This window comes from Akebia trifoliata, chromosome 3 (assembly GCF_017979445.1).
Source record: "Akebia trifoliata isolate Shusen 1 chromosome 3, ASM1797944v1, whole genome shotgun sequence".
Taxonomy (NCBI): domain Eukaryota; kingdom Viridiplantae; phylum Streptophyta; class Magnoliopsida; order Ranunculales; family Lardizabalaceae; genus Akebia; species Akebia trifoliata.
In genome coordinates, this window is record NC_141377.1 from 29,297,775 (window position 1) to 29,438,878 (window position 141,104).

A 141,104-nucleotide genomic window follows, 5' to 3' on the forward strand; every position below is an offset into this window, starting at 1 on the left:
CCTACTGATTGTTATGAACCTCATTCGGGTATTAAATTATTTCTTAGTGTAGACACCCCATTTTTGCATCTGCCCAATTCGACAATTCGTCAGCTGGATGTTATGGATTCCTAATGATGAGCATAGAAAAACTCGAAAGCTTGTGAGTACTGCTTGATTCCTTTTATTTCTAGTCTTTTCATCCTCCCTACTCGTCACGACTCGACATAAAAATTTACGCACGCTTAGGATTGCTACACCTTACACTCGATTTAGTAAGCACGTACGCTTAGGTTCGTTACACAATTCGACAACTTCGAGACTTCGTTACACTAGGAAAATATAACTTTGGAACTTAGAAATACTCACATAGTGACTGAAAGAAACCATACACTAAAATTCAAAAAAATCCGTAAAAAATACCAAAATGATGAAAATGCCCCTCATAAATTTCGGATCCCCGAAAAATCTCGAAAGTACCTCCATTACACTCAGAATGTGATTTCGAGTCTAACAAGACCCAAATCAATGAAAACAGAGAGATTCAAGAAAAATCGTGAAAATGACCAAAACACCCCTTAACATCCAACTCTAACATAGAGACCTTGATCCCTAGGAAAATAAAATTCAAATAAAAAATTAAAGTAAATAAAATTCAAATTAAAAATTGAACTAAAATTTAACGAAGATCCAATTAAAATTCAAAATTTAAAATTCCAATATCAAATTAAATTTCAATTAAAATACAAAATAAAAATTACATTTAATTTAAAAATCAAGAAACCAATTATCAAAATCAAAATTAAATTGAAAATCAAGTTAAAAATCATTCAACCAATCAAAATGCAAAATTGAATTAAGACTTTAAAATCAATCAACCAATCAAAGTAGTCAACAAATTAAAATACATTCGATCAAACTAAAATCCAATTAACCGACCAATTAAAATTAAAATTTAAATTAATCAACTCGTTCAAAATTAAACTCAAATTAAAAATTAAACTCAAATTAAACAATTAAAACTCAAATTAAAATTAAATTGAAAATCACTCAACCAATTAAAATGTAAAAATAAAATTAAAATCGAATTATCAACCAATCAAAGTAAAATCACATCGACCAACAACCAATAATAAAAATTAAAATCAAATTGAAATTAATTAAACGATTAAAATGTAAAATCAAACACAAATTCAAATTTAATTTAAAATATCAGATTAAAATTTGAACCAAAATGTCGACTCAAATAGAAATTTAATCGAAATCAACCAATCGAAATTCAATTCAGAATTGGAATAAAAATAAATTTAAAATTTAAAATTTAAAATAAACCAATCACCACTCATTGACTATAGGCTATCGTAGTACGAGTAATGTAGGATCCCCGCTCCCATTCTCCAAAAATAAAGAAGAATAAAAAAAAAAAAAGGAAACGTGGGCACTCTCTTCTTCTTCCTCCCACGTCTTCTTCTCCTTCTCCAACTCCTTCAATAATCACCTACACTCTTCACTCATCTCTCCCATTTCCTCTCTCTCATATCCCCTCTCTCACTCTCTCATGTTTTTAGTAGGGAAGAACCACCATAAAAGAAGAGGAGAGGCAACCATTAGAGATGAGATTTTCGGCTGCCTTCAATAGAAAAAAAAAAAGAAAAAAAACCTGCTCCTTCATCTTCTTCCTCATTTTTTGAAAAAAAATACAGCAGCAACACGCTACAGTCACGCTGTCCTCACCCTCAGCTCACTACTCTCAGCCCCACACTCTCACGGTTTTATCATAGCAGTCCCCACTCCCCTTTCTTCTCCTTTACTTTGTCTCACCTTCTCAGTCTTTCTCTTCTTCTCTGTCATACCATAACTCCATCACTGTACCAACGCCCCAGCCATTAATTCAGCACTCCATAGCACTCACAAAGTCCCAGCAACCTTCTTTATTCGTTCTCTGCTCCATCCTCTTCAACTGTAACAGCCCTCTAATCACCCTCTCTGTCACATCTTCTTCAACCTCTGCCCAGCCCCATCGCCCTCATCTTGCTCACATCCTTCTTAGCCGAACCTCTCTCTCTGTCCAGTCCCATCTCTCTCGTTTCACTCATGTCCTTCTTAGTCAAACCTTTTCGATTGCAATAGCCCTCACTGTCAAGTTTTTTTCTGTTGATTGCTCCAACACGCTAAATCTCTACTAATCTTCTTCTTCCTCCTCACGTTTTCCTTTCGTTCAACTCTTCTATCTGTTTTAGAGAGTAAGGAAAAAAGAACCGAAAAAGAAGAATCTCAATTTTTCTTTTTTTATATATTTTTTTTAACGCCCAAGATAGTCCACACAGCCTTATCCAACTATCTTCATCTCCTTTAAAAATACCCTCACAACAGTCATTTTCTCCAACCCTCTCTCTGTCACGACCCCATTGCATCACTCCTCTACGTCCTTATCTCTTTTTACCCTTACAATGCATCCACTTTGTTGTGTTCACGTCATAACGACACAGCCATCTTTTCTATCCAGCCTCTCTCTCACTGCCCTCGACTTTCACGACCTCCTTAGCAGACAGTCACAAGCTTTGGGATAGAGCCTGAAGGAATTGGTTCTTGCCATTTTATTATAGGTAAATTTATTGTTGTTTTTATTTTACTTTTGTTCTCGTTTTCTTCTCACTTTTTACAGCATGTTTTTTGTGCATTATTAGGATTAGGAGAATATTTTGTTACATTTTCTTCTTCTTTTTTTTTAATTAATTTATTTTTGGATAGGGGTAGGATTAGAGATTATTTTTTTTGTTAAGATTAGGAGAATATCAGATTTATGCGTGTTTCTCATGTTTTTATTTTTAATTTTATTTTAAATTTTTTGCCTCCATCTTGTTAAATTTTTATGCATCCGAATGGATTCACCGATTTTTGGGGTATGCGTGGCACCATGGCAATCTTCACGATTCCAAACTATTAGTGGATCGATTCGCTCATTTTTTTTTCTTTTTTTAATTGGTTAACTTGCAAATATTAAGATTATGAACCGGCTCATTGTTGATATTTATTGGGCTAATTTGTCGATTTTTTTTAGGTTATTGGGTCAACTCATCAAAGTTGATATTAATCAACTCATTTTTATGTGTACACGAAAAATTAAAAATTGACTTTCCTAATAAAAATCAACGAGTTGACTCACTGATTTTTTGTGCATTGGAAATTCCAAATCGAAATTTTCTACGAGATTGGGCATGTGGGTCGACTCAATGATTTTTAATACACGTGACAATCCTAGAAATCAAAATTTTTTTGATTCATGAATGTGTGGGTTAACTCACTAATTTTGATACACGTGACATTTCAAAAATCAAGTTTCTTTGAAAAAAAAAATCTTTGAGTCAACTCGTTGATTTTAATACACATGGCATTTCTAAAATCGAGTTTTTTTTATAAAAAATTGTGAGTAGACTCATTGCTTTTAATACACGTGGCATTTCAAAAATCGAGTTTCTTTGATAAATGTTAATAGGTTTATTTGATAAAAAATTTATGGATTCAAAAATCCACCGATTTTAATACACGTGACGGTTCAAAAATCGAATCTCTTTGATATAATGTCGTCAATGAGCCAATTCACTAATTTTATATATGTAAAAATCGATTCCTTTTTATTCAAAGTATGATCGAATTAATCCATTAATATTGGTGCCATGTAAGCCTTATTAAATTGTGGACTTTCTTTATTCGAAATTCAAGAAATAATGTAATTATTTTAGGAATAGGATTTGTTTAGTAAATCCGATGCAATTTGATGATGATTGGACCCTAGTTTGACTTTTAATCTTTGAATGTTGACCATAGGATATTTTTGTATCGTAGTAAAGACTAATCATCTTGATCAGGCGGATTCGGTGCCTAACACCTTCCGAAACCTGTAACCTGACCCCTTCCCCATCTCTCTGATCCGCGGACCGACCCATATCCATTTGGAGTTAATTTTGGTTTCTTGACCTAAACTAGGTGGCGACTCTCTATTCTTTTAACAATCCCCGAGATACATAGATCGGACCCTTATCTGCTATTTAGCGGGCGACCGGGGGGTTGAGGCGATTTCACTCTTAAATTCCCTTTTTTACTCGTGATGATCTATTAGTATTGGTAGCTTTAATTCAATATTTTTCCTTGGGGCCCCCACTCAGTCTCTAATGACACGTGCTCTTATCATAGAGCATGGCGAAAATGGTCTCCAGACCCACTATTCAATCAATTGAGAAATAATTACATTGGGTTCAATATCCTCCTAGGTTCGGCCCTACTTGAGAAATAAACTTTATCTAACTATTAGATCATTCCTCAGGGGAGAATGATTCGATACTATACATTAGATTTCTATCAAGAATTCAAGCCCACATGTATACTACTTCAATAATTATATAGAAGTTATGTTGTTAACAGTATAATGACACAAAGATAAATCTCTAATCAAATTATATTTTCATTGTACGAAGAAGCATTCTTTACATGTTGTTCTAAAATATATACAAAAAATGTACTATTCTCAAAGTTACAATATAACAGAATAGGAAAATTAAATAGAAATATATGTAGAAAAGTTTATAAAATATAAAGTATTTTCCAATTTCGTATTTCCACATTTCTAACCATTGGACAGCTAGTGACACCTGAACTCTAAGAGAGACAAATATTACCTGTGCCGGTGTCATATGTTGATATGGTAGGAAGTTTTGAATGTCTAGTACAGTCATTTCAAAGAGGTACCTCTCTGTTTAGCCTTATTGTTCTGTTGTTGAACTCCCAAACATCAGATTATCAAATTCGTAAAGTTCTAACTTTGAACATATGATGTGTTCACAGGATGTCCATTGATACGACAAACAACTAATTGCAGAATTTCAATGCATTTTGGGAAATCTGTTTGATATGAACTGGAAATTTGGGGCACATGCTTTTCATTATCATCACGGTAGTTTATAGCAGTTTCAATAATCCATTAACACGATCATATTACCAAATTTTGTGATTGAGAAATCTTGTTGAGTCTAAAAGCCATATATGCATTATTAAACCACTCCTTCTATCTCATAAAAGTAATTAAACAAATCTTCTCCTTTGAAATACTTGAATAGAATAAAACCCTTAAAAAAATGTTTACCCCAACTCAAATACTTTCTTATTTCCCCCATGGTGCCCACCCACAATACACAAATGATAAAAGAAAATACTTTCAGCAATAGAATGCATCTAAATTAATGATGAACAATGTGTTCCATTATCACTTGTCTTGAGGAATCACAAAATATATTTTTTATACATAGGCAAAAAAAATTATAACTTCTATAAATAACCTGCAATAATTTCAACAATCGCCACCTTTCTAGTTGTTGTAAGCTTAAATTAGGGGAATTAGAAATTATGCAACTCACTTGTCGAGATGATAGTAAACTCAATACTATATCTCTAAGCACAAGAAAAATAGCAAGAGTGACATTGTCATGCCTAATTTGAATCCTCTATTGTGGAATTGATCAAACACCTAGCATAGGTTGATTTTAACTACAAAAATTTAATAACCAAACTTGTATTAGCTTCAAGTATCAAATTCTTAACCCTATAACTAACTTAAAGGCAAAAGTTTAAAGGAAAAAATAAATCTAAGATTGAAAAGAATAATAGAGAGAAAACCTTCATCTATTGTTTCTATCAAATTGAAGAGAAGAAGAACAATCAATTAAAAAAGGTAAAAGAAGAACAAGAACAAGAAGTAGTAGAAGGAAAAAGGAACTCACCTTAGCTTATCGATCCTTGTCACACAATGATTTAAAACTTTTCTTGATATAATGGACACTCAATCACACATCCATCTCAACCAAAATACTTTCTTCCAGTGATGTATATAAATGGCACATCGGGATATCATATATATTCTCATCACCCAATTTAATCATTAAAATTGTTTTAGAACCTTATATTTACTGTATGTCTTTTATTACATACATAAAAATGATATGTAAGCTTAATTAAACGTTGAATTGGGATATGTTTTAGACATGGATCTTTCCTCCTATTATCTCATTCTGCCAGCTTACCAATACAATGATACTAAACGATATTTTAACCTCTTGTCTACAATAAAAGAAAAAGAGTCATTTGTCTTTATACCTGAATTAAAGATTAAACGGATATTGAATACCATACCTTTTGCAATAGATTTATGCCCGGAATGTCTATTTGAAATCAATATCTTCAATTTTGCAATCCCTACACCTTACAAATAAAAACTAAATAAGGAATATTTTACCTACCAATAAGCAATACCTCCAAACCAAAATTCCTAGAATAAATTAGTGATAAGCACATAAACCCTAAACCCAAAAGTCCAATTAAAGAATATGATCACAAAGAGTTAACTAAGAAATTAATAACTTTATAATTTCAGGTAATTAACAAATAATCGAAGAAAACTTACCATTTTATATAATAATAATAAAAAAAATTGATCCTTCACCATTTTGGTTAATAATTTGAAAATCAGAACAAGGCATCAATTTACCAATCTTTCTCTACCATTTTGGTAAAACACTTTTGTTTTTAATCAAACAACCCATAAATCAACTTCACACTTCTCCATCCTTTACTCAAATAAAATACAAAAAACATTAACAAAAGTTCGATTTGTATTCAAGAAATAATTTTGAAAAAGAAATCAAATTTTATTCTACCTTCCTTTCAAGTTATGAGAACATAAAAGAAAACATAATAACAAGAGAAAACAATATGATTAAATGTCTCAATAGGAAGAGAAATGACAGTTCACAAGCATATCGATAGTTCTTCTAAAAAACGTCCTACCAAAAAATCTTCTTTAAAATAATTTATTACTAAGAGATAAAATTCCTCGAAAAAACTATCAATTACGGATAAAAGTATAAAAAAAAATTACCTTCTTCTTCTTCCTCAGTCAGACCTTCTAACCCTTGAGAGATAAGGAGGTCAATCAAAATCCCTCATTTCTTTTTTCTTCTTCTCCTTCTTGTGCTTGTTGTTGTTGTTCTTCTTCAATCTTGAGATATCGTGATCAAGATTGAGATGGAAAGAATGAGACAGCGATATATAGTGTGAGAGATAGTACGAGAGGAAAATAGGAAACGAAAAAAATTAGCGTTAAAATGGAGACTGCGGTGATTTCTCAAAAATCGACTCTTAATCAACTATAGAGGACATTGACATGAGAATCACCTCGGTTCTTCATCTCTTTAATGGCGTATTAGAAAAAATTAGCTTTGATTTAGGATTTTTATGGCGGTTCACAAAATCCCCTATTTAATTTCACCCGTAAAATCAACTCTTTTATCGTCGATTTCTTCTTGGGAGGCCGTTTATACAAAATTGCCCCTGATATTGCTCCATTAGTGATGTTTCACAGAACGACCCAAATAAATCACCACTAAAAGCCCTCATTTTTGTAGTGATATTATCCAAAGTGATAGTCATCTCTCCAAATGAAAAATGAAACATGTTGGTCTGCAGCCAAAATCTATTTATGAGTGCGTAGCATAAGCATAAACCATGATGTAACCATCAAATCTTATTAAAGTAGTCGAGTCTAGCATGCTCTACAAGTGTAACTTGTGCCTCAGTTAATGTCCAATTCATAAACAAATTCTCATTATAACAGGTTTGAAGATCAAGATAGTCAACCTACATTAAATTCATGGGTTAATATATATACCAGTGCCTTTATAACTATTAATAAACAATAATTATAAAAGTTAAATACAAAATTTTCAATTATTATTATAATGCAAATAATATATAAATAACTATAATATATTTTCATCAAATATTAATATTTAATTATAATTTAAAATTTTAGAGTAAAATATATTAAATTATAGTTTTCTTTAATTATTAAAAAGTAATAAATTATATTTATATTTTGTCATGATATTATATTGAAAAATAAAGTATCATTTTTAGTATAAAATAATTAAATACGTTTATAAAATTTTATATTATATTTATAACAATAGTTTATAAATACTTTAATAATATTATTATTTAATTTATTTCTAACAATGGTATTTTGTAAAAATTTAAAACAAATTTATTTCATAATGAAATAAAATGATTAATATTATTTTATTGAAAAACATATTATAGTAAAAAAAAATTAGATACTATGATTTTTATAAAATATTATAATAAAAATAATATGATTGATAAAATAAAATATTTAGTTTTGTAAATGCAAAAGTTTATTAAATAAAAAATTACAAATTTTTATTATTAGATAAAAAATACAATTACATATTATTTTATAAACACAAATGATAATATTTTATAATTACAAAATATTCTAATGATATTTTTTTTAAAATTGTTTTATAATTACAAATTATAAAATTATTTTTATTTTTAATATTTTTGTAAAAAAAATTAATTATTTGATAATTATTAGATAAAATTATAATCCCAACAACCGATAGTTACTTCTAGTATTCAGCGTTTTGTATTGTAAAATAAAAATTTTCAAAAAGGGAGATTGACAACATTCGATTATATTGAATTAATGGGAAATTAAATAATATGTTGGGCTAATCGAGCGTAGTCTAAGATTATCTAAATTTATGTAATTTCCTATTAATTTAATGTATGATAAATACTATTAGTTATTTCATCATTAATTTTGATCGATTATTTGCATAATTTTCACTTTATCTTTTTAGAATAATCTATGGTGTGGAGAACACCATTTAGATGAAATTTATTAGTTGATAATGAGAACAAGATTCTCATTTGAATGTAAATGTGTTGATTACACCAAATTGGGTGTCAATGCAATGCCGTCGCCATGTAAGTCACTTTGTGAGGCAGATTAACTATGCATTGGCATGGTCCATGACTTAGCTGCATGAGGGCGCTACCACGTAAGTCGTATATGCATGTAGGTGAGACGTCAGTAAGTAACACACATATCTTTTATGTTTATATTTTTCAAAGAAAAAGGGAAACTAGTATATGAATTATATACTTGTTAACACATTATTAAATAGTTTGAGAAATCCTATAAAGTTAACTTGTTATTTTAGAGTGACAAATTAAGTTAGGATAACAGTAGTAGTACATATCCTTCCTTGTAGTATGGGATGCACTAAAGAATAACATCACTATCGAGATTTGAGATAATTCTTTCTATCTATAATGGTGGTATTGTTTATAAAAATGACAATTGTAACAATATAGGATGGTAAGATGGACTATGATCGATCATGGAATCAAACATGTTCTTTATCTCTTAGATTGTTATGTTATCATCGTTGTATATTGATGTTGATAAATTTATATGATATATATATATATTGTTAACTTTGGTTAGTTGATAACTTGACCATAATTAATATGAATTACCATGCTTAGTATGATTACAATAATATGTTATTTTTTTTATTAAAACCTTTTATGATTCACAACTATTTAGATTGTTACCTAAACATGTCATGACTATATATAGAAATATAAGTTTTTCTATTGGATAACTCCCATTCCTCACCCCTTTACCCAATCATTAATTTTAGATATTCCTGGATCAGAAATTCAGGAGGAGCTTGTTTCAAACATGTCAGAAGAGGATGATATTTGTGGTGATGTTGATCCAAAGTTTTACTAAGTATAAGTGATAGTTGTTAGTATGATGAGAGATTTGGTATCATCCGTTAATTATAGTTGTATATTTATACTATAACTATCATCCTTACTCTTTCTATTATAAATGTTAGTCATGAAGGGTTTATAATATTTTACTTTGGTATATATATATAAGTTGAAGAATCGTGGACCGTCCATTTTTTGTAAACCATTTTTGATGGGGTTAGAAGTTTTAGAATGGGCTGATTTTTTTATGAGGATGATTTTCTCACCAAAAATCACCCCATTCCAAAGCTTCTAACCCATGTAGGACAAAACACGAAGGGCAATAGTAGGGCGCCGAACATGCCCATATATATGTATGTGGTCATTACTTTTTGAATTGACAATATGTACACTTTTTATGTATAGTGTTGTGTTGCTTTCACTATTGTTACAATATAATTGAACAATTGTCAGGTTAGTTATATGTATCAAGATTTTATATGAGATTTTAATATCTCATACTCATGATCTATCACGAAATCATGGGGATCAGTGATAGGTTTGAGAGTGTGACAACATCTTTCTAAATAAGTCAAATAAAAATAATAAAACACATATTTCATTTTAAATTGAGAATAAGTAATTTCTAATAAACACAAACTATTGGTGAATGTTTTTAAAAAAAGTCTTGAATTTGAAACAAATGAATACATCAATGATAACATATAACTAGAACTTTTTTTGCACCATGCTGGATTGCATATTCTACTATATAATAATATATGGTAGATCTCAAAGCCTTACAGTAAAGTTTTATAGGGGCAAAACATGCATCTTCATTAATGATAAAACTTTGAAAAGAAAGAAATAAGGACGAAAAAAATAAAATCCAATATATTAATAATTGAAAATATATATTCAAAAGGCTATAAATTCCAATAAAACAAATTAGAAACAATTAATCATAGACATAAATAAAAATGACTCAAGTCCTAATAATATATTGTCTCATACTCAAAGCTATTAGAACCATAAAGGGCAAATTTTTTTCAAACTATTGAAATATTGATATGGTTTCAAACCATTGAAACAATGATGGAAGTATGCACCGCTAATTTTATTAGAACAAAGAGATGTTCTCATGCCACCTAAATTTGATCAAATTATGGCCTTTGAGAGAGAGAAAGAGAGAGCGCTTACTTAACTCTTTCTAATAGGATTAAAGACCGAATAAGCAAATAAAATGAGTTGACTCATTCAATAAAGGAATCATCATCCTCAAAATAAATTCTATTTTATTAAAATACTTGTTAGGGTTAGAAGAGCCAAGTAATAAACAAACCTAATTTGGAAATAGTCTGCATCTGAGCATGACAACTCACTAAGTACTCAACAATCATATCAACATGCATCCTAGAAGCAAGTCTCACTTGTATATCGGCGACCTCTAATGTTGAAATCATTTTTACCATTTTTCACTCGGATGAAAGAGTAATGAAATTTTTTTTGGGAGTCATACTCTACATGTTTGAAGTGAAAGAGTAATGCACTTATTTTTTTTAAAGTTCTACTCCACCTACCTTGGGTGAAAAAGTAATGAACTTATTTTTTTGAGGAGTCCTACTCTACCTGCTCGGGGTGAAAGAGTAATGAACTTATTATTTTTTTTGGAGTCCTACTCTACTTACTTGGGGTGAAAAAGTAATGAACGTAATTTTTTTTTTTGGAGTCTTACTCTACTTGCTTGGGGTGAAAAAGTAATGAACTAATTTTTTGGGGGGAATTCTCAAAAACAATCTGAAATTTTTTTGAGTAAAATAATAAAAAAAAAATTGAAGGCTGAGAAAACATGCTATGTGAGACTAAGAATCATATTTTGCATATTTTGGAAAAAAAGTCTGAGTTACTAATGAATTTGAAAATACTTTTATCCCACACATAAAATTGACTAAACACTAATTAAAAGAGAGTTCGAAAGCATTGAAAATTTTATTCAGAATATATTAGGCATCTCATTCAATTGTAGTATCTTCTTCTAAATTGACCTTGAATCATTCTCTTTAATTTAAAGGAGATCAGGGTTTCTCTCTTTTTGATAAAACTGGTTTGAAAATATCTGGACTTATCGAGATGATCAATTTTTATTAGATCAAGATTGCTCGTTTGATAACTCGGACACCTGGCACATTAGTAACATAACAAGAACTTCTACGAATGAGATGAAATGAATTTTTACTTAAAAATACCCTTATTTTGGGATGACAAAGAATAGACGAACACGTTTGACTCGAGTGAGATCATCCTTTGAAATTCTAAAACTCTTAAGAGCATCATATGCATAATAGATGAACATTTTTTTAAAAAAATTCAAAATTTGATGAACATTGAAATTTTGGATTTTTCTTTCAAGATTTGAAATTAATTTGTCTTTCTTCCTTTCAGACCATTTAGTTAAATGAACCTTCCTTCGAAAGTTAAAGATGATTTCAATGTTTTCTGAGTTTTTTTCAGCTTGGGCCCCGATATTGTTCTTCGTCTCATCCTTCTACTGTGGCATGAACATTAAAGGAAGTTTTTTTAGATTCTTCTTTCATATTATTTTTTTGATGCTATCTTGACTTCCGTCCAGATCACCCTTCCAAGTTTTCAATCTAGTAGGCAATGAATTTTTTATGCTCATCATTTTGTTTAGACCACCATTTTGAATTTTTAGACTAACGAGTTTTGAATTTTTTTTTTTTTTTTGTGTCTTTTTGCTTGCATTTGCCTTTATTTTTTACTAAGTCGCCCTTTCAAATTTTCAACCTAGTAGGCTTTTACTTTTCTTTTTCGAGAGATTTTTCTTGGCAATAATACAAAAAAATTTTGACCATTTTGCACGATATCTAAGAGAACATTTTAGGTAGGCTTAGGACAAGTTTATAAAGAAAAGATATGTGGTTCCAAATATCGAAAAATACCCCTAGTCTAATATGCTTTCCATTTCTAATTTTTTTTATCAAAATGCCCCTAGTTTGAAATTCTTGTTTTTCTCTTTCCTACACTTTGAATGAAAGATTTTTCTTTGAAAAACACTTCATTCTTTATTCATTTTTCTTTGTATTCATTTTGACGAGTATAGATCTTTATATTTTTTTGGAAAATATTCTTTTTTTTTTCTTTTGAGACTGGGCCTGAAGTAATTTCTCAGGTTGTCGATTTAATTTGGGATTAGGTCTTAACGTAGTTCGAACTACCCTCTTGGGTTGGTTGTTGTGGTTTAGAAAAAAAAATGGTTATCTTTCCATATAGGATACGAAGGACTAGCAAGGAAAATTTTTTGAAAAGGATAAGAGCAAGAAAATGCATCAACCAAAGAAAGGCCTCCTCAAATGAGGTATCGCATAATCTGGTCCAAGTTGGTTAATCGTTTTTCCTTATAAAGTCTCTTTGATGATAACTAATCTGCCTCAGTTGGACTCAATCTTTTTATGATGGAATTCTATTTTTTGAACGGTGATTTCATTTTCAACAATGAGCACTTGAGCTGGCATTCACTTATAGTGTCGATATTCAATTCCGGTTCTTTGTGAGAGTGTTTCTTAAAGGGAAAGTCTTTGCCTCTTGTTTGTCTTGTTGTCCTCATCTTTGACATCCATAATGTACTGTTCATTTCCTTAACACTTAGGATGATAGGTTCTGCACATTGTGTCTTGCATCTAAGATAATAAATTCCATGTCTTAAAGTGTTTGATTCAATTTGATGGCATTCAATTTCACTACTAAATTTCTTATCTTTTGTTCATAACTCCCTCGAGATATGATGTATCTTTGAACTATCAGAGTAACATTCGATTTTAGGGACACATGTTGTGCCCAGAAGTGAAATTCCTTTCTGAATGTAAACAGTTATTGGACAAAAATATTCATCGTTGGAAAATATTGGTGCTTACATTTGGCATATCCTCATAGGATCATGCGAAAACATCATTAAACTCTTTGAGTAAGTTCATTATTTTCTCATGGTCCTCTAAGGATTGAACAGTTTTGATTCGCACTTCTCAAGAATCATCCTTATATTTAATATTTAATCAAATTTATTTTCAAAATTTGAAGACATGTTGCGCACATGATAATCAAAATAATTATTTTATTTCATTGGAATGGAAGGTTTCCATTATTAAACTAGAGCAAGGACTCTCGTAAAAAGAACTACTCTTCAAAACTTGACACAACTTGGAAACTAACTAAATAGATTAGACATAACGAGATAAGAAATAGGAAAAAGAACTAAGATAACTAAATTGTGTTTTACCCAGAAGACTCAATATTTAACTTAAAGATTATTTTCCTTTTGTCAATGAGGTCCTAAATAACGTGGCGGAGATATATACATTTGTCAGTGTAATAACCTATAACCTGGTGAAACTCGCAGAACTGGTCACCTTTGTGATTGTTTTGAAAACCATGAGGTACAGATCTATGCTGCAACAATGAGATCAATCATTTCTTTGTCAACATCTTCAAGGCGATACTCAAGGTCATCTCGAAATCATCAAAATTTTTTCTAGGCTTGGGTTTCTTAACAACATTAACTGTTGATTGTGTTGGGTTTGAGTTAGTGATCTTCGGACTAAACTAATTCATAAATTCTTCCATGATGTCCTCCCAGGTGTGAAACCAAGATTGTGCTACCAACATAAGTCATTCAAGAACAGGTCCGAGAGTGGTGCAAAATAATTGTGTCATTTGTTCACCCCCTAAACCTCGAAGATGCTGAAAGCGCCATCGATCCGCGGGGTGCGCAGATCCGCTTTTGACCTTTGAGGTTTGGGAGTCACCACCTAGTTATTACGGTCTAGGAATCGAACTTTGACTCTAAAAGACAAATAAACTAATCTACGAAAGAAAATATGGGTCCGGGGATCACGTTACGGGATTGGAAAGTGTTAGGCACCAATCCCGCCCGGCAAACGCCGGTCTCTACTAATTCCCAAATAACCTACATCATTAAAAAGACCTAAGTAAATGATAAAAAAAGTTAAGAAATCTATACCTTTCCGAAGACAACGTTCTCGTTCCCTCAGATCTGCCAGAGTAACTCCTTGTGCAATATTCCTCGCTTCAGTCTGTCTCCGAATCTGATTTCTGATCTCCGAGGTGAGATATCCCTTCCTTAGATCTGGATTCTTCGGATTTGTTTATGGATTTTGGGATGTTTTTGAAGGATTTCTAGGTGTTTTTCAAGTTAAAATCAAAGTATGGGTGTTAGATAAGGAGTTGAGACTTCAAAATTAGGGTTTATGGGAGGCTAGGAAGGCTTTTTGACCTACTTCTTTTAGGGTTTATGATTTGATACAAAAATAGGGTGTGAGGACCCCTATTTATAGATTTTTTTAAAGGGTTGGTTTAGATAGAATTAGGCCATGTTTTTTTCAGCTTCAGGAGCTAGCTTTTTTTTACTTTTTTAGCTTTTAAGTCAAAAAAACCAGATAAATGATATTCGTTTGGGCTTTTTTGGCTCTCGTAGATTTCAATTGAAGCCCAAAATTAGCTCCTAGAAGAAGTCGTCCAAGAGAGGCTTCTTCAAATGGCTTTTGTTGGAAGTCAAAAATATAAAACAGTTCAAGTGTAATTACCAAAATACCTTTCATCTTTAATCAAATTTTCAACTAAACTTAACCTTAAAAAATGAAATGAGATAACTAAAATACCCTTCATATTTACCAAAATACCCTTCATCTTTAATCAAATTTTCAACCAAACTTTACCTTAAAAAATAAAAAGGAATTATCAAAATACCCTTCGACTTTACCGAAATACCCTTTTATTTTTAATCAAATTTTCAACCAAACTAAACCTTAAAAAATAAAAGGGAATTACCAAAATACCATTTATCTTCCAAAATACCCTTCATCTTTAATCAAATTTTCAACCAAACTTAACTTTAAAAAATAAAATAAAATTATCAAAATACCCTTTATCTTTACCAATTATCAAAATACATTTCATTTTTAATCAAATTTTCAACTAAACTTAGTCTTAAAAATAAAAAGAAATTATCAAAATACCTTTCATCTTTACTAATTATCAAAATACCCTTTATCTTCCAAAATACCTTTCATCTTCCAAAATATCCTTCATCTTTAATTAAATTTCCAATAAACTTAACCTTAAAAAATAAAATGAAATTACCAAAATACCCTTCATCTTTAATCAAATTTTCAATCAAACTTAACCTTAAAAAATAAAATAGAATTATTAAAATACCCTTCATCTTTACCAAAATACCCTTCATCTTTACTACAAAAATCAAAAGCAATTCATCATCACTACTTTATTACCAAAACACCTTTCATCTTTATATGGATGTTGATTGTATATTATCAAAATTTCAATAGAATTATAAATTTTATAAATTTACTAAAATAATTATTTTTATAATTTTTTAATATAAATTTATTATTATATATATAGATAGTGTAATTATATATTTGTTAAGGTATTCAACTAATTTTTTGTGCATTATGGGTGCATTATCAAAATTAAGGGTATTCTGATCATTTTATAAGAATTCAGCAATAAAAAGCTGTCAAACGAACATCAATTTCTGGTTCATGTGTTTCTGTAACGAACAAGCTTCTGCTGGATGTGACTTTTCAGGCTCTGGACTTCTACTTCTTCCAGAAACCAGCTTCTAGAGCTGGAGTTGACTTCTGTAAAGAACAGACCCGTAGTGTTTAATTAGAATTATTTTAGTTAGAGTTGTATTTTAGTTAGAATTGTTTTAGGTAGAGTTGTATTTTAATTAGAATTGTTTTAGGTAGAGTTTTATTTAGTTAGAATTCTATTAAATAGAATTATTATTTAATTAGAACTCTATTAGGATTTTGAATTTTGGTCTTATTTGATTGACTTTAAGATTTTGACTTTAGTCTTACCTGATTGACTTTAATATCTTGACTTTAGTCTTACTTAATTGACTTTAATTTTGACTTTAGTCTTACTTGATTGACTTTAATTTTTTAGAGAACCCCCCTCTATTATATCTTTAATTCTTTGGACCCCCAAATGGAGGGGTCATTGAAGAAATATCTTGGCATCCCTCAACAATTTTGCCTGAGAGCCTGATTGATCGATTTTTTTAGTTTAAAATTTTAAATTAATTTTATTAATGTTTCACTTTAATTATTTAATACTTTATTTACTAATTTCAAAATTTTTAATTATAAAAATTGTAAAATTATCGTTTTACCCTCGAAGAAGACTTTTTGTGTTTCAAGGCGATTTTTGATGTTCTAGGATGTTTTAGAATCAATTTTTCGTAAGGAATTCAATAAAAATATTGGTTTGTGTCATTTATGAAATTTTTTGTGTGAAATAGTCGTAAACTTTATGAGGAGTATTTTCATAATTTTGTCAAATTTTATGAAAATTAACAAAATGATTTATTTGATTTTGATTTATTGTTTTATGTGTTTCAATGAGTTTTCCTAAGTGTAACATAAGGTTTAAGGATATTTTAAGATTATGGGTATTTTGGTAATTTGATCATTTTTTAGTGATTTTTATCGTGAAGCTTCTTTTTATCTTAAAAATGAAGATTTCTAAACTTTTGAGGTTATATTTTCCTAGCGTACCGTGATTTCTATAGTTTTGTCAGTTCGAGATACCTCATTCGGATTTTTGAAACATATCTAGTAACAAATAAAGCATTGGAATAAACATCCATCATTGGGAACCGTTGCGATCGGATTGACGAGTTGATTAATCAGGCAAATGCGAAAATGTGGTGTCTACAGATGCATGTCCCCAATATACGTGCATAAGTGAGTTCTTAGGAAAGAAATTACGTCGTACGTGAACATACTTAGTAATTCATATTTCTTCGAAGGGTCGATTCTAATTGTTCGATCTCTTCCACATTTATCTTTGTTAGCTTGGCATGTCACAATTGGATGGCATTAGTGAACACGATTCATCTGGTTCACAAAACCTTGCATGATTTGACATAAATTGGTCATGTTGAAGACTGATGATCTTTGAAAAAATAAATTTAAAATCACGATCAAAAAGAGAAAAGGGTTCGACCAAATAATGAAGACTATGCTAGATGACTTGAGAGAATGACCTAGGAAGGGATGTATTAGGCAAAATCGATACAAAATGCGATGACTCAAAATGTCTTAGAGCAATTTTGACTAAATAAAATATTTCCTTCGTTATTGAATTCGAATGCATCATTTATCATCACCAGATTTACCAAAATTAGAAATTAATAGAATGACCCACAATCGGATGGGCAAAGTGAGGTGACTAGTTTAATTCATTTGATCAAACCGGTTAAAATGAGATAATGGGAACCCGTCGATTTGATTGGCTCAATGGATGAATCCACGCGCCTAATCAAGTTATTGGTTTTATTCAGATCGATCTAACCTAATGGGCTAAATTAGCCACTTTTTTACTTGTAATCAATTAGTCTATTTGGTTTTGTAAAAATTGATCAAATTTTTTTTTCGAAATGGGCCAATTCATTACGATCCATTGAGAGAAACTAAGTAGTTTATGACTAAGAATCAATCGATCTAACTAATTTGGTGTAATTCAATAAGACCTATTTTAAATTAGATCGATTGGTTGGTTCGATGTGAACTAGGTACAACACAATGGATTGGTATAGTTCATCAATTAAGTTGATTTTATTGGGTCAGATCGATATTGCAGGTTTAATTTGAGTGGTATAAACTAGTCCATTCACTTACATTTTTGTTGAATTGAATAAAACAACCGAGGAACACCCACAATAAGTTCAGGTCATAACCTATAGGAAAGTTCGTAGACTTTAGGTTCATTACGTATAATGCAATTTATTTGACCACCCTTGCCCAAGTGCACCTATATACCTCTTGAGCGTACTCAATCAAATGGTATATTGTAACTTGATTTGATATACCATATAGGTACGAGGCTAAGGTTATAGCTTTCATAAATGGTTTAGTGTCCCACAGGGAGACCGACCACATACTAGTACTATATTGGCAATCAAGACATGCGATTATGCGACTTACAATAGGACAAAGACTCAGGTAACTCCAGCGTGAGTGCATTAATATACCTTTCAGAGTCAACTGATCAAATGGTACTGATACCCCAATTTTATATACCATAAAGGTACATGACTGGACTTATGATTTTTATAAATGACGTTGCATCCTACAAGGAGATCGGGCAACGCACTAGTACCACGTTGGCTATAAGGGACATGCAAACATGCAATGCATCATAAATTAAACATGTTAGTAACATGTGCAAATAGGTTGGGGTACGCTTAGGCCGTTTTACGATAATAATCCAACTATGCAAATTCCATACATCCATCAAAACAATTTGAGAGAAATAAACAATCAATCACATACCAATGAAAGAAAGAACAAAATCTAGCATAATCTAAGAGTCTATTTGAGTCAACTGGGTTGACTCGACTAAAAAGTCAATCAAGGGATAGTCTTGGATCAGGTCAAGCTTGACCCTAAAATCTCCAGTGGAGTCGCCACTGAAATCTCATCAACTCTTTTTCACTAACTAGTTTAAAGGAGTCTAATTGGTAAATGAGAGATTTTTTGAGAATTGAGAGTCGCCACCTAGTCTAGGTCTAGGAACCAAAAATTACTCCAAATGGATCGTCTTACGGATAAGAAAAATGGGTAAGGGGTCATATTACAGATTTTGAAAGATTGTAGACATCCCATTTTTGCATCCGCCTGACTTGACGGCCCGTCACCTGGTTGCTGTGGATTCCTAATGATGAGCACAAAGAACTCGAAAGTTTGTGAGAAGTCTCCTTCCAATTCTTTCTGCATTCTAATTTTATTCTATTATTTCTCTTTGTCACGCGACATAGAATTACGCACGCTTAAGATCGCTACACCATACACTCAACTTAGCAAGTACGTACGCTTAGACTCGCTACATATTAGGACAACTTAGAGACCTCGCTATGCTAGGAAAACATGATCTCGAGACTTAGAAATAATCACGTTGCGATTGAAAGAAACTTCACACCAAAATTCATCCAAATAGAAAAAATAACGAAAATACCCCTCACGAATTACGGACCTCCGAAAAGTCTCGAAAGTACCTCCATTGCACTCAAAATAGGACTTCAAGTCTAACGGGACCCAAATCGACGAAATCAGAGAAATTTATGAAAAAATCAAAAAATGACCGAAATGCCCTTTAACATCCAAATTCGACTTAGAGATCCCGATCCTTGGAAAAAATAATAAAAATCAAAACCCAGTTAAAAATCCAATCTAACTAAAAATTAAATAATTCAAATTCAAACAATTAAAAATAAAACTCAAATTAAAAATCAAACAATTAAAATTTAAATCAACATTCAATCTAAAATTTAATCAACCCATCAATACTTAAATTAAAATTCGATTGAAATTAAAATCCGATCTACCAATTAACATTGAAATTAAAACCCAATCAATTAATCAAATTGAATTTAAAACTTAATCAACCAATCGATATTCAAATTAAAATACAATCAACCAGTCGAATTAAAATCTTAAATTAATCAACCAATCAAGATCGAAAAATGAAACATAACTAACCCATCAAATTAAAATCAAACCAAAATTAAAAATTGTAACCTAAACCATCAACCAAAATTAAAAATCGAAATTTAATCAATAATGACCCACCAATGTGCCACGTGTTGCGAAGCGTGGGATCATGGTCCTATTCTTTCTAAACTTTAAAAGAGAGATATTCTCTCTATTAGTTCGGTTAAAGAAAGAAGCAAATAAAATAAAATAAATTAAATTAAATACAAGCATCAAAAAGGAAAGAAAGAGAAATAATTGAAAAATAAAGAATAGAAACTTTTATTTTTATATAAAATTCCATATTCTCTCAAGAGGGGGAGGTTTTTTTTTTTGGGAGACAAACTATGAAGAAAGGCTTACCTTCTCTTAAAAAGTAAAGAAGAGAAGCCTGACGTTTTGGACATCAAGCAAAAAAAGAGAAACAAAGAAGAAGAAGTAAAGAAGAGGACCAACTGTTGCTCTATCACAGTCTTCTTCTTCATCTCTTCCTCCAACGGGCACAACCACCATCCTTCTTCGTCACCATCTTCAGTCTCTTGCAGCCACCCATCTCCTTCTCCCTTGCAGCCCCATCTTCTTCTCCCTTATTTTCCCATCTTCTTCTCCATTAAAACCAGCAACCCCATCTCCATTACAAACCCCCTTACTGTCCCATCTTCTTCTTCGTTGAATCTGCAACCTCACCGTCCATAACAGCCCCTCCAACAATCCCTCTTCTTACTATCTTTAACACCCCAATCCCCTCCATTGTCTCTGTTGCACCAACGCCCTCACCATTATAGCACTTGTAGCAGCCACATTGCCGTCATCTCCCTCACAACAACAGTTGCTCCAATGCCCCCGCCATTATAGCCCTCTCCAACAACCTTGTTGTACCGACGCCCCCACCATTACAACCCTTTTCCAATACTCCATCACAGCCTCTACCTCACGTTTAGCCATCACCCATAATCGCACAGCCTCTACCTCGCGCAGCCATCATCACCATTAACACCACCCCTCTTATCCATCCTCTCCTTTTCAACAGCACCATTACAACATTCTTTTCTTATCTCCAACCTTCTGTTAGCAGCCACAAATACCACTCTAAACTCTCTCTCTTGCACCTACATCCCTGAACCTTCTCTATTCTCTGGATAGTAGACGAAAAAAAGAGAATAAAAAAATTGATTTTTCAATCTCTTCTTGGATTCTTTGGCATCTCACGATATTTTGAGGCTTTTGAAGGGATCCGAGCATCCAACACTATTCGATTGAAGGTAAGTTTTCTATTTATTTTCAATTTCATAGTTTTTTTATTTATTATTAAATCGACTCGCTGTTTTTTTATGGGTGTACATAGGAAGTTTTAAAATCGGATTTTTTATTCACTTGCACGTGGGTCGACATACTGATTTTATGTACATAAAAGTTTCAAAATCGTTTTTAATTGATACAAGTTGACTCGCTGTTTTTTTTTTATGTGCATTAGGAGTTTCAAAATTATTTTTTTCAATTAAATTAACACAAGTCGACTCGCTGTTTTTTATGTGCATTAGAAGTTTTCAAAATCGTTTTTAGTAAAATTGACATGAGTCGACTCACTGTTTTCAAATGCATTAGAAGTTTCAAAATTGATTTGTTTTTAAAATGGGCACCGAGTTAACTCATTGGTTTGTGTGTGTATAGGAATCTTAAAATCGATCTTTTGATCAAATATACACGTGAGTCAACTCACTGATTTTTGTGTGCATAGGAGTGTCAAAATCGGATTTTTTGATAACATTGGTATATGGGTTAACTCACTAATTTCGCTGGACATAGGGCGAGGAAAAATTATTTTTACCATTTCAAAATGCTGCCGATGAGTTGACTCGTTAATTTGTGTGCACATGGCATTAAAATGGATTTTTCATCTCTAAAGTGCAACCGAATCAATTCATTTTTTTGTGTCATTACCAAATGTGGGATTTCACTATGCGGAATTCGAGGAATTCAAATGGAGAAAATAGATTCTTGAAAAAATCATTGCTTGCTAACTTAAGAAATCCAGTATTGATATCTCTATAATTTGAAAATCTTTTTATAAATTTTTAATTGGAAATTCATTATTTGGAAATTCCTAGTTTGAGAAATTTATTTCTAATTTGGGAAATTCTCATATTTTCATAAATTCCCAATTTAGGAAATTTCAAATTTTTAATCTAGATATTCTACGAGTTACCAAATTAAAATTTTGATGTTCATGATTTTCTAATTTAGAAAAATAAAAAATTCTTGTTTTAATTAATTATGGAAATATTGGTACATTTGGGTTTGAAATCGGAATATCTTGCCACGTGAGCTTTGGAGTATGATCTAGAATTTAGGTTTTTTCAAATATTTTCATTTTTGTGCGGAATTCGAGAATCATATGATATTTGGGGAATATTGACCTTGAGATTCGTTTAGCACACGCGATATAATTTGATGATGATAGTGATGATGATTGGACCATAGTCTTGAATTTAGTCTCTATCCATTGACCGTAAGATAATTTGGATCGTAGTAGAGACCGATCATCTCAATCGGGCAGGTTCGGTGCCTAACACCTTTCGAAACTCGTAATCTGACCCCTTACCCATTTCTCTGATCCGTGGACTGACCCGATCCATTTTGGAGTTATTTATGGTTCTTAGACCTAAATTAGGTGACGACTCCTTATTCCCTAAGCGTCCCCAATTTACCAATCGGACCCCTATCCATTATTTAGTGGAAAATGGGTCGAGACGATTTCAAAGGTGTTAGGCACCGAACCTATCTGATCGAGATGATCGATTTCTACTACAATCTAAAACTATCATATGGTCAACATACAAAAACTAAATTCAAACTAGGGTCCAATCATCATCAACCTATATCAGATTTGCTAAACGAATCTTACGACTAAATTTCTCCAATTATTTAAATTATTCTTTGAATTTCACACACAAAAGAGATATTCATGAAAAAACTTAAATTTTATGTCATGATGCAAAGTCAATTAACATTCCACATATACAAATATTTTCTAAATCAACAACCATGGGAATTTGTAAAAATTCTTCAAGTTAGAAAATTATGAATGTGAAATTTCTAAATTGACATTTATGAGCTTTCTAAATTAGGAATATGAAAGTTTCCAAATTAGAAACCTACAAATATGAGATGAATTCCTAAATTAGAAATTTATAAAAATAAACTTTCCAAAATAGAAAATTATCAAAGAGCATGAAATTCCCGAATTAGAAAATATTAAATTTTCATGAAGATGAAATTTCTAAATAGGAAAAATGCAAAACTTTTAAATGGGGAAATCATAAAAAAATAAAATTTCTAAATTACATAAATATGAATTTTCCTAAAATAGAAAATTAAGAGAGTTCCAAAAATGAATTTTTCAAAATAGAAATTATGAGTATGAAACTTTCCAAATTAGGCAATTATGGACAGATGACAACTTAACAAATCGTCAAAATTCAATATCGCATAAAAACACCCAGTAAACAAAATATGAATATACATGAATCTCAAAATTAGCAAAAATAAAATAAAAATATATAAAATTATCAAATCAAGAAAATATAAGCAAATATGAATCTTAAAATTAGCAAAAATCACAATCATGTGAAATTATTAAATCAGAAAAATTATGAATATGTTAATAAATTTATGAATGAAATTCATATATGTCAAATATCTAAATTGGGACCTTCATGAACACATAACAAATCAGTGAACCAATAATTCATATCTAGGTGCGAAATTTTTGAATCCAAAAAATCAAGAATACATGGCAAATCAGTGAGTCATCAATTCATATATAGATGCAAAAAAATTTGAATCAAAACATTAGGAACACGTAAAAAAATAACGAATCAAAAATTCACATCTATGTGCGAAATTTTTGAATAAAAAATATGTGATAAAGATTACAAACACATTGATGAAAGTCGGATAATCATCCATACAAAATAAAAATAAGAAAGGAGGAGAAAGAAAACAAAACAACAAAATAAAATAAAATAGAAAGAAAACCAAACTTACCTATAAGATAGAATGGTGGTTGTGGTGCACTCTTTCATATGAAACTCGAGTTGACTTACGAGTATCATCAATAAAAGAGGAAAAACATAATGATCACTGCGTCAAAAGGTGTTGTCTGGAGACGAGGAAGAGCGAAAATGGCTAATGTTGGGGTAATGAAGAAAAGGAAAAAAAACAAAAAGAATGACAGTATGTGTTGTGGGGCTGTTCAAAAAAAATAAAGGAAGTAATAACTGTATTGTTGTGTTCTAAAGAAATAGAAGGAGTGACGGCTGGGGGCTGTTGAGGTGTTTCAAAAAAAAAAACAGATGGGTGGGAAATTGACAGAAGGAGAAGGGATGGTTACGGCATTGGCACAAAAAGAAAGGGAAAAAGATGTAGGATGTTGCTACTGTGGAACAAGAGAAGAAAGTAGAGAGTAAGAAAGAAGAAGAAAAACATGGGTTGCTGCTGCTGTGGAGTAAGGGAAGGTCTTTTCTTTTTAAAACGTGGGGAGTCTATAAGAGAGAAGAAGTTTTCTTTTTTTAAATTTGGGGAGTCAGTGAGAGATAGAGAGTTGGAGAGAGGAAGTTCTAGGGTAAAAGGAGTCCAGTAGAAAGACATGAAAAAGAAGAAGGCCTTCAGACAGAGATGGTGGGGTAGCAGAGACTATAGTGAGTGGTATCCTTTCTAAAGAGTTCAAAAAGAAGCAACGAGGAGACTATGGGGAAGAGGGAGTCCAGCCCCTAGGAACATGTAGAAAGCATAATCTGAGGGAGAAGAGATGTTGGAAAGAAAAGGTCCAGCCACTGGGAACGTGTAAAAAAAAAGGATCTGAAGGAGCAAAGATGTTGGAAAGAAGGGGTCTAGCTACTAGGAACGTGTAGAAAGAGCCCTTATATAAAAACTTCATTTATTCTTTCCAATTTATTTATATATATATATTTTTTTTCATTTTTCATGTTTCTTTTTAGGAGAATAGGGGTTGGGATCCCACGTTACTCGTAGCATGATAGTCCTCTATCGATTGAGCACATTTTTAATTTTATTTTAATCGATCAATTGGATTTTAATTGTAATTTGGTTTTGTATATTTAATTTTAATTTTAATTCAATTGGTTGCATGAATGTTAATTTTAATTTAGTCGATCGATTTTTAATTTCAATTTGATTGGTCGGTTGAATTTAAATTTTTTTATTAAACTTTAATTTTCATTTGCATGATCGATCGAATTAAAATTTTAACTTTGATTGGTTGATTGAATTTTAATTTGATTCCTATTGGTGGATTGGATTTTAATTTGAATTCGATTGGTCGGTTGAACTTTAATTTAAATTTTGATTGGTAGATTGAATTTTAATTTTAATCTAATTGATTGAATTTTTATTGGTTGATTAATTTTTAATTGGACTTTGATTAAATTTCAATTTTTAAAATTTTGATGCGCATAATCTTGTTGATGATTTTTTCATCTTGTTTTCCTAAGAATTAAGGTCTCTAGGTTAAAGTCGGACATTGAAGGGCATTTTGATTATTTTTTGTGATTTCTCATAAATTTATCTATTTTTGTCTATTTGGGTTTCATTAGACACGAAATCATATTCTGAATGCAATGGATGTACTTTTGGGATTTTTTCAGATGTCTAAAATTCTTGAGGGGTATTTTTATCATTTTGTTGATTTTTGTAGATTTTTACAAATTTTGATATGAGATTTTTTTAGTCCTAATGTGATTATTTTTAAGTTTCAAGATCGTATTTTCCTAGCATTGTAATATATCTTAGTTATCGAAATGTGTAACGAACTTAAGTGTACGCTCTTGCTAAATCGAGTGTAAGGTGTAATGAGCCTAAGCATGCATAATTTTCTATGTCGAGTCGTAACGAGCAAGGACTAGAGATGGTAGAAATCATGAACAATACTCACAAGTCTTCGAGTTCTTTGCGCTCATCATTAGGAATCCACAACAATCAAGTGACGAATTGACGAATTAAGCAGATGCAAAAAAAATGGGATGTCTACAGATATCAGTTGAGCTACCTGGGCCTGTAGCTCTTTTTCAAAGCTAAGTCACATCGCTTCAATCCTCATGTTCAATACCCATAACTCTTCCAACATATCTTGATGGTCGAAAAAACGAGTTGAGAAAGACCTCACCTCAACAGGAGGTATAAACGCATAACCAGGAAAGGGGTGTTAAGGAAAAATAGGATGATCAAGAATAACCATGCTATGTTAACCCCTCTCTAGACGATCCCGTAACTGCCAAGATAGAAAATAGAAAAAAGTTTGAAATTCGTAATCAATAAGGGAAAAAGAAAAAATATTTCAAAATTGCATTGCATGATTTTAAGTGTTAAGCACTTTTAAAAATCATTAAATTTTTATCTAAGATTTCAAATGAGCTTTGTGCAACGAAGTTAAGGATTTCAGAAAATGCTAACCCTATCAGACCTCAAACTTGAGTAGTCACATTCTATAAAAAAAAATTTAATCCATCCAACATTTTCAATCATCTTGCAATGAATTATTTCGATTACGCACAAATAAGGGTCCAATCTATTCAACTCAATTCTTTGCAAATAGTGACAGCTATAAACACCCCAATTTGCACGAACCCATTAGAAAAATCTAAATTTTCTCAAGTTGATTTCAATTAAGAGCTTAAAGCTCTTTAACAGGCCCACATTGCCAATTAGCACTTTTTTTTCATGCATACATGCACACATTCAGCATCTCATATTATTTTGCATACCTAAACCTTGTTTCTAATCTAATTCCATACCCACTTCCTTAACCTATGTCTCCGGATCCATAGACCGACCCAATTTCATACCCGCTTCCTAATCCAAACTCATTCTCCATTAAATAATTCATTATCTATATTCTAACCTAATACCAAGTCCACATTTATGCTTAGTCCAAATACCAAAACCTAAACTACCTTAAGCCCATAACCTAAAATCAAAATCAAAATCCAAAGTCAAGTCCATTTTAAACCCAATACCAAGCCCATTATAAGTCCATGGTCTTATACCTCATCCCAAAAGATGACATATGACAATCTCTCATAAGCCTCCAATACCCAATGCTCTAACCTAACGAAGAGTCAACTCCCTTGTGAAAATCCAATAATGCCCTTACTAAAAAAATGTGGTTAAATAAAAAAGGTACTTTAATCTTTGATAAAAATACCTAAAGTTGGGAGAACTTCCAATCTTACCTCTAAAAGGTAGGAATCTTCAAATACATACATGAAGCTCTTCTATTAGCCCATTAGAAAACATATATCCACCTTTATTTTATGAGTTATTTACAAATGAATCAATGTTTACTTTTTACCTACCACTTTACCTTTATATATATCACTCTCTTACTCACTCTTCCATTAGTTCCATTAAAAAATATACATCCACATTTATTTTATGAGTTATTTACAAATGAATCAAAGTCTACTTTTTACCTACCACTTCACATTTACACATGTCACATTTACACATGTCACTCTCTTACTTAGCCTCTTAAAAGTATTTTTGTTATCTCACCTCTATTTTCTAAAGAAAATCAAAGACCAAAAATATTTTTAGAGTTTCTTCTTACAAATTTCACCTTTGCTCTCATAAAATTAGAAAATTTAAAAAGAAATAACCTAAATTTCATGTTCATTCTCTTTATTTTTAGGGTTGGACCATTTTATACCAAAAAATTCTTCAAAAATTCCATAAATAGTCAAATTTTCTATCAGTAATTTATGTTTTCAAACTTCTATTTCTCAACCTAAAAGTCTATCAAAATCCCTACTTACCTTTATAACATTTTCTCAAACCAACCTTCAATAAAAAAAATTCTCATCATCTTTAAGGCCCTCAATTCTCAAGTTTATCTCAAGACTCAAACTCATTCAAGAACATCAAAAGACAATGTAAGTGTAGATTAGATTTATTTTCAAGCATTTGCACTTTCCATTTCTAATCGTCTATTTATTTTATATTTTTAGAAACTTTATAGGATGTAATGCACACCATTTCCTACCTCTAATAGGTTGGATTTATGTTCAATCAAAAGGGTAGGGGTTGAAGCCTTCTTTTTCCTACTATATATCTTATGCATCATATTGTACACCATGCACTCACCACATATGTCATTATGAAAAAATATCACCCTTTTGTTGGGATTTAAACACTAAGTTTTTAGTTTTGCATACATGCATTAAGATTATAACACTAAGGGAACTCTATCATGGAGTCTCTTTAAAAAATCCAAACCAACATTCATACTCATGAAAAATAATGTACGCTATATGGGTCATCTTTTTCTATAGAATGTCCCTAATGTCTCTCATTGACATCAAAATCATTTTTTAAGGTAATATTTTCACTTATTATACACACCATATCTAATATGTATTTTTCTAATTTTCTTAAGTTTTTCAAAAGATTGGTCAAGTTTCAAAGTAATCACCTTTAGTGAAGAGGATGGGGTGCCTAACACCTTTCCCATCCTCTAATCAGACCTCATTACTTAGATCTTAGGTAGACCATATATTTTCTATATATGAGAGTCACTATAATGATAAAACCTATTTCAAAATCATTTCTGATGCCCATTCACACCTATTTTCAAAAAAAAATTGTGGCAACTCTAAATACCGTAGCGTTGAGGTTCTATGATGAACATTTTCATGTCTATAGTTTCTACGTTCCTCTATTTTTTATAAGATCAAGTAGTGAATGGGAGGTAATATTGTAGGATGAGTTGAATTGGTTGTAGGAACTATAACAAATAAAGTGGTTGTGGGAGTAGCGCAAAACTTGGATCAATTGTCAATAGTGCTGCAAAGAGATAACTTATCTTCTTTAATTCGTGCAATAGCAATGGCCAATGTGAGGCTAGTTGATCAAAATGAATGTAACTCGCAACAAATTTCATCTTTAGACCATTAATGAAACAAATCATAAGTTTCTCTCTCATCCAATCATGTGTCAACATACCAACTGTTCAAAACTAGTTTGATAATCACTTACGAATGTAGATTGTTATAATTTTAAAAAGGAGTTATGGAAGTTTTCATAAACAAATAGATTGAAACGTGCTATGCTTGACATCAAATGAATCTATCCTAAGTAAGGACACATTATTTTTCATGCCAATCAAACCAAGGAGTTGCATTGCCTTCTAAATGAAAAGATGCAACCTTAACTTTTTAATCATTGGGTGTATAATGATAACAAAATAATCGTTCAACTTGAGATATCCAATCAAATGGGTTCAAACCATCAAATTTAAGGGTTTGAGTTTGCATAACCAAATAAGATTTTGTAAAGGAGCCTGAAAAGAAGAAGCCTCATCACGAATCCCTAACAATTTTTTTTTTAATTCTCTCATAAATGTTATAATTGATTCATGACAAAATGTTGGAACTCATTTTGTTTCTTAGTCATTGTTGGAATAGATTCGTATTTTCGCAAACTGAACGAATGTATCATCTTTATTCTACTTCATATCCCATTCAACAGAAAAAAAATTATTGCTCATGATTTAATTGTGTCATTTTTTGCCTTTGATGTTCTAGTACCAATTGATATGATCAAGGATCCAATTAGGGGTGTCAATAGATACCCATTGACCGAATCGAAACTTAAAACCTCGGTTCTGATTCTTTTTTTTATTGGAACTGATGAGAGTAGGTTTTGAAATAAAATTGAACCAATAGGTACCTGTGGGTACATAAAACTAACAAAGAATTGGAACCAAAATAAATATAATAGTTATAGATACCCGCATTTTTTCCTAAACCGAATCCGAGAGCAACAATGACCTTTCGAGAAGGGATTTGACTCAAGTCAATGTTCAAGTGGTTGCAAATACCTTACGTGGAGCCAACAGATAAAATTGCATCTGTGATTTTAGCCTAGCATGGAAGTAACCAACGACCATGCTTAATTTTAAGCCTAGCCAAAGGTTATCAAGGGCCAAAAGAGAGAATTGTGTAGTATGGAGGTTACCAACGGTCAGGCTTAATTTTTTTGTTTGACCAAAGGTTACCAACTGCTAGAATGAATTTTTATTCAATATGAAGGTAACCAACAGGCAGAATGAAAATTTGCACTGGCCATTGGTCACCTAAGACTAGTTCTATTAGGCAATTTTGAGCCCCATGTGCATTTAAATTTGTTATAGTTAATTACCTTAAACCCATTTCTTAATATTTTATTTCTTCAAGAAAATCTAGTCATTTTACTTTCTTATCCTTGTTTTATTTGTCTAAATAATTCTTGTATTTTTCTTTTTAGTAATTCACCAAATCCTCTAACTAGGACTCCAGTCTTGATTGGTTCCCACTTAAGGCCAATTATATCATTAACCCTTGTTTGTTGAAACACATTAGATGCAAATCTCCTTTCTAGCCCTTCTATATTCTTCAAAAGTCAAAGAGTTTTCATGACATTCAATGTAATTTGATCAATTTCTAAAGCTTATGACTACTTTGTCTACCCAAGAGAATTCTTTAGAATTTGTACTTAATGACCAATATATCCCTAATTTGTTAAAGATTCTCTTATGAAAAATGGTCAAAAAATCCAAGAATATACCATCTGATTACATGCTATTTGGGTTGTTTCCTTCACATTTAACTCAAAGCCAATGACTTATGACTTTTCTACCATCCTCAAAGAATTTTTTAGAAACTAGAACATTTTACAATCCTACCCTCTTGATCATTATTATTGGTGAGACCTTAGGAGAATGAAAGACCTTTAAGTCCAAGGAGAGTATAGGTCATTTGGATTTTTCATGAAGGTTTTGATGAGAATATTGAGAACTCCATGATTTGGACAAGTTTATCCTCAAGGGTCTCTTAAACTTCTATAAATAGGATCCCTATTCAAGGTAAAAAAAGGGAGAGGAGCTCAAGAAACTAAAATTCTATCCAAATCTCTCCTTTAAGTTCTATAGCCTATTTAAACTCCGTCCAAATCCATTTACAAACCTTCAAAAAGCTTTAACCAAGAAGAAGAATAATAAAAAGAATACTAAGATGGGGTTTAAACCCTCAATTCTCCTCCTCTAATCTTCTTATTCTTATTTCCCTATTTTTTATATTAAGCAAAATTATTTCATTTTTTTCTTTGTAATAATATAAATCCTTATTTGCATTAGTAAGGCTAGGAGGTAGAGAGTGAACCTCCTAAAAGTAATCTCCTCCCAGAAGCCCTCAATACGCTCCTTGAGAGCATTAGATTAGGTTGTCTTACTTTTATCTACTCTTATGTAATTTAAATTCATAGTATAGATGCTTTCCTTTCTTTATTTTACTTGTAATCTAAATTTTCTAGTCTTTCTTACTTTATCTCTTTGATGGCAATAGAGTTTGAGAGTAAATCCTCTTTGGAGATGAACTTCTCTTGATAAATCCACACATGCATGCACTATGTACACACTCATATTTTTTTTGAAATGACTACAAGTAAGACAGTAGGTCCCTATGAACCTATATTCAACCTTCATAACCAAGTCTAAAAATGGACAAAAACTTATGCATGTAGTCCTAATTCCTATATGGGGTGATTCAAATCATGAACCTCACTAAATGATCAAACCAATAAATAAAGTCTCCTTAAAGAAAACATAAACTTGTTTTAAAGCTTTGAGAGTCTTAATGATGAAATCTATATGGATTTTCATTAAAGTCTCAAGCTTACAAAAAAATTCCATCAAGTACTTACTTCTAATTGGGGCTTGCTCATCATATTAATTTATTCATATTTCAAATTAAGATTATAGCCTTTTTTTTTTCTTAGTTTCTCTATAGTTTCTTCTAGTTTCAAAATCCAAAGAGAGTTTCAAATTTTCACCTATGGTCATATACTAATAACCATCTTAGGATGGGTGAGACAATATGCCTAACATTTTTCTTGTCCCTCAACCGAACCTCTTTATCATAGATCTTTAAGAAAGTCATTTTCTTTATCTTTTAGATATGTAAGTCATTACAAACCTAAAAATAGAATTTCATTTTTTTTTTAATAATGTCCGTTCACACTTTAATTAAATGGTGGTGACTCCTAAACCCGTGTAGATGAGCTCAAGCCTTCCCAAAGGTTTCAAAGCCCTTACATCTACAATGGTTATGGTTCAAAGTTCCTTAAGAACCGAACTGGAACTTATCCATTGACACCCCTAGATCCAATAAGCAAATAAAACGACCTGACTCACTAGACACGGGGGTCCTCTTCCTCAAGTTTAATAAGAAAAATCTCTTAATCTTAATTGGAAAGTAATAAAGAAATCTTGTTTAGAAAGAGTCCTAATGTAGAAGAGATAAATATCAATCCTAGGTTTATAATCTTGTCTTATAATCCTAAGGTATCTTAATAGTTTTCACAATGTCAGTGAAAAATAATTGAGGGTGAGAGAGGACTCCTACTAATTCGAAAAGTTTGATCTGTGATTTTTGCATGAGAATGTTCACAACTTTTACTTCTTGGGTTGGAAAACCCATTTTTTAGTTGAACGAGAGAGTTTGTGTTTTTAAAACTAGGATTGACAATGATTTGATTTAATCTGGTATCTAATTGTAAAAATAAGATTTAGATCAAGATTAGGATTTTGGATTTTCATATCAGATTGGGGTTGAAAAGTAGAGATCCAATAAATTTTTGGATCGACTTTGGGTCAACCACAACCGAATTGATAAAAATCATTATTTCCTTAGAAATCTCTAGATTATTCCTCAAAATTCGCTATCTTCCCCCAAATGCCAAAACCCTCCCCAGGTCTAGGTATACCATATCCTTCCCTCCTCTCTCAATTACCTATCCCCCCTCTCTCTCATAGTCTCTCTTTCTCTCTCTCTCTCTCTCTCTGGCAGGCCTTTTGTTTATTTGGGGCTGAGAGTTTGAAGAATAAAAAACGGACTCATTCGATCTCTGAGTTTCAATTTCTTCTCATTTTCTTAATTTGGAAAATAATGCTTAAATGGATTATTATTATTATGAGTCGTGTTGGAGTAACATTGAAATTGACATCGTTTAGGACATTAGTGTGCACAAAACCATATATGCTTCTCACTCGTATATCAATGAAAAGCATCTATGATTTTATAGACACATCCACATCAGCAATGTCCCAAACGATGTCAATTTAATGTTATTTCAACATTTTCCCATTATTATTATTATTATTATTTTGACGAGTTAAATGAGTTCTTAAAGGATTCCTTTCTTGAATCAGTTATTGTTGTTGTTGTCGTTGTTCAGTTAATGGGTTATCAAGTATAAAATCTTTATTTTAATCAATTTATGTGATTAAGTATTGAGTTTCTATAGAATTATACATAAATTTTCTAGTAAATCTAAATATCAATCAAGCAATTACCAATGGAGGTCTCTCTCTCTCTCTCTTTCTCTCTAAATTAAAGAACTAAGGACGAATTAGAGGAGGAGATGAAATTATTAAAATCAAAACCTAGATTTCTCCCCAATCCTTGAATCAAATTGGTTTTGGATTGGATGAAACCTTAATCGGATTGAATTGAATTTGAATCATAATATAAAAATTTCGATTCAATAATTTCACATTGATCCGGTGTCGAACCGCTCCATTGCCAACCCTACCTAAAACACAAAACCTATCGGCTATTGTGTGAGTTGACAATTTATGGTGACAGGATTTTCAACCTACCCTAGATGAATCCTAAGATTGGACAGAGTCAAAATGGGACCCAATGCAAGATCCCGGTTTCACAGTCTCCAAATTCAACTAAAACGGTAATTTTGTATTCAATAATGCTGAAATGACCTTAACCTATAACCTCATATAGCAATTATTAACGTGAAACTGTATGGAACCACAAATGCTTTTTCTCGAGATACGACTTTAAAATATTTATAATCACTATCTACTTTCACGTCAAGAAGTGCGATATGAGGTTACAGGACGAAGTAACTCCAGCACTACTCTTTTGTATTTTAACTCTCTGAATGTATCCTGTGTCCCGCTCTTGGTAATCGTGTGTTTGATGGAGAGCCTCAAGCCAAGTTTGGGGCTATAAAAAAGTCCAAAAAATAAATGCCACGTGTTCATAAATAAATGCCAGGTGTCCAACAACAATGAGCCTCTCTCTTCTTCTTCTCAACCTCAACCTCAACCTCAACCTCTACCAACCTTCATTCTCTGATTCTCTCTTCGAAGCAGAAAGTTCTCTCTTTTATAAGCAAAGAAACCCAGAAAGAAAGAAAACTTACAGAGAATCATGGAAGAAAGAACCTTCTCTTTCGAAGGTGAGACCACCATTGCTTCCTCCACCAACGATCATGGCTGGCAGAAGGTTACATACCCGAAGCGCCAACGAAAATCCTCATCAACCAAGATCTCAGACTCCAACGCAGATCTCGAGAAATTCCCTCCAATTGCTGGATCCGCCCCCAAATCCAACGTTTTTAGGTCTGTTGAGCAACAAGCCGAAGAACGCCGCCGCCGTGTCCTTGATTCACAGAAAGCAGCGGTCGCTGTAGCCGTCGTTGGATCGAAAAACCAATCCGACGACGAAGATAGTGAAGATGTATCTGGTGGTGTTGAAAATGGGACTGTGGAAGAGAAGAAGCCTAAGCAGAAGAAGCCAAAGAAACCTAAGGTCTCTGTTGCTGAGGCGGCTTCAAAGATCGATGCTTCGGATCTCGCTGCGTTTCTCGTCGATGTTTCGGTGAGTTTTTTTATTCTTGAATTTTGGACATCGGTTGTAATTTGTATAATCTGGAAGAAAAAATAAAGTTTGGATTTTTGGTGGTTAATTAAGTGTCTGATCTGTTATTTGTTTTTCATGAATTGTATCTTCTCTTACGGTGAAATTTTAGTGCTTGAATTTTTGAATTTTTTTTATTTTAATTGCTCTGATCTGGAGGAAAAACATTTGGATTTTTTGGTGATGAATTTAGTTTCTGATCTGTTATTTTGTTTTTCAATAATTGTAACTTCTTTGATTGTAAAAAAAAATTGCAATTTTTGGTGTATAGGGTTCATATGAATCACAGCAGGATATCCAGCTCATGCGGTTCGCGGATTATTTTGCTCGTGCATTCTCTTCCGTGAGCGCGGCACAATTCCCTTGGACTAAGTTATTTAAGGAGTCTACGGTGGCGAAGATCGCCGATGTGAGTTAGACTTTATTTCCTTATTCTATATTATGCTGCTTGTACTCTGTAAAAATCTAAAAAAGAAGTGAAATTGCAAATAAAAATGAAAGATTTTTGACCTTGTATGGAAGCAAAAAAATGTTCCTAAAAGAAAATTTATTTTTCAATACATTCAGTTTTGATTTATATGTTCTGAATGTGTAGGGAAAGCTTGAAGTTATTTTTTGTTTGGTCTCAATAATTGTTTAGCCCTGTTATTTACTTGTTTGTATCATTGTATTGATGACCATTGTCTATCACTTTATTGCTCTACCCTGGAATGAGACTAGGGATGTTGATCGACATGGATGTAAATGGGTTGGTGTTAATTGGGTCTCAAAAACCAAGTCCAAGATCGACTCATCCAGTGGTTGGATCTGGCTGAAGAAAATGCATTATGTCCGAGCTTGACCTTCCTATATTCAGACCAATTTGCAGGTTGGGCTAGGCTGGCTTTTTGCCGTTTTTTCAAAATAGAGGGATGGAGGGAGAGCGAGGTGGGTTGTTGACTTTGTAAAATAAAAATGGGGAGAGAGAGAAAAAAGAGAGGAAAATCAAGAGGGGTGAGGGAAAGTTGAAGAGAGGGAAACAAAAGAGGAAGGGGGTGATTGAGAGAGAGGGAGAACAGGTTGGGCAGGGCCAAGCTAAAAGCTGAACTCTTAAGCTTGTGTCCTAGCCCCTTCCTCTAATTAAATGGGCCTAGCCCTGCATGACTTGAGACTTAAATGGGCCTGGCCCAAAACCTAAATGGGCCCTATTGTTGCCTAAGTGCAGGCTATGGTGGCCAAGTTGTGCCCATCGACAACCCTATATTGGGGAAATATTAGATCCCTTGATACCACGACATTCACCTTGCGCTGTCAGCCTTATGCCTGGATGATGAAGGTCGGTTCTATTAGCTTAAGCAGCTCGTGGAAAACTTTTGTGATCTTGTTTCACATGAATTCCATTTACTTGTGTTTCCAATCTCGAATTATTGGGAATAGGAACTGTCATTGACAATGATTTTGTTGGACACTTCTTGTATCTTTATTGTGATTTTCAACTACCATTTTAATCCCATTGTTCTTACGTAATTAACAAAATTTGGTTGAATTATTCTAATCCTGCTTCAACTCTTTCTCCTAGAACCGGTTAAAGTACTTGTAATGAGGTTTTAATACATGTTGATGATTCTATGATCATCTTTGTAGCTATCCTCGGATATTTTCTTAGGTAGTTGATGTAGGACAACTTAGAATTGTTCTTGGGAAGGGTGGTGGAAAGGCTAATTAGGTTGTCATGAAGGTCAACGAAAAATGATTGAAAATGTTTTTTTTTTTTTTTGAAAAAAAAAAGTTTTGAAAATCTCAAATGGCTATATATGTGAAATGTAAAACATAGTTTTGCAACTATGATATTTTTCAGTTAGGGTTTGGGGAAGGTTTATGATATTTGGTTGGGGGGTTAGGTAATAGAGTATAGGGTAGATTTAGGGAATAGGTTAATGGTATAGGTGTTTATGGTTTAGGAAGGATTTGATGAGTTTCTTGATGTGGGTTAGGGGATTCTTGAAGAATTCAAGATTTCTTGAAAATCAAGAAAACATTAAACAAATAGGAAAGATATAAAATTCGAAGATGAAGAAGATACCTTGGTCTCACACTATGATCCAAATTTGGAGAGATTTCAGTAAGAGAACTCATTGATTTTTTTTATTCTATTAACTTTTTGTAAATAAATCCTAATACAATATATATATTAAGAAAACCTATCTAAGAATTTCTATAAAATTTAGCTCTTAAAATAGAACCAACTAGAAAGAAACTTCCTAACCAAACTAGGGCTCTTTACTCCATCTACTTAACTCAAATAATTAAGTTTCCTAAATTGAAACACTCCTAAAACAGAACATTCTCAAATAAAAACTTTTCCGAAATAAACGTGTAAAAAAAACTTCCCTACAATTAAAAATTCCTAATAATAAACGTGTAACACATATATGATTGAAAAAAATGCAAAATTGACCCAAAATTAAAGTCTAGTAACTAAAATAAAATAAAATCAAAACTAAAATATAGCCTATATAGGATAGGCCCATGACCTTTGATGTCCCCATCATGAGTATTTGGGAGTCCGCTTCCTACTTTTGACCCCCTAAAAATGTGTCTTTGCATTTGGTGGGGATCAACTTTCTATTTCCTGTAAAAGTGAAAAGTCAGAAGCGAGCAAGTGGCAGTTGTAGCTCAAAGCCATTTATTGTTTTTCATGTTCGCAAGAAATAGGATGGTCCACAATATATATATACTCGCTAGGGAGCCAAAATTTGTCCAATATGGCTTAAAAGGTTCGAATTGAGCTGATTTTTTTTTTGTGAGGATGATCTCTATAGTGAGGAGATCATCCTCACAAAAAATTAGCCCAATCTAAAACTTCTAAATCCATTAAAAGTAGGGATGCAACTTGGTTCGGTTTGGGGCAAATCGGAATTGAACCGACCTAGGTCGGTTCCATTATATGAGAACCGGAACTGAACCTAATTGCCATAGAACCAAACCAACCCGAACCTAGCTAAGGTCGGTTTGGTTCTATGGGTTGCCAATATCTTAAAAACCTAGTTGAATCAACATATTTTTAATAAATATGAATATGAAATATCATATAATGAGTCATTAATTTATCCATCAATAAAAAAATCATTAATGTAGCTATTCAGAAAGAAGAAAAAAAAATCGTCAATGGTTTTTCCATCAATTAAAGAAAGTCATTAGTCCATCCATCCAAAAAAAATGTCATTAATCTATCCATAAAAAAGTAATCAATTTATCCATAAAAAATGGGTATAGTTTATTAAATAGATTAATAATATTTATTTATAATTTTATTAATATAAGGATTCGGTTCTCGATTTGATTCGGTTCTATACAAGGCATGAACTAAGAACCGAACCAAATTGGTCGGTTATCTATTTTGCTAACCTGAAACTGAATCAAAACCAAACCAAACCAATCCAAAGCTCTTGGTTTGGTTCGGTTTGAACCAGACCAAGTTGCACCCCTAATCAAAAGTGGTTTACAAATTATCGGTAAAAAATCGACAGTCTACAATTCTAAACCACTTTTGATGGAGATCATCCTCACAAAAAATCAGCCCAATCTGAAACTTCTAGGCCATATAGGACAAATGCGTTGGCTTCCTAACGTTGGCTGCCGAACCTGACCCTATATATATATACAAATTTTATCGATTGCCTTTTTCCGCACTTTTCATTCTACCGAATAATGTTTTTAGACATTGAGATATGAGTCAAGGTGCCTGGTTGTTCAGCCCCTTGATGCATAAAACATTAGCCTCACATGCATTTAATTTTAAAATAAATTTAGCGTATAGAAATAATTAATGTTGAAAAATAATTAGGGTAGCCAGCACATATTTCCAAACGTCAAGTTTCAAATCCACGTAATTGAATTCCAAGTTTTATTCCCCTGCATTAATAACAATAGAAACTTTTATATCTGAATAATTGAAAGTTTGCAATGAAGTAACTATCTTATATTTATTGCAAACATATAACTAAATATTGTTGTTTCAACTTTCAATAACTTCGCATAATAGTAAATACGACAATTTTATTTATGAATCAAATTCAAATTTTGTTACAAACATTATGACTTTATATTCATTTTTTTTTCTTTCTATATGTCCAATCAAGTTGTGTGCCTGCAACAATAAAGAATATAGAAGAAGCTAAGAAATAAGAATTACCCCATCCCTCTCTATGTGTGTGCATTGTGCGTCATCTCTTTCTTAGTACCAACACTATTTTTTGACCCCAAAAGGAATTTCCTGAGCATGTTACCAATCGTCTGACTATGTGATTCTTATAGTGATTTAAAAGGAACTTCAGTTGGATGCTTCCTACTCCAAACAAGGCCTCCATTTTCTTGGTTTATTTGGTTACCAAACTTCCAGTTATGCAATAGGAATGCTTCTATAGCAACGCTTCCCCGAATGAGGGCCTCACTTGTTCTGGTTTATTTGGTTCCTCATTGCCTTCGAAAGGAAGGTCTTACTTTCCTATCACAATCCTTCATTTCGGTCTAATTTCAACATTTTAATGTTTTTGTAGATGCCAAGTATTAACAATGTTCCTCTCCCAAAACAAGTCATTTATATGGTCCCAATTCCAAGTACATGCAAATTTTTACTGACCAAATGTATTATTCGGCTTCTGAGCTTCTTTACCTTATCCCAAGTACACGAATCCTCTTTCACCATTTGAATTTATCTTGAGACCTATCCTCAGTCAAGGCATGTGTCTTTACTCTTTTTGTCTTTCATATAAATGAGCATCTATCCAAATTATCATGTTAAAGTGATCTGTTTATGCAAGATAAATATTTTGACTTCAACAGATTTTTTCTAATTAGTCAGTCCATGGATGTTTATCTATTATATGTATTTTGAAATCTTATTTGGTTACTTTGGATTTAACAGGTTCCTCTGTGCTATATATCTGAGTCTGTTTATAAGACATCAGTTGACTGGATCAACAAGCGATCTTCTGAGGCACTTGGTGCCTTTGTTTTATGGTCATTGGACAGCATTCTTGCTGACCTAGCAAATCAACAAGGTGCTGTGAAAGGTTCCAAAAAGGTGGCTCAACAGGCTCCATCAAAGGCACAGGTAATATAATCATATATGCTGCTTTTTATCTAGCTTTGTTACAGATGTTATGATCATGGTTGAGGTGCTGTAATTTTGTCTGCACTTTCTGATACTGAATATTACCCGTAGGTTCGTGCTATTCTTTAATTTGAGATTCTTGAAATTTGAAATAACCAAAAAAGTGGATATCTTTTACAATATCAAGGAACACGTTAATCTAGTCCAAGGATATGCTGCAATATGTAAATTATGAGGGTAAAAGAAGTAGACAAGTTTTATAGACCTACAAAAAGACATTGGAGCTGACTTAAATAGGAGAGGGACTCCGAAGTATTTATTGAAAAAAAACCTTGAATTTTTGCATGGAAGATTATAATTGAAGCAATAAAATTGGAGTGAAAAAAGTATGTTGAATGATTGTGCATTATTTTCTCTTTTAATAAGTATAAACACTTGGAATGGAGAGATCTATAAACAAAAACAAGAAATTTATTACTATCTGATGCTACTATTGTTGTCATATGCAATTTTCAATCACAAAGTCATATATGCTAAACGAGATAGTGAAAAGTGAATCAAATTTATCTTCCGTTCTTTTAAAATTCTCCTGAATTCAAAGTTCAAATATGGTTCCCACTTCATACAATAAAATCTTTGACAGAGGAACTCTTCTATGGAAGAGAGAGAGCTGGAAGTCCACCCGAAAAAAGACCTTGTTACACCATTTATCCTTTGAAAATCTGATCCTATACCTTTAGACAGAAGATTGTTTTTCAAAAGAGAACTGATTTGGTACTATTTTATGTCCATGGGTAGTCATTTAACAGGTTTTCAAAGTATGCTTCATTTATATCTAAATCAAACTAGACTTGCCATTTGAAAGCTCTAAACAGCACTTCCTTGTTAGAAAACTAGGAATCCAGCTTCATTGGGTGGGATGTCAGTTGGATAAGTAATGATTTCGGAGTCAATAAAATCCAACGGTTATAAGAAGATTGTCTGCATGAAGTCAGGTCTTAGTTGTCATTCCAAATGGATGTCCTAAAGGCTTGGGTGGATGGCCATGGATTCCTAAAGCTCTAGAACTGATTTTTCAATGATCCAGATCATGTACAAAGTCAAATTTATTTACAATGTGCTCAAATGAATTTCTACATTTAGGACTACAGCGCAAGGGTGACCCTTTGAGAGCTATGGAAGTGTAAAGCTAAGCCCTTTGTTATTGAAAGTGAGTTCATATGTACTTTCATTGTCTCCATCCCAGCTCTTCTGGTCTTCCTCACTCTTTTAGGACCTTTAACTTACATATTTCGTTTAACTGGGGCTGTAATCGTCTTCATTGAACATGTACAAACCATTTCAGTCGACTTTTTCGTAGTTTATTGCTTACCGGAGCTACTACTACATTTTCATGAATGCATTTGTTTCTAATTTAATCTTTTCCTAGTCCTTCCACTCACCCATCTCAACATCCTCATTTCTGTTGCGCTCAATTTGTTACCATGATGCTTCTTGACTACGCATCATTTAACTCCATAAAGCATAGTTGGTCTTATACCCATAGTCACCAAAGTTTCCGACTTATTGAAAAAATCGCAATAATATCATGATTTTTTCCCTCCCTGATTTAATCACAACTTTTTAATAATACACGACTTTTACAAACTTCACGATTAAATCACGAATAATGTGAAAATAATGAGGCAAATTTGAATGACATTGATTTGATTTTTTCGATCTTTTAAGGAATCCTAATTCAGACTCATAATTGTCATCTTTTTTTTTATTATTTATTTATTTATATTTTGAATAGCATAAACCTTGAATATGTTGTGAATCTGAGGTTACTTGTTGTGGATGCATAAATGATATCAATATGGGAATTGGTAATTTATCATTTCGAGTTTAGTATGGAACCTAATGATATAATATAGGAATGCCTAATGATATAATATAGGAATGCCCACTAGTAGGAACAATTACATAGCCCTAACCTAGCTCGATTTTTTCCAGAATTTTTTCCGATGTTTCCCGATTTTACCTAATTTTCCCATTGCTGACTTATTCCCAAACCCCAACTTGGTGACTATGCTTATACCATCTAATAAAATTTTCCTTTTAGTTTGATTGGTATGTGTTTGTAATATAATACATTAGTACTTCAGAATCGCACCTCCACTTTAGCCATCTAGCCTTGATTCTATGGGCATCATCTTCCTTATTAATCTCTCTCCATCCTTATGTATAATAAATCCTAGATAAGGGAATAGGTCGTTTCGAGGTATTTCTATGTAACAGGGCTTTCCTTTTCTTGCGTGTCATTGCTAAATTTACATTCCACACGTTTAGTCTTCGTTCTACTTAACCCAAAGCCCTTGGACTCTAATATCCCTCGTCGTAATTTTAGTTGTGTTGATTTGCTCTCCAGTCTCATCTATAAATACTTCATCATCCAAGTTCTTACTCACGAGTTGTCTCACTTGAGCTTGATACTACTAGTAATAATGGATGAATTATTGCCATTAGAGCTATTCATCACCTTGCAAATGACACAGTTGTACTTTTTAATTTGATTGCATTCAAAGGTGCATACATTGTGGTGGGTCATGTTAATAAATTACCCATTTACCATGTTGTATACGCATTTTTGGGCTGTCTATGTTTGAGTTTATCATTCATATCTAATGTGTAACATTTCATAGATGCGTCTGTTGTGTGGCAACCTACTTCAACCCCTATAAATTACTTAATAATTCTACTTCCTCCTTAGATAGCTAGCTCAATGAATTCTTTGGGTTCATCAGATTCACATTGTTGGATACTTCCCATCTACTCGTGGTGATGCTCACACTATATTCCGTTACCCTGAAATTTGTTTTTATTCTTGTAAAGACATTTCAAAGCCCTTGTCTATCTTGGAGAGAGTCACGAGAGGCATCCATTGGCTTCTGCTATGATCTTTTCTATAAGGATCCACAGTCCATGACGGCCTACTTCAACTCCAACAACATCATGCATATCTATATTGAATCACCATTGGCAGACTGCTAAGTAGCTCTTAGTTTTGGGTGCCATATGAATTTTAGATTTTTACTTGTCGGGCTTTATCTTTCTGTATGCAGGGCTTCTTTAGAAAATCACCCTCATACTACTTTGGTTAGCCATTGAAAAATATTTTACTTATTTTTGTGCTAGTTCATAATTTATATACTGTTGGCTCTGTAGGTTGCAATATTTGTGGTTTTAGGAATGACATTGCAACGGAAACCTGATATGTTAATCAGCCTATTACCAACATTGGGGGGAAATCTGAAATATCAGGGACAAGATAAACTTCCAGTTATTATATGGATGATTGCTCAGGTAAGAGAGTACATTATTTGGTGCAACATTTAATGTTTTTATATACTTTTTATTTTATAAATTGAATTTTTTTGGCATGTGTAGGCCTGTCAAGGAGACCTAGTTGTGGGGATGTATTCATGGGTACATATCCTCTTGCCTATAGTCACGGGCAAATCTTGTAATCCTCAGTCCAGGGACTTGATTTTGCAATTAGCTGAGAGGTTAGCACACTTGGAAGAACCGACTCAAATTATATCTTTTGTCCTCAATAATGTTTTTGGATCTCAAAAGTTTCTTGTGTTAGCTGACCCCAATTGTGCTGTGGTTGCAGAATTTTGTCTGCCCCAAAAGCTCGACCCATTTTATTGAATGGTGCTGTCAGAAAGGGTGAGCGTCTGGTGCCACCTTCAGCTCTTGAGCTGTTAATGCGAGCTACCTTCCCTGCACCTTCGGCTCGAATCAAGGTTGGTATCGTCATCGCATCTGACATTTACTTTCATGTCACTTAATTTTGGATCCTGTGATGCCATTGATTGAAACTTTTGTGCAGGCAACTGATAGGTTTGAGGCAGTCTATCCCATCCTTAAAGATTTGGCTTTTGCTGGTTCTTCTGGAAGCAAAGCAATGAAACAAGTTTCCCAGCAGATATTGAATTTTGCACTCAAAGCTGCTGGTGAAGGCAAGTGCAAACATGATGTGACTATGCCTTCTAAATGCCCTGGTTTTTTTGTTTGAAAGCGAATAAAATTGGGCCGTTTATTTGATTGAACTGAGATATATAATTACCTTTTATAGGCACCCCTGAATTATCTAAGGAAGCAACTAGCATTTGCATTTGGTGTTTGACTCAAAACCCTGATTGTTACAAGCAATGGGTGAGTAATTCTATTCCTTTTCTTCTTTTTTCCAGGGGTACTTCTGCCATGGTTTTAAATCTCGTCCAAGACCGAGATGACTTGCCCAAGTCATCTCAGTATTGTCCATGAACGAGATGGATGGACAAGGCGTCTCACATGTGCAAAATCTTGCGATATAAACAAGACGACTCGGGCGATATTTTGAAAAGCTTGGCCGAGTTCGTAAAACTCGTCCTGAGTCAACCAAGATTTTGTATATTTTAATTAAAATAATTAAGTTTTTTAAATTTAAATTCTCATTATCTAAATACTGAATAATTTTATAAATTAAACATCTTCTAATCTACCTTATTTTATAAAAAAAATTATATTTATTATTTCATATATATATATATATGGGTAGCGTTCAATGGCAAACTTTTTGGCAAAACATTTTTCAAAACATGAGTTAGAAGTTTTGGAATGGGCTGATTTTTGGTGAGGATGATCTCTACGGTGAGGAGATCATCCTCACCAAAAATCAGCCCATTCCAAAACTTCTAACCCATGTTTACAAGTTGAAAAATCGTGGACCATCCATTTTTTGTAAACTGTTTTTGATGGGGTTAGAAGTTTTGGAATGGGCTGATTTTTGGTGATGATGATCTCCTCACCGTAGAGATCATCCTCACCAAAAATCAGCCCATTCCAAAACTTCTAACTCAAGTTTTGAAAAATGTTTTGCCAAAAAGTTTGCTAAAAAGTTTGCCATTGAACGTGACCCTATATATATATATATATACATATGAATAAATAATTATAAACTGAGTTACATGGTTTATCTCGTCTGAGGCAAATTTACTTGTCCATGAACGAGACAAAACATCAAACCAAGTTTTGAGACCATGACTTCTGCATGCATTTGAGATGGTTTTTGAACTGGTCTTTGTGATAGCATCATGAGTTTTTTGGTCTGCTAATTGGCGGAAACAGGACAAGATCTATCTGGATAATTTAGAAGCAAGCGCAGCTATTCTGGGGAAGCTATCTGATGAGTGGAAAGTGCACTCAGTCAAACATGCTTCACTCGATCCTCTAAGGGAGTCTCTCAAGAGTTTCAGGCAGAAGGTGAACAATGTCCCAATGTTTTACACTAATCTATGTTTCTTTAGTAGCCCAAAAGCCTCACCTCCACTACTTGCAATTATGATTCTTGGATACCCATTGGTGACTAATATGTTCCATCTTGATTTTCAGAATGAAAGAGCATTGGCTAATGGGGAAGCTGCAGACCATCAAGCAACCATCCGTGATGCGGACAAGTACTGCAAGGCAATCTTGGGAAGATCATCACGCAGTCGTGGATGCATGAAAAGTGTGGTGTTTACCGTTGTCGTGGTGACCGTGGGTGTTGTTGTCATGTCCCCTAACATGGAATCTTGGGACTGGAAGAAATTATCTGTAATGTTCAACTCCCCTGGATCCTTCTGAGAACACTCTTGAGGAAAGAAAGGCAACAGTGATGGGGCACAGTAGCAGTTTGTTTTATTCGTAACAGAGTCCGGCGTAGGAAATCTAAGAAAATTGGCCCAAAAATGAATGGGCAGGTAGTGAGGTAACCTTCCCATCGGTTGTCAAAACCTGTAAAAACTTTGTGGACTAGCAGCAATTAGGATTGATGAGTTTGGTTTTCTGTTGGGAGTCATTTAGGACTGATTTGGCTTCTGTTTCTTTTATGCAGTTAGGATTGATGAGTTGTCTTTTTCAAGTTAAAAATCTGCTTCTATAATATATGTGTTACTGTTACATAACAATGTGATCTTACAAAAGTTAGTTTTCAAACGTTTGGTAGGAATGAATTTCTAGTTCTTGTGAAGCTTTGATATTTCATAATGTTTTCTGTCTATGTACTTGTGAGATCATTGTCTGCTATTAGTTTATACAATTGCAGCTTTATTTTTAGAGGTGGTATGGTGTAAATCATGTTTATGGTCTTGGTTTTTTTTCACATAAGGTGTTGTCATTATTCTATTTGACTTAAATATGATCAGGTTGCCTATCCAGTAGGGTGGTTTCATGGTGGTCGTGGCCGGGGAAGCTGTTGGAGTCACCTCTGTGATTCCCTCACCCTAAATAACCCAAGTTAGCTAAATGTAGGGACAACAATTTAAAATGCAAACATTAAGTTGGTTTAAGGCATAACCCTTGATTTTAGTGGATATTTTCGATGTTCCTCTTTCTCCCAGAGACTTAACAGAAAAGAAAATGGCCAAAATGCCTTGCCTTCTTTCCCATCATCTATTTATTTATTTTTTCCTCTTCTCTTCAATCTCCAGTGTAAAACTTTTTTACACTTAAAAGCTTGGAGTTTTACTAATAAGGAGGAAGTTGGACGACCATGCATGTTGGGAAAGAAAAATGAAGGTTTTCTAAAAAGAGTTAGAAAATGAATTAATAGAGGTAGGTATTTTAGAACTCTCTAAAATGAAGACCAAGATCAAAGGGTATAATGTCATTAATTTGAAAATACATGAGCATCTCAGATATTCACCAAAACATAGAGGGGTACATGGAAATCAGCCCTGACGATATAACAGAGGTCCAACAACTAATCTGTATTCGTTATTTGAGAAAACGAAGAATAAAATCCTTGTTAATGACCTTCAATAACAGATGACGATATTTTAACTCCCAACCTCCACTGCTACACTTTAAAGGAACAGCTTCAATTTTATATTTTTATATTTATTATTTAGATTGGGGCACATCGGATAAGAATGATGACGAATTTTTTATTTTGTATTTTTAGATAAGATAGGACTTTGACGATGACATGATGAAGACATGTTTGGCAGAAGAATATTATATCCATGACTTTCACCCACAAACGATACAAAGATGAAAAGTAAAGCTTTTTTTTAATCTTCTTTCTTGAACAATTTTTAAAACCATGTTCATTCTGTTGTAGGTGTAACTTTACACTACTTTTGTGTACTTTAAGAAAAGAAAAACAAATGCTAGAGTTGTTGATGAATCGGGGATCAATCCAAAATAATTTTGAATGAGAGCCTGAAACATTTTGATAAGAATCAGATTGGATGCTTGTCAAATCAGTTTTTTTTATTATTTATAAAAAAGATTAGATCAAATCCAATTTGGTATAATTTACAAACTTTAAGAGCATTTCTATTGTATCAAGGGCAAAATAGTACATGGTCAATTCATAACAATCCACCAAGAATGTGTCTCATTGGTAAGACCAACAACTAGAGTTTGCTTCTCTAGGTTGTGACTTTGAAACTAAGGATCATTTCTTGAATAAAAATGTTACATGTGTTATGTGCGTCGGTGCATGTGATTATGGATTAGTCCTGTCGGGTATGACTGGGAAACCTGGGTTGAACTTGTCCTATGGACTATCTAATGGACCAGATCCTGATTCTCTATCAACGGTTATACCATGTTTCAAAAAAAAAAAAAAATCCATAACAAATCCCATACATTAGCAAATCAAATCCTAATTATCTAAACCCAAAACAACGACCACACCCAAATTTATCATATTGCAAATGGATCAAATTTCCAGTTTGATCTGATCCATTGATAACCCTATATAATGCTCTACACTTTTGTCAAATCGTCACATTTACATATTATCTCCTAAAGTTAAGAAAAAGTAACTTTTTGACTTTTGAAACTTAAAAGGTCTGTTTTGATTCATTTTAGAAAATTATTTTTAAAAAGTAAAAAATCTTTCATTTTTAAAAAATAAAATAAAATTATTTTTTATTTTTTAAAAGTTACTTTCTTCCAAAACTATTTTCTTAATAGTTACTTCCTACTTTTTATCCAAATAGACATATTCTCAAGATTCATGCTGGGTGACACAAGATTTACTGTGATTCTCACAATTCTAACGTGGACATCCATACATAACCGTAAATGATTTTTACTCGTATCGCGAAACACATCTATGATTATGTGCACATCCCACATTAGACTTGTGAGAATCGCAATAAATACCTTTTGTCATTTCAGCATTTTCCTATTCTCAATTCAAGTGGACCTACAATATCATTTATCGTCAAAAGACACAAACATCCATCATTTATAATCTCATAATTAAATCACTTAGATTTGCATTTTAGACCAAGTAAAAAGTAGATAAGTATATTGTCCAATAGTGTTGTTGTTGGGTTACTATCCTAACATATTTATTTTGCTTTCCAAATGGTACACTAAGTTGGGTACCCATTAATGGTACCACCATTTGGTAAACATGCTCAATAGAAGGTTAGGCTGTAAACAGTCCCGAGTCGTCAAAAAAAAAATCTTAATCCATTACTTTCTCACCTAATTCATGACTAGGGGCAGATCTTGTCTACATGAGGACAATGAAAACCCTTATAAATTTTAAAAAATCTTGTGGGATTAATAATGGTGGATTTTTTTCCCCATCTGTGTCAACAGTCGTAATAGCACATAAAATTTTAACAATTCTTGTGGGGGCAAATGACCCCATTGTAAATCTGCCCATGAACTTGGTTCATGTGTATTTGGGCCATTTTATATGGGCGAACCCACCTTTGAGATCTCGTGTCAAATTGTTAGGATCAATCCAATTAATAAAAATGGTTCAAAGAGAAAGGGATTTCATAGAAGTATGTGAATTGAAAGTAGAGCTATCCCAATTGAGCCCCGAGCTAGCCACCTCTCATCTTCGAGTAACATCTCTGGGAAGTATTTTGTTGGTAAAACCGTGACTATTGTTCAAATCCAACTCTAAGGTTAAATTAAAACGTCAACTTATTAAGTGGGTTAAAGCTTATAAGTGTTGATAGCATGAATTGGATTAAACAATTACTTTTACCTATCAATTACTGACCACTAATCTCGCTTGACGTGTTATAGTGTGGAAGGACATAATTATTGACATATGAAAGGTTAGTGAGCAAGAGTCAAGCTCGTTGGTGTAGATGTAGAAAAAAGAAAATCATAGATGACTCCTCGAAACTTTGGAAAATCTCATAGGGAACACTATCAAAACTCTAAAAGTGATTAGCGAGTAATGATGTGTGCCTTCAAGGCACCACCAATTTGGATTCACATTTTTTGGTAAACTTTGACATGTTGGTATAAGAAACATATACATAATCGAGCCTTTGTCATCTTTGGTTGGTTAAGCAATCTTTCTTTACTGATTAAAATTATTATTACACACACCCACATGAGATATAAATTCATGGATATTATTATTATTATTATTATTATTTTGTATTTGAACTTTACGACCTCACCAATTTGGCATATTGATATTAAAAGTGGACTTTAAGCATTCTAGTTTGAATTGAGATCCAGTATCACTCCTATCGGCTTTCACTAGAATAAGAGGACATTCCTTTTATTCTTATTTTATGGAAAATGTTGGTTCACACATTGTTGACGTGGATGTGTGTATGGAATTATATAGATGCTTTTTATTGTGATACTAGTGAATCTATGATTCTATGCCTACCTCCACGTCAGTAATTTGTGAAATGATGTCAATCTAGCATGCTTCTATTTTAAGTCTTTAATTAAGGTAAAATTGGAATTGAAGGCAAGACGGCGAAGTTGCATCGCAATATGTCAACTAATTGATGTATGGGTCCGAGCACTGGCTAAAGTGAGATGGACCATTAGTTTTTGTTACAAAAAGTAAAATGAATGATTGGACTGAAAAATTTGTCAAAACGGTTGATTCTTTAAAAAACCAACTGAATTTTTCATAAAATATGAATGAATTGACACACAGTTATCGGACGAGTCAACCAGGTAACTGACTCATAAACACACTTGTGAACTTGAAGTCCTTACCGAATGGATCGAGTTGAACTCGTCCGAGTTTAAAGGACCCATTATCCACATTTTTCAATTTTCTTTCATTCCTCTTTTTAGTTTGCTAACGTTGGCCATAAGGGGGCCACAGGTGGAACTTGTGGATGTAATTTATTCCCTTTTTTCCATGGTCCCTCTTTTTCTTACTTCAGCTTTCTTTAAGTTACTCGACAGCCTTTCTTCACTGCAACCACCACTACTACCATTCTCTCTCTCTCTCAATAGTGAAGGAAAGGTCAGTGCAGGCTTTCCTCCATGGAAGTTTATCTTTCAGTTTAGCTCAACAAATCATGTTTTTGGTTCCTGTCCTGTTATGGGTTTTCTTCATTGGTATTACTAATCATAGTCTCCAGCTTGAGCTTGTGAAATTAAATTATTGCTCTTTGTTGTGTGAAGTCTTCTCCCTTTTTTTTTTTTTCTTTTTTTCCCTTCTTCTTAATGATGCTAAAATGATGTTTAGATGATTAATTTGGATTTATTGATTATCTATTTGGAGTTTTTATTCATGCTAATGATGCCAAAAACAATTCAGAGTGATTGATTGCTTTTTTCTCTTTGGATGGATCACATGGTTAGAAAAATGAAGTTTTTAATATGTAGACATTTTTGAATAGGTTTGTGCTACTATTAATTCTGAATTTCTGATGGGTTCTTGAGAAATGACCCTAGAGAGGGAATGAAACTCTCTTTATGTTTGTTATTGCTTTGTTGTTAGTTTACAAAAGATAAATAGAACAGAAATAAAATAACAAAATAATGAATAACAAAGAACTACCGATTGGACTCAATTACTGATTTGAACAGAACGAGGTTTGTATTGGATACAATAGCCTTAAAACAGATTTCGCCCCTGCAATGTGCTACCAGTCTCTAGACATTGTCTCCCAGGATACAACGCTTCACACATGTGCAAGGCAGCACTCCAAGTGTACACGTACAATTGAACTTGTATTGTGTTTGTACTCTCAAGGACTCACGAATAATCTCTTGAAAACAGAAGATGCTATGCAACAAATAAAAATCCAAAAATAATTGCATGATCCTAACAAGAGAATAAATGAGAATTTATGGAATTAGAAGTGTTGTCTCTGGACAGTCACCAAAACTAGTGAAAAATGTGTTTTGGTTGTGACTGTTCGAACAGATGCCACCTTTGTGAGGACGTCCCTGTTAGGACACCCACCACTTGTGTCTCTTAGAATAGTCAGGAATTGTGACTCAATGAGTTCAACTCATTGGACAAAAATCCCAATTTTTTTATAGCAAAATTGGGCCTTTCACAGGTATCCACATGAGGCTCAAATCCGATATTTGCACACCCCTGCACGCGCATCACATGCACACACACGCACAAAGGTTTTTCGGACCAATGGGTCCAAATCCCTTTTAGAACCCATAGGCTCTCATGTGCGCGTGGGCTTTACCCATATAGACTCACACTTACTACACTATGTGAGAGCTTCCATATAAGAGTTACATTCTTTAGTTGTTTCTATCCGACGTGGAACTAAACTATTTACACTACAACTTAAAACAAACCACTTTCACTTTCACTTCCACTTCCATTCAAACATTGGGATAAATCCCAGATTTGTCCAACAATTTTTAGAGGCAAAACACAAAGGCGAGGAGTGGGAAGCAATAATCTTTGTGAGCGTTACTCTAATTAGCAAATTAAACATATCACTTCAAGACTCTCGCCTTGGAAATCGTTAGTAACACAGAGTTGTTTCTCTTAATTTCTTCAGTTTTTTAAGATGTTTTTTGTTAGATTTCCTATATCCAATTGGCTACTGATCTCCAATATATATATATATATATGGTTGGGTTCAACGGCCAAAAAGATATCAAAATTCTAACAACCATTGGATATTCTCAAATCCAACGGTGGATCTGTTTTAAAAAAACAACTTAACTCACTGGGTTTTTAAATTTTTATCTATTTGCAATTACATCCCGCTTATTTGCAAACCCTCAAAAGTCAAATCTCTTTCTCTCTCTTCTTCACCTCTCCTACGCACAACCCTAACAGGTGAATCCAGGCAAGATCCACCTTAAAGACGACGAAGTTTTCACCTCGTCTTCACTCTCACTCTCTTCCCTAACCCTAACGATTCAAAACCATTCACTCAGGCATCTTCATGAACCCAACTCGTCCTCCCCCTCTCTCTACCTCTAAGCATAACCCACATCAATCCTTCCATTTTGATTTCTCTTAGTTGAGGATTCTGCTCAATTTGGTGGATATTCTGAGTGTATTTTATGAAATATACAAAACATTTCACCATGTTGATGAATAATGGGTTTAATTAAGTTGAATTTTTTTACTTTTTTGGTTTGAAGGATAATGGCACAGGTGATTATATGGGTTCACCATTTTCTTTTAAACATGTTTTAAAGGATATTGGGAAGAATGGGTTCTGTATAACCATACATTGTTTGTAAGCTTTAGAGACTAACAAGACCATAACAGAGAATAACCATTTTGGGGTGAGTGAAGTCATCTGAGATGCATTCGTTTGAGATGAAGTCGTTGTTAGTCGCAAAGATCGCCTGAGAAATGTTAGGGTTAGGGAAGAATGAAAACGAGAGAGAGAAGGTGAGGCGCCATCGACGATATGTGAACACATATAGAGTGAAGAGTTTAGGGAAGAGAGTACATAGAGAGAGTGAAGAGGTGGGTCACGAAGATGTTCAATTTTTTTAGGTATGTGCGGGGAGGTAGTAGCAAATAGAGAAAACTTAAAAGAAACGTGACTTAAGTGGCTGTTTTAAACAAGATCCACCGTTGGATCTGTGGGCATCGAACAGTTGGGACATTTTGGCCATCTCTTTGGCTGTATATATATTGGTAGTGTTCGGCAGCCAATGTTTTGTCCTATATGGGTTAGAAGTTTCAGATTGGGCTGATTTTTTGTGACGATGATCTCAATGGTGAGGAGATTGTCCTCGCAAAATACCAGCCCAATCTGAAAGTTCTAACCCCATCAAAAGTGGTTTACAAATTAACGGTAAAAATCGTCGGTCCCCAATTTTCAACTTGTAAACCACTTTTATTGTGGTTAGAAGTTTCGGAATGGGCTGATTTTTTGTGAGGATGATCTCTACAAAACGTTGGCTCTTTAAGTGTTGGCTACTAAACGCTACCCTTATATATATTTATAATCTCAACCGTGAATATGTGAGATCCAACCTTTGAGATTTATATTAGAATATGTAATGTATTCTAGGTATACATCTTTTATCCCAAACGTTGGATCTCACATATAAACGGTTAGGGTTGTGTGTAAACATATGAGTTCACTTTTCATGAGTTTTCACACACACACACACACACACACACACACACACACACACACACACACACACATATATATATATATATACATATGAACTCGAATTGGGATTACATGTTAGGGGAATCAAAGTGGGTTACCTTGGATGTCAAATACCGAGCGTGATGGTGTGTTACAATCCCAAAAATGATAGGGACTTAACTGTTTGCAACACTAACACCTAGGTGCTTTCGTTGTACTGGTTAGGTTCGAATTAACCTTCCCCATACAAATTTACAAACTAACACTTACCAAAAAAACAAAAAAAAACTGCAACTAGATAGTGATCAAGGCTATGAACCTCTTCAACTTCTTTCTTCTAAAAGTAGAAAAAGTTTGTAAATAGGTTATTAAAGTTCTCTAAGGATTGCTAGATACCTTGTTCATGGAAATTAGTTTAGGGAGTTTTGATATCTTTTTCCAAATTTTGTTCCTACTGTTTTATGGACTTATGTATCTTTCTATCACTAGTTCAAATTTGTAGATTTCTCAGAGTATGATCTATCTTGCACCTGTTTTTTTCCTTCCTAAATTTAGCATATGTTTGGAAGCTATTTTTGTGTCAGATTTCCTTTTTATGCACAAAAAACTTATTAATATCATTTTTTGACCCAAAAATGGCAATCCAAAAATACTCTTAGTTTCGACACTCAAGAGGCCAATTTTAGATTGCGTGACGTGATCACAAATCCTACTACTTCTATCATCTTAACATTTTCTTTTTAACTTTTGCCCAGTTTTCTCAAGTTCCCCTTTCAAATGTTTTGCTCAGTTATGATCTTGTTTTGGACGACCTATTAAATTGATGGTTTTTGCCCTTTGTTACTGAATCTTTGGATTTAATGAAATGTATATTCTGTTAAATGTTCAACTTAAACTGGAAGAATGAATACAATTCACTTATGTGAAATTACTGTATATATGTGATACAAACATCGGTTAGCGAAATCCATGCCTAGATTATACTTTGATACCTACAAAGTCTTTAGAAACTCCACCTCCATGTGCAAACAACCATAATACTACTAGGTTTTTTGATGCTTGTAATGACAGAAGTATTCATTTCCGATATAGATGCTATTACCTGAAATTTAATTTGATTATACACTACATGATGCTATATTTCTAATTATTTCAGGATTGATTTGTGGTAAAGGAAATGTTGGTTAGGATTATCTTGGTACCCGATTCTATCCAGCTAAATTGAGACTTAATATGTCACTTACTACAAGCAAGGTTTCTGGTGGTCCTATGGCGACTAATAGGGCCAATATAACTGAATCATTTGGAATCATTAATTCTTTTGCCAAGTCATTACCACATACTGGATCACATCCTACTAGTCAAAGAGTTGAGTTACGGAGACCAAGTTATGGTTGTCTTTTAACTGCAAAGTTGAGCTTATCTTCCGAGGGTTTGTGGCGTATATATGGAAAGCCATGTACGTATGCCATCACTCTGACTCGAGGACATTCTGTTTTCTGCCAGTCCACAGGAACACATAATACAGAAGTGAAAGAATGTCTTAGACACTCCAATGATTGCTCAAATGCTTCTAGGTATGGGTCATCATAATATATCAGTTATTTAAGGAAACTTCCATCAAGCTTGTTGTGTTGGACATATTCCAGACACACATGGACATAAAAGAACTTCATTATTTTTTTGATCTTGTCTTCTGCTGCAACATATATGCTACATATACCGTCGTGCATTTCTAATATATAGCTCATTCTCTGTCTTTAATTCTTATAAATTCGATCTTTTTCGTTCACACAGTCAACTGCCTTTGTTGCTGTCTATGCTACTACCTTTGCTGCTGACTCCGTGTGTCCATCTCTAACATGATATTTTTATTCATATCTAACTGAACTGTAATATCATATCTTTAGGTGCTACTTCTTTGGTACATTAACATCTCTTGTTGCTCCACCTCATACTTTACCTGTTTCTGAAATTTGATGGATTAATGGTTTTTCAACAAGGTGAATATATTGATCTGGATTGGGGCCGGAAACTTGCCTTTGATCTGGGATTGCAACGTTCAAGTGTTTGATCTTGAAAATTTAGGGACTTTGTGAACTTTTATGTATTACAATAAGTATCATCATCTGAGGTTATGATTTCTAATAACGAATACTATCATCATTAACAGAAGTGTGAAACCTTATACCAATTATGTTGGTCACCCACAACATGTTTTGGATGAAAAATTTGACTTACAGGAAGCGTTAATCCATTGTTTGGTCTCAATAGTCCAAAATTTTCAATAGCAATTTAGAAGCTATATTTTTTTCGTCCCACAAAGAGGCAGTAGTGTAATCTTTATGGCTAATAAACGGAGTTAAATTGACAGTGAGCCTTAACATCCTTGAGATGAATGAAGCATTTTCAAGTATACACAATATCCTACTTGTACCACTTTATAGAAGCATACTCACATCTTTATATGGAAGAAATGTGTGGAAGTATACCATGTGTACTTCCATTTTTCTTAATTGAAGGCAGGAAACCTATAAAGGTTAATGTCAAGGACATCAAGGGGAATTATGACTTAATTCCTCTTAAAAGTGTTAGCAAATCTAGTGTCAGCTATGAAAAAAATTGTTATGAAGTGTCATCTATATGATTTTCTTCATGGCATAATTTTAAGCACTTTGTTGAATGTTGCTAGCTCATTCTCTATCTGAAATCTGACATCTGATTGGTCACCTCATATTTCTCACATTCTCATACATTGATATTCTGAATCTAAAATGTTATCCATATGGGCCCATAAAAATGTCGTGTACCAAACTCTCCGGAAGATATTGAGAATGCATGTGTGTTAGCCAATCTGTGATTTCTCCTTAGGTCCTCGGCAACCACATTGCATCATTTTTTATGGTCGTCTAACACTCACTGGCCCCCAACACTCAGGTCTAATTATGGGCTGGTGAGAATCACGATTGAAAATTTATTCATATATCAGTGTGTTTTTGAATTTACATAGAATAATCTATAAATAGAATTCTGAAGTACTCTTATGGCTGGAGAAATGGAATTAAGATTGCTAAAAGTATCGAACCATAGCAAAATCAAATGTGGAAAATGAGGATCAACACATTTCAGCTGCTTGTAGTGAACCTGTCAGTTTCTTTTTTTGATAGTGTAAATTTTATTCAAAAATACAGGGGTCAAAGTGACCCACCCTAATTGCAAGTTTACAAAAAGAGGCTAACTAAGAACTACATTGGACAAACAAGGTCCCATCTAACTAAGAACCTATCAGTTTTTGCACTTTTAAAAACCTCAATGTTTGCCTTTGTTCTTTCAAAACCATAATTGGGTCGATGACAGGAGTTCCCATCAGATTAACTCAATTGTATTTTTTCATATAAAAAACATGTTTAAATGAAGTAACTTTATACCCACAAGTTCACTAAGTTTTGTAACCTTGTTTGTTGTTACTTTTCAACTTTTCCGATGCATATATGTGATACACAAATATATTGTGCTTTCTGCAATATTTCTTTCTTCTATGCTGCATTTAGTTTTCTCATATAGACCATCTGAATTGTTTGAAGCCTAGATGTTAAGACCATATTGTATATTCATAGACACCCCTTCTTTGTTACAGAGCTCAATTAGGAGATGAAGAAGTTGACGATTTGTTTGATTCCCTCTTACCCGAGCATTCAATCATACCTGAACACGGTTCTACTTACTCTACTCGGGGCTTATCTGATATTTGTAAATTTGTTCACAATGATGCCAAATTTGTAAATGAAAGGGCTCGTAATGACATTGTCTTGCTTTCACGGTAATATTTTCTTTCAATAAATCTATTCTTCACTCATGAGCTTAGTCACCCAGGTCCTAATACATTTTCTTAAATAGATGCTTTTATTAGTGGGTAAGCTGGATGTGAACCCAAAACCGCAAAATTGCATTTATAGTATGTCGATGAGCTATAGTTGTTAGTAGATCTAGTCAGAAAATGTATTGGTGGTGGTTGGTAGTATGTTAGCATTTCTTGTTCAATGTCCAAAGTCTTGTTCATGCTCTTGCATATTTTTGCATGCTTTGAATTACTAATCTGGTTGAAGGTGTCTGCTGACCATTTTCCATTTATGACTTAGTGGCTTAATGAAGTTGAATGATCGTGCATGCCAAGATTTTGCGGTTCTTGGCTTGGAGTTTCTTAAGCTTGATGGTAGGTTATGTTCTTTATATGTGCACTATTATTTGATTATTTTTTTCTGAGATTGATAGAATCATGGTCTAATTTTGCTTCATTTTGAATATGAACGACAGCTCGGGCAAGAGAGGATACCGAGAAGATAGACCATGGTGTGAAGAAAAAGGCTGAACGCCTACATCATATAGCAATAGTATGTGTTTCTAGCTCAGCTTAGTTCTTGGTTTCATGTATCTAAACTGCGACTATGATGGTCTACGCATGACTAAAACATTAATGATTCTTGTATCCACAACCAGATCTTAAAAGACAAAGCTGAATCAAAATTGAGAAGTGCAGCAGACAAGCATTGGAACGATGGAGCCTTAGAGGTGCCGTTTCTTCTTCTTCTTCTTTTTTTTCTTTTATATTCTTCTTCTTCTTCTCTTTCTCTCTCCCCCTTTTTTTTAAATAAAGAAATCTTAATGGTAGAAGGAGTGAGTATTTTGTTGTACCTTTTAGTACGGAAAGATCTCTGGTAACCCTACTAGTTAGTATATTACCATCTTAATGCCACGATTGGTTTGGGAATAATGACATCATACATGGGAAGATTTACGCCTCCATAAGAATTTTCGAAGTCTATAAGGATTTATGAGCTATTGTGACAGATAACAGTGGCGGATAAAAAAAATCCGTTGTTATTGCCCCCACAAAATTTTTTCCACTCTTACTTGCCTTCATGTGAGCAAAATCCTGGCTCTACCCCTGACATCATAGAAGTGTAGCTAACGTTGAGGTGGTATTGTATTGGCATACCAACAGGGCTATGACACCCTGTAGGTAAGTCATTTTCTGGGGAATAACCTACTTTTCAAAAACTTTTGGCACATACATTAAGGGAATTTTTAGTTGGTTTAGCTGATATATAGTAGAGAAGAGGGGGGTTGTCATTTTCTATGGAGTCCCACTTCTTCAGACACTTCTAGCACATACGTGAAGGGAGTTATTAGTTGGTTTAGCTAATATAAAAGAGAGGGGGTTTCACAATTTTTCTTATAACCCATTTTTCTCCCTCAAGATTTCAACTCTTCTACTTTGCCTTATTTCCCACCACCATCCGTTGTGGGCATGAATGTCAGGTATTAGTGTAGCCCTATTGTTGATGATCCCTTGTGCTGCTGACATCACTTGTGAAATACTAATTTAACCTTTTAAGATCTAAAAATTATAGCACATCCAAGGAAATATGTAGAGGATCTTATTTTTGTTTTGGGTCCAATTGACATATGTTATATACTAGAGTTTGCATGGGCATCTTCTTTGGGGTTAAGAGGGAAAAATTATAAAGTTGGAGAGGTATTATTAAGAAAGGGGGGAGAAGAGGAAAGACAACGAAGTTGGAAGAGTAATATAGGAATATGATAGAAAAAGAAAAAGAATAAAATTAGGAGCATTTTTGGAAAGAGGAAAGATAATAAAGTTAGAGGGTATTTTTGAAAAAGGGATTACATAGGAGAAATAGTAAAATTGGAGAGACATTAATGAAAAAGGGGGAGGAGAAGAAAGACAATAGAGTTGAACGAGGTGAAGAGAAAAGACAGTAAAGTGGATAGTGTGGACCCAACTTCCCTATAGCGAGGGGATAGTGTAGACAATCCAACCGCACAATGAATTGTTCATACCTCGAAGACCATCCTCGCAAAAATTCGATCCATTCTAACATATTTTACTTCACTAAGACTTGATTGAGTTGGAAGAATCTGAATTGTTCATTTAACCGTTAATGTGAGGCAATTTTATAACATAGTTAATAATAGTATGTTGGAAATTTTATTTCTACAAACTTGTTTTGTAACTTGGGTGATTTTATAAACAAAATTTATTTTGATGGTCTAAACAAATAAAGCTTTTTAGAAGGATTGAAATAGTTGCTCAAAAGGGATAAAGGTTGAAATTGGAAATTCCGTGTGCAATCTAATTGGGTTTCCAAATACGATGGTTAAGTGGTTTCCATATTGATTAGAGAAGATATCTCTTCTAATTCTATGATGGGCCGAATTAGGGGGTGAATTGCTATTTAAGTGGAGCCTTCCCCACCTCACACACAACAGACGAGTATTCTCTTAAGTTTCCCATCGACAAAGTCATGTGTAGAGATGTGCGTAGTGTGCCACTGTTGGGGCTGTTCTTGTGTCGCAGATTGTTCATTGAAATCATTAGATTTCACGATTGTTAATTGAATTGAAGAGTTTGAAAAATCAAGATCAAGCCAAGAAAGGGATTTATTGCTCTACACCTAATCTTCACAGATTGCTACAGGTATGTGTATTAAACCCTTTTTTTTTCCTTGATGAGATTCAGTTGAAGAAATAACAATTAGATGTGTTGGCTTAAGATCCAGGATTTATTCGATATTGGACTAACATGATAATGTTAGGATGGACTGATTTTTTATTTTTTTATGAAGATCTTCATATTGAGAATGAGTCAACGTACGGTTGGATGGTCTAAAATGTTATTCATGTGAGCCCCATAGGCAAGAGTACAATATATATATATGGGTCCCGTTCGCTGCCTCACGGTTTACCCTACGCTTTAGTAAATTTTTGTGAACCGCTCGATATAACGCGATCTGACGGACGCTATTAAATCCCGGTGAAATTTAACTTAAACGTCGAATTTATATATATATATATTACAGCGCCGTCCCTCAATATATATATATATTTAGTAAAAACTCCTTCTCTTTAAAACCCAGAGAACAGAACAGAGAGTTCTCTTCGAACTCTCTCTCTAAACTTCGATCTTTCTTTTCACTCGCTCTCGCTTTCTCTCTTCTCACTCTCTTATTCTCTCTCGCTCTCTCTCTCTCACTCTCGCATTCTCTCTCACTTAAACCCGATCAATATAACGGACAGAGAGTTCTGTTGAACCCTCTCTCTCGCTCTCTCATTCCTTTTAGTTTATGGGACAGGAAATAAAAGATTGAAGACTTTGAGTTTGTGGAATTTTTGAAAAAGGAATTTGTATGGACTAAACTGAAGTTCTATTGATTCTTGTTAGATCTTTGGGTTTTTGTGGTTACAGAAAATGGTGTTGAAGGTGTCTTGTCAGGATAATAAAACCAAGCACAAATACATGAAAATAGTCTCGAGAGTTTGTGGTAACTGCAAGTTCATCCTCTTCTAATTTCTTTCTCCACTTAACTAAGGATGTGGGAGTTCTATAAGAAAGAAGGAGAAGAATACAATTTAACTGTTTTTGATTTGTAATGTGTAGGGGTTGATTCCATTTCCATGGACATGAAAGATAGTAAATTAACAGTGATTGGTGACATTGATCCAGTAAATATTGTGTGGAAATTGAGAAAATTCACGCGCACAGAGATCATCTTTGTCGGACCACCAAAAAGGCCTGAAAGGAATAATCAAAGAAGAAGAATGATCCCAACTTGATGGCAATCTACTACTATTATGAGGTACCTGCAGATCCAAATGGTTGTGTTATCTGTTAATTATCTTTACTATTTCAATAGGAGAATGTAGAGTAGAAATGCAGAGCTTATTAAGGTATATGCGACATATAATATCGACTTGACCACATACTACCATGTCCCATGTACAGAAGAAGCAGATCCAAATAGTCGTGTTATCTGTTAATTATCTTGAGATATGGAAATTTTAAGATTTTTGTGGGGACAATAGGTTCGACAAAGAGAGGATTCGACAAAACTCTCTATCCGTTATATCGATCGGGTTTAAGCGAGAGAGAATGCGAGAGTGAGAGAGTAAGTGAGAGAGTGAGAGAGAGAAAGCGAGAGAGAATGAGAGAGTGAGAAGAGAGATCGAAGTTTGGAGAGAGAGTTCGAAGAGAACTCTCTGTTTTGTTCTGTGGGTTTTAAAGAGAAGATTGAGTTTTTACTAATATATATATATATATATATATATATATATATATATATATATATATATATATATATTTTGAGGGACGTCACTGTTATATATATATAAGTTCGACGTTTAAGTTAAATTTCGCCGAAATTTAATCTTGTCCGTCAGACTGCGTTATATCGAACGGTTTACAAAAGTTTGCTAAAGCGTAGGGTAAACCGTGAGGCAGCGAATGAGACCCTATATATATATATATCAACTAACAATGTGTTTTCGGTTTCTGTGGTACCCAAAATGGAAAATTTAGTGATGGTTTTGGAAGGTGAGGTAGTTAACTTTTTGTCCCAATAACCGGGCCTTCCATTTGGAGCTATTAGTATATGTCAAAGGTAATACGGGATCTGGTGGGAGAACAGTTAGGAAAGCGATCAGCAGCTTGGGAGACAGTTCCTATCAAGAGGTGTGAATACAATACTTAGTTACTTACTAAGAGTTCCCTGGCTAGCATCTTTGTTTACTTAAGGCCTATTTTCTATCCTGAAGACAATGTGATGCAAAGAGATTTGTTATGGCATGTTAAGGAAAGATACCTTAAAATCAGTTGGTTGATTGGAGATTTGTTTGTGCCATCAAGTTAGGTGCGAGGTTTGGTTTCTGAAATTTAAAGCTTATGAATATAACCTTGTTGGGAAAGTGTCTTTGCCTGTGTGGAGAAACAAAATAGTTTATGGAAGAAGGTGATATCCGTTAAAGTTGGGAACAAGAATAGTGATACAATAAAAATTGTTATTGGGTATGGTGGATGATAGGTTCTAAAGCTGGTATTGGCCTCTACTTTTTAGAGGAAGGATTTTGTGGAGACTGATACTATTGACAATTTGTTGAGAGTACCTGAAAAGTGAGAAATAGGATAACATTTTACGCAAAATAGGTCATCATTTGTGTTAAAGAACTTCTTTTCTTATGTCCAAGCTATATAAGGAGTCTGGGGGATTAATTTTTTGAAGATTTTGTATTTGGGTGGCTAGTCTTCTGCATGTAGGGAGTTAAATCATTTAGTCTTTCAGGGGGTGGTCTTTTTGGCCCCCAAAATATGTATGTTCTCCTTTGCTTATTTTGAAATCCTTATAGAAAATATGAAAAATAAATAAATAACGCAAATGATGAAAATATAATAGAAATGTGTAAGGAAGGGAAAAAATATGGCTAGGTCTTAAGAAGGTTGGAGAAATTGATGAAAAAAAGAAAAAAGAAAATGTTTGCTTTAGAAGCTAATGCCACAAAATATTTTGTATATTCTCTTAGCTCATGATGTCCAAGTTTTGCACATGCACATATAATACATGAAGTAAACTACTGTTGCACTATTGTGGTATTACAATGTACTGGAATATGTTTTGAAGCTGCCTCTTTGCTTTTTCCAGGCTGATTTGCGGCGAGCTGACTCATTGGCTAAACGGCGTGCAATGGAAGATGCCTTTATGGCTTTGGAGGTAAAATAGTAAATATCATTTACATTACTTGGATTGTTTTAAGGTCTCAGCCTTTTTAGCATTAAAAATCAATTGTGACAACTACAAACAAGAGTGACTTTGTAAACGAATAAATTTGCAAATTCTATCTTTATTAAAGAACCAATTCCTTCAACTTTTTATGTCTTGCAGTTTGTGAAAAAAATCCATGACATGATGGTGAGCAAGACATACAAGCTGTAAGTTTGCTAGGGTTCATGTGTGGCTCGTTTATATTTGTGTTATTTCTTTGTTCATTATTAAGTATCTCTGGCCTTGCCATTCTAGTTGCTGATGTTAATTACATTCAGTTCTTTCCGGAAACAAGGTTCTCTATCATCTACTGACATGATGGGTATAATGCTTGAAAAGAATGGAAAGACTATCGATTTTCTTCCTGGAGAGATCTCTACCGATCGAATTACTGCCATTCAGGTATCTTCTGATGGTCATGTCAACATTATACTCTCCATTATTTGATTAGGACGGACTCGTCGAATTTAGTTTCTTCTACGGTTGAAAATTGACAGGAAGCTTACTGGAGTATGGCATCCGTGTTGTCTCAAGCTGATGGAATTGACTACACTGATCCTGAAGAGGTTTGATCTTGTTTGATTCATGTGTTGAGTTCTGATGGGGTTATTGAAAGCCTTTTAATGTATGTATCTTCTCTTTTTTATTTGGAGCAGCTTGAATTGTTGGTTGCAACTCTTATAGATCTTGATGCAATGGACGGTAAAAGTAGTGTCTCATTATTGGCGGAGTGCTCAAGCTCTCCTGATGTTAGTACAAGGTAAACAAGCTTCTCTACGGGCATAATTATTTACCACTATGTATATATAGGGTCGGGATCCACATACACATAAAGCTACAATGTGTTTTGTCTTATATGGGCAAAAAGGTTCGGAATGGGCTGATTTTTTGTGAGGATGATCTCTATGATGAGGAAATCATCCTCACCAAAAATCAGCCCATTCTGAAACTTCTAGCCCGATGTTTACAAGTTGAAGAGTTTTGGACCGTCCATTTTTTTGTAAATCACTTTTGATGGGGTTAAAAGTTTTGGAATGGGCTGATTTTTTGCAAGGATGATCCCCTCACCATAGAGATCATCCTTGCAAAAAAATCAGTCCATTCCGAACCTTTTTACCCATATAAGACAAAACACGTTGTAGCTTTATCAGTAGCTTTATGTGTCTATGGATACTGACCCATTTATATATATATATTCATATATTATGGGTAAGCTGGACTTGAACCTATGACCTCAAAGTTGCTTTGCAATGTGTTAAATCAACTGAGCCATGGGTCTAAGGCCCATTTACCACTATATTTCAATCTAGAACTGATTTGCATTTTATATATATAGGGGGCAGTTCAAGGGACATATGTAAAGACAATGGTTTTCAAAATATGGGTTAGAGGTTTTGGATTGAGCTGATTTTTTGCGAGGATGGTCACTATGATGAGAAGATCATTCTCATAAAAAATCAGCTCAATCTGAAACTTCTAAATCCATCAAAAGTGATTTACAAATTATTGGTAAAAATTGACAAAAAATCGACAATCCACATTCTAAATCACTTGTAATGGGGTCAGAAGTTTCAGATTGGACTGATTTTTTTTTGCAGATGATCTTCCCATCATAGAGATCATCCTCACAAAAAATCAGCTGAATCCGAAACTTCTAACCCATATTTTGAAATTTTATTAATGTTACATTGTTTTTACACATGTTTTTTCATATGTCCCTTGATCCATTCCCATATATATATATATATATATATATATATATATATAATAGCTGATGATTTTTAGTCTGTGAGATCGTGGTTAGTTTATGTTTGAATTAAAATTTTCATCTCTAGTTGAACTCTTTTGTTGAACATAGTTATTGGCAGTCCAGCCTTGTTCTCTTAAGGCACACATATTTCTTTCTAAACTGTCCAATTGTTGGCATTTAAAGTGAAGCTTTAATATAGAAGTCCAACCCTTCCCCATACAGATTTCAAGACTTGCAACTTTTTAAAACTAAATGTACTTAAAAAATAAATAATAAAAAATTCCTTTCCTTTGTTCTATTGTCCTTGTAGGCGAGCATTAGCTAATGCACTGGCCGCAGCTCCATCAATGTGGACTCTTGGGAATGCAGGCATGGGTGCCTTACAGGTATAGATGATTTCTTGAACCTTATTAGTTTAGAAAATTCTACATTTCTTTTCTTTTTCTTCACAAAAAGCTCTGATAATCTTGGTTCATTGAACAGAGGTTGGCAGAAGACAGCAACCCAGCTATTGCCGCAGCAGCATCGACGGCTATAAATGAACTTAAGAAGCAATGGGAAATAGAAGAGGGAGACAGTTGGAGGTTCACTATGAATCAGAAACCAGCAGAGGAAATTCTAGGAGACAGTGACGATACGGAGACAGACTGAATTGTTATCATCCACTTTACGATACGGAGACAGACTGAATTGTTATCATCCACTTTTACTGTAAATATATGGAATCATTGAATGATTTATCTCAACTAGTTAAAGAATTTTTTTTTTCTAATAAAAAGTTGTCTCATTGCTCATTCCAAACCCCCCTCACGCCAACCTCTATTTCTAACTAAATTGGCTCTTTATGCTCTCAATGATATCTGTTGGCTTTCCGTTCAATGAAATAGGAAAGTAGACGAAGAAAATTGGGCATCAAGAAATCTTTTTTTATCGAAGTCGTGCGTTTCCATGACTTGGACATAGTCTAAACTACTAGATCCAACCAACCTTGACTAGTTCAAGCTCAAGAGGTATTACATCCATTTAAAATCATGCTTTTGTGGGCTAAATGGTATTCATTTTCTCATTTAAAATCATGCTAACCAAGTTTACCGGAGGACAATTGAACCACATTTGACTAAATCCTATAAATATAAATATAAATATATATATATATATATATATATATATATATATATATATATATATATATATATATATATATATATATATATATATATATATATATATATATATATAGGCAACTTGGGAGAATATGCTAGACTTGATCAAAATAAAAACAAAAAGATCAAAAACGTATAAGATACTAGATTCAAACAAAGAAAGAAGAAAAACAAATAAAAGATTTAAAATCAAGGGCCTTTTGGGTCACATCCTTTCTTTTAAAGAAAAAAACTGATTCACAAAGACAAGCAGAGAAAATAAAAATTCCCTTTAGGTTGAATACTTAAAAAGATAACCTAATCTTCTTAGTTGAAAACCTGCAAGGGCAGTCTAGGCCGATGGAGCTTCAAAAATAAAAAAGGAAAAACATGCTAGATTGAAAAACCAATTTAAAATGACCTCGACCTTGACCTCGATGGGTCAGAAGCTTCCACAAAAGGACAAGGGGTTGACTGTAAGTTTGGACAATACCCATACTATTTACCTAATATAAAATGAAAAATTCATGCAAAATATCCTAAACTATTAAAATTTGAACGTGTAAGACCACTCAATCCAAGGAAAGATGAAAGTATTATTAATGTTTACTAGGTTCACAATCAACAGTGATTCAAGAGTGCCACAACCCAATACGACTGTAGGATGAAATCTTACGTTATAATAAAGAAAGAATTCCTAAAATCACAGCTGGCTAAAAAATCCCCCAGAATCACGGCTTCTCATGACTCGCCAGGTGGCATACTCAATCGACTCACAAACGTGACAACTTTCGAACTGTAGATCTTTCTGCCTTTGGATACATCATTGTTCTTCCCCATATCCAAGTGTATCCCTAGATGGAAAGATCTATGGTTTCCAAACTTGTCCACATCAGGGAGTCGATTGAGTATGCCACCTTACAAGTCATTTCATAAGGACTCATATTAAAATACAGCGGTTCTCTTTCCAATGTTTATGTCCTACAGAAGTAGCGGTTGAGATTTAATCTCCCCACAAATCGGAAAGGATTACTTATGTATTTTCTTTTTAACCATTTCCAAGATACCCCTTCAACTTTATTAGATTTCTTCTTCTTCTACTCATTTTCAATCGAGGTCGGGATCAATAGACTTGTGAGAAGTGAATTCATATGTTCACACATAATCCCGACCGTTTATATGTGAGATCCAATGGTTGGGATAAAAGATGTATTATGAGAATATGTTGCAGATCTCTAAGATAAATCTCAATTATTCGATCTCATACATACACCGTTGAGATTTTTTGTGAACATATGAGTTTATTTTCATGAGTCTTCAAATCCCAATCCTTTCAATAATACCCCTCGATTTTTTTTTTTTTTTTCCTCTCCTATTCTTTTTCCAAAATTACCCCCAACAATTTTATTACATCTCCTCTTCTTCCCCTTAACCTCAAAGGTGATGCCTGTGCCGCTATCCCACTCACTTTATCCCTTATATAAAGTGGGCTGAAATTTAATCTTGAAATTAATCTCGAGTACACCTTTTTTTTTACTTTGTTACTTTCCTTTTCACTTTTTTTTCAAGAATGCCCTTTCAACGTTATTATCTTTCCTTTACTACTCATTTTCTAATAATAATACTTGCAACTTTATTGCATTTTCTCTTCTACTCATTTAACCCCAAAGAGGATGCCTTGCCAATGGGCATGAGCAAACTTTAGTTTTATTCGTAAAATATCATATGGATGATATATTGCTATGTTATAAGTGAAAGATAAAAAATTTTGAATCCTTACATCTTTTCTTTTCAATGGTTAATTAAAAGATTTAGATATAAAAATTCAGATTGGTAAAAATATAATACGAAAATGATTGGAGTTCAACACTCTAAAATACTTTCAAAAAATTGGTATTGTTTTAAAATATCATATGAAGTGTCAATGCAGATAACAGCTAGTTTAATTGGTAAAATATGAAGTCTATAGGTGATGATACCATAGAACTGAGTTCAATCCCCACCAACACCGAGTTGTTGAATTTATTAAAAAATGTTCTGATTAATAAAAGTAAAAATGATATGTAGTGCCTATCTATTTATACTCTTCACTCATGCAACTTCAAATGTCATTTGATTCAACTCACAAGTTGATGAACTATATGATTGACTTGATATATAAATAAAAAACTTAGGAAGATGAAATGGGAATTTCAAAAAGTTCACCTACAAATCAATACAACTTCGATACTTAATTACTGTATTATAAAATAAATATAGCAATTAAAATGAATGACAACATTTAATTTTTCTATGAACTAACACACTATTAACATGAAGCTTCATAAATGCAAAGTTCACACTCTTATTTAATTGAGCAAGATTTTCAACCAAAGTTCATTAAAAAAATATATTTATTTGAAAAAAAAAAATCTATATAATAAGATAGGATGATTGTCTTTCCCCCTCTTCCTTTATCCCTCCTCATTTATCTCAATCTTTATCACATCATAAAGAATGATTTTGATTTAATTTTATAATGTATCTCGAGGATAATTTTCTATTTTATTATCTTTTTTCTTCTTTTCTTTCAAGAATAATCTTTTTAACTTTATTCATTTATTCTTCTACCTTCTTTCTTAGAATGCCTCTTCAAATTTATTATATTTCCTCTTCTCCTCCTCTTAACCTCAAAGAGGATGCCCATACTCATAAACACAAACAAACTCTTATATATTTATAATAAAAGGAGGAAAGAAAAGAAAAAGAGAAAGTTTAAAAATAGGACATAATGGATCTTGTGAAGTGTAAGAGGGAGAATAAGGAATATATAAAATGCAAGATTAAAATAACAAATATTATTAGAAAAAAAAAAAATAGGGGCTTTGATGCCTCCCTCTGACGTACACTTCCATCACAAAATCATAAAGCATTTGCCTTGGGATACACAAAATCATAAATCTTTTTTTTGTGTATCCTGAGACAAAGGATCTATGGTTATGTAACGATGGTGAATTTCACAGGGGAGTTTTAATCGGTTATTGTATTACTTGAGGAATTCATGTATTAACTCACAAATTATTCACGAGTAGAGAGTTGTTTATAAGTAAAAAGTAGATGGACCAGTAGAAGGAATTCTCAAAAAGTTGAAAAGTGTCACGAAAAGCCAAATGGGTCCGACAGCAACCTTTCCATAATAAGTAAGACAGAGAAAGAGTAAACTGTGTTTCGTTACTTTCCAACTGTCTTATCCCTCAAAAGAAGGTGAGAGAGACACCACACGTTAAAGAAACTAAGAACAGTAGGAGAGAATTAGAGAGAGAAAGAGAGATTGCAGCGGCGTCGGAGTAGAGAAGAATCCTACATGGCCACACTTCAGACTTGGAGAAAAGCGTATGGTGCTCTCAAAGATTCCACCAAAGTCGGTCTCGCCAAAGTTAACAGCGATTTCAAGGTTTTTTTTTTCTTTCACTCCATCTCTGAATCTCACCTCTCACCAACAAAAAAAGAAAAATAACTGATCTTTGATTTGTTTTGGTAATTTAAGGACCTAGATATTGCGATCGTCAAAGCTACGAATCATGTCGAATGCCCACCCAAAGAGAGACATCTCAGAAGTGAGTTTCTCTATCTATCCATCCATCCATCAATCCAAGATTTAGTTAAAATCTCTTTTGTTCTCAAGAGTTCTTGAAGTAATTCTCTCTTCTTTTTTTTTTCCAGAAATCTTGGCTGCAGTTTCTGTAATTCGCCCTCAAGCTGATATTGTGTACTGTATACATGCTCTAGCCAGGCGATTGGAGAAGACCCACAACTGGACGGTACACTTGTTTTTAGAATCAATTGGGGTTTTGGATTGTATTTGTTTTGTAATTGTTCAATTTTTAAATTTGGAATTTGGCTTTGTATCTTTTATTTGTAAGTGGTTTTGATTTTGAGATTGCGAGGAGTTTGTTCTTAGAAGACCAAATGCTGAAAATTCGGGAAAGAAAAACAAAGAACTGGGTTTGAAACTGTTCATTGGGTTATCCCAACGTTTCCAAATCTTAGTTGCAGTCCTGATTAGTAAACAAAAGGATAAATTTCATCGAGACATTAGGAATACTGATGAACATTTTGTATAAGACTTAGAGTGGATTCGTCAGAATTTGAAAATTCAAAGTTCTTGAATTCCGAACTTTTTTTTTTCTTACATCAATTGAATGTGAAATACTTCAATAAATGTTGTTTTTCTCCTTTAGTTTCTTGTGTTTCATATTTTTTGCAGCCAGACGATCTTCTAATCCTCTACTGTTTTCTTCCTTTGGAATCTTTTGCTGAAAATACTGTTCTTTGTTTTTAAAATTTTGTTGATCATGGTTGTTAGGTTTCTTATTTTTATGGCTCATAACTGATTGATCGGGTTTAGTATCTGATCAATCAGACATTGTAGGTCAACATATATTCCACTTCATTTTTTCTATATACTTTACGTAGAGGAGACCAAACTAAGTTTGACTCTCTCTCTCCCCTTTCTTTTTCATCTTCTCTCTTATGTATAACTCTAGAATTATATTCTTCACATGGTATCAAAGCGCATGTGATCCTAGTTTTAGGTTTCTCATCCATTCCCTCTCATTTTCTTTTTCACCTTGGTATACATATCCTAATGTTTTGACACAGACAAAGCTTTAGAAATCCTAATTTTTTTTTCTCTTTTGAAGTTTGTTTACACATGGATGTATATCTAGTGCATTAGTGTCTTTTTTCTAAAACATGGATTCAAACTACAACACCAACAACCCTTTTTTTGAACAAGAACACCTCTAAGATCCCACATAGTATAGAACAAAAAATAACTCTGGAAGGATCATCTTGAGATGTTTTGAGACAGTCTTAGAGTTTTGTGTCAATTTGAGGAGAAGTATCGCTATTAGCATAGGGGATGATGATGGACTGACTTTTGAAGAATGTGCTAGATCCTTGGGTTGTAGTCAAGAGATCATGAGCACGTGTTTCCAATTTTAGAGATTGTGGGTAAAAAAGTAGAGAATATCTCTCTCTCTCTCTCTCTCTCTCACTCTATATATATATATATATATATTCACGAAAGAGAAAGTGACTTTTTTTTGTTAAGTTGTGGTTTGAACAAATAGAAACAATCAAATGGAGATAATGAGAGGGAAAATTGATTTTTTCGATGAACTCCATATTTTCCTGTGAGTTCTTTCTGTGCTATTTAAGGTTTCTCTCGGTGTCTCCATCCCTAGGTCCTGCAATTTCTTTGAATGCTTGTAGCTAGGGATTGCTTCAATGGAGATTAAGACCTATAACTCTTCTCCATATGGTGGTAATGAGACCTCAATTCTATAAACAAGGGGTTTAAATATTTGAGTAGTCTGCATCATCATCTTCTAATGGAAGTTGAATGCAAGAATCTGTTATCGAAGGTAAATGCTTATTTGCCGAGTGAAGGGGTTTTTAGGTTTAGGATGGTTCGCAAAGTATTTGAGCATAAGAAAATGGGTAGCTCATTCATCATTATTTTGGTGGTGGAAGGAAAGTGGTTGTTAAAGGTGGGTGTGTTTGGGGTTTGAAGACATTTTTATTGATCGAGCAAGATCTATGAATTAGTCTTTTTCAATAAATTTAATACCTGTACCGGGTCTATGTCCCCTATTTATCTAATGGTAAGGAGCTCAATTGATTCTTGAGAATCTCACATTTTAATTATTATCTATCTTTAGGTGTGGAAGTAACCAGCTTAGCTTTTGAAATGTATGGATTAGTTCTCTTAGTTGGGGTGGGTTCTGCCCATCCTATATATAAACACTACGCCTTTGACCTTCGGTTCAGAGAAGGGGGTGAGGAGGAATGCCGGACTTACTAGTGTATGAGATGCCCCATACATCTTGGAAGAATAATTGTGCTTTGGACTGCCAGCCCTATGGATCAAGAGAGGGATACTGGAAATGGTTGGTAGCCACACCCTTCTCTGAGAATTGTACATTGCATTGACACAAAGATGGGCTGTCATGAATGTAGATGAGGTAGGATGGGCAGTTGGTTAGGTCTAGTCTGGATTGTACATGGGTGGCAGTTGGAATGAGGATGCCGACTCTCTTCTTCTTTGGTCTATTGTTGTAAACGTAGACCATGAAGAAGGACGTGGTGCTATCTTAAACTTTTGGATGCTGATCTGAGTTATTTATTTAGATTTTGGATATGATATGGAATGAGCCCAAATCGTAGGGGAGACCCTTTTTCAACAACGGAGTAGAAGGGGAGTGTTAAATAAGTCTGTAGGGTTATTTTAGTCTTTTCACTTCTTTATTCTCTTATGTAATACTTACATAGCCTAATTAGGGCTAATTAATCTGATTACAATTCTCTCTTAATTCTAATTTGGTATCAGAGTCTCCTTCTCTACCTTCATCGAACTTCTTCTGCAACAAATCCCATCGATCTAGTTTTCATTCAAACAACACCCTAACTTCACGTTGGTTTTTCAACTCAGATCACCCCTGAGGGGGTACTCCATCTCAGTATACCCCTAATCGAAGCATGCGATAGGGATTAACATCTGTAAAGAGCCTGCGATCAGGCTGTATTCACAGCTATGGCGCTGTTTGAGATCAGCGACACCCACAATGACTTTGTTTAAGCCCTGTGACACCCAACATAGCCTTGTTTAACCCCTGCGATCACAGTAGAAGAGAGTTTCTTAACAGGCAACAATAGTGAGTGGCTGTTCTGCCTCGAACGACGCTAATAGGCGACTGTTTGAGCCTTACGATCACAACAGGTGCTGTATTTGGAGCAGGCGACACCTTTAGGTGGCCTCTCTGCCCTGTGTAACACTAGTGGGTAACTGTCTGGATGTTTTCAATCACAGCCAGTGATGTTCTATCTTGTGCGACAGTAGTGGGTAACTCTGATTAGTTTTTTAATCACAGCAAGTGATTGTTTTTTCAGCAGCTGACGTTAATAGGTGACTGATATGCTGTGTTATAAGTCTTGAGATCACAGCAGTAGATTTTTTCTTATTTTTTTATCATCGTAAAAGCTATTTGGGAGTGGCAACAATGTTTATGAATACCTACGGAGGCATTTGATTACAGCAAGGTGCTGTTTGGGTTTGTTCTAACAGCAATATTACTTCTTGAGTCTCTATGCTTGCGAGAATGACCGCTTAGGTAACCCACAGCAGTGGTTAATCAGCCTTTACGTCTCTTCCGATCGTGTATTGTCACCTTTAGGGTGCTGCGGTCACTTTATTCTAGGGAGTTGTGCCCTAATCTTACTCGAACTATCGTCCAACCAGAGTACTCAGATTATTTGATGGCCTCTGAGACATCTTCTTCCTCGATTACTGGTAATAATAATGGATCGAGTGGTCCTTCATCTCACTCAACCGATTTTCTAGGTATTCAGATCACTACCGTAAAATTAGATGGTCCTAATTATCTCTTTTGGGCACGATCAGTTGAAATGTTCATTGGTGGAAACGGGAAAATCGGTTACCTAACTGGGACAGACAAACAACCTGCACAGACTGATAGTTCTTACTCCCATTGGTTTGCTAATGATTCTATTGTCCGTTCTTGCTTGGTTACTTCTATGCAACCACACATTGCGGCTGGTTTTATGTTTTCCTCGACAACAAAACAGATATGGGATTCCGCAAAGAGTATTTACTTACAACGTCAGAATATTGTCAGGATCTTCAATTTGGAGCGTGAGATTTCTCGTCTTTCCCAAGGAGACTCTTCAATTACCACTTATATCTCACAGCTATGTGCTCGGTGGGAAGAGCTGACTTTCTATTCCTCATCCTATGCTTGGAAGGATCCTATTGATGAGACATTATATTCGTCAATTCTGGATAAGAATCGGGTTTTTCAGTTTCTAGCGGGTCTCTGGGACGAATTTGAGTATGCGCGAGTTCATTTATTGGGTATGGATCCTTTTCCGTCGCTACAGACTGCTTATTTATATGTCTTAGCGGATGAGAGTCGTCGTGCAGCTGTCCTACCTCATTCTTCAGGAGATCATTCTGCTATGCTTACTCGCCTATCTTCTCCACAACCCCCCAGTGGGTCTATGCCTACCCGTCAATGACATAAGTGTGATCATTGTGGAAAGTTAGGTCATGTGAAGGCTCGATGTTATGCACTTCATGGTCATCCTAATTAGCAACGTAAACAGTCTCAACGATCTTCAGCTCATATAGTTTCTCAATCGACTACTGATTCAGCACCTCTTTCAGTTACTACATCCTCATCAAACTCGGTATCTCTATCCCAAGCCGAGCTTGACAAGTTCAGAAAATTCTTCAATTAGATAGAGACTTCATCACAGCCGGTTTCTACCTTCGCTCACTCAGGTACCTTTGCATTTGCAAACAGTGTTTCCACCACTTCCTCACCATGGATCATTGATTCTGGTGCCTCAGATAACATGACCGGTATGTCCTCCCTTTTTCAAACCTATAGTGTTTGCTCTGGTCATCGCAAGGTTCGCCTGGCTAATGGTTCTTTGTCTTCCATAGCTGGTCAAGGTCTTTTACCTGTTACATCCTCTTTATCCTTAACTAAAACACTACATGTTCCTCAACTTACTACTAACCTGGTATCCGTTAGTAGTCTTACAAAAAATTTGAACTGCAGTGTAACCTTTTGTTCTTCTCATTGTGTCTTTCAGGATTTGGAGTCGAAGAGGACGATTGGCACTGGACGTGAAGTGAATGGATTGTATCTCCTGGATGTTCCCGGTTCCCCTAGCACCCATTCTGCTCTTCAGCTTAATAGTTTTAGTAGTCAATCTAATAAGGCTCTTGTAATGCGTTGGCATTTACGCTTAGGCCATATTTCTTTTGGATATTTGAAACACATGTTCCCTAATTTATTTAATAATAACAATGTGCTTGATTTTTCTTGTGAAACTTGTCAATTAGCTAAACATGTGCGTTCTTCTTATCCTATTAGTATGAATCCTACTACACTTGCTATGTTTGACTTAATTCATTCTGATGTGTGGGGTCCTTCCCCTGTCATATCCACTCTTGGTTTTCGCTATTTTGTCTTGTTCATTGATGATCACAGTCGTACCACTTGGGTTTATCTTATGAAACACAAGAGTGAGGTTTATGGGATCTTCAAGCAATTTCTTGCTATGGTTCAAACCCAATTTGGTCGTCATCAAGACCTTCCGTTCTGATCGTGTTACTGAGTACACTTATAGTGAGATCTTGAAACTTTGTTTAGCGTCTGGCATTGAGCATCAAATGTTCAATGTTAAGACCCCTCAGCAGAAGGGCCTATCAGAAAGAAAAAATCGCCATATTCTAGAGTTAGCCCGTGCCATTTCGATTGGCATGAACGTGCCCCAATCCTATTGGGCTGATGCAGTTCTTACTGCTGTTTATCTTATTAATCGGACCCCCTCCAGTGTTCTTCAGTTTGTCACACCCCTCTTTAATCTCTCTCCAGATCGTCCCGTGTTTCCACTTCCTCCGCGTGTTTTTGGGTGTGTCTGTTTTGTTCAAATTCTTGACCAAAATCGTTCTAAACTTGACCCTAAGGCCGTCAAATGTATCTTTCTGGGTTATTCCTCTACCTAGAAAGGATACTGTTGTTACCATCCTCCTTCTCGACGACGTTTCATTTCTCGAGATGTTTCTTTTTTTGAGCATACTCCTTATTATAATGGGTCCGTTAGCATTCAATCTGAGTGGTTTCCTCTAGATTCACCTGATGATCATTTTCCTTCTTTATTTCCCCTTCCCCTGCCTGTTCCTCCCTCTCCACCCCCCGTCAGTTCGTCCTCTCCTCCATTGCAGGTTTACTCTCGACGTCCACGTGATACTCCCATCCCTTCTATGTCCGACCAGCTCGCCTCCTCGTCTCCAGCTCCACCTTCGTTTGTTCTCTGTGATGATCGTCCTATTGCCACTCGTAAGGGTAAGCGCACTTGTACTTATCCCATTTCAAATTATATATCTAACTCTGCACTCTCACCCTCCTATTGGAGTTTTCTTTCTTCTGTTTCCGCTGTTTCTCTTCCTACTACTGTTGTAGATGCTATTGCTCATCCTAAGTGGCGCGCAGCTATGATTGATGAGTTGACTGCTCTTGACAAGACTCAAACTTGGAAAATTGTGCCTCTTCCGCCTGGAAGGAAAGCTGTGGGTTGTCGCTGGGTATTCACGCTTAAGCATAATCCGGATGGTTCCATTGCTCGTTATAAGGCCCGTCTGGTGGCCAAAGGTTATGCTCAAACTTATGGGATTGATTATCAGGAAATTTTTGCTCCGGTTGACAAGATGACCACCATTCACGTTCTCCTTTCTGTTGCTGTTATCCGAGGATGGCCTCTTTTTCAGTTAGATGTCAAGAATGCTTTTCTCAATGGTGATCTTCAGGAAGAAGTTTATATGGTCCAACCTCCTGGGTTTTTTCCTTCTGCTTCTCCTGCATATTTTTTGTCGTCTTCGTCGGTTTCTTTATGGTCTGAAGCAGTCTCCTCGTGCTTGGTCTGAGCGCTTCACTAAGGCCATGCATCAGTTTGGTTTCCATCAGAGTTCTGCTGATCACACCTTGTTCTTGCGTCACTCCCAAGGCAAAACTGTTGCTCTGATTGTGTATGTGGATGATATTGTTCTTACTGGAGATGATGCCGATGGCCTTACCGAGGTCAAAACTTACTTAGGCCGTCAATTTGAGATTAAGGACCTTGGACATCTTCGCTATTTTCTGGGTATTGAGGTTGTACGGTCCCAGTCTGGTATATTTATTTCTCAGCGTAAGTATGTCTTGACTTACTCAGTGCCTCTGATCAGCTTGGATCTCGCCCAGCTGATACTCCTATTGAGCAGAATCACAGGTTGGCTGATTCTGAGGGGGAGTGTGTGTCAGATATTGGCCAATATCAGCGTCTTGTGGAAAAATTGATCTATTTGTTTATGACTCGCCCTGACATTGCCTATGCTGTTAGTGTTGTAAGTCAGTTTATGCACTTGCCTCGAACATCTCATCTTGCTGCTGTTTATCGTATTCTTAGATACCTTAAGGGATGTCCTGGTCAAGGTATTTTATTCAACAATCATGGTCATCTTTGCATTGAGGCATGGACAGATGCAGATTATGCTTGTTCAGTGACTAAGAGACGGTCTACTTCTGGGTATTGTACTAAAGTTGGTGGTAACTTGGTAACTTGGCGTAGTAAGAAGCAGAATGTAGTTTCTCGGTCGAGTGCTGAGTCAGAATACAGAGCCATGGTACTTGGAGTATGCAAGTTGTTGTGGCTCAAAATCTTACTAGCTGATTTATGTCTTCTTGTGCCGGTCCCTTTCTTATTATATTGCGATAATAAATTAGCTATTAACATAGCTGTAAATCCGGTTCAACATGACAGAACGAAGCACATAGAAGTTGATCGTCATTTCATTAGAGAAAAGATAGTTTCTGGACAGATTTGTACTCCTTTTGTTCCTACCTCTCAACAACTTGCTGATGTTCTTACTAAAGGTGTTAGTAAAACCTCCTTTGAAGATGTCTTGTCCAAGTTGGGCATTGTTGATATCCACGCACCAACTTGAGGGGGAGTGTTAAATAAGTCTATAGGGTTATTTTAGTCTTTTCACTTCTTTATTCTCTTATGTAATACTTACATAGCCTAATTAGGGCTAATTAATCTGATTACAATTCTCTCTTAATTCTAATTGGGAGAGAGTGGGCTTTTCTTTTAAGATCAATAGGTGAAACTATTTACTTATACCGATAATGTAGTTCTATCTGGGGACCTACATTTTCTACTAGTGCATATAGGATTTTCAGCCTACTCTTTTCTAGTGTAGGACCTACTCATTTATATGTGGTACCGTCACCGTTGGGGCCTACGTAACGTAACAAAATGAAGTTTCAATATCGCTTGTAGAGTCTCTAGCCTTGACTACATTAACTGAACTACATGAACTCAAGTTTGGTACTACATTAACTATCAAAAGAGTGCTTATGCATAAGATAATGAAGGTACTACATATAAATGAGTAGGTCTTGACTACACTAGAAAGGAGTAAGCTGAAAAGCCTACGTTGCTAATCAACATACTCTTTTCTAGTGTAGTTAGGTAGAAAGGGCCTACTCATTTGTATGTAGTACTATCACTGTCTCGTGTAGAAGTGTTTTACTGATAGATAATGTAATACCAAACTTGAGTTTCATGTAGTGAGCCTCCCCCGGAGAAACCTTAAAACATACACACATGCAACGGATCGAACACAAACGAAAAATGAGAAGAGGGCCATGATGATGATCTTATTTTCGTTTTTGCCCTGCCCCAATTATGCAGTCCTAGCTCGCGGTGCTACATACCATAAAAAAAAAAGGTTCTCTCTCTATTTTGCTTCTATTGAGTTGGAATACACTGGTAAAAGAGCATGTAGTTATCTTGTAGAGCCTATTAGTCAAGTCAACATGCTCATGAGATGATTCAACCTCAGATTAAGCGAGTGGCTAGTCAAGGCTTTCATTGACGTTTCCATCCTCTATAGTAGTAAAGTGGGTAACTGTAATTTATTAGTGGACCATCTAGCAAACTCAGTGCTTGTTCCTACTGATAGAGCTGCAAAAGTTAGAAACCCCATTTTATTAGTGGAGTAGGCTTATCAATTGGTGCAAGTTCTATCTTTTAGAACCGTTTCCCCCCTAACCCCCTCGAGGGGAGTAGCTACCTCACCTCATAGTTGGGCCTCTTAAGAGAGGCCTTGGAGAGCGACAGGTCTTGAGTTTACACTCGCTTGCGTATGGGCCCCATGTAAGGTCTTTGAATAGGCCTTATGGCTATATCAAATATGGGCTTAGAGCTCATTTAACTAAGAGAGTAGGTACGTTATCCCCTTAGTTCCCTCAGGGGGGACTTTGAACTCACCTAAAGTCATACACCGAACTTGTCTCTTTACTAGTGGATGCTCCTGCCTACGCCATGGGTCATTTTGTGCATTTTTTCCTTAGGCGTTGAATATTCTTTACGCATTTATAAATTGATGCAAACATTTAATTACACTATTCCCTTTTATCTCATAAATAACATTCAAACAAACTTATAAAACTATCAAAATACCTCATTTTTCACGTTAAATTATGAAATACCCCAAAATAATGCTATAAAAAAAGTGTCTGTTTTGGATTAATTGATCCAAAATTTCAAAAAAAATGAAGAGAAACTGTTCATCCATATTCTTGTCTGATTATGATTCTAGCCGAATTAATATTTGTTTGTCTGATATGCAATCCATCGACACACCTATATAAATTGAAGCTATTAATTACTTGCAACTCAACATAAAACTCATGTTGTTAAGTTTGGGTGACTCCTTTTTCTTCAAATTTTCATGTGTGATAGAACGGGGTCTTACTCCCATGACATTTAATCATGAAAAATAATATTATAAAAGGAAAAAAAAAACCCAACAATTTCAAATCTAAGCATAAAAAGTTACTAAGACACAATATTTTTCAGAAAAATGAATTAAACTGAGCGAAGCTCCTGCAACACCATCACACGGAAGATACACTTTGACAGAAATGAATTATGCCATTTACCACATTATATTGATGAAAATACGCTTAAATCACATTGAATGTCTATCTAGATTCCAGGAGTAACATGACTTTCATATAATCTTCTAGCTAAGAAGCTCACCTTGATGAATAATCTGTGGATAAAACAAATAGAAAAAACCAATTAAAAGTGTCGATATGACTACTCATTTTGTTTAATAAAATTATCAATACAAAGTGTGACCTTTTCACAAATATTTCAAAACAGTGCTAACAACTAACTACAACCACATCCAACAAAATGGTGTGTGGTATTTTGATTTGAAAAAAAAAATAAAAGAGAAAAATAAAATAAAAAGTGTCAACCTGGTAGGTATTCCTTTTGTTTTTAAATTTTTTATCAAAATGGTATATAGCTCTTTTCACAAATATTTCAAGATAGTGGCTGGGATAATAATTCCAGTGAAAGTTGGGCTATTTTGGTTAAACACTAATTTGGTCTTAGTTAGATTTCAAATCTTATTAAGGATCATTATTAAAAGTGTCAGCATGGTAATTACTTGTTTTTTTTAAATAAAATTATCAAAATGGTATATTACCCTTTTTACAAAAATTTCAAAACAGTGCCAATACCTTACTATAACCATATTCAACTAACTGGAGCATTGTATATTTACCTTGAAAAAAATTAAAACAGAAAAATCAATTTAAAAGTGTCAGTCTGATAGGTACTCTTTTTATTTTAAAAATTATCAAAATGGTATATGACCCTTTTCAAAAATATTTCAAAAATAATGATTGGGACAATAATTCCCCTAGAATATTGGGCCATTTGGTTCAAACACTAATTTGTCTTACTTGTATTTCAAATCTTAGTAACTACTAAGGATTGTTGGCCCACATGGAATTCCACATTGGCAATCCGAAACCATAACACTAGCTTTTATGGAAAATATTCAGATTTTTGCAAAAAATAAAATAAATAAAGACTAAAAAAAACCCTTTCTTATTCTTGAACCAAGGTTTTGGAAATTACATAAACGATGAAAGCAATGTGACTAGTGGTATTGCCTGTAAAGTAAAAAATAGAGGTTATTTTTCATTAAAATATATTTTAACACCTATGGTGTTGAACAAATTTGAACTCTCTTTAAAATCCCCATTTTCCCTGTTGACTGGAAATGCTTTTTTTGCATTTACTTTCAATGATAAAAATTTGCATCACCACTTTCTCTTTCCCCTTGTAATTTTACAGAGAATAAAAGAACACAAAAAAGTAAATGCAAAAAACACAACACAAATCCAGAATGAGAGAGAGAGAGAGAGAGATGTGCACTTTCTATTGTGGACTAATCCTAACTGAAATCTAGATGAAACACGCAACACAAATCTTCAATAATAATTTGATTAAGCATGGAAATCAAACATTCAAGAATTTGATTTTAAAAAAAGGACAGTTTATGCATAAGAAGAAGTGAGCAGCGATAGAGGCGTACCTGTGGTTGGAGAATCTTCCCAACACAAACCTTCAACAATCTCGCTCAAAAGAATTATGGAACATGTGAAAAAGTGGTGGAGAAAGTCCTTAGGATTGAAAAGATGGAAACTTGCATTGACAAAAGAAAGTGGAGAGGTGGATTCAAAGTTGAGAGTCTGTTTGTAGGAGGCTTCTTCCACCATGGATGTGTGCAAATTGAAAATACACCGTTGAATTTTTTGGTCCATTTATCGATAATTTCACTATTTGCAATTTATTGTGTAGAGCTCAAGGGTGAGGAAGGGTCAAAGTTGATATGGATGGGTAAGCCTTTGAGTTGGAAATGGGCAAACAAGGCCAACTTGATCAAGGGGTTTGAAGTGGGGCATGGTTTGTCAAGCTCTAGAAGAGGAATTGTTTCATTAAAACATCAAGGAAGGGGTAATTCAGGGGGTTTAGTGGAGGAGGGGTTGGTCGAAAGTAGAGAATCATGTTTGGTTTTTTTTTTTCAAGACCAACATAAGCTTTGTTTTAGGGCTAGGAAAGTAGGTAGGAAGGTTTGGAGATGAACCAATTGTGGCAGTGGTGTGTCGAGCATGCCACCATTGTTTCTCGGAGATTTAAATTCATATGAAGGTTCGAGGGCAGTCCCTTGCAACGGTACTTTTGGGATTATAACAAGGATTTCCCCAAAAAAATAAGGTGATTCTAGATGTCGGACATTAACTATATTTTCCATCATTTGGAAAATCTCATTTCATAGAACTTGATTCTCAAATCTTGATTTAGTGAGGTAGTGGAGGTGGTGAATCGGTGTTGCATTGGATCAAATCCTCACAATTCACCATTTAGGAAAGGCTAATTGCAAGAGGACACTTTTCATACTTTTTCAATTGCTTTGATGGGTGGGCCAAAGAGAGTTTGTTTATCAATCATTTATGGGTGGAGGCTCAATATTAGGGTTTGCTAATGGGCTACCCATCATAATGGAAACTCTTGTGGGCATATCTTTTCCTCTGTTAGGCCTTGAGGTATGTTTGAAAATGAGTATTCTCAAACTTCTTATGTTACTAACCCGTCTTCCTTGCTCTCTATCTCAAGAGGGATTCCATTTAGCAAATGTTGTTAGAATGATGAAGGACCAAGCTATGTCTTCATAGCTAGCTATCATAAAAAAATCCATGGGCTTCGGTGGAAATAGCCGTAATGCAAAATGTGGTTGCGATCATGGTCATTTTGATAAGCTCATGTGATGGATATTGGCGTTGTCTTTGAGATACTTAGTTAAGGGACTTGAGGTTTCACTAAGCAAGGAAAAGGAGTTCTATTTTGTTCCCCTATGATCTAGAGTTGTTTTATAGGTAAGATTGGCCTAAAGATTTATGTCAAAGGAAGGTGGATATCCAATCTTCTTTGTTTTTTAAAATTTGTTTCCTCCATTTTCCTATTTTACTCTTGTCCATTTTCCTATCGAGGTCAAGGGTTTTTTTAGTAGTTTGAAGACACGTGGGTTTCTCATATATTAATCAAAATATGGAGGGTTTCATTAAAATCAGCCGTTTTAAAGGGATTTATACAAATTAAAGACTCAAATCAAGTCTTTATACCTGGGTCTGGTTATGTACGATGGGAGGGAGACAAAGGGGTTAACGAAAGGGAGACGAAGGAGTTAAACATTTACTATCATGCCCCAAAAACTCAACCCAAAACCACCCCATGATTCTCAAGTTGAATCTAGAGGCATGATATTTAACCCATAACAGATAATCATACATAAGACACAAATGATATTTAAATATCATAATAAAAATCATACCTGATTATTGGTCAACAAAATATAGAAGTATCCTCAAACCTCGACCCACTTAGACATATTTACATATTAGAGTAACGACACATACCGTGTCATAGATACAAGAGAAAACAACATCGGAAGACTTTTAAACCTAACTCTAGTTCAGTAACTCAATAATAATACTCATAATCCTCCCCCGGAAGTTTGAACTGATCACCTGAGCTTCCTCTGAAGGATCATCTAAATCAGGTGTGCTTGAAATTTGTGTTGTCGTAGCGGTGAGTAACAGGGAAGTTACCCAGTAGGGGAATTTTACAATTCTAAATAATAACATCCTACATGGAGTTTAAACATTCTAGGAATTCGTAAATCATGTATTTTGATATTCAGCACATAATTGAAAATAATTGAACACTGATATCATAAAACCTAGTAGGAAATTGAAACACAATTAAAAATCTAAAAAAGAAATAATTGTTCATAATACAACATCAAATAATAGAGTATTATACTAGAGAGTTGAGGGTTACGACTGATGTGAACATCTCAGTCAAGATACGATTATTCCAATACTTCACCAATGTGGAACCTCACCGTTAGTTCTTGATTCTATGGTCAGCCTCTACCACATTTGGGTAATTGTTTTCCGGCTCAGGTTGGCTGTTGACGAAGGCCTTAAGAAACAGGCCAAATCAAGTAGCTTATTTTTTCTTGACTACTCTAGACTATTAATGATCATTAACTAACCATCTTCATCTATGCTAATCTAGCGTGCATGTGATCTTTGATAATCTCTATCAATTATACAACTATCTACATCTTGTTCTCTATTAAAGATAGAAAGGAAATTCCGTCTTTCCTAATACAGATTTTAGGGAAAATTCCATGATGACTTGCACTCGATGTGCCTGGAAATATGGTCTCAAGCGCAGCGCAATGTAAACTAAGGCTAATCCCATTTTCTCGAGTCTTGAGTAGCACGTTTCTGCATCCGTGAAAGTTTTACTCAGAAAATAGATGGGTTGCTCTATCGCTACCCTGGTTCTAACCAAGACCGAGCTGAGTGCATACTCTGAAGTGGCCAGTACAATCCCAACTCTTCTCCTACTTCTGGTTTTGAGAGTATGGGTGGTTTACCTAGGTATCTCTTCAATTCTGAGAAAGTTTGTTCACATTCTTTTGGCCACTCAAACCTGGAGTTTTTTCGTAACAACTGGTACAAAGGTGTCTGTATTTATCAGAAAACCTGGCAATAAAGCGATTCAAGGTAGTTACTCTTCCCACTAGCTTTTGGACTTGCTTCCGAGTCCTTGAGGAAGGCATTTCTAATAATGCTCTGATTTGATCTGGATTGGCTTCGATCCTTCTTTTCGTGACTAGGTAACCTAAGAATTTCCTTGAGGTTAACGCGAAAGTATACTTCTCTATGTTGAGCTTCATCCCCACTTTCCTTATCTGGGAAAAGACTTCTTCTAAATCATTAATATGGTCCTCCTTCTTCTTGCTATTGATCAGTAGGTCGTCTATATATACTTTCGCTGTTCTGCCCAGCAGATTTCTAAAAAGCTCTGTTACCAACCTCTGATAAGTAGCCCCTTGCTCTGTAATGAATGTTGTCTTCTCTTAGTCTGCTGGGCTGAGCTGTATCTGATTATAGCCAGAATAGCTGTCTATGAAGGACAACCTTTCGTGGCTGGAAGTGATCTATCCTTGGCATTGGAAAACTATCTTTAGGACAGGCCTTATTCAAGTTTGTGAAGTCTATACAGAATATAACTTTCCTGTTCTTCTTAGGTACTGCCATGATGTTCGCTATCCATTGTAGGAATTGCACTTCCCGAATGAATTCAGCTTTGATCAACCTGCCCACCTTTTCATTTACCACTCTCTGAACCGCAGTGCTAGTCTCCTTGGCTTCTGCTTGACCGGCTTGAAGGTTGGCTCGACATTTAAGTGGTGACAGATCACCTCTAGACTGATTCCTAGCATCTCTTAGATGGACCAGGTGAAAACATCCCGGTTCCTCTTCAAGCAATCTGTTAACTCTTTCAGCTCTCCCGACTCCAACTCTGCCCTTACTCCGATCTACTTTCCTTCTCCCACATCTATTACCTGGATGCCTTCTAGGCATGGGGGTCCATCAGGCTTGACCTCCCCCTACTATAATTGTTATTGCTGGATTTTAGTCTCGGATGACTCTTCCCTGTCCAACGTGTACACTTAAGCTGCCACTTGATAGCCTCGCACGTCCCACATTCCTTGCTGCGTGGGGAATCGAAGGACCTGATAGTATGTAGATGGAGCCGCTCACATCTCATACGTCTACTATCTCCCCAGAATAGCATTATACAGTGAACTTGCCTCAACAACCATGAATCTGGTCATTAAGGTAACTAATCCAGCCTGTACAGGCAACACTATTTCCCCCCAAGGTTGATTGGATCTCCCATCAAATCCAATCAATGGTGCTCCCACTGGGGTGAGCACATACCTGCTGAGGTCCATCTTCAAGAAGGTCGAAGTATACAAAATATCTACGGAGCTACCACTGTCGATCAACACCCTTTTGAGTGTGAAGGTGCCCACCTGCAACGTTACCATGAGCGCGTCATAGTGGGGCCTCACTACCCCCTCCAAATCCTTCTCGGTGAACGTCATTGTCTGTTTCCCGTAGGGTCCTCTCTGCTCAATAGGCCCACTCCTTGCTGTAAAGACATGAGCCAAATGCTCGGCCCTTCTTCTTTTAATCCTCTCACCGACCTTACTCTGCCCCGGCTTTCCACTCTCCTCTCTGAAGACAACAGGTATCACTGTTGCCCTTCCATCCTGGCCTTCAACAGGTGGTTGTTCGGCCCTATGGTTTTTGTCTCGGAGCGAGTCCTCTCTTTGTCTTCTGGGCAGATCTTTCAACCTGCCCTACTTTGCCAACCTCTACAGGAATCTTCTCAAGGCTTGGCATCTATTGGTGGTGTGTGCCCACGCCTTGTGATACTCATAGTACTTCTCATCTCGATTTATCTGATCTCGAGGAAGTGGTGCAGGCTATTCGAAATAAGGTTTGTGTGCGATGAGTGGCAAGATCTCGCTAGGAGGCATAGCAAAATACGTTCCTCCTCTTCTCCTCTCCCCATCTTGCTCAAGTGGCCTCTTCCTACTCTGCTGCTGTGGCTGATGTTGCTTATTGGGCTTCTCTACAACGTGTATCACCATCTTCTTCCCTGCGGAGCTCTGAGGGTCCGCTCTCTCGAACAACTCACTCAAAGTTTCCGGTCTCTTCTTCACGAGAGACCTATACAACCCTGAGCCAGATGGTAAAGAATTTCTGAACGCCACCACGGCTGTTTTCTCATCACAACTCTCTCAAGACATTGCTTCCTCTCTAAATCTCCTTATGAACTTTATAAGGCTTTCTCCAATTCGCAACCTCATGTTGAGCAGCGCATCATGTCTCCACTGCTTTTCCTGTTGCCAATATACCGTGTTACAAAGGCAGTGCAGAGTTCATCGAATGAAGCAATAGATCCGCAAGGCAACTTGTGGAACCATGTCAACGCGTTCCCCTGCAAACTCGAAGGGAACAACCTGCACATCAACCCTTTCTTCTCCTCCCACAACGCGAGCATCTGTCGGAAGTGGAAAAGATGCTCCACTGGGTTTTTCGTCCCTAAATAAGGGGTAAAATGTAGCGGTACAAACTTCTTCGGGATCTCTTCGGCTAAAATTTTTGCCATAAAGGGAGACTTATGAATCCCCCGAATGACTTGCACTGCTGTCATGCCTACATTGGCACTCTTCACCATCTCCTTCTCCTTTCTAATCATCTCTCTGACCTCCTTTCGAGTTAAGCCTATTACGGGCTCAGTCTGAGTGGTCATAGTAATGACCTCTGTTTCACCTTCTCCCTTAGGGATTAGTAACGATGCGCCCTTCCGTGCTCGAGGCACGATCGTTCTTGCTTGTTGGCTGGGAATCCCTTGGTAAGGTATCTTGCCTTGCCGGCTACTGGTTATCAAGATGCTGACTCAAATGTCGATTTTGCTCGACTAAGTCATCCATTTTCTTCTGCATCTCCTCCTGTTGTTTCCTCATAGCATCTAATATCGCCAAGAGTTGTGCATCTGCGACTGGAGCCGTTGGTGGGGGTGCATGGACTTCGTTTGTTCTTGTGGATCTCATCATTGTTTCAATCGAAATCAATCTACTATTGGTGTTCCCACGAACAGTGTCAGTTCTGTGCGGTCTAGATCTAGTGAACGGCTACGATGTTTCCAACCGCACTGATCTGAAGTTGTTCCTAGTACCTCCCTCCCTGTGGCGGCATGGTAGCTACCAAAATCACTCTGACGCTCAAGTTAGAGAAGCAGATGAATAGTCTCAAGTACTGGTTAGACCCATGATCCCTCCCAAAAGATCCCTCTCAATAGTGCTTCCTGTGTTATTTATCCCCCCTCTAGCTATTCATAGGGTTTCCCCCTCTTTAGACTATAATCATGGGATATCTACCGACTTTGTGGAGTTGTTTACCTAATCGGGATCTCTTGGATTGATTGTACTAATCTGCAGAGATCTCTTTCGGGATCCCTAGGATTGGCGTGCACGCATCAGCCTTACGGTTACCTTATGACCTAGCCTACCCAGCTTGGCAGACTTGGTCTTGCTTACCACTATGTTGCCCTGCCAGCCAGACTAGGAAAGTCTCTGCTCTGACTTGCCTTGCTTGCAAGGCAGTGCCCCGTATGCTGATCTGTGCCTGGTACCACTTAACCGGTTTAGACACGTGTATGGTTTAGGTTAACACACAATTATTTTCCTTTACACTATGATACTAAGAAAAGTACAATTAACCTATTTTTTGAGAAAATAACATACTATTGAAAAAAATTAACAACCATGCCATCAAGACAAATGCCACTCACGACCCGAAACCCAATTCTAAACCTGCTAGATTTAGATCATACATACAACCATTCCCAAATCTAAATCAAATTTTCTTGCAACATATTTCTTTTTCATTTCATTTATTCGTAAAACAATATCAGAGCGAAAGCTAATGTAATTTTTCACTAACAAAACATATCTACATTCCAAAACCAAGTTCAATTTATACATCAGATACACTGTATACACTGCCCAAAAGATACAAGATACAACATTATTTATGCATAAAATGCAATGTTTTGTGGTACCTTGTTTTTTAAATCCTTTTATCGGTTTGAAAAAGTTGTTTTTTCTAATTCTAATAATTTTATTTTAATCCCTTCGAAAATAGTTCTATATGTACTCGTACTTTTTTTTTCTATATATTTATTTGCAAATAAAAACTAATTTTATTGATTTAAATACAATGTTTTGGAATTGGTTTGATTTTTTGAAAACTGAACCAACGAAACAGAATTGCATTTTAAACCTTGGTCAAGATTATCACATGTATCTTCAAGGGGACGCATGAAGTGAACATCTATATTGTCTCATTTTGTGATTAAAAAAGATCTAATGATTCAAGTGTGGACTATGACACAAAATTGTATTCGTAATCTCTTTGATGCTCTAACATCATCTTGTCTTTTTCTTCCACCTTTAAAAAAAAATAATAATAATAAGCAAGCGGATTAGTGGTTGTAATTAGTAGGTGAAGGTAGGTTTTGAACCCAAGTTGTGGTATTGACGCTCTCAGACTTTAACGAACTTAGCAAGTTGGCACCTTCCTCATTTTCTTCCACTTGTTCTCTCTTATCGATAAAAAATGCATTATTTTCTCTAGTAAAATACATGAAATGAAGTATTTAAATTATTAACTCTTGAAAAATATTATAACACTAGAAATAGAATTCATTGTTACAATGCCCAACAGCAATGGACAAGTTAAGATGAAGAGTTGTGGGGAAAATTTTGACAAAAGCAAATTATCAAGATGACTGCATATTATTGTTTTTTACAGATCTAAGTTGTGCAGTTGTGCCCATCAAAGAATTGGTCAACACTAGTGGCTCTTGCAGGTTGATTGTTATGGATTTGAGGTTGCAAATTTCAACAGTACCATTCATGTCAGGATGGAACATCTTCTTTCTTGTCTGGCAACATTTACATAATAATATAGTCTACCTATAATGATGTGGTGTATCTTGCTAGCTTTAGTTAATGAATGAATTATAACTTATTGTCGCTCATCTTTTAATTTTCAGGTGGCACTAAAAACTCTCATAGTTGTTCATAGGACCCTGAGGGAGGGTGATCCTACATTCCAAGAAGCGTTGCTGAATTTCCGTCAGAGAGGACGAATTCTCCAATTATCTAATTTCAAGGATGATTCAAGCCCTATAGGTTAATTTGTTCTAATTTTGTTTCTCAGATTTTTTTTTTAATTATATGCGAACTACTTTTGATGAGCATGAACTGATTTTATGAATTCTTTATTGGTAATGAATAAATTGGATTTTTTTTTTTTTTTTGTAGCTTGGGATTGCTCTGCTTGGGTTCGTACATATGCATTATTCTTGGAGGAAAGGCTAGAATGCTTTAGTATTTTGAAGTATGATATTGAAGCTGAGCGTCTACCAAGACCTGTCCAAGGCCAGGAGAAGGTATGATATGTATGATTGTGTTCCATTTATAATTATAGTTATATTTGGTAGAATGGGAAAATTATTGATGACCAAGGAAAGGATTACAATACACCATGGAGAGGGATAGAATAGCCTAACCATATAATGGGACAAAATTGTTTGGGAAGGTTTTCGTTTGTGATATTTCTGTCATCTAAACCTTAGTCTCCATTCAGTATACATTTTGTTTTATCTGGAACAGTTAAATTAGCTTTATTTCAGGCACTTCAATCATCATCATCATTGTCAAAGCCTTATTCTGAAAATTTGGGGTCATTTGAACGAATCTTGTTCCTCAACTTAATTCTGCCTAATGCTATTGCTATGTCTCTTGTATTCACTCAAGTGCATCCATATCCCTTTAGATTGCCTCAAGCCATCGTTGTGTTTTTATTTATTTTTGGTATTCCTATCGCTCTTTTAGGACTTTCAACTTGCACATTCCTTGTATCTGGGCTGTTATCTCAGTCTTCATTTCACATGACCAAACCATCTCAATCAACTTTTCTTAGTTTTATCATCTACGTTCATTTTCTAATTTTATTTTTATTCTTTTTGCTCATCGATTTCAACATAATACTCACCCCTTCGTCTTGTGGTTCCGCAGAAGACATAGTCAACATGGTAGAAATCATCTCAAAGACTTTTTTCTTTTTTTTTGGGTAGAAGCTTGGACTTGAACCCAACATCTATCCGAGTCCCAAGTATGTAATAATATTTGTATGAAGCATCAATTGACGAATTGCATTAGATTAGGTACGAGAGTTCTCAATGCTCAATGTACAAAGCATTTCTGGTTACAATGGCTTTTGTTCAGAATCTCTGACACCAATTTGCAGACTGCTGAGTATGAGAGAAAATGATAGTCCATCCTCTTAATTGTGAATCTCCAACAGTAGTGCCCAATTACTGCCCATGACCTGCATCCTACTTTGTTGCATTTGGCGAATCTCCTTCAACTAACACGGAATTTCAAAGTTGACTTTATAATTTTTGATTGTTGAAGACCAGCTATAATATCTGCTTCAGTAGAATCCTCCATCTTAATGGGTTAGGAAAAGGTATTAATGTTTTCATCCTGCGTGTTATAAAAGATGTCACCTATTCTGGCCTATCCTAGAGATCCTAATGTGGAAGGTGCCAGCTATCTTAGTTGTAAAGTTATTGGTGATGATACCATAGACCTGGGTTCTATTCCTGTCATCACTGAGTTACTGATCTCATGAAAAAAGGCTTACCCCACCCCCCCCTAAAAAAAAATATAAAAAAAAAAAAAAAAAGAAAGAAAGAAAGAAAGAAAGAAAAAAAAAAAAGAAAGAGATACCAATGGGATTTGAATCTACATGACCTCAAAGTTGCATTGCACTATGTCAACCAACTGAGCTATGTCCAAGCCTAAGATATGAGTCATATTCTTCATCATCCTCTATGCCTTCTCCCAGATATTGGGGGATTGACAACATTAATCGTATTTCGCTATTCGGTGAGGTGGTAAAGTCTTTTCACGATAATACCACAGGTGTGGGATCAAAACCCTGTCTTTCATAGTTACACCTATCAAAACAAGAGAACAAAAAGGATTCCAATGTTGGTAATGGGCAAACCTTTGATTAAAATACTTGGGCCTGAAATTATTTTTAGTTAAGGGCCGACACAGATTTTATCTGATTGTACTCATATTTTAATTCCTGTCGTTTGCTAATTTTAAATCTGTAACGTTTTTTTTTGTTCTTGTTGCTTTTGTTTTCAGGGCTACAGCAGAATCCGGGATTTGGATAGTGGAGAATTATTGGAGCAATTGCAAGCTTTGCAGCAGTTGCTGTATCGTCTTATTGGATGCCAGGTATTTTTGTACTACTCATGGACATTTATTTTTATTTAATGATATAAATTGATATTATCTGTGCTTTCAACCTGCTATCGTAATAAAAGGACCAATTTTCAATTTGTGCCCCCCCCCCCCCCCACCCCTTTTTGTTTACTTTTGTTGAAGAGGATTGATGCTGGATTCTTACCATACAGCCGGAAGGAGCAGCTGTTGGAAATTACTTAATACAATATGCCTTGGCTCTGGTATGTCCAATTTACCATTCTATGCGGCCTGATAATTTTGGAAGTTTCTGATTTAGAAATAATGTAGTTAATGACTTGTAAAAATATGATAAGTAATGGTTTCTCATTTTCTAAGGTTACTCGAATGCAGTAGAAATAAAATAATAACTGGCATTGATTTCTAAATCATAGCAAGCAAATTGTGATTACCTGAGTTGGATGACAAGGATGGAACCCAGTGTCATACATGTTTCTGAGCTCAAGATTATCTGAATTCTTCCTCAAATGTACTTATCAAAAAAGTATTCTTCCCTAAATTTGGAGATTGATATTTTCCTATTCTTACCTATCAAAAAAAATATGTTCCTATTCTTCTCATTCTTGCGTTTTAGGAATATTTGTACATTATACTGGGCTCTGCTTGTCTTTCAGCTCTCGGTTAGTATTGTGCCTACATGCACTTAGTGTTACGAAAGTCTTGAATACTGTAGATGGTACCTGCTGCCTGAACACAACGTCAGTACATTTGTCAGTGTGACGTCCAAGTCATCAATGGGTGGAAGATGCATTGGCCACTGATGAAGGCCAAACACATTTAGACCTTAGACGCCATAAGGTGAGTTTCTAGACCAGGTCAGGAAGTTGTTGAGAGGCTTGAAGGATGACAGTCAATCACTGCCTAACATGACAAGACATGAGGACGTCCCATGTCATAGCATGCCACTCTACACTGGTGTTGAAGGACAGACAATATGATTCCACATTGTTTGATAGATTCTGGTTGCGATAAAAGGTACAACAACATCAGCCAATGAGATGTATAGCGACTCCCCTCACCTTTTGAGTCTATAAAAACCTGATTCGTTACTGGAGAAGGGTCATTTGGTCATCAATCATACTCTTTTCTCCACTGGTTGACCTTCACCCCTCATCTTATTCACTTCAAGGACAACCAAATGACCATCTTCTTGTTATAGGTGGAAGTTGGAGTCACCCAGTCACTCTTACCCTGAAACATTGGCGACTCTTCTCAGGTGGGTGACGTTCTTCAAAACTATGAGAACCATTGAAGCTAGACTAGCTTTCAAGGAATTGAACGAACCTAGCCATGCAATTCAACAAGAAGATTGAAAGGACTCCTAAGTGGCCAATACTCCTACAACCTCCCTCCCCGCTCCTCTTTCAATGATAAATGCTTGGGTGGCATTTGAACCACAAGGAGAAGTGTTATGCAACTTTGCACAAACAAACAAAGACATTCTATATGCTCTGGAACATATGGGCCATGGACATGTGTAGCTAACACTGCCTTGTCCCTTGGTGGTTGATGAAGTTATTGAACTGCAGGGGGTATCCATGTCTATTGCAAGAAAGGTGCAAGAGATCGTGCAGCCATAGTCATCAAAAGCGTACAGGGTAACAATGTCTTCACACCAATTATAGGCATCGGAACCCAAGGCTACACACCATAAGAGTTTCTTGTGAAGGAAAGGAATCGATGAGCAAATGCAAAATAATGTGTACACCTAGGAACTTCAACTTCTTACTTACCGGAAGTTAAACAACGGCCCTACCCTAAGGGGAAGCACACTACTCGCTTACTTGAAACACTCAACGAACATGAAATTGACTTCAATCTTTGCAAGGTTTCATAGCTCTCATTACCAAAACATATCTATTCGAGTTGGAGTAAACAAATTTTCTTCCTTGGTTATTGTATTGGAGATCTGAAAAACAAAATTTAAAATAGGAAAAAGGAAAGAAAACCCTAAAACAAATCAAATACTATTGCTCTGGTACCGTATTCAATTCAAATTAGGGTTTGTATGAACAATGAAGAGAAGGTGAAAAAGAGAACCGAGAGAAACAAGAGAGGATTCAATATCCTTGTGTTTACCCCCTTTTAGCCATTTATACGAAGAATTGAAATTATTATTATCATGTCACTTTTAAGCGAGTAAATCCAAAATGTCTACTCTACCCTTAATAGTATTGAGTGTTGTGTTATCCGCCTCCACTCCCGAGTGTCACATGCTCACGTATCGTGCCCCAGTTCAACCCGTGTTCCTCTTATATTCATAGTTGCGTTGTCCCCATCAAATTGGTCTTTTGGGGTAAATGGATGTCAATATGGTATCAGAGCGTTAGGTTCATATAGGTCACGGGTTCGAGTCTCCTCGAAGGAATTTTCCACCTTTATGGGGAGTGTTGAGTGTTTTGTTATCCACCTCTGCTCTCGGGTGTCAAGTGCTCACGTATCGTGCTCCAGTTTGACCCGTGTCCCTCTTATATTCATAGTTGTGCCTTCCCCATCAGATCTATCTTTTGGGGTAAATAGATGTCAACAAATAGAAGGAATGATTAAACTAATAAGAAAAAAATATAAATCACATAATGCTATCAACAAAGGAAAACAAACTAGTGCACTGATTACCTAACAAAATTAGGCATTGATACTTTGACATTTGGTAGATGGGATTCTCTTTCTTGTTTACTAAAGGGGAGTTTAGCTACGTTGCTCCTTTTGGGAATCCTCAAGACTTGTTGGTTTGGAGTCGCTACCATTTATTGGATTCAAGTTTGTGAATGGCCTCCCAGGGATCAGTGTTTTTCTTTCAAAACATCCTTAAAAGAAAAGTGACTCCTAACTGTTCTTAACCAAAAAATATTTGGGTATGGAGGTTCATTTAATGAATGGGGAAGGTGTTAGGCACCCCTTTGGTGATTACCTTACACTTTGCCATTTTTTATTAGTTTGGATTATGAAAAATAAAAGGAAAGCTAAATGCAAAATAAAAGAAACGAAACAGGGACTTACGTTGAAGCCTTACTCAATCGTGGATTTTTTATTTAAGTTCATCCAATTATGATGCGTAGCCTTTGATCAAGTCCATTTTATGCTAAAAAGGCTAGGAATGATGCATGGAATGGAGTTGTAAACTAGAAAGTGGAAAATCATATGCTTGAGCATGAGTTTAGTAAAAAAAAAGCAGCAAACAGATTTTCTGATGTTTGTAAGAAAATCTAGATCAAAATCCCACGTAATGTATTCCGAACAAGTTGGAACTTGGGTGAGTTGAACTAGTCTTACCAATTGTTTTTTTTTCAGAATTGGAATTACTCGAATCAGAACTGTATGGACGGAGTTATAGGAATGAGAAGTTACTGGTGTAATTGCTCTGTCTTGTACCTACCAGGTTGTGCTTCCCAAAACTATAACTGCCTCTATTCAATTCTAATTAATTTGGAATTCACTGAAATGTAAGTAGACTTCATGATGCTTTTTTGGGATTTGGAATCAAGTGAAAAGCTTTCCGAATCCAAGAGAACTACCCTTCTAAAGTCTGCTTATATTCAATCACACTTTCATTAATTTTTTTAACATACTCTGCATGATTTGTATTGAGGAAGTGTGTAAAATGGTGGTCTAATCTATTTGATATATGGAATGTTTTTCAATGTCAAAGGAATGAAGTTGGCAAAGAAATATTGGGATTTTCTCACAAGAGATGCCCCCTTTTGTTTATTTCTTATTGACTGAGGTGAATATGCTAGATTGGTGTAAATGGGGTGAAAAAGCCTAGAGGTGCCGTCCTCATTTTTCCTCCAAGTCCCATTCAGATACCATTATACTAGGGGCTTGGCCGGGATATTTGATGAGGTCAGGGTAGTTGAAAATTGAAAGCTCACATCAAGGATCCTAAAATTAAATTACAAGAGAAATGGATAGAAGAGGGATGGGGATGCAAGAAATTTAAAACACTAACTAAATTCTACATGTATGTTCTCGGATCTTTAAAATTTGAAGGTGGATTGGGTTGAGTTTAGTTCAAAAACAAAGAGAAGATTAAGAATTGATTAATTAGCCCTAATTAGGCTATATAAAAATTACATTAAGATAAATAAAGAAGGGAAAAGACTAAAATAACCCTATAGACTTATTTAACACTCCCCCTCAAGTTGGTGCGTGGATATCAACAATGCCCAACTTGGACAAGACATCTTCAAAGGAAGTTTTACTAACACCTTTACTAAGAACATCAGCAAGTTGTTGAGAGGTAGGAACAAAGGGAGTACAAATCTGTCTAGAAACTATTTTTTCTCTAATGAAATGACGATCAACTTCTATGTGCTTCGTTCTGTCATGCTGAACCGGATTTGCAGCTATGTTAATAGCTGATTTATTATCGCAATATAGTAAGAAGGAGACCGGCACAGGAAGACATAAATCAGCTAGTAAGATTTTGAGACACAACAACTTGCATACTCCAAGTGCCATAGCTCTGTATTCTGACTCAGCACTCAACCGAGAAACCACATCCTGCTTCTTACTACGCCAAGTTACCAAGTTACCACCAACTTTAGTACAATACCCCAAGTAGACCTTCTATCAGTCACTGAACAAGCATAATCTGCATCTGTCCATGCCTCAATGCGAAGATGACCATGATTGCTGAATAAAATGCCTCGACCAGGACATCCCTTAAGGTATCTAAGAATACGATAAACAGCAGCAAGATGAGATGTTCGAGGCGAATGCATAAACTGACTTACAACACTAACAGCATAGGCAATGTCAGGGCGAGATATAGACAAGTAGATCAACTTTCCCACAAGACACTGATATTGGCCAATATCTGACACACACTCCCCCTCAGAATCAGCCAACCTGTGATTCTGCTCAATAGAGTATCAGCTGGACGAGATCCAAGCTGACCAGAGGCACTGAGTAAATCAAGAACATACTTACGCTGAGAAATAAATATACCAGACTGGGATCGGGCAACCTCAATACCCAGAAAATAGCGAAGATGGCCAAGGTCCTTAATCTCAAATTGACGTCTTAAGTAAGTTTTGACCTCGGTAAGGCCATCGGCATCATCTCCAGTAAGAACAATATCATCCACATACACAATCAGAGCAACAGTTTTGCCTTGGGAGTGACGCAAGAACAAGGTGTGATCAGCAGAACTCTAATAGAAACCAAACTGATGCATGGCCTTAGTGAAGCGCTCAGACCAAGCACGAGGAGACTGCTTCAGACCATAAAGGGACCGGCGAAGATGACAAACATGTGCAGGAGAAGCAGAAGGAAGAAACCCAGGAGGTTGGACCATATAGACTTCTTCCTGAAGATCACAATTGAGAAAAGCATTCTTAACATCTAACTGAAAGAGAGGCCATCCTCGGATAGCAGCAACAGAAAGGAGAACACGAATGGTGGTCATCTTGGCAACCGGAGCAAAAATTTCCTGATAATCAATCCCATAAGTCTGAGCATAACCTTTGGCCACCAGACGGGCCTTATAACGAGCAATGGAGCCGTCCGGATTATGCTTAAGCGTGAAGACCCAGCGACAACCCACAGCTTTCCGTCCAGGTGGAAGAGGAACAATTTTCCAAGTTTGAGTCTTTTCAAGAGCAATCAACTCATCAATCATAGCTGTGCGCCACTCAGGATGAGCAATAGCATCTGCAACAGTAGTAGGAAGAGAAACAGTAGAAACAGAAGCAAGAAAACTCCGATAGGAGGGTGATAGTGCAGAATCAGATATATAATTTGAAATGGGATAAGTACAGGTGCGCTTACCCTTACGAGTGGCAATAGGACGATCATCATAGGGAACAGACGGAGGCGGAGCTGGAGGCGAGCTAGTCGGACATAGAAGTAATGGTAGTATCACGGGGACGTTGAGAGTAAACCTGCAATGGAGGAGAGGATGAACTGACGGGGGGTGGGGAGGAAAGAACAGGCATGGGAAGGGGAAATAAAGAAGGAAAAGAATCATCAGGTGAATCTAGAGGAAACCACTCAGATTGAATACCAACAGACCAACTATAGTAAGGAGTATGCTCGAGAAATGAAACGCCGTCGAGAAGGAGGATGGTAACAACGGTATCCTTTCTGGGTAGAGGAATAACCCAGAAAGATACATTTTACGGCCTTAGGGTCAAGTTTAGTATGAGTTTGGGCAAGAATTTGAACAAAAAAGACACATCCAAACACGAGCGGAGGAAGTGGAAACACAAGACTATCTGGAGAGAGCTTAGAGAGGGGTGTGGCAAACTGAAGAACACTAGAGGGGGTCCGATTAATAAGGTAAACAGCAGTAAGAACTGCATCGGCCCAATAGGATTGAGGCACATTCATGCCAATAGAAATGGCACGAGCTAACTCTAGAATATGGCGATTTTTGCGTTCTGAACGACCATTCTGCTGAGGGGTCTTAACATTGGACATTTGATGCTCAATGCCAGACTCTAAACAAGTTTCAAGACCTCACTATAGGTGTACTCAATACCATGATCAGAACGGAAGGTCTTGATGGTACAACCAAATTGGGTATGAACCATAGCAAGAAATTTCTTGAAGATCCCATAAACCTCACTCTTGTGTTTCATAAGATAAACCCAAGTGGTACGACTGTGGTCATCGATGAACAAAACAAAATAGCGAAAATCAAGAGTGGATGTGACAGGGGAAGGACCCCACACATCAGAATGAATTAAGTCAAACATAGCAGGTGTAGTAGTATTCATACTAATAGGATAAGAAGAACGCACATGTTTAGCTAATTGACAAGTTTCACAAGACAAATCAAACAAATTGTTATTATGAAATAAAGTAGGGAACATGTGTTTCAAATATCCAAAAGAAATATGGCCTAAACGTAAATGCCAACGCATTACAAGAGCCTTATTAGACTGACTACGACTACTACTAAGTTGAAGAGTAGAATGAGTGCTAGGGGAACCGGGAATGTCTAAGAGATACAATCCATTTATTTCATGTCCAGTGCCAATCGTCCTCTTCGACTCCAGATCCTGAAAGACACAATGAGAGGGATAAAAGGTTACATTGCAGTTCAAATTTTTTGTAAGACTACTAACAGATACAAAGTTAGTAGTAAGTTGAGGAACATGAAGTGTGTTTGTTAAGGATAAAGAAGATGTAACGGGTAAATGACATTAACCAGCTATGGAAGACAAAGAACCATCAGCCAGTCGGACCTTGCGATGACCAGAACAAACACTATAGGTTTTAAATAGGGAGGACGTACCGGTCATGTTATCTGAGGCACCAGAATCAATGATCCATGGTGAGGTAGTGGTAGAAACACTGTGTGTAGATGCAAAGGTACCTGAGTGAGCGAAGGTAGAAACTGGCTGAGATGAGGTCTCTATCTGATTGAAGAATTTTCTGAACTTGTCAAGCTCGGCTTGGGACAGAGATACCGAATCCGATGAAGGGGTAGTAGCTGAAGGAGGTGCTAAATCATTCGTTTGCTGAGAAACTACATGAGCTGAAGACCGTTGAGACTGTTGACGATGCTGGTTAGGACGACCATGAAGTGCATAACAACGAGCCTTCACATGACCCAACTTTTCACAATGATCACACTTATGTCGCTGACGAGTAGGCAGAGACCCACTGGGGGACTGTGAAGAAGGTAGACGAACAAGCATAGCGGAGTGATCTCCCGAAGAAAGGGGTTTGACAGCTGCGCGACGACTCTCATCAGCCAAGACATAGGAATACGCAGTCTGTAGGGAAGGAAAATGATCCATTCCCAATAAATGAACTCTCGCATACTCAAACTCATCCCGGAGACCAGCCAGAAACTGAAAAACCTGATTCTTGTCTAGAATTGACGCATATAATGTCTCATCAAGAGGGTCCTTCCAGAGTAATACGAAGAATAAAATGTCAACTCTTCCCACCGAGCACGTAGTTGTGATATATAGGTAGTAACAGAAGAGTCACCCTGTGAGAGTCGAGAAATCTCACGCTCTAGGTTAAAAATTCGGACATTGTTTTGACGTTGCGAGTAAATACTCTTTGCGGAATCCCATATCTACTTTGCTGTCGAGGAGAACATAAAACCGGCTGCAATGTGTGGTTGCATTGATGAAACCAGCCAAAAACGGACCATAGAATCATTAGCAAACCACTGGGAGTAAGAACTGTCGGTCTGTGTAGGTTGTTTGTCCGCCCCTGTGAGATAACCGATCTTCTCTTTTCCACCAATGAACATTTCAACCGATTGTGCCCACAGAAGATAGTTAGGACCATCTAATTTCACGGTAGTGATTTGAATGCCGGGAAAGTCGGTTGAATGAGACGGAAAACCACTCGACCCATTACTAGTACCAATGATCGAGGAAGAGGATGACTCAGAGGCCATCAAATAATCCGAGTACTTTGGTTTGAAGAGAGTTCAAGAAGATGAGAGCACAACTCCCTAGGATAAAGTGATCGCAGCACCTAAAGGTGACAATGCACGATCAAAAGAGCTATAAGGGCTGATTAAATACTGTTGTGGGTGATCCAATTAATCATTACCGCAAGTATAGGTAATCAATGAGCAAGATAAGTGGGAGAACAGCCTCAAACAACACTCTAATATGATCAAAAAAACTTCGTAGGTGTTCAAAACACTGCCGGCACCCTCATATACCCACTACGTGAGTTAAACAATTAAAAACACAGCCACCTGATGTGTCGTACAGGTCAGAACAGCAACTTGCTGTGTTGAAAAAACTTAAACAAACCACCTGCTGTGATCGCAGATGTCCAGGCTGCTTCGATAGGTGTCGCACGACTTCAATACAACCACCAAAGGCATCGCACGCTTCAATACAGCCACCAGAGGTGTCGTACGACTTCACTACACCACCAGAGGCGTCGCACGACTTCACTACAGCCACCAACGGCGTCACACGACTTCACTACAGCCACTAGAGGCGTCGCACGACTTCACTACAGCCATTAGAGGTGTCACACGACTTAAACAGCATCGTTGCTGTGAGTATAGCCTAATCGCAGGCTTTGAATCAAGTTGACTCCCTATCGCATGGGGTTTTCAGCAACAAATAACTCCCGTAGGGGTGATATAGGTTGAAGACGAGTGATGTAGGGTTTTTGTTTCCAAGGAAGAATGAGTCGATTGAGTTTGTAAAGGAAGAAGAAAGAGTTCGATCGAGATTCAGATCGCAGGCTCTGATACCAAGTTCAAAAACAGAGAGAAGATTAAGAATTGATTAATTAGCCCTAATTAGGCTATATAAGAATTACATTAAGATAAATAAAGAAAGATAAAGAAGAAAAATAAACCTAAAATATAGACTTATTATAGACTTATTTAACAAGTTTCTACCAAGAATGGGAGAATAGCATATTGACACAGTATCAAGTCTTAAATTTTTGGTCCTTAAACTTGAAAATCTATGGGCTATTTATAGCCCTCTCTAGGGGCAAACATGTGGGTTATTTAGTAATCTATCCCATCTTTATGGAGAATTCCATCAAATCAAGTGTAATTCTTTGATGGTATTCTTCTTAAAGATGAGACTAGAATGGTACATACTCTCATACTCATGGTATTTACTGCGAGAGAGGTGTGATAGCCCCATCCTCCTTCTAGGAGTGTGGAAGTTACTTCCTTCTAAAAAATGACTCGGGCCATAAGAGATTTGTGGAGATTTTGGTTAGTTTCAATGAGAAAAACAACTGAAGGGTATTTTTGGTATAAAAGATGAGTGGAGATTTTGTTTCTATTTGAGTCATACCAAATAAGTAGAGTCTGACTAGCCTTACTAATTTAGTAGGAATTTCAACCTTACTAAGGGTCCTTGGGATCACCTTGTGGCATCCAAAAACATGATCTGATGCTTCAGGTTGTAGAGGACAAAATTCTATGAACTTTGAAAAACAAAATTCCAAAAAAATTATTTTTCGCCATTGAATTTTAATCTTAAGTTTGGGAGTTATGTGGAAGTTAGGTAGTTGCTCAATTTCGAAACCTTGGATCAAGCTCAAAAGAATTTATTTGTTTTAGTCTAAGTTTTTCAATGGAATTTAGAAGGCTGTGGTGTTGGATTGCTGATGTGGTAATCCATTTGAGCAAAACAACCCTTAGTAGGACTCAAAATCTTACTATATTAGTAAGGAAAGTGTTTCACGATAAGTGGAAGTGTATGTGGAAATTTTATTTGGTACAACAACTCAAATAAAAACAAAATCCTCTAAAATCTCCACTTATGTTTTGTGCTAAGAATACCCTTCACTTGTTTCTCACATTGAAAATAACCAAAATTTCCACAAGTCTCTTATGTCACGTATTATTTTTTAGAGGGATAAGTCCCATGCTCCTTTAGGAGCATAGGGCTATTATGCCTCTTACTGCAAATATCATTTTGTTAGGGTATGGAAGAGTTATTTTCATCAGAGAATTTTTTTAATCCCATTTTAAGACTTATCCATTTTCACATTATGGCCAAGATAAATTTCATCTTGTCTATATGGAGATCTTTTCTTGAGATCTGCTCTACCAGATGGCCACAAACGGTTAAGGAACTGAGTTGTGACCAATTACATGGTTGTCCGTGCTTTCATATTCATTCAGTTGAATCCATGACAAGCATCCCATTTTGCCACGCCATATAGGGACCATTTTTTTGCAGATGGGATGATTTATTCCATTGGGGCACAGTTATGTAAGAACGGACATCATGCCCTTTGTTTGTGTCCATACTATGTGAATGGACAACTTGCATTTTGTTTCGTTTGTTTTCAATGGACAGACACATGCTAAATGATTTTAAGTTTTACAAGACGGCCCTTCATTAGGTTGCCTACTTACTAATTTCTTCCTTTCCTTTGTTTCTGCCCTTTATCCTTCAATTTTGGGTTTCTTGAAGGATTTTAGGCACTTTGTGAATGATTCGTGCAATTTGGGGTGTCAGGGGCCTTGTTCTTCTTTTAGAAAAGAATAAACAATGTACTTATAATTCCCAATGTAATCCCAGTTGTGCTTAATGGTGGGGTCAGGGTTCTTATATCCTCAATGTACTTGCTTTAGAAAAGCATAAACAATTTAGTTCTTGTTGTTGTACATTATATTTGTGTGTGGGTGTGAGTGTGTAACTATGAATTTAGACCAATGTCTCTGTTGTGCATATTGGAATCATATTATGAGGTAGGGAGTAACTAGGCATAATTTTATATATTTTGGTTTTTTTTATAGAAAATATTCATTTTTTAACTCATTGATAAAAGTCTTTATGAATCTTTTGATCCAATGATTTGAATCCTACATCATAAGAATTTTGGATCTGATTTTATTTTGACAACATTGCATACCCTAACAGCTCACGATTCTAATTCCACTTTTTAGGTGCTGAAAGAAAGCTTTAAAATTTATTGCGCTATTAATGATGGTATCATCAATCTTGTTGATAAGGTAAAATATTCTATATTTGAGAATTAGGTAATCTCTGGGCTCACAACTCCATATATGGACTTCCATTTGCTTTACATTACTATTTTGTTTTATTACAGTTTTTTGAAATGCCAAGGCACGAAGCTGTCAAAGCCCTTGAAATCTATAGAAGAGCTGGCCATCAGGTAATGTTATGGATTTTATTTATTTATTTATTAAATTACTTAAATTGAATGGTCATGGATAACTGTTTTCTCTTTAGAATAGTTTTGATGGTGGGCTTAAGCATGATGAATGTTAACAATGTGCCCTCTTTTTGTATGCTGTTTAATTGAAGAAGTTCAGGTTTTAATTGCAGGCTGGGAGTCTTTCTGGTTTCTATGAAGTTTGCAGAGGATTAGAACTTGCTAGAAATTTCCAGTTTCCAGTCTTGAGAGAGGTAATGGTGTCAACTGAGACTAATGTTAGATTGAAATCTAGGTGGTGCTATGTTCTTTTTTAAATTTGCCAATTTGGTTGATGTCAATCTAATAATTTTCTCCCCTCTTGTCTAGCCACCCCCGTCATTTCTTTCAACCATGGAGGAATACATAAGAGAGGCACCACGGATGGTTGCTGTTTCGAGGGATGCACTGGTCAGTATGGTATCCAATTTCATGGTCGCATATTAGTTGAATGGCAATTCCAATTCATATCGAACATCTTTCATCTTGATTTCTTTGGGGCAAAACTTTTATTTTGGTTGTGCTATCCATTAACCTGTGGTGTCTAGTGACTGTTTCTCTCATACTTTCCAACTTTTTTTGTCAGTCAAATGCATGATACCATAGTGACAAAAGTCTGCAATTTTTTGAAAAAATCATGATTTTAGTAGTTGTCGATTAAATCACAATTTTCAAACAATTGCAATTGATATTTTAAAAAAATCATTAATCGATGATTTGTTGAAAAAAAATCAGAGTATTTTTATTTTAGCATTTTTTAAGTGTTATTTTATCATTTAATATATTAAATTCATATTTTTTACATTTTTAAAATTATTTTAATTTTTAAATTTATCCAATGTTTTCCCTATTTATCGACTCTTGCCCATTTTTTCCAAAGCTTTCTCTTGTCAAATTATACCCGAACCCTGACTTTGTCACTAGGCATGACACTATTGTTGTTGAAAATTTGTGTTGTAGAGTAACATGTGCATATGCTGATTCAGGCACTACCAGAGAGACTCCTCCTGACATACAAGCCAGAAGAAGTTCCGTCTCCTTCAAATACAAAACCATCCATTGATGAACCAATTCCATTGCCTACGAACACTGAGGTTTCTCCTAATACTGAGGTTACTTTTCATCCTCGTAACAACCTGGATGTTGGAGATCTACTCGTAAGCCTCTTGGTCTTGAAAGAGCATTATTATTTCAGCTAACATCTATTCTGCTGCATGTGCTCCCATTTCATTTTTTTTCTTTCTACTTATTGTGTAGGGATTAAATGCTTCTATAACTCCCGATGCATCCACAATAGAGGAAAGTAATGCACTGGCTCTAGCCATAGTTCCATCTAGTAAGCCATGCTCACTGTTATCTTCTTTTATCGTTTTTAGTTTTTTCAACAGTCATTTACGTTTTTTTTTAATTTTTTATTTACAAAACAAAGGAAATTCTATATACGCAGATGCATCTGCACCCTTTGACTCTTCTGTTCAAGCAAAAGAACTGGATCCCTCTGGATGGGAACTTGCTCTGGTTGCTGCTCCAAGCGACAACATTTCTTCAGTTAATGAAAGACAATTGGTTGGTCTATCTTTCATTTCTACTTTATATTTCTATTATTATTATTATTATTTCATATCCACAATTTGTTTCTATTGTGTTGATTGTGGTTGAAATTTAAGAAAACTTTTTTCTGATTGAACATGGCATGTTTATATTTTTAGTGTACATGTTTCACTTCATAATAATACTGTATGATCTTTTGTATGTTGAATTAACTTCCTTTCACCATTTTATCCAAAAGTCCCAAATTACATTGTACCCAAGGTTCAAAATATCGTACCATCTCAAAATGTATCGTCCAAGATGTATCGGTTTTGAACATTCCGAGACGGTACAGGCCGTGAATTGAATGTTTTGTTCAATATTTCATTTTGTATAGATTGTATTGTGATGTCTCAGTTTGTTTCAGAATGTCTCAGACTAAATTGTCAAAACCTTCAAAGAAATAATAATTCTAATTAGTTTTTTTGATAGGTAATTGTGACATCAATTATTCATTCGACCAATAATTCATTGAAAAAACAACTGCTCATTTAGGGTAAAAAAATTTCAAATCCCTGCAAAAAATAGTTATTCTAACGGACGAATATTTGCTTTTTATTCTTATTCCAGACCCTTTCACAGATCTAGACTCTCACTTATCCAGTCCATCATTTTTTTGTTAGTATTAATAATTTATTAAAAGAGGAAAGAAGGTGGTCAAGATGCCACCCAACAAGACAGACAAATAAAATACAGAAACAAAACACAGCTCTCAAGCTCACATACTAAATTCCACTTAAACAAAGAGTCTTCAAAGAAAACTCTTCTAAACCCTTTCAAGATTCTGCTCCAAGAGGAGAGAATCCCCAATATGAATGTAAGAACTTCACTTCAAAAACCTTACTGTTCTGCTCCAAAAGGGGTTAGAGACCAAAGGATTTTTTCATTATAAGAATTTGCTAATCTATCATTTATCATTGTTTGCAAATAATCTAGCAGGAAGCGCGGCCCTCCAATCGTTAAGATTCTGAGTTCACCAGAAGTCTCACCAGAACCCATTGTTACATTCTTTAATTTGCACACTCTTAAGGAAGATGGAGCACAAATATGTGTTCCCTTCTACACTAAAAAATGATGCAACATTAAAGATTACCGTAGACATCAAATAGGTATTCCATCTCACCATAAATGTGTGTTTGTATTCCTACGAACCATTCATACATCAAAACAGGAAAGGTGTGTAACAAAAGGAACATACTTCTATCAATCAAAAAATGAAAAGGAGCATACTTTTATGACTGACATCTGCTAAGTCTGAAATGTATGTAATGGGGCTGAGTTTTATGGGTTACGAGTCATACTCAACTATGCGTTGAGTAAGGTAAGCTTGGGTTCAGTCTGGCTTCCCATCTTTCACATTATATATAGCTCAGTTAGAGATCATAAGTAAAGAAATTCTGTTCCAGAATTCTTACAATTGCACAAAATCTGAAGACGTAAGTTGCATCTAAATAGTTAGGTGAGAATGCACCAAATAAAAAGATGCACTATGATATCAATCATTAGGCATGTTCAAGTCTGCAGTTAATTTATTCATTTGCTATATTATTGTCACCTGTTCTCAAGTACTTCCTTTTCATATGTCATTCAGTTTCATTAGAAGCTTAGTCATGATCTATTTGTTGTTGGGGCCACTGGGAAAAAATAAATAGATTAAAACTCTTTTTTTTTTTTTTTTGTCTTTGTTCTAGGGAAAAATCAATAATTTCTATAATTTGAATTATCTATTTCTCAAGGGTATTTTTGTAATTTCACTAATGTCATATAAAAACCCAGTTATGTTTTCCTGGGGTAAATATTTCTATTTTTGCTTAAAGGGTGTAATCTGTAATTGCGATATAGTGGAATCAGTGTAATCCATGGCGTACCTCAATCTTGAGGGAACCACATAAAATCTCTGTGCGATTTGCATGTGTTTTTTTCAAATTCCTTTCTTGGTTTGACTGCCCCTGTTTTCGTTAGAGTCTGTAGGTAGGTTTCTTGTACGCATCTGCTTTCTATCCCTATAATCACGTTAGTTAATTTTCTAAAATTACAATAGTATTCTCTTTTATGTAATTTTCAAAATTTACTCACTTTAAAGAAAGTACGGCTAGTATAACAGTAATGTTTAATCTTGGGATTATGCATTGCAGGCTGGTGGACTGGATGCACTCACTCTGAGTAGTTTATATGATGGAGCAGCATATAGAGCATCCCAACAACCTGTTTACGGAGCAACAGTCTCAAATCCATTTGAGGTACATGATCCATTTGCCCTATCGAATAATATTGCTCTGCCTCCTCTGCCTGTTCAAATGGCAGCAATGGCTCAGCAGCACACGAACCCCTTCGTTCTATTTCAACCAACCAATCAGCATCCGCAGCCCTATGTCCGAATCCTTCAAATCCTTTCGGTGGTTCGGGTTTTGGGTCTTTCCCTTTGAATCAAACTCAACACCCTGAGAGTACTAATCCATTTGGAAGCCCCGGCCTCCTATAGTTACATCAGGGGATATCTACACATTGTATTCTACCAGGTCCCTACATACAAACCAATCATAATGTTTGGATTACTCAAGGAAATTGTAGATTTTGAAGGTCCATAGTATATGATTCCTATTCATCATTGTGTTGTTGTAAGTTGATTTTGTAGCAAATGACAGAATTGAATTCAATGACCATAACTGTTTTGAGTTATTAATGTTGCAACTTAAGGAACTAAGTAAGGCGATTTATGCCTTTCGGTTGCATTCATTTACGACTGCTTGGTGGAAAAAACAATTCCAACAAAAACTGGGCAGCTTGACATAGAGATGTCATCATGTTGGGTGAGAACAGCAGCCACATAGGCTTCTGATCTCAATCAGTCATGATGGGGTGGTGAAGACTGAATGCTGCGCCAAAGTCTAATTCTGCCTTGGAGCACAATACTTGAAGAGAGAGAAGAAAAGGTAAGAGATTTAATCCAGGTTGAAATTCCCTTATTAGCCAATTTTATTTTATTTATTGTTATTATGTTTTTACTTGCATGTCAAATCTGTCATTGCAAGGGTGATATATGAATGACATCTTTTGGATTCCAATCCCTGTTATCATGCTAGTTAGTTTTCTAATCTTTAAAACTTACATAATTATTATTTTAAATTACCAAATGAACTTTATAATACATGTGCCCTTGAATTGAAATGAAAATTTGATTTTGTTCAAAAATTCGATCAAAAACTTAAATAACCAATTCAAATAAAAAATTCACAATTTATTCACAATTAAAAAAGAAACCGGTAAACTTAATCTTGCAATTTTGTAAGGGTGTAAATCTAGTATCGCTAGTTTCACAAGGGGCATTGCTAACATTTCCTAATAATAATAATTAGGAATACAATTTATTTGTTTTTTTTTTTTTAATATTCAATAAAGCATTAAAATGCAACAAATTTCAATTGATGTTTTAAATCTATATAATTAAGCACAATGGTAGACCTCGCTCCCTTTATCCCTCATATATATAAGAGGGGGTCAGGATTGAATCTTGTTACAAATCTCGAGTATAATTTTTAATTTTATTCTTTCTTCCTTTTCAGGAACTCTTCCAACTTTATTATTTTTCCTCTTTTCTTCAAACTTTATTATTTTTCCTCTTCTACCTCCCTTTCCGAGAATTCTTTTTCAGTTTTATTACATTTTCTCGTCCACCCTTAATAGGATGTAGGTAACGTAGGCATGATTAATCTAGTAAATTTAGGTCACTCCAACACGACTCTTCATATAATGGAAGATAATAGTAGGTCCCACCCCCTTTATTCTCCACGTAAATAAGGGTTGGAATTTTATCTTGCAATAAATTTGGATAACAACTTTTAATTTTATTGTCTTTCGATTTCTTTTTTTTTTCAAGAATACCTTTAAAACTTTAATGTTTTTTATTCTTCTACCTCTCTTTTCAAGAATACCCTCTAATTTTATTATTTTTTTCCTTAATACCCTTTTGTTAATAATATTTTTATAACTTTATTGTCTTCTATCTTCTATGGTTCTATAGTGAGAAGAGTTGCACCCACATTTGGAGGCATTTAGACCCAATTAATAGTTACACCCTTGGATTTTATAACAAATTTGTTAATATACCCACTTAGTATATGCACCAACCAAATTCATTTTGTTATCATCTCATATTGAACTTCACAACTCTTCCTTGTTGTTGTCTAACAAGAACTTTACAACGAACCATCTTCATCTTCGACCAAAAGTTGATCTGAATCTTATAAGATATAAAACTTAAACTTCTTTTTTATTTGCTTGTTTATCATCTCTACTTTGTAATGGGGAAAAACGATAGAAAAGTTAAGGAAATGGTAAGAATTGATTTTAACAAAAAGTCGAAAAAATTCGGAGAACAAGCAACCGATTTAACTAACAACCGATGAATTAGTAATTTGTCGATTATTTATGAAAATGTTGATTAATTTGGTTGTTGCACAATCCACATGACATGTAAACGGGTGGGTTTATTTGCACACATTGAAATGGCTCATTGTGTCTATTTAAGTGACTTTTGTTAAAATAAAAATAAAAAAGGTAAATTACCATATTACCTTTCATTTTGGTTTATTGCACACACAACCACTTACTGAACAGAAAATCAAAAATCTATTTTTTCTTTTTCTTCTTCCTTCCTCATTTCTTCCTATTTTTCATCTTTTTCTTCTTCTTCTCCTTTTTCTAAGTTTTGTTAGAGGTTAAATCAATGGAGATTAGGTTTTATATTTTTTTTCAAGTTATCTTAGTTCTTTGAAATTTCTTTTTATTTTTTGCATTATATCATGAAGGAAGATAGAAAAACTTACTATTAAAACCTCAACAAGATGATTTTAAATCGAAACCATCGAAGATTTTTTGACAATTATATTCGATAGGTTTAGGTTGAACTTGTTTTAACATATTTGGTAGGTACCTATTGCATATTACAAAACAGATTCAATAGGTACCTACTGTAAATATGAAATGTTCATTATTGAATTTCAATACTATGTTGTTTGGAATCACCACCATTCTTTTTTAGAAATGGATGTGAATGGTTACTTGAATAATTTTGTAGAAAAATTATTTTTCATGGTATTGTAGCATTCTTGTTCATGGAAAATGTATGGTCTATCTAAGATCTAGGTAAGGGAATTCGGTTAGAGAATGTGAAAGATGTTAAGCACCCTATTCTTTCCACCTAGGTTGGTTACCTTTTTAAACTTGGTCATTTTAAATAATTAACAAAACAACAAAAATGCATGAAATATATGAAGTGGGTATGTGCACATGGTGGGTATATACATCTTTGAAAGATGATTTAATATTAGTATTGACATGGGGAATATCCAATGGAAGATGCTATCCCATAGAGTCATCACCTTTTACATGAGTTGGAATATTGATTTAGGATTTTAAAGAGAATTCCTTAAATCCACAACTTTGATGTATGTATATTTGACAAAAAATTTAGTGTTTCAACTCCACCAAGAGAATTACACATTTTTTCATCATAGTCAAGTACGTGTGATGTGTGTGTATAGTGTACATTATGATGCATAAGAGATATGTGGGTTAAAAAAGGCTTTAACCTCCATCCTTTCAATCAAATTGCCTCAAGCATTCTATACCCAAGGTTGAGGTTCAACCTACTTAGGATAAATGAGGGTTTTTCATTATATCCTAAGGGTTTTTTAAAAAGAAAAATAAAGAAAGAAGAAGAAAATGCAAATACTTGAAATAAATTAGTCCTAACCCACTTTGTCCCTTGATAATTTTGAATGAGATTTTCTTAAGTAGAAAAATTTGAAGTTGAGAGCTTTGGCTAAGAGTTGAAGGTAAGAGATGAGTGGTGGTTTTTGTTTGGAAGCTTGAAGGTTGAGAGATGGTTGAAAGAGTTGAGTAGAGATTTTGGTAGAGTTTGAAGTTGAAAAATCAGGACTTAAGAGCATGAATTGTTCATAGGAAATGTGATTATTTATAGAGTTTTTAAAGAACTTTTGAAAGTAAAATGGTTTAACCCTAAAAAAAAGAAATGGTATAAGGTTTAGATTATTTATTTTTAGATTTTTCATTTTTATGGGTGTAAAAGTGAAATTTGTGAGAAGAAATCTTAAACGTATTTTTTATTTTTATTTTTTGTTAAATAGAAGTGAGATAACAAAAATACTTTTGAGAGGTGAGTAGGGAAGTGGCAAGTAAATGTGAAATGATAAGTAAAAAATAGATTTTAGTTCATTTGTAAATAATTTATAAAACAATGATGAATATATATTTTTGAAATGGATTAATGGGAGAGTTCCATGTATGTACTTGAAGATTCTTACATTTTAAGCATAAGATTGAAAGTTCTTTCAATTTTAAGAATTTTTATCAAAGACCAATGTACTTTTTTTTATTTAACCTCACTTTTTGAGGAGGGTATTCTTGGGTTTTCTCAAGAGAATTGACTCTCCAATTAGATTGGAGAATTGGGCATTGAGGTTTATGAAAGATCACCATGTGTCCTTTTTTGAGGGAAGTATAAGATCATAGGCTTAGAATGGTCTTGGTATAGGCATAGAATTTGATTTTGATTTTGGACTAGACTTGAATGTGAACTTGGTATTAGATTAAAATATGGATAATGGATTGATTAATGTAGAATACACTAGATATGAAGGTAGATCGATTCATGAGTTAGGGGAATTGGATGGGGTTGGACTAGGAACAAGGTTTGGACATGCAAATTAATATGAGATGATGCATGTGTGCATTTATGCATGAAAAAAATGTGTCAAGTGACAATTATTATGCAACATGAGCTCGTTGACAGACTTTAGGCCTTTAACTTGAGATTTTTGGAAATTTGAACTTTTTATAATGGGTTTGTGCAAATTTGGGTGTTTACACCAAACAAACAAAACTATCTATCGAACATTACAAAATCGATTCAATAGGTAATTATCGAACAAAACCTTTTTTAGTGAACGGTTTTAACTCGATTGAATGTATTAAGATAAGAAAAATAAGTAAGATTAAAATTTACAACCCTCATTAAAACCTTTCTAAATGTAAAGAAGAAGAAGAAAAATAACTGAGAGTGTGAGAGAGAGAGAGAGTGAGTGAGTGAGTGAGTGAGTGAGTGAGGGAGAGAAAAGAAGAACAAAAGAGGAAGAAGAAAAATTATTGAGTACTTTTAAGTGCGTGAAATAAACAATTTTGGTTAAAGTATATTTATTAAGTGTGTAGATAACTTTATTTAAAGTTAAGGTGGGTATGACAAGAAAAGTGGCAGTCGTTACACTGTTATAGTGTCGTAGGGACGTCCATTTGAAAGCACCCCGACTTTTGGGGCATTATATAGTTAGGTTGTAAAGTCATTCTTCTCTTTAGGGATAATACCAGAAAAGTCACTCAAATAAGGGTAATTATAAAAGCACCCCCACAAACTAATAAGAGCAATCCACACATGCAAAATTGTTTTGTCCTATACAGGTTAAAAGTTTACGAATGAGTTGATTTTAAGTGAGGATGGACTCTATGACAATCCTCATAAAAAATTAGCCCATTCTGAAACCTCTAACTCCATCAAAACTAATTTACAAAAAAATAACGATTTATAATTTTTGAATTTGTTTTGATAGGGATACAAGTTTCAGAATGGGCTGATTTTTTGTGAGGATAATCGCATCATCATAGAGATCATTCTCACCAAAAATCAGCTCATTCGGAAACTTTTAACCCATATAAGACAAAACAATTGGGCTATATGTGAGTTACCCTTGGTAATTCGTGGGGTTACTTTTATAATTACCCTTCAAATAAACCTAATTGTGTGTATCTCAAGGAAAAAAAGAGTGGTTCTTGCACAGTCCACGTCAATTGAGTGCATGTGAGTGTCTTTTTCTAGTGAGTTTAACATGGCTCCTATCTTAATCTCCTCACCACTTTGAATCGTCAAATTACCATGGATCTCCCATCAATAACTCATTGTTGAAACACAATATATAATCAGTGAACTCCGCAACTTTATAAGGTCAATATTGATAATTTTAATCGTGATCTCAATAATCATGTTCAAATGTTGAGATCCACGATTTAAAATTATTGATCTTGATGGTTGTAAAAGGCCAATCTCGACAACTGAATCAATAGTTGATGTCAATGATTTGAATTGTTGATCTTGACAATTGACTCACTAAAAGCAAGATGAATGGGATTAAGTAAGAAAAAATTTAGTAATTAGACTTAGGGGTTAAAATGGGTCGGAGTTTATCCAATACCCAAGTGGTCCGAAAATCAATTTTACCAGATTTGGGTCGTTAAAGTGGATCCGAATCCAAAATCAGGGCGAATATGGTTTAATGCTTCTTAACCCGAGTCGGATTTGGGCTGGACACAAGTTAATCCCCTAAATCCGACCCAAATCTGAATATTGGGGTGTTTTTTTAGTTGGATTTAATATTTTAATTATCAGTCACGCATCACAAGTCCCATTTAAATAATGAGTCATGTTGGGGTGACACAAATAATGACACAAAGGTGACAAAATGATGTGGTGTCGCGCACCGTAGATGCTTTTCCACGAGGCACAAGTACAAAGCATCTACGATTATATGTGTGCAATCACATCATTTTTGTCACCTTTGTGCCTCCGTTTTGTATCATTCCAACGTTTTCCTTAAATAATAGCATGTCTGCAATCTTGCCATTAAGACCGGCTAGGTCATTATTATTTTCATCATTGATGTGGGTGAGTGCTTCTTTTAAAGACTTAAAAGCCTCATTTGAATATTAAAATGTTTCTTGCTCTTGCATCTTTTGATTAGGATTTTATAAATTAGATTTCACTTCCTCCCTTGATTGGAGTTTAGAAAATCAAATCTCTAGTGCTTCTACTTGCATAGGTGAGATCAAATCTCTCTTGGATTTATGGCATCTTTACCTGATTGCCTCCGAATACTTCGTAAGTTCTAGACCTTGTTCTTGTTCTTTCTCTTTTCTTAAATCTATGAACATTGATTACGTAGCTTTATGACTTTCTTTCTTCTACCTTATTAATATAAGAACACCTTGCCGATAATTTAAGAATTTTCAGAAAATTTAGAATATTAGAGACAATTTGACCATCTTTTAAATAGTTCTGGAAATATTTTAGACTTTTGGTGTACCTCTAATGTTGCACGATTTTTGATCTTTCAATAGCCAAAAAAAAATGAACATCGCAAAAATTATAATTTGTTTTTAATGAAAAATGGTCCATTAAACAAAATTTCAAGTTTGTAATCATCAGAGAAACAAAAAATCAGTCATTTTTTTAAATTTAAAAAAAAAAAAAGTTGGGAAAAAAGAGGCTAAAATCCGATTCAAACCAACTTGATCCGATCCGAAGCAAGCAATTCGGTTTTAGTAAATTAAAAACATTCAGATACAATTATGGTTTTAAATATAAGAATCTAAGGCAGTGTTTATTTGCGCTATTTTTCAGCGCTTATTGCTGAAAAAAATTAAATTCAGCACTTTTTGTCAAAATAGCACGTTTGTTTAATTTATATTTTCAGGATTTATTGTTGAAAATAAGTGAAAAAAATTCAACACTATTTTGATGCTGAAAAAAAGTGTTGAAGCGGTAAGCACTTTACTTTTTTCAATACGGACAAGTATGCCCTTTGTTTTTTTTAGTATGAACAAATATGCCCTTATTCTTAAAATGATATTACCTCTTATATCCCATCGATAAGTATATAAGCACACCACAAATTAATAAACGCACATCATGGCTAAATTATTTTGTCTTATATAGGTTAAAAGTTTTGGAATGAGTTGATTTTTGGTGAGGATGATCTCCTCATTAGTATATAAGCACCCCACAAATTAATAAACCCACACCATGGCTAAATTATTTTGTCTTATATGGGTTAAAATTTTTGGAATAAGTTAATTTTTGATGAGTATGATCTCTATAATGAGGATATCATCCTCACCAAAAATCAGCACATCTTGAAACTTCTAACCCTATCAAAACAAGTTCAAGAACCGTAAATCGTCCATTTTTTTTTTGTAAATTATTTTTGACGAGTTAAAAGTTTCAAAATGGACTGATTTTTTGTAAGGATGATCTCTAGACCATATAGACCATCTTCATTAAAAATTTGTTCATTCCAAAAAATTTAACCCATATAAAACAAAAAACATTGGCTATGGTGTGGGTTGCCCTTATTAATTCATAGGGTGCTTTTATAATTACACATCTTTCATTTCCATCGAAGATTATTCATCTAAAATTAAGTTCTTTTAATGTTGATTTCAAATTTTAGTGACTTGTATGACATTATTATTTTTAATTTGAAATTTGTGGGCTTTTATAAATAGAAATTATTATTTATAAATTGAAGATTTGAGTATTATTTATTATTTAAAAATGAATTATTTTTTAATTTTATAAGAAATAATATATTTTATTGTGTTTGATAAGAAATAGGCATTTGAAACATGCAAACAATGTATAATATAATTGTAAGGGTAACAAAGACAATTTACCAACTTCAGCAATGTGTAACAAAAATGATTCAGCATCTAAACAAACAATTTTTTCAGCACTTAAATTCAGCGCTTAATGCTATTCAACACTTATTTTTTTCAGTTTAACAAACAACACCTAAGTTGGATTTGGATTCAGATTCGGATTCAGATGCGGTTCTATATTTCAATAAACATATCAGGATATGGACATATATATAAACTGAATCCGACCCATTAAGACCTAATTAGATTATCAACTTAATGGAAAAGTTAATGAGGTGTTTAAAAGGAAATTCTCGATTTATTAAGTAATTATCCCTTTATTTTCTTGTACAAGAGTTACTACCTTAGTGACCCAATCCTTATGTTAGGGTTTTCACTCACGTTCTCAAATCTCGCTCTTGTTTTTTCAGAGCGAATCCTTCTCCAATCCCTGCTTTCAAAATGTTGAAACCCGCTCATACAAATAATCTCATTTCATTTATCACAATTAGAAAGATCAATATTATAATGACTAAAAAATTAAAATATTACTGTAACTATAGAATTAATTTAAACCCTTCACAATAGAAGGAGCTTCAATCATTAAAACATTTATAGATTATTTAATTTGTAATACTATATTGATCAAGAATTATTTTGTTGTAACTAATTGGAGGTGGTGAGTACCTTAGTAACAATAGAAATATAGTTGAGCTATATAAATAGTATAAAAAAAATACAAAAAAAGCAATTGATGTATGGCGGGTGAAAATATAATTATGGACCATGATAAAGTCATGTAAAGAATCTATTAGAAATAAAGTGTGTTTATTTTATGAAAATTTATTAATTCTAAATTGTGAAAGATATGTTTTTTACAAGAAAAAGTATGTAGTGATGGATTAATTAAAGCAAATGAAGCATATAATAGTTAAATTGATATTTGAATATATTATATATAATTCAATACATAACGCTTTGGAGGCGCTCTAGTGACTAAGGTTATTAGTACTCCAATTCTAAGCTTTTGAAAATTACTAAAAGGTTAAAGAAACTTCTAAAAATAATGTTGTTTATTTACTTTATTTTCTTTTGGAAGGTAAACAAGGTTAGTTTCTTGTACATTCGAAACTTGAATACACTCAATGAGTTTCAACTTGCTTGAGCAAGTCAACCTTGAATAGTTAGTCTAGAGACTCTAGAATTTTAATCATATAATTATTAGTTACCAAAATTTTCCTGAATTCTTTACGAAACTATCCTAATTTTCTCTAAATTAATCACATTGACCTCTTATCGAATAATTGTTGAATCCGAACTTTGTTACTACGAGCAAGTCATATTTTTTTTTTTTTTGGTGTGCTTATGTTGACCTTGAAAGGTCGACATGTGTTAAGTCATGTTGACATAACACATTTTACATGGCTTAAGTTATGGCAAATGTGTTACTTCGACATTTTTTTTGTAAAATGTAAAACACGAAAATGAAAATCAATAAATGCATGGCAAGACACTAGTTTTAGTTACAGCTTTTGAATTATCATATTCATTATAATTGTGGTCCTTTGATTTTGTTATTTTCTTGAAAATCATTAATTTGAGTTTAAACAAATTATATAAATCAATGAGAAAATTTAAAAATAGAATGAGATTTCAATAGTAACCAACTTCTATTGTCGTAATCCATTAAAATAATAATTTTTTTAAACCTTTTGAACCATAGAATCATCAAAAAAATAAAAGAAGTGTGAGATATTCTCATCTTCATCCCCAAGGACAAAAGCAAAAAAAATTAAGGTTTTTAATTGTAATGGTGGGTCCAACTACAAATACTTGGGACCCATTCGTCAAATTTTTTCTAAGTGGATATAAATGCCTAAAAAAAATGGGTGCAATTTTGCCCACCCTACCTTATATCCCTTAAACCACACAATTGTGCCCATAGCTAGAAGCTTTGGTGAAACTTACATGTAGTGACTAATGGGAAACGAGAGAAGAAATATAAGGAGAGATATTACTGTCACACCAACCTTTTACTAATGCCACACCAATTCCCATATAAATCCCGTTAAGAAATGCAAACAGTGGGTGTGGCGTTAGTAAAAAATTGGTTTGACAAATAACAACTCTCAATGTGAAAGTATGAAATAGATAGTCAACCGACGCGTGAGTCTGTGAGATGAAGTCAATAGAATCTCTGTACGCAAAAAGGTGATTTAAACGAGAACGATTCATAGAAACAGAGATTCTCGAAAAACAAAAAACAAAAATTCTTTCTTTAATCTCTAATGGGCTAGGAGAGATACCCACTCGAAATCCCTTTTAGTTATGTCGAAAACCAGAACTTTTTTTAGCAATCTCTTTAAACCCTTCCTATCGAATTCAAATCAAGGTATGTTAAACACCAACAAAATCCTTCTCTAAACTCCTGATTTGGTTAAAATATTTCTTTGTTTTTATATTATCAGAGGCTCAAAACGAGGATTTGGAGAAGATCGCAGCTCAAGAACAGAAATCTTTCTCTTTCGAAACCCTAGTTTCTGCCACAAGAAATTTTGACCTCGATAACAAGCTGGGTGAAGGTGGGTTCGGTCCTGTCTTCAAGGTCCAACCCTAAAATCCTTCAATTTGATTTTCAATCTCTATTTTTTCTGTGTTTTTCTATTTTTTCATGATTTTGTTGAAATTTTGAATTTGGGGGTTTAGGGCAAATTGAAAGATGGGAGAGAGATAGCGGTGAAGAAGCTGTCGTACAATTCAAATCAAGGGAAGAAAGAGTTCATGAACGAGGCAAAGTTGTTGGCACGTGTGCAGCATAGAAACGTGGTGAACCTATTGGGATACTGCGCCCATGGCGCAGAGAAGCTTCTCGTCTATGAGTATCTCCCTCACGAGAGCCTCGACAAGTTCCTCTTCAGTAAGACTCTCTCTCTCTCTTATTTTTTTATTTTAGTTTTTCCTTCTTTTTAAGAGCCGTTCTAACGTGCGCCGGTAGCGCATCGTGTACATGGGCCAACTGTATTTGCATGCCGGCGCACCATTAAACAAGCAACTTTCGGCGGCTTGTCCTGTTTCATGAATTCACCCTTACTAAAGGTTAGAAATCACGAAAATGCCACCGAACTTGGATCCACGTTGTTGAACTACTAATAATTTTGACCTAAAATACATTATAAACAAAGTTGCGAGTATTTGCACCCACCGTTTTCCGCTTTTAGTGGACTGCCTTAAAGAGTCAAATTAAAATAACTATGAAATGATCAAAATTGAAATAAACTAAATTTTTGTTAAAAGGTGTGAAAATTTTCATTTTGATTCGGTATGATCTTACCAAATCTTTGTTGGAGAATCTGGTAATTTTCATTTGCCTTTTTGTTTTTAATTTTGCCTAGGTTTCCTAAGAAGTTCTAGTAGTTGAAGTTTTCACGGTCATTTCTCCCAATTTTGCAAGTTATAAGGGTATTGCTTCTTGTGTCATGAAATCCTTGTTAAAACCTTCATAGATGCAAACAAGGAGAGAGAGAATTAGAATAAGTAGAAGATGGAATGAAGTTCGATTTTTCTTTTATTAAGAATAGCAGATGAGTGGGAAGTAATAATTGAAAGAAGGTGGGTGCAAAGAGCATTTCAACTATTTTAGAGTGGTGCAAGGATAAAGTGGGTGTAGATAGCACAAATAATGGGTGCAATTAGTCCATCTATATATTAGCAATGCCTTTTTCAAGGATTAAGTGGGTGTAGATAGCACATTAAATGAAACACAAAGTTTTATTCCATTTCAAAATATTTTGAATATTATGGTTTCATCAGTGATCCAAAAACACATTAAATGAAGCACAAAGTTCTCTCTCTTATAATATGGTCTACCTGTATCACTTACTCCTTACTTGTAGGGGATTTATTTTGACATCATCTTTAGATGATCCTGCAATTCTCTTCGACTATGCCATGCCATTCAAGGTAGCAAACAATTTAATAGAGCTATTACATACTTTAACCACCTTTGATTGTTATAATCTGATTCGAAAAAAGGAGTAGGTGGCACGTACTCTCGTACCATCTCGTCTAGAACTCATGTTCTTTGGTTAGTGAGAAGTCATTTTACACATTTTGTCGAGAATTCATGTTTCTCGAAAAAACTCCCGACTCTATCATACTTTCCCTAATATGGTATGTTTGGTTTGTAGTGTTTGTTTGTTATTAGGTATGCCCTTGAAAGATCATTTTGTTGTCAAAGATCTTTTATTTGTTATTATTAGATATATCATGCACACACAACCTTCTTTTGTCAAAAGTTTCACCTAATCTAAGCATATGTTGTTTCTCACGTTACTACTACCTACATCATCTTGACCACATTGGATGAATCCTATTTCCCTACTCTTATACTCGGAAATTCATTTTCCTATTGTATGAGAAAGTTGGATGAATGCTATTTTGCTACTACTACCACCCTTGGAAATTTAGTTTCCTACTGCATGAGAAGGTTGAAGCCAAGTCCTTCGCGAGAATTTGGGATGTTTCATGTGCAATCAAATGATTGCGAATGATATTTTTTGATAGATTTCTCAGACAATCAAATATGCTCAAGATGATGGAGACTTATTTATATGGGCATTCTATTAGTTGACTTAGGTGGATATGAACACTCTTTCAATAACATAAGATGTGACTATGGAGTTCCCCATGCGATCCCTATAGTCAATTTAGTGCGGAACTGGACTTTGTAAAAAAATCCTGGTGTACCACCCCCTCTGCTAATCGATGAAAGCATAAAACATAACAATTTTTATGTTTCCTAGTAGACTCTTCATATCTCGAAATGTAGCTTCAATGGTGATTGTCTTTCTTCTACATGGTTGAGGCACAAGTGTGGTATCTCCCAAAAATCCTCCAACACTCAAGTTAGCAAAATGTTGCTGTAATTATCAGGCTAATAATTCTTCTATTTGACCCCAAAAATCCCTTCTGCAATAATTCTCCTCCTATTTATGGATAATCTCCCTTTTATAACCATTTCTTGCCCCATTATCTTCTTCCTTGATTTTTGAGATAAGAGGATCCTCTATTCGATTTAAGGGTATTAATTATAGATGGTTTATCCTTATTAGGAATATAGTCTGCTCAAGGAAAGGATTCTTTGATGGAGTTAATTAATCGTACGGATGCCCGTCATGACTTTAGGGCTGTACTCAGTGATCATGGCTGGGCTGTTTCCCTTCAAGAGGTGTCATGGTGCTGGCTGACCCGAATTTTGCTCAACCCATGCCTGACCCTTCATCAGATTTGGACACATGTAGGGTTAAGTTGTACTCCACTTTGTGTCCTACACAATAAGTAAATGGAAGGCACAGATAAATAGGATCAGTTGAATTATTGACTAGGAATTGGCATTAAAGTGGGTTTATTTTTATTTTTTTTATCCCATTTATTTCATTAATTCAATGTTTAAAAATCGAACAGATGAGGTCGAACCATGTTTCGGTTATTAAAAGAGCCATGCTGGAGTGACCTCAAGCTGGAACCTCATATCGCACTTCATGATGTGAAAGTGGATAGGAACCACAGCTGGTTTTTTCACTGGTATCTTGATGAAAGGCATGTATGGTTCTCATACACTTTCACATCAAGAAGTGCGAGATGATATGAGGTTCCAAGCTGAGGTCACTTCAGCATTATTCTTAGTAAAAAAATATATCTATTTTTTTTTTTCCTAAAATACCCGAGGATTATACTAAAAATCTTCTAATGGTTCATTAACCAAATCAATTTTATAAGTTAGAATAATGCTGAAGTGACCTCATATTCCACATCCTGACATGAAAGTATGTAGGAACTGCAGATGCTTTTCATCGAGATATGAGTAAAAAAATATCTATGGTTCTTATATACTTTCACGTTAAGAAGTGCGATATGAGGGACAATGTTTAGGTCATTCCATGCACCAACTCTATAAATTATGGTCCAACTGAGTCTCTTTGGTCCGATTTTTGAAAAATTGCATTAATACTTGCCCCACCTTCTAGTGTATTTCAGGGCAATCAATACGTTATCCCACTTGTTAGGGGTGGGCCGCACAGTTCTGTTCTGCCGTCTTGACTTTATCTATGAGGATATCTATATCCTCTGGATATAGAATTTTATTCAATTTGGTGTTGACCTCGCATATTACTTTTGGTTTTTAGACTTTCTCCACGCTGAAACTGTCAAAATTTGCTTAAAGATTTGGTCCGATGATTTATATTAATAATTATTAAAGACTTTCAAAAATATTTGCAAATCTTTTTTTTTTTTTTTTTTTCATAAAATGATGCATTTTAAAGTTTGTTTAATATTTTTGAGAGTTGCTATTGTCACATCAATTTTTACTAATGACGCACTAACTGCAATCTTTTTTTCAGTGATTTATATAAGAATTGGTGTGGCATTAATAAAAGTTGGTGTGGGAATGTTACTTCTCCGTCAAAATAAGAAAATTTTTTTGCGCACGTGAGCGTGGAGGAAACCTCAATAACACGTCAAACCCATTATTATAGCAAGGAAAAATGGAAAATACTGTCTAGTCAAAGCAATGCTGTCAATGGATCCGCTGACCATACCCAATATCAGATCCATTCAGATATAGTAACTTTGGATATTGTTCGATGGTTTGGATTTCAATAAAAGATTCGATTTGATAAATTATTCGATCATGTCCTGATCTTATAAAAGTGTGAAAATATGTAAATTATATATTATGTATTTTACTTGCATTAGGTTTATTTACTTACATTTGTATATCAAATCAGATTTTGTTATAAAATCAAAATCGACGGTCAATAATAATAGTGTGTGATTTTATAATAAAATTAGTTATGGTGATTATATTATTTTTGTAAAATGAGTTCTTTGGTTCAAAATGATACTTCATCGGATTGGTTATGGACAGATCTTGATCCGAACCCGATTCATTGACAGTTTGTTTTTTTTTTTTTTTTGAAATAATCTGGAGTCAACATAACATTCATCCATTTAATTGTTATTAGGTCTAATGTCCCATCAACATCAAACTCGATTTTTCAGCGTTTTTGCCCATCTTCAACCGTCATTATCTTTGCGTAAATATTTAAAAAACTTGGATTAATCTTGGTCCACACGTGGTGGCTTTGAATCAAAAGTTTTCAACGACACGACCGTTGTATAAATGTGCCAGCTGTGTTCGTGAGATGTTTATATATATATATATATTGTTGGTCTAATTGATGATGGTGGTGGTGATGCAGACAGTCGAAGACGAGAAGGGTTGGATTGGAAAAAGAGATTTGACATAATTTCAGGTGTCGCTAGAGGGTTACTTTACCTTCACGAAGATTCTCATATACGTATCATACATCGAGACATCAAGGCTAGTAACATCTTACTTGATGATAAGTGGGCCCCTAAGATTGCTGATTTCGGTATGGCCCGTCTTTATCCAGAAGATCAGACGTACGTTAACACACGTGTCGCTGGTACCAAGTACGTAACTACCCACTCTCATTTGATTGATCATCATAACGGTTTTCAATGCTGGAATGTAATTTGTTGTGTTCCAGTGGATACATGGCTCCGGAGTACGTGATGCATGGACAGCTGTCAGTCCAAGCTGACGTGTTTAGTTTTGGTGTGGTTGTGCTAGAGCTTATCAGCGGCCAAAAGAACTCCACGTTTAGTGTTGATCTCGAAGTACAAGGACTACTTGAATGGGTTAGTCAATTCTTCCTGGCAGACTTTTTTGACTTTTTGTTTCTCGGATGAGTTGGGATGATTTAGACCTCCAAGTTCTTAATGAATATTTCATTTGTCCCCCCATGTTTTTCAAACTGATGACCTATTCTTTGACCTTGTTCTTCCCTCAGAGACTAATGAAAAATGACCTTAATATGCTCTGGTCTTCAATCTCAAAACAAAATAATTTTTGGGTATGTAGAAGAAAAAGATTTTTTGAGTAGAAAAATCAAAGATGTTAGCACAAGGTTGAACATGATGGGTTAAAATAATTTATCATTAAAGCTTATCTGTGTTCAAAATGAGTGTTTTAAAAAATCTACGCCTCATTGTTTCTCCCACCTTTTTTCAATACATTATACTTCTCAAAACAAAACAAAAAAATTCTACGCCTCATCAAACATTAGTAAGGCTTATGCCATGCCTCATACCTCATGCCTCAATATGCACTGAGGCTTGCGCCTCGATAGGTTCGACAAAACCAAATGTCGTGGGTCAAAAAAAAAAAAAAAAAAAAAAATTTATTTTTTATTTTTTTTGCTTTATTTTACAAAAATATCCCAAATGTCTCTTATTTACATAACCCTACTAAATAGAAGTGTTTTTTGTCTTCTAAACTTAGATTATCAAGAGATATCTCAAAATCTCTCTTTGAAACTCTAAAATCTCCCTACACCAAGATTGTTTCCTAAGGCTCCAATACTCATCCGAATTTGAATCCGTCAGTTCCTACAACTTTCTTACAAAGATTGTGATAAAATAGAATCAAGAAATCAAGGATTTTCTAAGATTTTGAGGTATGCGATTTTTCTACGTACATTCTTGAACTTTTTACCTATTTTTTTAAAAAACTCATATTTGTCTATTGTTTTTCATGTTTGAGTCTATATTACATTGCTGCTTTCCTACATTTTTAATTTTTATTTGATGCTTGAAGGTAGTGTACTTGTTTTTATATTTTTTCTAAATTTTTATATATTTTTTAGGATTTTTTTTTTAAAATTAATTGAGACTAACACTTTGCCTCAAGTATGCCTTACGTACTTTAAAACACTACATTCAATGTAGATCTTGAAGCACAAAACTACTGGAATGGGTGAATTAATAATGCTTCATTGCTAACTTGCTTCTCTGGCACGTGCTACTTCTTTCTTTGCGTGCTCCCTGGAGTCTTTTAGAAAGAGAACCGTATTAGTCTGGAGGTGAAGCGAAGGTACCCCGCCTAAAGGGGCATACGAGTCAGGGGCGGAGCGCTGTTTCATTAGTTCCCCTTGGGGGTTAGGGGGGGTCAGTAATTGGCTATAGCTGGCTAGTTAGAATCCTGTTCTTTTCCTTAAGACTGTGGACGAATGCTTCCTTATTTATCTGTAAGTCCGTTAAGGGAAGTGGAGCGAACCTGTAGTAAGGGGCTTTAGAGTCAGGGGAGGAACGTCTTCAAGGACGTTTGGGAACACGTTTAGAAGAGAAAATATGCAGAGGATGGAGGTTTTAGGAATAATATGTGCCTGTGCTACGGTAGGAATGGCTATATGGTATGTGTCTGTACATTCAGATGTATTATTGCAGCTCAACCTTTGCATGTCTAGGGGGTTTGCTTATGCTTCAATAAGGCTTAGCAATAGAATAGCCCGATGAAAGTTGCCAACCAAAAATCAGACAATGATAGAGTGGCTTGTGATTGAGCGAAATAGACAGAACGCATACCACAAAACTAAAAGAAATATTTAAAATGCACTCTCGAATAGATTCTTTTTTTCTGTTTAGTCTTGGATTCTTCATAGTATAGTTATTGAGTATGCCCACTCTTCTTTGATCCGTCTTAGGGCCGAGTGGCAGCCTCGACCCGAGCTACAGTGCGATGTGTCTGGAAACTCGGGATCGTAAATGGATTCGGGTACCATTCTGATCGCCTCTTGAATGATCTTTTCTATAGGTAGAACTACTGTGAGCGGTCTAAACTTCGACCCTTATTTCTTTCTTCATATTTTCTCAAATGTCATGGATACAATTGTTCCAAAACCAATTCGATAATATATATAAAAAAAACCCTTATCCGAGTGGGTACTATCGGATTCCAGATCCTTGATCCAAATATTTAAGTTATCAGATTAGAAAGGTTTTGACAAACCATGAACAAAGGTTTGAAAAATTCATAGAGACTGTTATAATTAAAGTTGCCATGGAGAGAAACTGAGAACATAGCAAAGCCCAAACCTTTCTTCATAGTTGAGCCCCATAACTTACATATTGAATCCAAGTAATATTGATCACACTAGATGTTTTCTCATGAGGTGTGGAAGAGCTGGGGACTTTGCCCACTTGTTCGCGCGGTCCAGCAATTTCCCTAGACACCGGAGTAACAGTAATCTATTTAGACTAGTGTTTATTAATTAAGATAATTATTAGGTGATTTAGTGACATATTAAAACTGTGGTGAGATGAATAGATAATCCATCTTGAATCCACAAATTTAAACAGGAGAAATAACTCTGAATTGATGAATGAACATTCCTTAAAATAGTTTAAATAGATTCTAGGCTCTAATTTGACTCTTACCTTGTAATCCAATGTACTTTTATTATAACTCTGACACTAACCTTAGAATACTTAATAACACACTTCTAAAATAAATCTTACTTGAAATATCCTTAAAATCAATAAATAAAAAAAACATACTAAAAATAATACATATTTACTCACTGAAATTTGGCCTTCAACTACCTGTACTCGAGGATGTGCATTATAACCAATCTTGTAGATCCCGTTGTTAGGTTTTCAAATTGGTATTATAATGGTCGTTTTGATTCACGGTCGAAAAGTTATGAATTTTTGAAGATAAAATACGCATTTAGCCCATCGACTCAACACATGTTTTAGTCTTTTTTCTTGAGATTTAGATACATATCCCTCCACGTTTTTCGTTAATATTTGAGAATTGAGATCTTCAATCCACCAATTTAATGGGGGACAGATTCAAAGCCCCCTGAGCCAACAAAATGGTCTATAGTCCATGAACCATTCAAGAGGTGGCCCATGAAGCATGACATTATTTAAGATTTAATGATGTCATACTTAGTGATTCTAAAACTTGCCCGAGCTCAATCAATTTATATGAGTTCAAATGGAATTGGAAAGCATGGGGTAAGTTTTCTAGTTTGAATGCAAGTTTACATCATCTCATTCTATCCCCAATTCAAATCGTCCAATCATTTCAAAACTTGACCAAGTCAAATTGCATGAATCAATTTCAGTGTTTTTCTTCTTATGCATAAATTATTTCTAAGAATCTATAAAATTAGATTCTGTGACTGTAGTATTTATTAATCTATTTTATAACTAAATAATTATTTTTCAAATATATATAATTTTTAATTTGTAATGGTGTAATGATAAGTTGATATTACTAATGACTATTGTTACAATGTTACATAATGGAAATGAAGCAGTGAAACTAATGTTTTCTAGGGGAAAAAAAAAACGGATTTGAAATTTAAATTTTTGATTGTTGCATAAGAACTTTGGTCTTCTCCCATCTACCTCGTAATTTACACAACAAATCGTTCGAGATTTGGTTCTGCTTTATCTCTCCGAACTTAACTATGATAATGGAGAATTCTTGTTTATCGAAGGAGAATTAAATGTTGTTTTTGGTTATTCTCTTTTGCTTGGTTCCAAAAATCACAGAATTTGAGAATTCTAGTCATCATACGTATCTTGCACCAACCATTCACGTGGATCCCTCCTAAACTGACCAGATTGGGAAGTTTGCTACCACAGTCTCCTAATCGATAATGGGCTCCTCCTTAAATTGTATTCCTAGTCCACTCCAAATCTCTGTTGTCAAAAGCCCTGCCTAGACCCTGCTTTGGCTGCCTAGACCAACCAAGCGCCCAAGCCTTACCCGCTTTAAGCGGGATCTCAAACAGTGTGGTTAAAATGATACTTCTCTTTAATATTTTGTAGAAATTGTATTCTAAAAGGTATTTAATCAATTTTAGAATATAAGAGATGTTTCAAATACTTAAATAAATTTGTGAGGCATGTCTAAGATTTGAAAAAACATTAGTAGGTTGCATGTGCAAACACACATGTATTGCAAAATTAGGATTTATGCATGAATAAAACTGCTTTAAAACATTTTTTTTTTTTTAACTTTTAAATTGATGGTTTTATTTTATCATTTAATATATTATAAGGGTTTCTTTTGCAATTTAAAATATTAATTGAGGTTATCTTGAAGATGACATAATAGGATATTTTTGTAATTTTAGAAAACTAAAAACTAATGTGGTAATAGGGTTGGGGGATTGTAATTTATTCATTTTGATGAAAATGAGTTTGATAATAGTTAGGTTAAATATAAATGTGGGGGGTATTTAGTCTTCCAAATTTTGGTGTCCACAAACATCTATTCGGACTACTCTCATTATAATAGTAAAGATTTGAAGAAGACATCAAATTGCTTCAATATTTACGGTTATACTGTTTTCATTTTTCTTACATGTTAGTTGTGCTGAATTATGAGCTTGCTTGGTAATTGATGACTTGGTATTATCTTGATAATGACATATTTATAATACTTTTTTGTATGATCTTACTGCATATAAAACTTGAAAATTTATTTTTTTTCATTTGAGCCCCACCTAGCGCTTGTAACAACCTTGCTCTAAATCAGTCAATTTGTCCTAATCTATCTTCATCTTAGACTAATCAAATTTGTAAAGGAAAATGTTATTTTCCTAGCGTCATATAATATATATAATGTTTGACCCATACGCCAACAATTATAGGTACAATGCAACATACACCAAAATATCCAAAAAGTGAAATCCTGGGGACAACTTGTCCCTTAGCCAACCCAGCTTGAGTATCAGTTGCTCATCATCCCAATTATCTATCAATGAGCCCAAAAAGGATGCCTTGGACACTTGCGGACCAGGGAAGTCGAGAATAAGCTCAACATGAAAGTAAGCTATGACACAAAAATGCACAAAAAAAAATAAAAAATGGGATGCTTACTAATCTTGATTTAGATCTTCTATCATCCATAGAATCTGCTTAATATATAAACATCACATGCCTCCACCTTAATTTGTCTATTTTTTATTTATTTTTAAATAAAAAAGCTCTACCAGATTAGGATTTGAGATACTTCAAGATCTGATTTGTTTCTTCAAGATGTGGTGTTTGAGGGAAATGCATGCATTGACTTATCATACTTACTACATATGCAATATAAGGTCTAGTGAGTTAAAGTTTGTGGTTTTTCTCTATAGGGGTACCTACCAATGTAGCTTCTAACCTTTCACTCTCATGCAACAGGTCAAATGCATATTTTCTCTAAGTACTAAAAATACGTTCATGAGATCTTTCCACTTCTGCCCCTTGAAAATATTTTAAATGTTCAATATCCTTGATCTTAAGTCATTCTCTTCTCCATCGTACCCTGTCACAACAATGTTTACATATATAATAAGAATTGTGGTGCTGTCTCCAGGGCATCTAATGAATAATGTGCGATTCGCCTCACTTTGTGTGTACTTCAACTTTAGCATAGCATTTGTTGAATCTCTCAAACCATGCTCTGGGAATTGTTTTTAGTCTGCAAGGACTCATTCAATTTGCACACTTTCTTTTCATCTCCGAAGAATTAAAAAACTGGAGAAGATTTGTGTATGTGTCCTTCTATCCATCTATCTTAACGTCATCATCTCTGCTAATCTCAATAAATTCCCTTGAGTTTACTCATTTCTGATTTCCTTTTCAAGTATGACTCAACTATCTTCATTTCTGCTCTCTCTCTCTCTCTCTCTCTCTCTCTCTTTTTCTGTCTTTGGACTCTTTTAACATTTTGCTTTGTAAGGATGGCTTTTCCTGTTGAACCCAAGTCAATATCCCTAAATGAAAAATATTTTAGAAGATGTTCCAATTGGGCGATTGTCTTCAAGGGATCACAATGAAAAATAACATAATGTGAAAAAAGAAGAGAGAAACCCCTATATTTACTAATAGCCATAGCTGTGAATTTGCAAAACTTGTAATCATCTTTCCCCGTCTTTTGCCAACTCACCTGTGACTCACAATTGTGTTGATGGTTTTTAGGCATATAAGCTTTACAAGAAAGGGAGGAGCATAGAGATTATGGACCCAACACTGGCCTCCAGCACTGCCACCGAACAAGTTGAAATGTGCATAAAGATCGGTTTATTATGCACTCAAGCAGACCCAAAGTTACGACCAGGCATGCGGCGTGTTGTGGTGATGTTGTCGAGAAAACCAGCCACCATTGAAGAGCCTGCACGTCCTGGTTACCCTGGTTCTAGATATAGGAGAGGTCGAAAGCATGGAAGCTCTTCTTCCACTCTTGGATCGCCTCATGAATCCTCTCTCAAGCCCATCGGTTCTTCTTCTTCTATGGGCGGTTCATCTGACGAATCCTCCTCACGCACCTTCGCCTCCACTGTCAATACTGGCAGCGCTTCCACATCTAGCCTCACAAGGTCAGGTCCACGATCTCATGGGAAGCATCCCTTGCAAGGCTAATTGTGCCACTGTGTGCAAGTTTTGCTAATTCTTTGTGTATAGTACGATGTATTGCCCGTTTAATTTGTATGTAAATTTGAATGAGGGGTTTGATTCTTTGATTTATAGTCCCAGTTAGAACGAATCATTGTTACCCAATGCTGTTGTCTGGCATTTGATGCCTCCATTGGTGCCTCTGCTTCCTGTACTCCTTCAATAATTAAATGGGAAATTACTTGAGTTGTTAGCCTTGTTACAAATCAAGCTCTCGAAAGCTCGACTGGGTTGCGTTTTCTCTTTCTAGGGAATACTTTACTCTTTACTTTGGATTTGGTAAGTCGTATGCCAATCTTTTCATTGTGTTTGCTTAATTACTAATCGTGGGTTGATCTGCTTTGTTTGGCTAAGAAAGATATCAACATGGGAAGGTCTGCTCTATGAAAGGGGGAAGGAGATGACTTAAGGACATGTGTGCTCGACACATGAACGATGTGGAAGCTTGTAGTGGCCAATCTTTGAGCTAAGAATGCGAGTTGGCACTTGCTTGCATGGCAGGACACCGACACTAAATTGAGTCTGTGAAAATATTTATGACCTCAAAAAACTAAATCCATCTAATGTCTTTTTTACAAATAATATAAATTTATAATAAATAAACTCAATCTTGGTGGGGGTTCAAGTTGAGATAGAGAGTTGAAAAATCATGGATAGTAAATTATGCTCTTAATATATAGCCAATGAAATACAAATAATCGAACCATTGATAACTTGAACGAGTCAACTTGGTCTTACTTACAACATGATATTAAAACTTGCTCGAAACTTGGGTGAATCCTCCCATCTTAGAGGCTGTTAGAGAAGATAGTCAATGTGAATCATCCATTGCATTAACTCGTCCAATATTTAAGATGAGTCATGACCAGTCCAAGATTAGTCAGCCTGATACTTAGTATATCAAGGTCGAGTTCAATAATAAACCTTGGTCGAGTCAATTGGCTTTAATGTTTACTTAATAAAACAATAAATTTATAACAATTCAAATGCGGATCACTCTATTTTCACCAACAATTTGATGTAAGTACCCACCCTAAACCAAAAAAATAAAAATAAAAATAAAAATTTAATTCTATTCCCCTAGGTGCACCAACCACTTTCAAACAGAAAATCCTAACCTTGCATTTTTTTTTTCTCGATTCCACTGTTCTAAAGCTTCTAAAACCCAAATTCCGGTGTATTACATCAATGGAAGTAGGTTTACACCAAAAACTCTTGTTTGTTTGTGTGTGTGTGTTTGCGTTTTCATGAATTCGCTATGGAACTCAACATTTTCCAATTAAAATGGACTGATAAACTCAAAGAACTTAATGAACTAATGAGTTAAATGAACAAGACAAGAAAGTGTTGGAATGTAAATGCGCATACTTTTGTTTTGGGATATTGTCTATGTCAACATGTAGTAGGCCATGGTAATAAGTGCATGTCAACATGGCTTAAGTCTCATTGGATGCCACCTATCGAGTATCAACAGAGACCAACTTTTTTAGGCATTGCTTTGAGCATAGGCCATTATTCTTCTTATCTTCTATTACATCAAGACGATTCAACAGTCAATTGGAAAGTTAGTTAGCAATGAACTTTACCACAACTTTGTTGCGAAAAAAGGGGTTGTGGTTCATTTACTAGCTAGGGAGCAGGGAGATGAATATAATGGGAGGAAGATGAGGTCAAGAATTCTAAAGATAACATGAGTAGGTGCACTTAATATGGTAGATGTATATATTAAAGTGTAATAATTTTTCAAGGTGAACTCATAAAGGAGATGCACTTAAAGTCAAATGATAGTTGCAACAAGAACTAACCTTCAAATATTTGTTATTTAAATAAAATTATACAACTCTCGTGACCTAGGTCCAAACACAATTGACCCACTTTCACCTCCATTAAACACTAACCCTTGCTAGATCGAATGAAGGAAAACGAGACATGTGGCCTTTAATTAACTCGAGGTCAACCTTGATTAACAAGATAAATCGTGAGACTCAACTGTGTTATTCTCATGTGCTTATTGGGTATTTAGTAACATCCCCTTACAAAATTAGGGTTACTCCCCCGCAAAATGGGAGATTAGGTCTACCCCCTGGAGTTTCGTTGACTTAGTCAAATTGTTACCAACATTTGTTCTATTGACGGCCTACAATCTAAATACCCAAACTACCCTTGTAGCATTTAAATTACTAAAATTCCATTATTTTAATTGAAAAATAAAAAAAATCTAACCAAATCTCAATCGTTGGATTGAAATAGTTCACACCATTAGATTAAAAGAAAATCCAACTTCATCTTTTTCTACCCAACTTCCTCTTCTCAAAGAAGATGAAGATGAAGTTAGAGTTTTACCATATTTGACTAGTTAGGATTTTTATTTGTTATTGTTGGATTGTTCTCAAGAGTTTTAGGGTTATATTCCTTAAGCCCATTATCCTTCCATTAACATCTTTGAATCCAATTTGAATTTTGGGATAAATTTTGGTTTATTAAGTTAAAGGGGGGGGGGGGGGGGGGTTTCAACTCTCATGTGAGTTCTTTTAATCATTTTGTCCTTAAGACATTAGTTTCAATAAAATAAAATAAAATCAAGAAAAAACCTTTTGTTTTTTTTACTGGGGGATAGAACTAACATATACAATTACAGGAAGTGGGTATTACTAATTTCATTTTCTTTATTGTTTCATATTTTCTCTTAACTTTTTTTTTTTTTTAGTGTTTTCCATGTGAAGATTTTAAGCATGGGGTTAAAAAATACCTTTGGGATGAGATGAAAATGACAAGATTGTGATGAACACATTGATATTAGGTTGAAAAATATGAAATTAAGTTAAAAATAATAAGAAAATGTTGGAAACTACGAGATTAAGCTTCAAAATAACAAATTTAGGTTTAGATTGATGAGAAATTGGTTTAAAATGATTAGGGTTCTCAAGGTTTGTCTTTAGAACGAATAGATCGAACACTGTTGAGTTGCTTTGATTGAATGACATTTTCTTAATTTCAACACAAGGTATTTGACATTTTACCATCTCTATTAATTGATTATTGTCTTTATTAATAGTTTGACCAGGTCAACGAAAGTCAAGGGGGCTGACCTCATCTTGCATTTCGCAGGTGAATTTTACTAAATTAGTCATATAATTCTTGGCTTACTAACTTTGTAAGATTTTAAATCTTACTAAATTTCGTTGACATCACCTTGTAGCATCCAAAAACATGATCAGATGCCACAGGAATGCAGAAGATAAAATTCTATAAACTTAAATAATAATAATAAAAGTTACCTTTCATAGTTTAAATTTTAATTTTAAATTTGAGAGTTCCAGATGAGTTCATTAGCCGTCCAATTTCAAAACCTTGGATCAAGCCTAAAAAAATATTTTTCAAATTATTATTATTATTATTATTTTGGATTTAAGATTTTTCATGAAATCTTATGGGTTGTGGTGTTGGATATCCAATTTGGTGATCATTTGAGTTGAACGATGGTTAGTAAGATTTGAAATCTTATTAAGTTAGTAAGGAAAGTGTTCCGAAAATTTCTATTATGAGAAACTGACAGAAATATGCGAAATATTTACCTTACTAACATATAAGATTTTAAAACTTACCAAGGATCTATTTGCTCAAATGGATTACCACATTAGCAAGCCGACACTATAACCCTTTAGATTTCATGGGAAAACAAATCCAAAAAAATAAAATTCTTTTAAGCTTGATCCAAGGTTTTGAAAGTGGACGGTTACCGAACTTTCAGTTTACTCTCAAACTTAAATTAAAATTCAATTGTGACAATTCGAATTCATTCTTATCACATGAACATGTGGAATGTAAACGTGTACATAATCTATTTAAAGTATTCTTATTTATTCTTAGCATCTCATGACAGTTATGATCAGATTTCTCATACATTCTTCTTAATATTAGGGATCGTTCAACATCTCTATTCCTAGGGAACCTCTGTCTTTGTGTACCTCATCTCTGATGGACCTAGTGTTTTATTGACATAGTAGATAGGGTATTCCCGTCCCAAGTCGACTTTGAAAAAAATCGAGCTCACCGATGACGAACTGGTTGCCAAATAAATTCCTAGCTCTTCCCCTTCCTCTGGAGTGCTGAGGATGGGCGATTGCCCCACGTACTTTTTTAGGTCGTTAAATGCCATTTCACATTCCTCATTCTAGGCGAAACTCTTCCCTTTTTGTAGCAGTTTGAATAGTGGGCGGCATCTATCGGACACCCGAGAAATAAATCTATTCAGCGCCGTTATTCTTCCTGCAAGTTTTTGTACCCGTTTTGATTATTTGGGTTCGGCATCTCTGTCAAAACTCTTATCTGATCCGGGTTAGCTTCAATGCCCCCCTGGTGATGATGTGTCCGAGGAATTTCCCAGAAGAAACTGCGAACGTACACTTTTTCGGATTCAACTTCATTTGAAAGCTCCTCAAACGGTTGAACACCTCCTTGAGATCTACTAGGTGTTTTTCTGCCTTCCTGCTCTTTACTAATAAGTCGTCGATGTATACCTCCATAGTTTTCCCGATTAACCCGTCGAACATTTTTGTCACAAGCCTTTGATAAGTCACCCCAGCATTTCTCAAGCCGAACGACATGACCTTAAATCATAACAGCCCATGTTCGGTTATGAATGACGTTCTTTCCTGATCCTCCGCTGCTAACGGGATCTGATTGTAACCCGAGTACCCGTCCATGAACGACATTCTCTCATGCCCGGCCGTAGCATCAACCAGTCTATCAATCCTTGGCAGTGGGAAGCTATCATTTGGGCATGCTCTATTGAGGTTTGTGAAGTCGATGCATATCATCACCTTCCTGTCCTTCTTTGGTACTGCAACAATGTTGGCTATCCATTCGGGGTAGTCTACTTCTCTGATGAACCCTGCCCTTAGTAACTTCTCGATTTCCTCGTTTACCCCCTGTCTTAGGCGAGGTGATAGTCTCCTCGGCTTCTGTCGAACGGGCTGGAAGGCTCCGTCGATATTTAATTTGTGACATGCGACCAAAGGATCTATTCCCGACATATCTTCGAAAGACCATGCGAACACGTCCTTGTTTGCCCTGAGTAGCTGGACTAATGCCGTTCTCTCTTCCTGCAGCATCGTAATGCTGACGTTAACCAGTTGGTTTCCATTAGTGCTGAGATCTATCGTCTCAACTTCCTCTACTGTGGCCATCCGCTCTTGTTGTGGCTCCTTCTGTAACTGCTATAACATTTCTCCTTCAACAGGCAACTCCTTCCTCTTCTTCTGAGGAGTGGCCCCATGGTTCCGTCCTTACTTCAATGTCAGGTGAAAACACCGCTGTGCCATCTCCTGATCTCCTCTAATCTCCATCACTCCTTCTTCACTTAGGAATCGAATTACCTGGTGATAAGTTGAAGGGACTGCCCTCATTTCGTGTATCCATTTCCGTTCGAGGATTACGTTATAGGCTTAGTCCGCTTCTATCACTACAAATCTTGTTATTACCACTTTAGGTCCCGCTGTGATTGGATGGTGATTTCACCTACCGAACTGCTAGGAACTCCGTTAAACTCGTACACCAGGGTCTGGGTGGGCTCCAAACTATCTGAGATCCCCATTTTTCTGGCTACGCTTTAAGAAAAGGATATCCACCGCACTCCCAGGATCCACCAGTATTCTTCGAAGCTCGACGTTCCCAACTGGTAGTGTTATGACGAGTACATCTTGATGGGGCAATGATGTTCCTTTCAAGTCGTCCTCTATAAAAGTTATCGTCCGTGCATCTGCTTTGTTGCTGAACTTCCCTGTTACCCGTACTCCCGATGTTACCTGATTGACACCAACCTCATGTCGGATTTTCTTCACTCTCTCTCGGATTATCTGCTTAGACGGCCTTCCTGACTCAAGAACTCCCGTGATGGTATGTACTACCCTACGCTCCTCCTTCTTGCGGTGTCCCCCCTTCTAGCCAATGAGGGCAGGGCTTTTGTCCACCTTCCGCAGGGTCCTCCCGCCTTCTTTCCCCTCCAGTTGAGGCATACTTCTTGATTTTTCCTGTTTCGACCATATCTTGGATGATATGGCGTAATCTGTAATAATCCTCGGTTGGATAGTCCTCAGTCCCGTGATATTCGCAGTATGGTCTTCCTGGCTTTCCCCTGTAACCCCGAGGTGGCTGCATGAAACCAGGGTCGCTCTTTATATACCTAAATATTATCGACATCTTCTTGTTGAGCGGTGTATATATCCGGCCCCTCTTCCATTTTTTCTGATTCTTCGAATCTCGTTGCCTTTTCCTGGTACATTCCTCTCCGAATTCGGTTGGCGCTTTTGAGACTTCATGGCCTCCCTCGCTGTTGGCCACCGTTTGAGCACTCCGCCTCCTACTTTTTACTGACTCCTCCACGAGGATGTATTTCTCTACTTTCGAATACAAGTCCTCCAAGCGCGTTGGGTCGAACTTTATCAGTGACTCATGCAACTGGGTCCTTGGAATGACTACTGCGATATAAGCGCGCAAGCAATTGCCTCGTCCATGCCTTCGACATTTATAACCTTTGTCTGGAACAGAGTAACGAAAGACCGGATGCTTTCTCTGACCTCCTGTCATAGGTTGAACAAGGTGTTAACTCCGACCCTTTTCTTTCGCAGGTGCACGAACTGGATGACGAACGTTTCCTCTAGCTCAGAAAAGTTCGTGATTGATCCAGCTGGTAACGCCTAAAACCATAACATAGCTCCGTGCCTCAGGGTTGACAAAAATAGTTTGCAGAGTAAGGAGTCATCATTTTGGTACAGCACCATCTGGCTCTGGTAATAAAGGATGTGGTCCATAGGATCCCTTGTTCCGTCGTAGGTTTCGAATTTCGATGCATGAAACACTTTTGGAGGTTTCAAACTCATTATCTCGGTGAGAACAACGTTCCCTTAAGTTCCCGGATTGCATTACGTACCTTTTGCCCAGGGTCATTTCCACGTACGAGTTCCTCATCCCTCCTTCTTAACATTTCCTCCACTTCTTTCCTCGTCATTAAGTTTTTAACTTCTGAGCTTCCCTGCTGCGTCTTTATTGCCGTTGAATCCTCGGTCCAATCTGCCTCCGTCCTTGAAGTTTGGACAGTATGACCCCGGCTTTGCTCTCCGTCCGAATCTTCCTCAGTCCCTACTCCATCACCCAGTTTTTGTCGGAGTTCCTTATTTTCCCTTCTAATATTCGTTATTTCGTCATTCTGTTTCTCTAACCCTCTACGCATTTCCTCTCTCATCTCCGTGAGCAAGTTGTACATTACAAGCATATGATCTTGCACATTCGGAGGTGAGTCTGCTGGTAAGGGGTTTGATGGTTCTCCGCATGTTTGGCCCCTGGCTCTTCCCATCTTGATCATTTTCTCCTTGTAAGTTTCCCATAAACGGTGCCAAATTGTAGATGTTGATTTTCGCTCTACCTCAAGATACTCTTCCTTCCTTTCAAAGCTCGACTGGACCTGCAAATAAGCCCACTCCGACGATCAAGTTAGAGTCTGTAATAATTTCTTTTGTATGTCTTAATCTATCTTTTCAGAGAAAGGAAGAAAGAACCAACCTTCTTCTTCATCCATAAAGACTTCCCTTTATAGGGATTTCAATGATAGTTTTCTGTCCCATCCCCTGAGGTGATTCAGAGTAGTTTACTTACTCTCTGATGTGTCAGTTGCAGGGGTAATTGCAACTGCCCTGACAATCTTGGGGCAATTAGAACTTATTTGACATGGTATGGGTTGTCCTGGCTATCAATCAATGGCACATCTGTCAGATCCGTCTTACCGATCTACACTATCACTTGATATCTACGGAGCACCTCATCTGAACTACTTGATAGGTGATAATGGCGTGTTCGAGCTGAGTATCCGTGTGTCCGAGAATTTCCAACTACGGTACCTATCAAGCCTTATATCCGAGCTTCAAGTCTATGCTTTCGAGTATCGTTCGAGCTACGTGTTTATACATCCGAGAATTTCCCTCCACAAGCACCAAGAGCAGCAACAATTTCAACAACCGTGTGAAATCCTCGTCACCCACAACAACAGTGATGCCAGTATGGCCAACATATTCAACCCTCTCTTTGGACATCCTTGGTGACTGTAGCATGCCCAGGGATAGAAAAAGAGAGAGAAAGTACCTTGGAAAAGGAGAGGACGATGGATCCTGTGAAAAAAAAATTATCTTCCTTGTTCTTTGCTTTTTGAGTAGAGATGATGAAAACAAGAGATGTAGTTGAGGAATTTAAGTACTCTCTAGTTGGATTTGGGAGGATTTTTGTTTCCTTAGCTTTAGGTGGAGTTGAGATTACGACCTACTTAGGTGGAAGTCTCGACTCCGTTAAAAATGGTAATTGGAAGGGGTCTCGGAATTGTAACTACGAGGAATTGTTCAGCTAAATGCACGGAAAGGAATTAAAAGTGTGGAATTTCAACTCCAACTCTCCCCAATTATTGCATCCAAACATACCTTTAGTGTCAATTAAAAATATTAGTATCAGGTTTATGATCGCTAATCCATTAACAAAAGGGTTGTCACTAAAAAATTACAAAGAAAATGTTATTAAGATGAGACTTTTGTGGAAACTCTGATGTGTATAAAATTTTGTGGTCGTTTGTAATTGACATTACTATATCTATCTATCTATCTACTATCGGGGGTAAGAAGTTTTGGATTGAGCTGATCTTTTGTGAGAAGATCATTCTCACAAAAAATCAACCCAATCTAAAACTTCTAAATCCATTACAAGTGGTTTACAGATTGTGGTAAAAAATTGATGGTCTACATTCTAATCACTTTTGATGGGATTAGAAGGTTCAAATTGGGCTGAATTTTGTCAAGATGATGCTCTCATCATATAAATCATCCTCACAAAAAATCAGTTCAATCCAAATCTTCCAACCCATATTTTGACAAATGATTGTTTTTATTTATGTCCTTGAATGCTCCCCACATATATATTATGGTATTTGAATTTATGATAACATGAAATATCTTGATAAGAAAAATTAAAAGGGCAATTTAGACTATACTAAAAAAGGTTGTTGATGATGTAGTATATGAAAGGGAGTATGACATTGATGATATATGACCGTCGTGACTCACATTAATAATCTAACTAAATACAACATTATAATATCCACCTAATTGGGGTTATTGACATTTTGAAAATTTGTGTACACGTGTAAATATTGTTTAGACCATATTAAATAATGTCCCATGCAGCCTTCACATTTTAGACTTTCCAATTTTAATTGGATTCTAATTTCAATTGTCTATAGTTATTGAAATACCCCAAGTCGTTGGATTTAGTGTATTCCTCATTGAGTTTTAGTGGAAAACCTTAATGGTAAAGAATCCTTCTAAAAGAGGAACTTTGGGCCCACTACTCTCCTCTATATAAGTATGGATTAACACCCATATTAGGAAAAATAAGAAATCAAGAACAAGAAAGGTAAAATGTTAGAAGCACTCTCCAACATTTTTTATCATTAAATCCATCAAGAAATGTAGACCAGGCTGATCCAAAAATTAGAGAGAGAAGAAGGTGAGTCTAGAAATCAAAGGAGTGGATTGATTGATTAGCAACAAAGAGATCATATATATTAATTTATACAAGTTCTTGTGGCATGGTTTTATTCGTTACAATGGACAAGGTACACTCCTGAATTCAATTTAAATTATGAGCATCTTAGATAGATCTTGAGATATATGTTTGATTATAAATGATCAAAGTTATGTTTATATGCATATTAAATTATGGTTAACATCTTTCACATTGTTTTCTTTGCATTTAAGTAAGTTTCAACTAAGGTTTCAACAGCGATTTCGTGGCACAAGAAGCAATATCTTTAGAGTTTGAAAAATAGGCATTAATGATTGTGGAAACCTCAACTCCTAATCTAGGAATTGTTAGAATATCTCGATAGGGAAAAAAAAAATTAAATGAAACTTCATTTAGTAGATTAGTAATGAAATGTCCAAGATAGATTCGATAGGATTTTATTTAATTTACTTAAAAAGACTCAGTATGTTCCAATAGTGTATTGAATCCTTTCAGTAGATTCAATAAGATGTTAGAATCAATGCAAATTTTTGGTATCATCTTATCGAATAAAAAGTTAATCTTTTTTTTAAAAGTCCATTTGGTGAGTAATTTCACTATTTATTATTTAAAAGAGTTTAAGTGGGTGAGACATGTAAGAAAAGTAGGTGCAAATAATGAGCCCCTTATAAAAATCATTTAAATTAGACTAATGATAAAATTAGATAACTCTGATGAGTCAATTTAGTTTCTAAATAAATAAGATAAAAAAGAGTTGTGCCACCTTGTTTGCTCTATGTGCCCACCATTGAAATCTCTAGAAGCAAAGATTTCAAATCGAAGATGTAGATACGCAGACTTCGAAATCTTTGGAGAGGTTTTAAGCTCATCTACATGGGTTTAAGAGTTACAACCATTCAATTAAAGTATGAATGGACACTATAAAACATGTTTTTATGAAATTTTATTTTTGGCTCATAATGACTCACATATCCAAAAAATAAGGGAAAATGATCTATCTAGATTTTGTAAAGATTCATTTGAGAGATAAAGAAGGTGTTAGGCACCTTGTCCCACCCATCATAAGATGATTACCAATATATGACTATAACTGTGATTTTGAAAGATTAACTTGATTTTGAAAGAAAAAAAAAAACAAGTAAAAGAAATTATGAAGAAAAATAAGAAATCAAATAACTATAATCTAACTTTAGAAAATGAACAAAATGAAACAATGAACAAGCTAAAACAGAAATGTTACTTGCTAAACTTTTTTATGAGCCTAGGATTTTGGTGAAAATCCATGTGGATTTCACCTTCTTTGATCTAAAACTTTTTTGAAAGGTTATGTGCTTGCTTGGAAATTTCTTTTTGTTGGTTTAACTTTTAGAAGATGTCCATGAGTTGAACACCACCATGGAAATATTAGAGACCTTATGCATGCAATGTGTCCTCTTAGAGATTATTTTTATTAGGTTAGAGAATTAGGTGTAGATCTAGGTAGATCCACACCTTTGATCCTTAGCTATTTTAAAAAAAGACAAAGTGATGTGTGTGCATGTTGTGTATGCATGTAATGGACTTAGAAAGAGAAGATTACCTCTAAAGAGAGATTATTTTCTAACTCTTAAGCTATTAGAAAAGAAAATGAAACAAAGTTTTATTTTAAGAATTTAACTTGCAATGGAAAATAAGAATAACTTATCTAAAATTTTAAATTTGCTAGAATGTAAACAAAATAATTATCTATAATAATGTTTTTGAGAGTTTATTGAAGGCTTATAGGAGGAGATTGCCTGTAGGAGGTCTTACTCTCCACCTCCAAGTCTCACAAGAACAAGTCTAAGATTTACATTATTGTAAGTAAAGAAAACATAAATATAAATTTGCTTAAATGAAAAAAAAAGAGGATAGGTAGAAAATGGAGGTTTAAAAAGGGAGAATGGAGAGTTCAACCTCACATTGATTTTCTTCTTCTTCTCCTTCTTGGTTAGAGCTTCTTGAAGGTTTGGGAATGGATTTTTAAAGAATTTTGATAGGCTAAAAAGCTTTGAGGATAGATTTGGATAAAATTTTAACTTATTTATGTTTCCCCTTTTTGCCTTGGATGGGGGATCCTATTTATAAGAGTTTAGGAAATCCTTGGGGATAAACTTGTCCCAAATCATGGAGTTCTCAATATTTTCAACAAAACCTCTATGCAAAGTGTCATTTTCACCTTCTAACCTTGACTTTGATGGTCTTTATCTTCCAGTTGGATCTTACCAATCTTGATCATCAGTGAGTATGATGATAAATATCTAAAAGGTCTAGAGAATTCTTGATGAAAGTTAAAATGGTCTTAAGACCTTGA

General features: G+C 34.9%; 5 protein-coding genes across 7 annotated transcripts; 4 read left to right on the forward strand and 1 right to left on the reverse strand.

Annotated features, from left to right (window-relative positions):
* The first annotated feature begins 34,366 nt into the window (after nucleotides 1–34,366).
* LOC147406297 (uncharacterized) lies at nucleotides 34,367–46,098 on the forward strand. The gene is made up of 10 exons (XM_086434250.1): nucleotides 34,367–34,924; nucleotides 35,235–35,372; nucleotides 39,870–40,058; nucleotides 43,266–43,403; nucleotides 43,488–43,606; nucleotides 43,717–43,849; nucleotides 43,936–44,065; nucleotides 44,182–44,261; nucleotides 45,216–45,350; nucleotides 45,480–46,098. The coding sequence occupies exons 1-10, from the start codon at nucleotides 34,475–34,477 to the stop codon at nucleotides 45,711–45,713; spliced, it is 1,746 nt and encodes a 581-aa protein (XP_086290376.1). The 5' UTR covers nucleotides 34,367–34,474; the 3' UTR covers nucleotides 45,714–46,098.
* A 4,087-nt stretch (nucleotides 46,099–50,185) lies between these two features.
* LOC147406298 (senescence-associated family protein) lies at nucleotides 50,186–65,590 on the forward strand. Of its 3 annotated transcripts, none has more exons than XM_086434252.1 (13): nucleotides 50,186–50,334; nucleotides 54,573–54,993; nucleotides 57,054–57,236; nucleotides 57,556–57,629; nucleotides 57,731–57,807; nucleotides 57,914–57,985; nucleotides 62,911–62,979; nucleotides 63,151–63,197; nucleotides 63,309–63,432; nucleotides 63,528–63,596; nucleotides 63,687–63,790; nucleotides 65,091–65,166; nucleotides 65,264–65,590. In XM_086434252.1, the coding sequence occupies exons 2-13, from the start codon at nucleotides 54,650–54,652 to the stop codon at nucleotides 65,429–65,431; spliced, it is 1,407 nt and encodes a 468-aa protein (XP_086290378.1). In that variant the 5' UTR covers nucleotides 50,186–50,334; nucleotides 54,573–54,649; the 3' UTR covers nucleotides 65,432–65,590. The 3 variants fall into 3 exon arrangements, with proteins under 3 accessions (XP_086290378.1, XP_086290377.1, XP_086290379.1); XM_086434251.1 differs by having other exon boundaries at nucleotides 50,279–50,429; XM_086434253.1 differs by lacking the exon at nucleotides 57,054–57,236 and having other exon boundaries at nucleotides 50,279–50,429.
* A 3,561-nt stretch (nucleotides 65,591–69,151) lies between these two features.
* Nucleotides 69,152–107,083, forward strand: LOC147406299 (putative clathrin assembly protein At2g01600). The gene is given in 16 exon segments (XM_086434254.1): nucleotides 69,152–69,355; nucleotides 69,449–69,518; nucleotides 69,625–69,722; nucleotides 88,897–89,035; nucleotides 89,168–89,295; nucleotides 91,067–91,159; nucleotides 91,339–91,389; nucleotides 102,546–102,611; nucleotides 102,710–102,775; nucleotides 102,949–103,029; nucleotides 103,145–103,225; nucleotides 103,801–103,971; nucleotides 104,072–104,150; nucleotides 104,262–104,380; nucleotides 106,540–106,750; nucleotides 106,753–107,083. Coding segments are annotated over 16 exon segments (1,677 nt in total). The 5' UTR covers nucleotides 69,152–69,265; the 3' UTR covers nucleotides 106,887–107,083.
* Nucleotides 107,084–117,081: 9,998 nt separating this feature from the next.
* LOC147406300 (Protein kinase superfamily protein) lies at nucleotides 117,082–129,417 on the forward strand. The gene is made up of 6 exons (XM_086434255.1): nucleotides 117,082–117,281; nucleotides 117,358–117,494; nucleotides 117,596–117,806; nucleotides 122,152–122,386; nucleotides 122,464–122,614; nucleotides 128,738–129,417. Exons 1-6 carry the CDS (start codon nucleotides 117,218–117,220, stop codon nucleotides 129,176–129,178), a joined length of 1,239 nt encoding a protein of 412 aa, XP_086290381.1. The 5' UTR covers nucleotides 117,082–117,217; the 3' UTR covers nucleotides 129,179–129,417.
* Nucleotides 129,418–134,790: 5,373 nt separating this feature from the next.
* On the reverse strand, nucleotides 134,791–135,799 carry LOC147406301 (uncharacterized). The gene is made up of 2 exons (XM_086432532.1): nucleotides 135,184–135,799; nucleotides 134,791–135,086 (listed from the first exon to the last, which is right to left on the reverse strand). The coding sequence occupies exons 1-2, from the start codon at nucleotides 135,797–135,799 to the stop codon at nucleotides 134,791–134,793; spliced, it is 912 nt and encodes a 303-aa protein (XP_086288658.1).
* Nucleotides 135,800–141,104: the final 5,305 nt, after the last annotated feature.

Bases quoted from the DNA above. Each gene is read 5' to 3' on its own strand.
- LOC147406297 (XM_086434250.1), top strand. From the start codon at position 34,475: ATGGAAGAAAGAACCTTCTCTTTCGAAGGTGAGACCACCATTGCTTCC. The intron at 44,066-44,181 runs GCAAGTGCAAAC...TACCTTTTATAG, and splicing joins ACTCAAAGCTGCTGGTGAAG to GCACCCCTGAATTATCTAAG. The intron at 44,262-45,215 runs GTGAGTAATTCT...TGGCGGAAACAG, and splicing joins CTGATTGTTACAAGCAATGG to GACAAGATCTATCTGGATAA.
- LOC147406298 (XM_086434252.1), top strand. From the start codon at position 54,650: ATGTCACTTACTACAAGCAAGGTTTCTGGTGGTCCTATGGCGACTAAT. The intron at 57,630-57,730 runs GTAGGTTATGTT...TATGAACGACAG, and splicing joins GGAGTTTCTTAAGCTTGATG to CTCGGGCAAGAGAGGATACC. The intron at 57,808-57,913 runs GTATGTGTTTCT...ATCCACAACCAG, and splicing joins GCCTACATCATATAGCAATA to ATCTTAAAAGACAAAGCTGA.
- LOC147406300 (XM_086434255.1), top strand. From the start codon at position 117,218: ATGTCGAAAACCAGAACTTTTTTTAGCAATCTCTTTAAACCCTTCCTA. The intron at 117,282-117,357 runs GTATGTTAAACA...TTATATTATCAG, and splicing joins CCTATCGAATTCAAATCAAG to AGGCTCAAAACGAGGATTTG. The intron at 122,615-128,737 runs GTTAGTCAATTC...GATGGTTTTTAG, and splicing joins TACAAGGACTACTTGAATGG to GCATATAAGCTTTACAAGAA.
- LOC147406301 (XM_086432532.1), bottom strand. From the start codon at position 135,799: ATGACAGGAGGTCAGAGAAAGCATCCGGTCTTTCGTTACTCTGTTCCA. The intron at 135,087-135,183 runs GTGGACAAAAGC...TTCTTGAGTCAG, and splicing joins GCGGGAGGACCCTGCGGAAG to GAAGGCCGTCTAAGCAGATA.